Genomic DNA, 144179 nt, shown 5'->3' with positions numbered 1-144179 from the left:
AGCATTTAGTCAACAAATATCTGTATTGCGTTTATACAGTGGATACAAACTACGCTGGCTGATGGCATTGGCAAATAAGATGAAAGAAACATTTTCTTTTTTTTTTTAAAGATTTTATTTATTTATTTGAGAGAGAAAGAGAGCACAAGATGGGGGAGGGTCTGAGGGAGAAGCAGACTACCTGCTGAGCAGGGAACCCGATGCAGGACTCAATCCAGGGACTCCTGGATCATGACCTGAGCCAAAGGCAGTCGCTTAACCAACTGAGCCACCCAGATGCCCAAAAGAAACATTCTCTGCCTTCAAAGAACTTTCACTCTAGTGATAAAGTTTTTATGCTGCCATGTGAGGAAAGAAATATGTCTGCGAATTTGCCATCTTTTCTTCTACAAAGCTCATCTCCTTAGATGTATGCGATTGTATTTAGTGGAGGATACTTCTTTCTACATATGTATGAAAGGCTAATTCCTGATCAGTCAGCTGGTCAAAGGCTAGGATTATTCTATACTTTTTCTATAGAGTCGAGAGAAAGTAAAGTGTGTTGAAAAAGGATGTTTATGAATAAGAAATGTTTTGGTTTTGCTTTTATTTTCACTGTTTTCATATACACTGTGGAATTCTCTTTCCTACTTCTCCATTTCATTGCTGGAATCAAAATCATGTTAAAATAACTGTTACAGTTAAGGTGATGTCTTCATTTGAATTTTGGTATTTCACAAGCAACCTAGACTATAAAGGTGGCAGCTGGTTTTTTTTTTTTTTTTTTTTTTTTTTTTGGCCTAAAGTCTTTCTGCCAAAATTGACATCCTATCCTGTGACTCAAAGAAGGAGGTGTGCTTTGATTATTGGCTAAAGAACTTTGAAGAGAAAAAAAAAAAAAAAAAAAAAGAACTTTGAAGAGAAAGCATTGTGGTGCATAAGGGAATTACACCAACAAATTGGCAAAAGAGGCTCAAAAATGAGTGGAGGAATTCATGCCAGGAGGCATGAGGCACTCTGAAGAAATAATTACATAAGAGTCTTTTCTTAACAGCATTTAATCAAGTATTTAATCATACTTGGGATTTCCATTTTTTTTATATTAAGCAATATTGTTTTAAATATGATACCAAAAGCACAAGCATCCAAAGGAAAAAACAGATAAATTGCACTTCATAAAAAATAAAAACTTTTTTTTGAACTTCAAATTTACTCTTTTTTTTATTATGTTATGTTAATCACCATACATTACATCATTAGTTTTTGATGTAGTGTTCCATGATTCATTGTTTGCATATAACACCCAGTGCACAATTCAGTACGTGCCCTCTTTAATACCCATCACCAGGCTAACCCATTCCCCAACCCCCTCCCCTCTAGACCCCTCAGTTTGTTTCTCAGAGTCCATAGTTTCTCATGGTTTGTCTCCCCCTCCGATATCCCCCCCTTCAGTCTTCCCTTCCTGCTATCTTCTTCTTTTTTTTTTTTTTTTAACATATAATGTATTATTTGTTTCAGAGGTGATTCATCAGTCTTACACAATTCACAGTGCTCACCATAGTGCGTACCCTCCCCAATGTCTATCACCCAGCCACCCCATCCCTCCCACCCCCACCACTCCAGCAACCCCTCAGTTTATTTCCTGAGATTAAGAATTCCTCATATCAGTGAGATCATATGATACATGTCTTTCTCTGATTGACTTATTTCGCTCAGCATAATACCCTCTAGTTCCATCCACATCATTGCAAATGGCAAGATATCATTCCTTTTGATGGCTGCATAATATTCCATTGTGTATATATATACTACATCTTCTTTATCCATTCATCTGTTGACGGACATCTTGGCTCTTTCCATAGTTTGGCTATTGTGGACATTGCTTCTATAAACATTGGGGTGCACGTACCCCTTCGGATCCCTACATTTGTATCTTTGGGGTAAATACCCAGTAGTGCATTTGCTAGATCATATGGTAGCTGATATTTTTTTGTGGGAATTAAATGGAAATCCCAATCACTGGTATTTTTTTTGTGGGAATTAAATGGAAATCCCAATTGGGATCACACTTTTATTGATGTCCTCTTTGTAAGATTTACTTTAAAAAATGGACATATATGAGGAGCACTGAGTGGTGTAGTTGGTTAAGCCTCCAGCTCTTGGTTTTGGCTAAGGTTCTGATGTCAGGGTCATGATCTCAGGGTCATGAGATCAAGCTATGTGTCAGGCTTTGCAGTGCAGTGTCTGCTTGGGATTCTCTCTCCCTCCCCAATTGCCCCTCCTGCTTGTGCTTGCTCTCTCTAAGACAAATAAATCTCTAAAAAATAAAATAAGAAATGGACACATATGAGATTTTAATGGACATATAATTGGATGAAGCTGTCAGTTGTTTATTTCTAATTTTCCTGAATTTTTTTTGTTGTTTCTTTAAAAATTGCATTATAGGTAATACTTGAGTTTCCTGTAACTCTTTCAAGAAATTTCAGGGGAGGCTAGTTTGAATTTAAGACATAGACCTAGTTGACAAAAGACTACTAAGTCTCAGTTACAGCCTTGATGGTGAAGGCTTCACATGATGGAAATATCTGGTTTTTCTCTCTAAAAAAAATTAAACACTCAGGCAGCTAGAACTTTATAACACTTCAATGGTGGTATGTCATTGTTACGCTACATTAGATTTTAAAATCTCAATGCTGGTATCATTTCTAAGAGATTCTAACACTATAATCTTTAAAACACAAATAAGGTTATGACAATAACATTTCCATGATAAACTAATACAAAAATCTGAAAAATAATTTACATTATTCCTTATGAGTGTACAATCAACTTTCATTAATAGGAAATAAGGTTTATTCTCTAAAATGAGCTTGAAAGCAAGGGCTGTCTACCCATATCCTTTAGAAAAGAATTTCCATTAAAAAAATGTAAACATAAGTCAATCTTAAATGTATTCAAAGTCTAAAGTTAAATATTAAAGTTAAATACTAAACTTACTAAAAAAAAGTCCAAGACTGAACATAAAATACATGTATGCTAATATTTAGAATAACATTTGGCTTTATGATAAGCCATAATGTTACACAAAATTACTGCCACTTAGGATTGATTATATGATGTTGAGAAAATGGTCATTTTGACTGTTATTAATTACTGTTATCTGTCAGAGGATGTCATAATGCAAAGCAGTGACTTTGTGTCATTCTAAACATTGCCTACTTAATGAAATTTAGTAGGCATATAAGATTAGGAAATGTCTAGTTTAACTGTTAAAGCTATTTTAATCAAGTGTTTTCTGCCCCGGAGTATTTGTGAAACAATAAATAAATGAGAATATTATTAAAACCAATAGTTTAAATTCATTTGGGCAGCTCTTCATTGCGATTTAAGGCAGTTCTGAATTTAAAAGATTTTATTTCTGCTATGACTCTAACAGCTCATCTTTTTTTTTTTTTTTTAATAAGCAAGTAAGTTTATCTGAATGACAATGAAAGTTCCAATTTAGGCCCAAATTATTCAGCATTATTAGACAAGTCTGTTTAGATAGTTTTGGAAGTTTTTAGTTATATCCAATCTATCTTCCCTCATAGGGACCTAATTGGGTTTCATGTAATGTGTTGCATAAATGAATACAAATTCCTGTCAATTTTTCCTCTAAAATACATCTCAGATCTATTTCTCTTCATATCTACTACCACTGTTCTGGTTTATTGATACAGTTTTCTGAATGGTCTCCTTAGCACTTTTGTTTGACTCAGTATGAAGTATCCAGAATTTCTTCTGAAAACATTTTTGATACATTTGTGATCATATTACTCTTTCTGTAGTTGCTTCCCTTTTCCCTAGGAATTAATTAGAAAATTATACTGTGCTACTGAGGATTCTTACTACCTCATCACGTATCACAGGTTAGCTCCAATCACATTGATCCTTTTTTCCCCCCCTCAAAACATCCACTGTTGGATTGGAAAATCCTTTCCAACACATAACCTTGGTTTTCGTTTTATTCTTGCCCTGAAAAATTCTTTCTCTGCTGTAGTATAGTTACTCCTTGCCTCTTCAGATTATCTTACATGTCAACTTTCCAGAAAGATCCTTTGTGATTACTGTATGCACAATGCATTTCTGTTTTTATACTTTTTCCTTTTCTCCCTATCCCCCATGACGCTGTTGTTCTCTGTCACCCTATCAGGGACATCTCATTGCCAAATCCAGGGATTCTGACCCCCCTGGATTCTATGTGAATGACACCTTTGGACCCAAGTATGTACATATAATGAAAGAAGCATAGTTCTCCCCTGGAGATGTGCAGCTCATGCTGTACTAGTCAGGATCCTGTTAGATTTGCACATACAACTGGTTGTATTTTAAATAACTATAATTCTGTGTTTACTTGTTTACTCTGGCTCTTTTATCAGCCTGGAAACTCCTTAAGATAAAGAGTCATATCTGTTTACCTTTGTATAAACAGGCGTTGCTTGTAGAAAGTCCTCATTAAATATTTGTTAGATGGATGAATGAATGAAATAACAAGTTGATAGAGATAACATATAGAAAAGAGCAAGATGGAAAATTTCTTTTTCATTCCTGAAAAATGACAGTTTGTCTTTCTTTCTGTGGAAGTAAATGTGAAGATCCTTCAGAACATAACATTAGAAACTTGACTAACCCACTATTTAAAAATTTGATCCTAGACAGTCTTTCTCCCAGAGCTCTGTCTCCTAAACATTATATTTAAAAGCCTGAAAAGATTTTTTTTTAATTCTTTCTTTGATTTTATTTTTTCTAGTTTTATTGAGATATAATTGACATAGCATTGTAAAATTTTAAGGTATACAACATAATGATTTGACATTTGTATATTTTGTGAAATGATCACCACAATAAGTTTAGTTAATATCCACCACCTCACAAATGACAAATTCACAGGTTGCCTGGGTGGCTCGGTTGGTTAAGCATCTGCCTTCAGCTCAGGTCATGGTCCCAGGATCCTAGGATTGAGCTCCACAGCTGGCTCCCTGCTCAGTGGGGAGTCTGCTTCTCCCTCTCCCACTGTCCCTCCTCACGACTCATGCTCTCTCTCACTCTCTTGCTCTCTTGCACACACACTCTCTCTAGTAAATAAAATCTTTAAAATAAATAAATTCTATTTTCTCTTGTGATGAGAGCTTTTAAGATCTCTCTTAGCAACTTACAAGTATGCAATACAATATTATTAATCATAATCACCTTGTTGTACATTACAACCCCAGAACTTACTTGTCTTATAACTGGAAGTTTGTACCTTTTGATCACCTTTACCCATCTCCTTCACCCTCTACCCCCCCCACCTCTGGCAAACACAAATCTGATCTCTGTTTCTATGAGTTTGTGTTTTGTAGATTACACATATAAATGAGATCACAAATATTTGTCTTTCTCTGATTTATTTCCCTTAGCATAATGCCCTCAAGTTCCATTCATGTTGTCACCAATGTCACAAATGCCTTATTTTTATGGCTGATTTTAAATTTCTTAAAGATTAACCTAAGATACTCCAGGCAAAAATTCTAAAGTAGAAGTCATCCAAAGAGGAATGTTAAGTGGGAATTAAATTCAATATAAGTACGTTTTCCAGGGTTTGATTTTAATTTTGGTGACAATAATTTCAATCTGCTGTGTGGAAAATTTTGACAAATGGCAAAAGACTTAGGGAGCCATTTGTATTAAGAAACACACACACACACACGGGCGCCTGGGTGGCTCAGTCGTTAAGCGTCTGCCTTCGGCTCAGGTCATGATCCCAGGGTCCTGGGATCGAGTCCCACATCGGGCTCCCTGCTCGGCAAGGAGCCTGCTTCTCCCTCTCCCACTCCCCCTGCTTGTGTTACTGCTCTTGCTATCTCTCTCTCTGTCAAATAAATAAATAAAATCTTAAAAAAAAACACACACACACATACACACAACAAACACAAATATTTCTTGGCCAGGCCAAGAATAGATAATGGTAATACTAGTGGCTAGGTAAATATCCTTCCAGTATTATTTTTTTATTCTGTATTTTTGATGTTTTTATTCCTTTATTGTGTGGGACATTGATGTTTGTTAAATTAACTCTCATTGTTTGGAAAAGGAGACTTTGGTTGAAAAATTTAACTACCGAGAAACATTTTAAGTAGTTAACAAAAAGGGATAAGAAAAAGGATAATATGTCCCCTTACAGCAGTGAATAAAAACTCCCTGCCAATTTTATTTAAGCTTTATTATTCATCATTACCATGTGCAGAATTTTGGCAAGGCTTAACAATTTTTACATATCTACCTTACACAATAAACATTTATAGCAAACTATCTCCTATCAGCTGGAGTTGATTCAATTTAACTTGGTCGGTAAAGTGGTAGTTTCCCATTGGAAACATCTTAGGCACAGAGTAAGCAGAGGGGAACAATGATAAAGCACATTTAAGTTCAAATTAATTCTGAGCCATCTAGAGGTAGAGCCATGTAACAGTCCAGAGATGGCAAACTATCCCCTAGGGCCAAAAGCAGCCTACCTCCTGTTTTCATAAAAAACAAAAGCAGAAAACACAACAACCCCAAAACAGAAAGCAAACAAACAAAATATCTATCTATAGCTAATAGATATGTAGATATTGGGGGAAAAAGCCATATTCATTTGTTTATGCCTTGCCTAGGGCTGCTTTTGCCCTCCAGTGGCAATATTGAATAGCTGTGACAAACACTATCTGGCCCCAAGGCTTAAAATATTTACTATTTAGTCCTTTAAAGAAAAGTTTTCCAACCCCTGTCCTATTCTGACTTATATGTCAAATGACACTGGATACTTCAATAATATCTTCTGTTAAGAATTTTCCATGGGCTCTGCATGTTGTTACAGGGCTTAAAAGTGACATCTCCCATTTGTTGCACTAAGACCACCATCAGCTAAAACGGTGTGGGGGTCTCTTGATTGGATTGGGGGGCCACCAAATGGGGGACGACCTGATTGGGAGGCTTGTGGCGTGGGTGGTAAAAGAATTCACCTGAGGCAGAACAAAGGAGATAGAAGTTTATTGAATACACCGCAAGGAAGTGGCAGGCAGTACCGCAATGGAGAGACTGTCTGCCAGGAGACAGTGGTGAGGGGCTGTAGTTAAGGGGGAAAAGTGAGGAGGTATGGGAACATATGGAATTTTCCTTTATTGTACCTGTGTCTGGGTGTAAGTAAGCCATTGGTCACCTAAGGCTTATGGATATTTTGAGGTGGGTCGCTTAATGGGCCTGTTTGTATTCAGCCAGGGGATTGGGGTCACTGTGGGCCCTACTACCATACTCAGGTTTCCATTGTTCAAGTTGGTTGCTTTTAACCAGCCTCCACAAGCCATCTAAACCTGAAAGAGTAAATCATCTTTCAAAAGGCCTATTTTCACCTCCCTCCATATGTGACAGCACTGAATCTAGAACACTGATAAAGAATGAACTGGGTCAGGAATAGCTGACAGTGTTTGAAATGAAAATCAGTGCCAGGTAGGAGTTCAGTAAACACATGGAAATTTGGGCCTTCACAGATCCCCCATACTCAGAAATATGGTTTGGAGAGAGCAATACATCAGACACAGGTAGATAGAGGAAGCTGGGATAAAGTCATCTCAGGAATTGCACATCCAGGTGAGAATAAAAAGACTAAAAGAAGGCCCTGCAAGGGGCTGGACATTCAGAGAGAAAACCAAGAAATAAGACCTCATGGAAACAAAGTACAAGAGACATGTGAGGTGAAATAAATGGGAGCTGCTAGAGCAGTCTTGTTACTGTTGACCGAGAAAGAACTTACAGACAATTGAAACAAATAGACATTTATTTGGGCAATTAGAATTTCAATTCAGGAAACACAGATTTATGTAGACACCTGACTCTTGTTTCAAGAAAGACAGAGGGGGGCAAGGCGAGGGGATGGGAGGAGTTATAAGGGTGGAAGTCATGAGTGTCTTTCTCATTTAGGTCTCCTGTGCAAAACAGGGATTGACAGGAGGTTGACTGGGATTGGTTGGGTTAATATGCAAATAAAAGATTGGAGCTTGTCAGAGTTTAGCTCCTTTTGAAGTGAAGAATGAAATGATTCAGGTATCAAGTTGAGGAGGGAGTGAAGTCCACACTGAGGGCTTACATCTGGCAAAAAGTTCGTGGTTCCTCTGAGGAGAACTTGCATGAATTCTGCTTCTCTTATGGCCTCCCAACCCTATTTTATTTTTTATTTATTTATTTTTTAAAAATTTTATTTACTTATGAGAGAGAGCGAGAGAGAGAAAGCACACGAGTTGTAGGGGGACAGACTCCCCGCCAAGCAGGGTGCCCTGTCGGGGGCTTGATCCCAGGACCCTGAGATCATGACCTGAGCTGAAGGCACACACTTAACCGACGGAGCCACCCAGGTGCCCCCTCCCAACCCTATTTTAAAAGATACTTTCTTCGCTGTGCTTGCTTGCTCCATTTTGAAATGTCATTTTACATTACTGAGGCTCCCACAATGAAAAGGCCGAATCAGGAACTTAGGACGGGCAAGCCTCTGATGCTGTTGATCATTTTCCAAACAGCATTCTTGCCTTGCGTTGCCCTCACACAAGAGGCACCCTCTCTCCCACTCAGCTAGTAGCTCCTTCAGACCTTGCCTGTTTGCATCCTTACTCTCCTCTTTACCCATTCTTAGAACTAGTTGTCCTTTGAATTAACTAGCCAATGACTTGAAACCACTTTGGCGACCTGACTGCAGCTGAGTCGGAATGACATTTGGTGTCTTAGCTTTGATTTGTTTTGGATCTTCCATTCAGTATTCTGACTTGAATTCAGTCGTGAATGATGGGGACACTTGTTTTTACCCTTTATTTTTCCATACTTGCTTCATCTAGATAGAACTGTGATTCTTAATACTAACAGGTCTGATGTCCATCTTCAATAACTTTGTGATATAAAGTCCCCTTTAGAGTTCTAATGGAATTCACAAAGATTATTAAGCACTTACTCGTATTACTTTAAAATCAATATAATGTCCTAACAGTGATTGACAAAAGTAACAAAAAATATGGCTATAATTGCCATTCAATATGTAAATGCCTTGGCATAGGTACATTAGAAAATGTAGTGATAGGACCATATGCTTGTTCATTTAGATAAAATGAATATTAATGAATCAGCCATAAATTCAAATTGATGGTTATATTGATGACTCAAATACCCAAAACTGGCATTGCTACTCATGCTGTGATTTTTTCCTTTTTTTTTTTTTTTTAAAGATTTTATTTATTTGACAGAAAAAAGGACAGCCAGAGAGGGAACACAAGCAGGGGGAGTGGGAGAGGGAGAAGCAGGCTTCCCACGGAGCAGGGAGCCTGATGCGGGGCTCGATCCCAGGACTCTGGGATCATGACCTGAGCAGAAGGCAGACGCCTAATGACTGAGCCACCCAGGCACCCCTCATGTGTGATTTTTCTAAAAGTGAACAACTCATGTTAAAATTACAAGCAAAATAAAATGCAATATTCTGTCTATGTGGTATTATATTCCTTGAAAATTTAATGAAAATTAAAACTTACATAAACTACTGTGGGTTTAAAGGCTGTATAGAGAGGTGTTTTAGTATTGTACTTCTATGACCTGTTCTATATATTAATAAATATACACAAATATATTTGAAACTGCTGTGGAATGCAAGGTAATGTTTTGTCATATGGGATATTCCAAGAGTACTATAGAGATACTAGCATCCTTGCCTATTACTTCCCTACCCTTGACAGTGGTGCCCTCCTCACTGTGACAATAAAAAACACCCTGAGGACATTGTGCCCCATTAAGGTAGAATGAGGAGCAAAGAACATGGATTCCCTGCTCAGCCTTCCTGTGTTTCCTGCTCCTATCTTCATGCTATAGTTTTGGATTCCTAACTAAAAGAGATTCACTATGGATAATAAGAATCCTGGGAAAATTTCAGAAGTAAACTGATATTTCTGGCATAATAATCTATTTCTAAGGCTTAAGTTTACTAGGGATTGAAGGTGGAGACAAGAGAAGGGTTAATTATGACTGGAGGAAATACATCAGTAAGAATCAGGACAGGTCTGGGATATGAGGTGGCGTGGCCATGTAAGTTTATGTAGACAACTATTTCATAATTGTTGACATAATACTAAGGTCAACATTAGGCTTAGAGTAGGTGCTCAATAGATATTCATCAATAATTAGCCAGTGATTTTAGATGAAAGAGGCAGAATGGTGGTTGACAACTTCCTTGGTTTTTATTTAGAATTTCTGTTCAAATATTGATAATGAGGGGTGGCTTAGTGGGTGAAGTGGCTGACTCTTGATTTTGGCTCAGGACATGATCTCAGGGTCCTGGAATCAAGCCCTGCATCAGGCTCCCCTCTCCCTCTGCCCCTCCTCCTGCTCACACGTGCTCACTTTCTCTCTAAAATAAATAAATCTTTTTAAAAAAAAAAAAAGACATTGATAATGATACTAATAGCCCAAGAACAACTAATACATTTTCCAGGAGATGTTGAAGATTATATTCATGAATTTGCCTCCTATTTAAATTCTAATTAGAAAACAAATATAGATAAGTTTATTTCTGTTTCATGCCTGAAGCACGGTGTTATCAGCAAAAAGTGAGGTTTCAGAGGTGAAATACAAAATGGTAAAATTCCAACATACTTGTGAAATTCAAGAGGACTTTACTGATTAATCTACTTCTGAAACCTGAAATAAATGCATAACACAGACATAACAGAACAAGCAAATGGTATGTGAATTGGAAACTGAAATACAGGATAATTCATGGATTTATAATATCTTTATCTGTGGAACTTTCTTCTGAAAAATTAACCAGTCTTTATGATCTATTTTCCTCCTACTTTTACCCTTATCCTTACCACACATGTTAAATCCTAAATATTTTCCCAATTTTTCCCAAATAATGTCTCTTTGTGGGAAGTTTTCTTTTTAATTCTGCCAGCTTTACTATCAGTTTCAGCATTTCAACTATGTCTCATAGTATGAGGTACAGTTAGAAAAGCTTATTTTAAAATTTCACACAAAGGATGTCTATTGAAGTCATCAGGACGATCAGAGATTGTGAACTTTAGTTTTCAATGGCATATCACTACTCTTCCTAAAAGATCAAAAAGATAATACTCAAGAGAATGTAACATATTAGTAGGTAAAAGGGACAGGTATCATGGAAACCCATGTTGTAGACATCTGGCCACGCCTCCTTTAAATATACTGTGGAGTACCATCTGAAGATTAGGCAAGAAATGGACAAAGCAAAAAAAAAAAGCTAGTCCTGAGTCTTTCAGTCAGACCTGGGATAAATCACTTAACACATATATCCATTTCCTTGTTTTTAAAATGACAAAATGTTTTTCTTCTCTCAGAAAATTGAGTAACTAGTCTTCTTTAAATGAGGCTTTTAAGTCTTATTTTATTAATAAAGTATTATTTTTCTTCTAAGAATAATGATTCTGCAGCACATATCCCCCCAAACCACTATCCATCAGGAAGGGAGAAAGCATTCATAATGGTTGCCTTTATTTCAAATGATTTATTGTTAATGCTGAATATATTTCTTAATGACTCCATGGCTTGAACAGTGCTGTGAAACCACAAAACTTGACATTTGAAATTTATTTTTCTATTCAGATGAAATTTCAAGTATGCTGCAAGCTATTTAGGTGTAGGCAAAGCCCTTTGTTCCTATTTAGACCTTTTACAAACTTTGAAAAATATATCACCACCTCTCCAACATGAAATAGTCTCCAGCTGGGAAATTATGTTAGAGCAAAACATGGGTACTGAGTCAGGTTGAAAAGCTGGCTACAGAAATGACCTAGGAACTTTATGAGACCACACACAAGAAAGACATTGACACTAGAGAATTTGGATAAAACTGGATATTACTAGTCAGAATGACATCAGACTTGGACATGAGAGAGAAGCAACAATTCTCATGAAAATTGTCTGCAAAGGATAAAGCTAATAAAAAAATAGGAAAATTAAAAAAAAAAAACAAACAGAAGAGGTCTGACATTTGTAGATTTAAACACTTAATTGGCTGGCTCCTGGGCATTCCTTTCGTAGAAAACAGTTGATTGTAGACAATGGATATCAGGTACAGTGCAGGATTCTCAGGCTGTCCTTGCTGCTTTTATACCATTTCTAGTCCAAGAGCTTACCTGTCCCTGGTTCACCAAGTTCATACAAAATATCTTCATTAATTTTACTAAACAGCAAATTAAGTTAATGTGGGTTTGGATGGTGATTTCTCAAGCAATTCTTCTATTAGATAACTCTAATTGCTTTTTGTTAGTTCACAACTTCCCTGGAGCTTCCCAGGCATGATCTGAAATCAGATCCCATATGCTGAGAACAGGAAGAGACTGAAGAAAGAAGCAGGTCAGTTCAGATTGGTAGGTGGTAGACATAACAAAGAAACCAACCTATTGATGAGGCTTATCTTGTGTTGGGTGCTGCAAGATGACTAGATCTCTGCAACTATCCACTAGAATCTTTAAAAGATTATATAAAAGATTTTAAGTGGGTCCAGTCGTGTACAGGAAACTTTTTTTTAAGATTTTATTTATCCCTCTGCCTGCCTCTGTCTCTCTCTCTCTGACAAATAAATAAAATCTTAAAAAAAAAAAAGATTTATTTATTCGAGAGAGAGATCACAAGCAGGGGGAGGTGTAGAGGGAGAAGCAGGTTCCCCACTGAGCAGGGACCACGATGCGGGACTCAATCCCAGGACCCTGGGATCATGACCTGAGCTGAAGGCAGATGCTTAACTGACTGACCCATCCAGGCGCCCCATGTACAGGGAACCTTAACTAGCTTCAGTCATGTACTCAGTTCAGATACTTTCAATGCCACATTTCTATTTCAAGGCTGTATGCTTGGATCAGCTTCTGGGAATGGGAAAGATAAGCAGAACACACATTCCAAGGACAGGGGAGTTTGGGGTGCAGGAAGACCAGTTGCCCAGGGCCAGCTCATAGATCAATTGGTGGTCATGTCTTCTTGATGACTTTGTCCAGCACTTTTATGTTTTTCTTTCCCATTACACACACATGTACATATTGATTTTTACATTTGGTCTCATTTTGATCCAAATTTCGAAGAAATGAAAGGAAGCCATACCTTTAAGAAGATTTAGAAAAAGAAATTGGATCTTAATTCTTCCAAGTGATTTTCACACAATGTAAAAGGGAACAATGAGAATCTCTGTATTAGGTATTAAAAAGGACTTTAAAATAATCATTATAAAGACCAGTTTTACTGGCTTTGAGGATTAATGGTATGTATTTGTATTGATTTAGGTTTCATGTTACCAACAGAACTAAACAGGAAGTTACAAAATGTGTACTAGTAATTATTCAGTAACAATCTTCTCTTCTATAAAAAGCTGTGCATAGAAAAATACTGAGCTGAGTGAGAGCATCTTGGGGCTCTGTTTCTCATTCTGTCAGAAAATAACAGAACAATATTGAATAAGTTACCTTCCTCAACTGGCTGATTTTAATATTCAGCTCTAAACTTCCTCATTATTGATTATAGCTTATTATATGTATATGAATATATTTCTGTATAAGAAATGTGACCTCTATTGGAAGATCTAAGAACTAGAGTCATGTGTTCTCTACCTTATAGTACAGAATTAGTCACATTAGAAAAAATGCAGGTGTTTTCTTTTTCAACATTACTTTGGCTATTCAGGGTCTTTTCTGGTTTCATACAAATTTTAGGATTGTTTGCTCCAGCTCTATGAAAAATGCTGATGGTATTGAATGCATTGAATTTGTAGATTGCTTTGGGTAGCATAGACATTTTAACAATATTTGTTCTTCCAATCCATGAGCATGGAATGTTTTTCCATATCTTTGTGTCTTCCTCAATTTCTTTCATAAATGTTCTTTTATAGTTTTCAGAATACAGATCCTTTACCTCTTTGGTTAGATTTATTCCTAGATATCTTATGGTTTTTGGTGCAATTGTAAATGGGATTGATTCCTTGATTTCTCTTTCTTGTTTCTTTGTTAGTGTATAGAAGTGCAACTGACTTCTGTGTATTGATTTTATATCCTACAACATTGCTGAATTCCTGTGTGAGTTCTAGCAACTTTAGGGCGGAGTCTTTGGGTTTTCTACATAGAGTATTATGTCATTTGTGAAGAGTGAGAGCATGACTCCTTCTTTGCTGATTTGGATGCCTTTCATTTCTTTTTGTTGTCTGATGGCTGAGGCTAGGACTTCCAGTACTATGTTGAAAAAGAGTGGTGAGAGTGGGCATCCCTGTCATTTTCCTGACCTTAGGGGACTGATGTGTTCCTGACCTTAGGGGAAAAGCTCTCAGGTTTTCCCCATTAAAGATGGTACTCACTGTGGGTTTTTTGTATATGGCTTTTATGATATTGAGGTATGTTCCTTTTATCCCTACACTGCAGAGAGTTTTTATTAAGAAAGGATGCTGTATTTTGTCAAATGCTTTTCTGCATCTGTTGAGAGGATCATATGGTTCTTGTCCTTTCTTTTATTAATGTTGTGTATCACATTGATTGATTTGTGGATGTTGAACCACTCTTGCAGCCCAAGAATAAATCCCACTTGGTCATGGTGAATAATCCTTTTATTGTACTGTTGGATCCTATTAGCTAGTATCTTAGTGAGAATTTTTGTATCATGTTCATTGGGGATATTGGTCTGTAATTCGCCATTTTGGTGGGGTCATTGTCTGGTTTTGGGATCAAGGTAATGCTGGCCTCATAGCATGAGTTTGAAGTTTTCCTTCCATTTCTATTTTTTGAAATAACTTCATACTTCATCAAGATAAAAAGCTTTTGTACAGCAAAGGAAACAGTCAACAAAACTAAAAGGCAGCATACAGAATGCAAAAAGATATTTACAAATGACATATCAAATAAAGGGCTAGGATCCAAGATCTATAAAGAACTTATCAGGGAGGGGGAAAAGATGGCAGAGGAGTAGGGGACCCTATTCCAACCGGCCCCAGAATTGAGTACCAGACCACTCTGAACACCCATGAAATCAGCCTGAGATGTAAGAAGATAGATTGATCTGGATCTCTACAAACAGAATATCACAGGCAGTTAGTTTGAGGTATGAAGCAGGGAGCCATGATTCTGTGGGCAGATATCAGAGGATAAATGGCAGGGGAAGGGAGCCAGCCATTGGGATCCTACACCACCGGTGAGCGATAGCCTCCTGCGCTGGGGACCAGGCACAGACTTCCAGACCAGTAGCGACAGGGAAAGGACTTTAGGACAACCCCCTTGACAGAAACCCGGATTGGCAGGTCCATGCTTGCAAACTGGGGGTGGCTGGCAGTTTTAGAAGCACAAGGTCAGAGATGTGTCCCAACCTGGAGGGGAGGACTGGGAGCACTGCTGAGGGGCACACAATTCAGGACACTGCAGTTTATAGCAGCACAGACATAAACAGAGATAGCGTGGCCTGGAGAGCTCACTGAAGAACAGACTGCGGTCTCTCTACTTTGAGGCAGAGGGTTGGAAATGGTCTCTTCTGCTCTGACTCTTGGAAGAGATGCAGAAAGCCACTAGGGAAAGCTGCCAGAGAACAAAAGCCCCCCAAAACCAGTTTTCACTGAGCCTATCCCCTGCCACAGGGGGCAGGGCAACTCTGTCCAAACAGGGTTGCCTGAGTAACAGTGCGGCGGGCCCCTCCCCCAGAAGACAGCCTGGGAAAACAAGAGGCCAGCAACCCTAAGGTCCCTAGAAAACAGCTGCATCTTGCTTGGTTTGTGGTCAATAATTTGGACTCTAAACATTCCCTCAACCACCCCTCAACAGAATGACTAGGCAGAGGAACCCATCAAAATCAGAAAGACTCAGAGACAATGACTTATGCCACAGATTTACAAATGGATTCAGATATAACCAAGATGTCAGAGATGGAATTCAGGCTAGAAATTGTGAAGACAATAGCTAGAATGGAGAAATCGATTAATGGTAACATAGAGTCTCTAAGGGCAGAAATGAAAGCTGGATTGGCAGAATTTAAAAATGCTATCAATGAGATCCAATCTAATCTAGATAATCTAACAGCTAGGGTGAGAGAGGCAGAAGAACGAATTAGTGACCTAGAAGACCAATTATAGATAAAAAGGGAAAAGAGGAGGCCAGGGAAAAACAATGAAAGAATCTATGAAAATAGAATCAGAGAAATAAGTGACATCATGAAAAGTGCCAGTGTCAGAATTATTGGAATCCCTGAGTGGGTGGAGAGAGAGAGAGGACTAGAAGATATATTTGAGCAAATTGTAGCTGAGAACTTCCCTAATCTGGGGAATGAAAGAAACATTCGTGTTCTAGAGGCAGAGAAGATCCCTCCCAAGATCAAGGAAAACAGGCCAAAATCCCGGCATGTAATAGTAAAACTCGCAAATCTTAGAACCAAGGAAACCATCTTAAAGGTAGTGTGGGGGAAGAGATTCCTTACGTACAGAGGGAGTAACATCAGAATAATGTCAGACCTATCCACAGAGACCTGGCAAGCCAGAAAGGCCTGGCAAGAGATATTCAAGGTACTAAACGAGAAGAGCATACAGCCAAGAATACTTTATCTAGCAAGGCGGTCATTTAGAGTGGATGGAGAGAGGCAGAGCTTCCACGACCTGCAGAAACTGAAAGAATATGTGACCACTAAGCTGGCCCTGCAGGAAATATTAAGGGGGGGTTCTATAAAAGAAGAAAGACCCCAAGAGTGATACAGAACAGAAACTTACAGGGACAATCTATAAAAACAAGGTCTTCACAGGCAACATGATGACAATTAATTCATATCTTTCAATAATCACTCTTAACATGAATGGCCAAAATGCTTCCATAAAACTGCACAGGGTTGCAGATTGGATAAAAAGACAGGACCCATCCATATGCTGTCTACAAGAGACTCATTTTGAACCTAAAGATACATCCAGACTGAAAGTGAAGGGATGGAGATCCATCTTCCATGCCCACAGACCTCAAAAGAAAGCTGGGGTAGCAATTCTTATATCAGACAAATTAGATTTTAAATGAAAGACTGTAGTTAGAGACACAGAAAGACACTGTATCATTCTTAAAGGGTCTATACAACAAGAAGATCTAACAATTGTAAATATGTACACCCCCACCATGGAAGTAGTCATCTACATAAGCCAACTGTTAACCAAAATAAAGAGTCATATTGATAACAATACATTAATTCTAGGAGACCTTGATACTCCACTCTCAGCAATGGACAGATCATCTAAACAGAAAATCAACAAAGAAACAAGAGCTTTGAATGACACTCTGGGCCAGATGGACCTCATAGAAATATACAGCACATTCCACCCTAAAACAACAGAATACTCGTTCTTCTCAAGCACACATGGAACTTTCTCCAGAATAGACGACATACTGGGTCACAAATCAGTTCTCAACAGATACCAAAAGATTGAGATTATTCCTGCATATTCTCAGACCACAATGCTTTAAAACTGGAACTCAATCACAAGAAAAAATTTGGAAGAAATTCCAACACTTGGAAGCTAAAGATCACTCTGCTCAAGAATGTTTGGGTCAACCAGGAAATCAAACAATCATGGAAACCAATGAGAACGAAAACACATTGGTCCAAAACCTATGGGATACTGCAAAGGCGGTCCTAAGGAGGAAAAATACATAGCCATCCATGCCTCACTCAAAAAAATAAAAAAATCCCAAATTCACCAACTAACTCTACACCTTAAAGAACTAGAGAAAAACAACAAACGATGCCTAAGCGATGCATTAGAAGAGAAATAATTAAGATTAGAGTAGAGATCAATGAATTAGAAACCAGAAACAAAGTAGATCAGATCAACGAAACCAGAAGCTGGTTCTTTGAAAGAATAAGATCGATAAACTACTGGTCAGACTTATCCAAAAAAAAATTGAAAGGACCCAAATTCATAAAACTATGAATGAAAAGGGAGAGATCACGACTAACACCAAGGAAATAGAAATAATTATTAGAAATTATTATCAACAACTGTATGCCAATAAACTGAGCAACCTGGATGAAATGGATACATTCCTGGAAACCTATAAACTCTCAAGACTGAAACAGGAAGGAATTGACAACCTGAATAGGCCAATAACCAGTAATGAGATTGAAGCAGTGATCAAAAACCTCCCAAAAAACAAGAGTCCAGGGCCTGATGGATTCCCTGGGGAATTATACAAAACATTCAAAGAAGAAATAATACCTATTCTCCTGAAACTGTTTCAAAAAATAGAAACAGAGGAAAACTTCCAGACTCATTCTATGAGGCCAGCCTTAATCCCCAAACCAAGCAAAGACCCCATCAAAAAGGAGAATTTCAGACCAGTATCCCTGATGAATATGGATTCCAAAATCCTCAACAAAATCTTGACTAATAGGATCCAACAATACATTAAAAGGATCATCCACCATGACCAAGTGGGATTTATCCCCGGGATGCAAGGATGGCTCAACATTTACAAATCAATCATTGTGATAGAACACATTATAAGAGGAGCGAGAAGAACCATATGGTCCTCTCAGTTGATGCAGAAAAAGCATTTGACAAAATACAGCATCCTTTCCTGATTAAAACTCTTCAGAGCATAGGGATAGGGGGAACAATCCTCAAGTTCATAAAATCCATCCATGAAAAGCCCACAGTGAATATCATCCTCAATTGGGAAAAGCTGAGAGCCTTTCCCTTAAGATCGGAACACGACAAGGATGCCCACTCTCGTCACTGTTGTTCAACATAATACCAGAAGTCCTAACAACAGCAATCAGACAACAAAAAGAAATACAAAGTATTCAAATTGGCAAAGAAGAAGTCAAACTCTGTCTTTTCACAGATGACATGATACTTTATGTGGAAAACCCAAAAGACTCCACCCCCAAATTACTAGCACTCATACAGCTATTCAGTAGTGTGGCAGTATACAAAATCAATGCACAGAAATCAGTTGCTTTCTTATACACTAACAATGCAACTGTAGAACAAGAAATTAGAGAAATGATTCTATTCACAATAGCACCAAAAACCATAAGGTACCTCGGAATAAACCTAACCAAAGAGGTAAGTGATCTATAATCTAGGAACTACAGAACACTCATGAAAGAAATTGAAGAAGACACAAAAAGATGGAAAAAACATCCCATGCTCATGGATCAGGGGAATAAACATTGTTAAAATGTCTATGCTACCCAGAGCAATATATACCTTCAATGCCATCCTTATCAAAATTCTAATGACATTTTTCAGAGCACTGGAACAAACAATCCTAAAATTTGTATGGAATCAGAAAAGACCCCAAATCACCAAGGAAATGTTGAAAAAGAAAAATAAAGCTGGGGGCATCACGTTGCCTGATTTCCAGCTATATTACAAAGCCGTGATCACCAAGACAGCATGGTACTGGCACAAAAACAGACATATAGACCAATGGAACAGAATAGAGATCCCAGATATGGACCTCAACTCTATGGTCAAATAATCTTCGACAAAGCAGGAAAAAATATGCAACGAAAAAAGACAGTCTCTTCAATAAATGGTGCTGGGAAAATTGGGACAGCCACATGCAGAAGAATGAAACTCGACCATTCTTTAACACCATACACAAAGATAAACTCAAAATGGATGAAAGACCTCAGTGTGAGACAGGAATCCATCAAAATCCTAGAGGAGAACATAGGCAGTAACTGCTTTGACATTGGTCACAGCAATTTCTTTCAAGATACATTTCCAAAGGCTAGTGAAACAAAAGCAAAAATGAACTTTTGGGACTTCATCAAGATAAAAAGCTTCTGCACAGCAAAGGAAACAGTCAACAAAACAAAGAGGCAACCCACAGAATGGGAGAAGATATTTGCAAATGACACTAAGATAAAAGGCTGGTATCCAAGATCTATAAAGAACTTCTCAAACTCAACACCCAAAAAACAAATAATCAAATCAAAAAATGGGCAGAAGACATGAACAGACACTTCTCCGAAGGAGACATACAAATGGCTAACAGATGCATGAAAAAATATTCATCATCATTAGTCATTAGGGAAATTCAAATCAAAACCACACTGAGATACCACCTTACAGCAGTTAAAATGGCAAAAATGGACAAGGCAAGAAACAACAAATGTTGGAGAGGTTGTGGAGAAAGGGGAACCCTCTTACACTGTTGGTGGTAATGCAAGTTGGTACAGCCACTTTGGAAAACAGTGTGGAGGTGCCTCAGAAAATTAAAATAGAGCTACCCTATGACCCAGCAATTGCATTCCTGGGTATTTACTCCAAAGATACAGATGTAGTGAAAAGAAGGGCCATATGCACCCCAATGTTCATAGCAGCAATGTCCGCAATAGCCAGACTGTGCAAAGAGCTGAGATGCCCTTCAACAGATGAATGGATAAAGAAGATGTGGTCCATATATACAATGGAATATTATTCAGCCATCAGAAAAGATGAATACCCAACTTTTATATCAATATGGATGGGACTAGAGGACTAAGTGAAATAAGCCAAGCAGAGAAAGTCAATTATCATATGGTTTCACTTATTTATGGAACATAAGGCATAGTGTGGAGGACATTAGGAGAAGGAAGGTAAAAATGAAGGGGGGGAAATTGGAGGGAGAGATGAACCATGAGAGTCTATGGACTTTGAGAAACAATCTGAGGGTTTTAGAGGGGAAGAGTGTGGGGGATGGGTTAGCCCGGTGATGGGTATTAAGGAGGGTAGGTACTGCATGGAGCAGTGAGTGTTATAAAAAAACAATGAATTGTGGATCACTGCATCAAAAACTAATGATGTATGGTGACTAACATAACAGAATAAAATTAAAAGAAAAAAAAGAACTTATCAAACTCAACACCCAAAAAACAAAGAATCCAGTCAAAAAATGAGCAGAAGATCATCCACAGACATTTCTCCAAAGAAGACATACAATTGGCCAACAGACACATGAAAAAAAAAATGCTCCACATCACTCAACCTCAGGGAAATACAAATCAAAACCACAATGAGATACCACCTTACACCAGTCAGAATGGCTAAAATTAACAAGTAAGGAAACAACAAATGTTGTCAAGGATGTGGAGAAAGGGGAACCCTCTTACACTGTTGGTGGGCATGCAAGCTGGTACAGCCACTCTGGAAAACATTATGGAGGTTCTTCAAGAAGTTAAAAATAGAGCTACCCTATGATCCAGCAATTGCACTACTGGGTATTTACCCCAAAGATACAAATGTAGTGATCCAAAGGGGCACCTGCTATAAACATAGCAGCAATGGCCACAATAACCAAACTGGAAAGACCCGAGGTGTCCATTGACAGATGAATGGATAAGGAAGAAGTGGTATATATATACAATGTAATATTACTCAGCCATTAAAAAGAATGAAATCTTGACATTTGCAGCAATGTGGCCAGAACTAGAGGCTCTTATTCTAAGCAAAAATGAGTCAGTCAGAGAAAGACAAATATATGATTTCACTCATATCTGGAATTTAAGAAACAAAACAGATGAACATAGGGCAATGGAAGGAAAAATAAAATAAGATGAAAAGGGTGAAGGAGGCAAACCATAAGAGATGCTGAACTGTAGGAAACAAACTGAGGGTTGCTAGAGGGGAGGTGAGAAGAGGGAAGGGATAATTGGGTAATGGGCATTAAGAAAGGAGGGCACTTGTAATGACCACTGGGTGTTATATGCAATGATGAATCACTAAATTCTACATCTGAAACTAATTTTTAAAAAATGCAGGTGTATGTGACATAAGTGAAAATTGGAACTCTGGGGATCCATTCCTCCCCCCAAAATACTAAAAGATGAAGTAAACACTGATAGAATTAACCTTATCAAAATTCAGAGAGATAGTCAAAGGTTTAGAGCAACTAAGCAAATGTTTAACTAGGAAAGAGACAATTTAAACATAGTAGAAGATCTTTGTGGAATTTTCACTGACCCCAGCTCCATTCTTCTCGTCAGCACGGCACAGATCTTGAAGATGACAGCTCACATTCCCAGTGTGCTTATCTGATTTCTAAATGAGTGGAGCAGACCTTGTTCCCAAGAAATATTCTTTGTTTCAGCCTGACAGATTTCCATAAGGACTAATGCTAGGGGTTTTTCTGTGTTTTGACTAAGTGGGAAATCTGTCAGGCTGGAGAAGCTATGAAAACATTGAGAAACAAATGAAAAGCCATTGCCTTCCACGGCAAAACGTAATAATTGGGACAACTGACACACAGAATGTCCAGGAGGAAAATATGGGAAGTGAGAGTTTGGGGGAAGAAGGGCTTTGAAAAGCTTCAGCATAAACTGGGGCAACTAGAAAGCCATGCACATAACTTGGGCAGGAAATATGCTCAAAAAAGACTTAAGGAGGGGCGCCTGGGTGGCTCAGTTGGTTAAGCGACTGCCTTCGGCTCAGGTCATGATCCTGGAGTCCCGGGATCGAGTCCCGCATCGGGCTCCCTGCTCGGCGGGGAGCCTGCTTCTCCCTCTGACCCTCCCCCCTCTCATGCTCTCTGTCTCTCACTCTCTCTCTCTCAAATAAATAAATAAAATCTTTAAAAAAAAAAAAGGCTTAAGGAAACCTTAAGACTTAACTGGGCTTATCTTTAAGCTCAGCATGAACAGCAGGTGAAGGCTAAGGTCAAGCTGAAAATGCGCTGGCTGCAACCAAGAGTACTCTGCCCAAAAGAGTTGTCAATCAGAATTGAAGTAGAGATAGAGAATTTTGTGAACAAATGAAGAGTTCATCATCATTCAAGTGACCTTACAACAAATAGTAAAGGGAGTTCTTCAAGCAGAAACAAAGGATAAGGAATAGTAACAGGAAAACATTAAAACATTAAAAAAAACATTAACAATTTTATGAAAACATAAAACTCACTGGTAACAATAAATATATAGTTAAATTCAGAATACTCTGTTATAATGGTGGTGGATAAATTACATATAACCCTAGTCTGAAAGTTAAAAAACAAAAGTATTAAAGCTATAACTACAACAATTTATTAATGGATATGTGATGTAAAAAGATGCAAATTGTGACAGTGAAAACATAAAATGTTGGGGAGAGAGCTTTTATATGAATTTGAAATAAAGTTGTTATCATCTTAAAGACTTATAAATATATTTTATGTAAGTCTCATGGTAACCATAAAGCAAAAGCCTATAACAGATACAAGATAAAGAGAAAGGAATCAAAGCATACCAATATAGAAAATCATCAAATCAAAAGATAGTGAGGAAAAAAGGAAAAAAAAATTGTAAAATAACCAGAAAAAAATAACAATGTCATTAGTAAGTCTATACATATCAATAATTACTTTAAGTGTAAATGCACTAAATTCTCCACCCAAAAGACAGAATGGCTGAATGGGTAAAGAAAAAATGACCCTACTATGTGCTCCCTACAAGAGACTTACCTCAGCTTCATTTTTTAATTTTTTTAAATTTTTTAAATTTTTTTTAATTTATTTTTTTAAGATTTTTTATTTATTTATTTGACAGAGAGAGACAAAGCAAGAGAGGGAACACAAGCAGGGGGAGTGGGAGAAGGAGAAGCAGGCTTCCCGCTGAGCAGGGAGCCTGATGCGGGGCTCGATCCCAGGACCCCGGGATCATGACCTGAGCCGAAGGCAGATGCTTAACGACTGAGCCACCCAGGCGCCCCATCACCTTCATTTTTTTTAAAGATTTATTCATTCACTTGAGAGAGAAAGAGAGGAAGAGAGAGAGTCCAAGCACACAGAGGAAGAGTAGGGAAGCAGACTTCCTGCAAGTGGGGCTTAATGTGGGGCTCAGTCCCAGAACCCTGGGATCATGCCCAGACACAAAGGCAGATGCTCAACTGACTGAACCACCCAGGCGCCCCTTACCTCAGCTTTAAAAACACATACACTGAAAATGACAGGATGTAAAAATATACTTCATTCAAATGGAGACCAAAAGAGAGCCAGGGTAGCTACTTATCAGACAAAATAGGCTTTAATTCAAAAGCTGTAGCAAGAGACAAAGTAGTTCACTGTGTAATGATAAAGAGGTCAGTTCATCAAGAGGATATGAAAATTATAAATATACCAAGTGTTCAGTATCAGAACACCTAAATATATTAGATGATTATATACAATGGCATCCAAAAGAAAATACATAGAAATAAATTTAACCAAAGAGATGGAAAATCTCTACTCTGAAAACATTGATGAAAGGAATCAAAGACACAAATAAATGGAAAGATATTCAGTGTTCATGGATTGGAACAGATTAATATTTTTTTAAATGTCCATACTTCTCAAACAATCTGTAGGTTTAATGTCTCCCTCTCAAAATTCCAATGGCATTTTTCTCAGAAAGAAAAAAAAATCCTAAAACTTAATATGGAATCACAAAATATCCAAATTGCTAAGGCAATTTTGAGAAAGAACAAAGCTGGAGGCATCACACTTCCTAATTTCAAACTATATTACAAAGCTGTAATACTCATATGGTTTTGACATTAAAAACAAGCATGTATATCAATGGAAGAGAATAGAGAGCCCAGAAATAAGCCCAACAGCAGCAGAATGTATATTCTTCTCAATTATACACAGAACATTATCCAGCATACACCATATGTTAGGCAAACAAAACAAGTCCTAATAAATTTTAAAATATTGGAATAATTCAAATTATCTTTTCAATTACAGTTAGAATGTGACTAGAAATCAATAACAGAAGAAAAACTGAAAAATTCACAAATAGTGGAAATTTAAAGATTCACCCCCACAACTTCAAAGCCAAAAGGGAAATACTTTAAAACAAGTGAAAATGATAAAACACAACATACCAAAATTTATAGGATGCAGTGAAAGCAGGAAATTTGTAGCAATAAATGCCTATATTAAAAAAAATCATAATCAAATAATACATTTGGAATTAAAAAGAAAACTCAAAGCTAATGATAGGAATGAAATGACAAATATAAGAATGAAGATAAATGGAGAATAGAAAAATCATAGAGAAATCAATGAAAACCCAAATTTAGTCCTGTGAAAAGATGAAATTGACAAAATTTAGCAAGACTAAAAAGATTAAGTTACTAAACTTGGAATTTAAAATAGGAATATTACTATTAAATGGAACTAAAAGAGATAAGAGAGACTATGAACAAGTATATGCCAGCAGGTTAAATCAGATGAGATCAACAAGTTCATGGAAACACACAAACTATGAAAACTTGATTCAAGAAAAAATACAAAATCTAAATAGACTGACAAAAAAAAAGAAAGAAAAAAATGAATCTGTCATCAGAAACTTTCTCTCGGGGCGCCTGGGTGGCTCAGCCATTTAGCGTCTGCCTTCGGCTCAGGTCATGATCCCAGGGTCCTGGGATCGAGTCCCGCATCGGGTTCCTTGCTTGGCAGGGAAGCCTGCTTCTCCCTCTCCCACTCCCCCTGCTTGTGTTCCCTCTCTCGCTGTCTCTCTCTCTCTCTCTGTCAAAAAATAAATAAAAATCTTAAAAAAAAAAAGAAAGAAACTTTCTCTCAACAAGTAGGTCAAATTCTACCAAATATTTAAATAATTAGCAATCTCTCCTTCTCAGTCTCTTCCAAAAAAATTGAAGATGGAGCACTTCCTAACTCATTCTGTGTGAGTTCTAACTTAATCAGTCTAGTCTGATTACAAAGCCAGATAAAGATATCACAAGAAAATGACAGACCAGTGTTCCTCAGTAATAGAGATGCAAAAATCCTCAACATAATATTAGTTGAGTCCAGCACCATATTAAAGTGATACTATGACCAAGAAGGACTTATTCCATGAAAGCAAATACAATTCAACATAGGAAAGTCACTCAGTGTGTAGTATACTACATTAATAGAATGATGGAAAAAAAGTCATCTCGATTTTTACAGAAAAGTCTTTGGCAACATTCAACATACTTTCATGATAAGAACACTTAACTAAGGAGGAAAGTTTCTCAACAGGATAAAGCCGATGTATAAAAACCCCACAGCTAACATCATATGTGTATAAGTTTCCAAGGCTGCTATAAGAAAGTACCACAATCTGGGTGTCTAAAATGAGAGGAATTGAATCTTTCACAGCTCTGGAGGCTAGAAGTCCAAAATTAAGGTGTTAGCAGGGCTATGTTCTAAGATTCTGAGTAGAATCCTTTTTTGCCTCTTCCTAGCTTCTGATGGTATTTGTCCATCCTTGGCTTTCTTTGGCTTGCGGCTGCCTTTGTCACCACATGGTGTTCTTGAGTGTCCTTCTTTACACGATCCTCTTCTGATAAGTACATTGTAATATTTGGTTAGGGATCTACCCTACTCTAGTATGACCACATCTTAACTAATTACATCTGCAACAACCCTATTTCCAAATAAGGTCACATTGTGAGGTTCTGGGTGTCAGAACCTAAACATACTGTTGTTTTGTTTTGTTTTAGGGCACATAATTCAACTCGTAACACTCAATAGTGAAAGACTGAATAATTTCTTCCTTAATTCAGGGGTAAGTAAAGGATGATAAATATTTGCTCCTGCCATTTTTATTCAGAGTTGTACTAGAAGTTGTAGTCAGAACATTTAGACAAGAAAACAAAAGGCATTTAATTAGGAAAGAAAGAGGCAAAGTGATCTCTATTCAATGACAGGATGTTATATGTAGAAAACTCTAACACACACACACACACACACACACACAATATTAGAGCTAATACATGAGTTCTGTGGTTTTAAGATTCAGATTAGCAAAGGAAAATAAGTTGTATTTCTATATACTACCAATGAATAATCAAAAAGCAAATTAGGAAAACAATTCCAGAGGAGGAGCAAGATGGTGGAGGAGTAGGAGACCTAAATTTCATCTGGCCCCAGGAATTCAGCTGGATAGGGATCAAACCATTCTGAACACCTACGAAATCAACAGGAGATCGAAGAAAAGAATAGCAACAACTCTCTGAACAGAAAAGCGACCACTTTTTGGAAGGTAGGAGGTGCGGAGAAGTGAATCCGAGACAATATTCAGGAAGATAGATGGCGGGGGAGGGGGCTTCCATCAGCTGCTACTGGCAAGTGATAGAGCAGCAGAGCACAAAATCAGAACTTTTAGAAGTCTGCTCTGCTGAGGGACATCGCTCCAGTGGCTAAGCGGGGGGTGGAACCCTCGCGGGACAGTATGGTCTCAGGACCCTCAGGGTCACAGAAAGACCGGGGGTGCCTGAGTGCAGCAGAGCTCCCAGGTATCAGAGCAGGGAAGCCGGCTGCAGAGATGGAGCCGAGGAGCAGGCTCTCAGCTCGGGGTTGCCATAAACCGTGATCAACGGCACAGTCGGGCCATTGCTCTTCCAGCAGGAACCCAACAAGCAGCACACCCGGGGAGATCCCCTTCCTCCCCCGGGAGGAGTGGCGCGGGAGTGCACTGCAGGGATCTGCTGAGTTTGGAGACTCCACATGGGGTCGGGTGCCAGAGATAGAAAAGCTCAGTCACAGGCCGGGTGAGCACGGAGTGTGGCTGGAGACTGGGGAGATGGGAGTGATTGACTGCTTTTCTCTGGGGGCTCACTGAGGAGTGGGGCCCCCGAATTGTCAGCTCCTCCAGGGCGGAGATTGGGAGGCCGCCATTTTCACTCTTGTCCTCTAAGGCTGTATGGAAAGCTTGCAGGGAACAAAAGCTCCTGAGAGCAAACCCGAGCAGATTACTTAGCCCGGCCCCAGAAAGGGTGTGGCAATTCCGCCTCTGGCAAAGACATTTGGGAACCACGCAACAGGCCCCAACCGTAGCAGATCAGCAAGAACAGCCAGCCGAGACCAAGTTTACCAATGAATGAGAACGACAGAACTCTAGTGCTAGAGGAATACTGCACATAGAATGCATGGCTTTTTTTCCCCATGATTCTTTAGTCTTTCAAAGTTAATTTTTTTTTAACTTTCTTTTTCTTTTTTTGAATTTTTCTTTTTCCCTTTTCTAACCAACATCTTATCAATCCCTTTTCTAAAAAATCTTTTTTATTTTTCATTTTTAGAGTCATATTCTATCCCTTCATAGTACTTAACCTTATTTTTGGTATATATATATATTGTTGTCCTCTCCTTGAAATTTTGGGATACAGTTTCTTCCAACAGACCAAAATATAACCTAAATCTCTAGTATATGGCTTTGTTCTAGTCTCCTGCCTGATCACATTCTCTCCTTTTTTTTTTTTAAATACTCTTTGTTCTTTTTCAACCAACTTCTTATCAATTCCTTTTATAAAATCTTTTATAATTTTCATTTTTTCAGTCATATTCTATTCCTTCATTGTATTTACCCTTATTTTTGTACATATATAAGTATTTCTTTCTTTAAAATTTTGGAGGCAGATTCTTCTAACAGACCAAAATATGCCCCAAATCTAGTGTGTGGCACTGATCTGTGCATCAGCCTGATCATATTTGATCATATTCTGCTTTTTGTTTGTTTGTTTTTATCTTTTTTTCCCCTCTTTTTTCTTTCTTTCCCTTTCTTTTCCCCCAGTTTCAGGTCTCTTCTGATTTGTTTAATGTATATTTTTCTGGGGTCATTGTAACTCCGTTGGCATTTTTTTCCTCTCATTCATCTATTCTCCTCTGGACAAAAGGACAAGACAGAAAATATCACCTCAAAAAAAAAGAACAAGAGTCAATACCGACTGCCAGGGATCTAGTCAATACGGACATTAGTAAGATGTTGGAACTAGAGTTCAGAATGACTATTTTAAAGATACTAGCTTGCTTGAAAAAAGCATGGAAGATATTAGAGAAATGCTTTCTGGAGAACTGAAAGAACTAAAATCTAACCAAGTCGAAATCAGAAAGGCTATTAATGAGGTGCAATAAAAAAATGGAGGCTCTAACTGCTAGGATCAATGAGGCAGAAGAGAGAATTAGTGATATAGAAAACCAAATGATGGAAAATGAAGAAGCTGAGAAAAAGATAAACAACTACTGGATCATGAGGGCAGAATTCAAGAGATAAGTGATACCATAAGATGACACAATATTAGAATAATTGGGATCCCAGAAGAAGAAAGAAAGAAAGAAAGAGGGGAAGAAGGTATATTGGAGCAAATTATAGCAGAGAACTTACCTAATTTGGGGAAGGAAACAGGCATCAAAATCCAAGAGGCACAGAGAACCCCCCTCAAAATCAATAAAAATAGGTCAACACCCCAACATCTAATAATAAAACTTATGAGTCTCAGAGACAAAGAGAAAATCCTGAAAGCAGCTTGGGAGAAGAGATCTGTAACCTACAATGGTAGAAACATTAGACTGGCAAGAGACCTATCCACAGAGACCTGGCAGGCCAGAAAGGACTGGCAGGATATATTCAGAGCACTAAATGAGAAAAATATGTATCCAAGAATATTATATCCAGCTACGCTGTCATTGAAAATAGAAGGAGAGATAAAAACCTTCCAGGACAAACAAAAACTAAAGGAATTTGCAAACATGAAACCAGCCCTACAAGAAATATTGAAAGGGGTCCTCTAAGCAAAGAGAGAGCCTAAAAGTAACATAGACCAGAAAGGAACACAGACAATATACAGTAACAGTCACCTTACAGGCAATACAATGGCACTAAATTCCTATCTTTCAATAGTTACCCTGAATGTAAATGGGCTAAATGCCCCAATCAAAAGACACAGGCTATCAGATTGGATAAAAAAACAAGACCCACCTATATGCTGTCTGCAAGAGACTCATTTTAGACCCAAAGACACCCCCAGATTGAAAGTGAGGGGGTGGGAAACCATTTACCATGCTAATGGACATCAAAAGAAAGCTGGGGAGGCAATCCTTCTATCAGACAAATTAGATTTTAACCCAAAGACTATACTAAGAGATTAGGAAGGACACTATATCCTACTTAAAGGGTTTATCCAACAAGATCTAACAATTGTAAATATCTATGCCCCTAACATGGGAGCAGCCAATTATATAAGGCAATTGATAACAAAAGCAAAGAAACACATTGACAACAATACAATAATAGTGGGGGACTTTAACACCCCCCTCACTGAAATGGACAGATCATTGAAGCAAAAGATCAACAAGGAAATAAAGACCTTAAATGACATACTGGACCAAATGGACTTCACAGATATATTCAGAACATTCCATCCCAAAGCAACAGAATACAGATTCTTCTCTAGTCCCCATGGAACATTCTCCAGAAGGTCACATCCTAGGTCACAAATCAGGTCTCAACCGGTACCAAAAGATCGGGATCATTCCCTGCCTATTTTCAGACCACAATGCTTTGAAACTAGAACTCAATCACAAAAGGAAAGTTGGAAAGAACACAAATACATGGAGGCTAAAGAGCATCCTACTAAAGAATGAATGGGTCAACCAGGAAATTAAAGAAGAATTTAAAAAAATCATGGAAACCAAACCAGACAAAGACCCCATCAAAAAGGAGAATTACAGACCAATATCCCTGATGAACATGGATGTAAAAATTCTCATCAAAATACTAGCCAATAGGATCCAACAGTACATTAAAAGGATTATTCACCACGACCAAGTGGGATTTATCCCTGGGCTGTAAGGTTGGTTCCAACATCTGCAAATCAATCAATGTGATACAATACATTAATAAAAGAAAGAACAAGAACCATATGATCCTCCCAATAGATGCAGAAAATGCATTTGACAAAGTACAGCATCCTTTCTTGATCAAAACTCTTCGGAGTGTAGGGATAGAGGGCACATACCTCAATATCATAAAAGCCAGCTATGAAAAACCCACAGTGAATATCATTCTCAATGGGGAAAAACTGAGAGCTTTCCCCCTAAGGTGAGGAACACACCAGAGAAGTCCACTATTACCACTGCTATTCAACATAATATTAGAAGTCCTAGCCACAGCAATCAGACAACAAAAAGAAATAAAATGCATCTGAATAGGCCAAAAAAAGTCAAACTCTCACTGTTTGCAGATGATATGATACTTTATGTGGGAAACCCAAAAGACTCCACCCACTGCTAGAACTCATACAGGAATTCAGTGAAGTGGCAGGATATAAAATCAATGCACAGAAATCAGTGGCATTACACCCCCACCAAGACAGAAGAAAGAGAAATTAAGGAGTTGATCCCATTTACAATTGCACCCAAAACCATAAGATACCTAGGAAAAAAATCTAACCAAAGAGGCAGAGGATCTGTACTCAGAAAACTATAAAATACTCATGAAAGAAATTGAGGAAGACACAAAGAAATGGAAAAATGTTCCATGCTCATGAATTGGAAGAATAAATATTGTGAAGATGTCAATGCTACCTAGAGCAATCTACACATTCAATGCAATCCTCATCAAAATACCATCCACTTTTTTCAAAGAAATGGAACAAATCATCCTAAAATTTGTATGGAACCAGAAAAGACCCTGAATAGCCAGAGGAATGTTGAAAAAGACAAGCAAAGCTGGTGGCATCACAATTGCCGACTTCCAGCTCTATTACAAAGCTTTCATCCTCAAGACACTATGGTACTGGCACAAAAACAGACACCTACATCAATGGAACAGAATAGAGAGCCCAGAAATGGACCCTCAATTCTATGTTCAACTCATCTTTGACAAATCAGGAAAGAATGTCCAAAGGAAAAAAGCCTCTTCAACAAATGGTGCTGGGAAAATTGGACAGCCACATGCAGAAGAATGAAACTGGACTATTTCCTTACACCACACACAAAAATAGACTCCAAATGGTTGAAAGACCTAAATGTGAGACAGGAGTCCATCAAAATCCTAAAGGAGAACACAGGCAGCAATCTCTTCGACCTCAGCTGCATCTACTTCTTCCTAGAAACATCGCCAAAGGCAAGGGAAGCAAGGGCAAAAATGAACTATTGGGACCTCATCAAGATAAAAAGCTTTTGCACAGCAAAGAAACAGTCAACAAAACCAAAAGACAAGTGACAGAATGGGAGAAGATATTTGCAAATGACATATCAGATAAAGGGCTAGTGTCCAAAATCTATAAAGAACTCAACACCCAAAGAACAAATGATCCATTCAAGAAATGGGCAGAAGACATGAACAGACGTTTCTGCAAAGAAGACATCCAAATGGCCAACAGACACATGAAAAAGTGCTCAACATCGCTTGGCATCAGGGAAATCCTAATCAAAACCTCAATGAGATACCACCTCACATTAGTCAGAATTGCTTAAATTAACAGGTCAGGAAATGTCGGATGTTGGTGGGGATGCGGAGAAAGGGGAACCCTCCTCCACTGTTGGTGGGGATGCAAGCTGGTGCAGCCACTCTGGAAAACAGTATGGAGGTTTCTCAGAAAGTTGAAAATAGAGCTGCCATACAAACCAGCAATTGCACTACTGGGTGTTTACCCCAAAGATACAAGTGTATGGATCCGAAGGGGTACATGCACCCCAATGTTTATAGTAGCAATGTCCACAATAGCCAAACTATGGAAAGAGCCAAGATGTCCATTGACAGATGAATGGATGACAAAGAAGTGGTATATATATACAGTGGAATATATGCAGCCATCACAAGGAATGAAATCATGCCATTTGCAGTGACGTGGATGGAACTGGAGGGTATTATGCTGAGCAAAATAAGTCAATCAGAGAAAGGCATGTATCATATGATCTCACTGATATCAGGAATTCTTAATCTCAGGAAACAAACTGAGGGTTGCTGGAGTGGTGAGGCGTGGGAGGGATGGGTGGCTGGGTGATAGATATTGGGGAGGGTATGTGATATGATAAGTGCTGTGAATTGTGTAAGAGTGTTGAATCATAGACCTGTACCTCTGAAACAAATAATATATTATTTGTTTAAAAAAAAAAGCTAGCAGAATCGGAAAAATGAAGAGGGGGAAATCGGAGGAGGAGATGAACTATGAGAGACTATGGACTCTGAGAAACAAACAGGGGTTTCTAGAGGGGAAGGGGGTGGGAGCATGGGTTAGCCTGATAATGGGTATTAAATAAGGCACATACTGAATGGAACACTGGGTGTTATATGCAAACAATGAATCATGGAACATTACATCAAAAGCTAATGATGTAATATATGTTGATTAACATAACATAATAAAACAATACATAGCAAACCCTATTTATCCAAACATTCAAAAAACTTAATCTGATATTGTGGGGTTATAGAAAGGTATTTTGGTTTTGTCCCCTCTTTCTGGCACAAACCTTCTAAAACCTTTGGAATTTCCTGAGTTATAAGGATAATAGGAGCCTCTTTCATTCTAATGAAGGGACTCTTAACAGGACCCAGGATAGCTTCAGGATGGGAACTGGTCACCAGAAAAACCAAGCCTTGTTAGAAGCTCTGAACTGTTGGCCCCATCCCTGTCCCCAGGGAAGGGAGATGAGCTGGAGATTGAGTTAATCTCCAACAGTCAATGATTCCATCAATCATACCCATGTAATGAAACTTCCATAAAAACCCCTAAACAAGGAGGCTCTGAGAGCTTCTGAGTTGATGACCACATCCATGTGGCAGGAGGGTGGCACACCACAACTACATGGGGACAGAGATTCCTATGCTTGGGACCCTTCCAGACATCACTCTATGTCCATTTGGCTGTTCATTTGTGTCCTTTATAAATAAACTGGTAAATTTAAAAAACAAAACAAAAAATTCCATTTACTGTAGTGTTAAAAAATAAATTTAACCAAGGAGATGCAAGACTTATACACTGAAAACTACAAAAAAATTAAAGATCTAAATAAATGGAAAGATATTCTGTGCTCATGAATTGTAAGACTTAATTATTATAAAGATGGCAGTGCTCCCCAAAGTGATCTTCAGATTCAATGCAATCCCTATCAAAATCCCAATGGCTTTTTTTTTTTCCAGAAATAAAAAACCCAATACTAAAGTTAATATGGAATTGTAAGATACCCTGAAGTCAAAACAATCTTAGGAAAAAAAAAAAAAAAGGGTATCAACAACATCAACAAAGTTGGAGTACTCACACTTCCCAATCTGAAAATTTACTGCAAAGTTCTAGTAAACAAAAAGTGTAGCATCATCATAAGGATTACAATATACACCAATGAAATAGAATTTAGAGTCCAGAAATAAGCTTATGCAATTAGGGCCAATTGATTCAGACAGGGATACCAAGACTATTCAATGGGGTAAGGACAGTCTCTTTAACAAATTGTATTGGGAGAAGTGAATATCCAAATGCAAAATAATGAAGTTGGACCCTTCCCTTACACCATAGAAAGAAACTACCTCAAAATAGAAAAATAGACCTAAATGTAAAAGCTAATATGATAAAACTCTTAGAAAAAAACCATACAGGTAAACTTTATTTTTTTTTAATTTTATTATGTTAGTCACCATATATTACATCATTAGTTTTTGATGTAGTGTTCCATGATTCATTGTTCGCATATAACACCCAGTGCTCCATTCAATACGTGCCCTCCTTAATACCCATCACTGGGCTCACCCATCCCCTTACCCCTTCCCCTCTAAAACCCTGGATATAGCAATGGTTTCTTAGATAATAACATCAAAAACATAGCAACATGTTGAAGAAGAAATAATTTGGAGCTCTTCAAATTTAAAAATTTTTGTTCATCAGAAGATACTATGGAAAGAGTGAGAAGACAACCCATGGAATGGAATAAACAATTTGCTAATCATATAGCTGGTAAGGATCTAGTCACTGAATAATGTAAAGAACTCTTACAGCTGAACAACAAAAAGACAACTCAGTTAAAAACTAGGCAAAGGCCTTAAATAAAGGTTTCTGCAAATAAATATACAAATGGTGAACAATCATGAAAAGATGCTCAGAGAATTATTTAGAAAATGCAAATCAAAATCACAATGAGATATCACTTCATAGTCACTAAGTAGGCTGAATTTTTTTAAAAGAAGGAAAATAATGTTGGCAAAGATGTGGAGACATTGGAACTCTTTTACATTGCTGTGAGAATGTGAAATGGTGTAGCTACTGTGGAAAATCATTTGATGGTTTCTCAACAAGTTAAATATAGAATGACCATTTGACGCAACATTTTCACTCCTCGGTGTATACCCCAAATAATTAAAAGTATGTATTCAAAAAAATGCTTGTATACTAAGAGTAGCAGCCCTGTTCACAATAGCCAAAAAGTGGAAACAGCCCAAGCATTCATCAACTGATGGATAAACCAAATGTAGTGTATCCATGTACTATAATATTAATCAGACATAAAAAAAAGAATGAAATACTACAACCTGCATGAATCTCAAAAACATTATGCTAAGTGAGGGAAACTAGACACAGTATTATATAATTCCACTTATATGAAAGATCCAGATAGGTAAATTCATAGAGACAGAAAACAGACTAATAATTCCTGGGGCTAGGGATAGGAGGAAAAGGGAAATGACTACTTATTGAGTACAGGTTTTCCTTTGGGGTAATGAAAATATTTTAGAGCTAAATATGCCCTTGGAGATTATATTTCGTATGTTTTAAATAAAATGTATGCTTTAAGTAAAGTGAAGTTTGGAGCAATTTATTCACCTTTGGCAATTAATGAGCTTTCTTAGTACACGCTTTCTAGAAATTTTGTGTGGAGATTTTATTTAGACCACAGCCACTGTATAAAATAATATATTCCAGTGATCAATTAATCTTATACTGACAAAAGGGAACTTTATTGCAAGCCAACATTAAGGGAAATAGTTGAAATTACTCGAAGGCAGTGTGTATCACAAAGATAAACAGAAATGATATGACAGTGTGCCTGTCTCTCCCAACAGTCTATAAAGGGAAAGGGAAAAGGAAAAGGAGAGGTTTAAAATTTCCATGTTAAATCTAAAGAGTAAACCACCTGTAAGACAATAATTTTTTCTCTCTCTTCTACGTTTGGGTTGAGCTGGGACTTCTCCACATTTCTTCATTTCTCACAGAATTAGCAATCTAGCTGGTTCTTTGCATTGTGTTCTTTGCGTTGTGATGGGAGAAGCACAAGAAAGCAAGCAGAAACCCATGAGACTTCTCAAGTCTTAGGTTTGAAACTGCTGCACTCTTATAAGTGCAAGTTCAAAGTCAAGAGACAAGTATCCTAACAATGATAAGGTTATGGTAAAGATGTGGATGTAGCATGTGGTGACATTTGGTTCCAGTGATTCAATTTACCAGAGGAAGTATATCACCTTGTTTATTTTTACCCCAAACAAGGCATAGTGACTACTACATAGCAGATACGTAACAAAAGTCCGTTTAGTGAATTGAATCAAAGCATTATTTTTTGACTCAATTCTATATTGAGTGTTATTGATCAATAGACACTGGCTGTGGTTAACTTAAAATATGGAAAATTTGGCAAAATTTTCTTTAGCTCACAGAATTGATACAAGTTTGAGGGGAAAAAAAGTCTAAGAAAAATATAAAGACCAGGATAACACTAGTGTACATGAAAAGGAAATAATCAGATCCTTCTGGGTAGTATTGCTAAAATTATTCCGTACATGTGAATATTTGCAGAGCATATACTCTGTGAGGGTAGGGTTTTTTAAATCTTTTGTACACTGACTCCAATCTCTAGCACCTGACACAGAGTAGAGGCTTAGCAAATTGACAAATAAACATTTAATGAGTTAACAAATACTCATTTAATGTTTCCATCCTTATATAATCCAGTCAGATTTAAAGTTTGGGGAGATAGAATCTGGCTGCCTAAATTAAGTCATATGCCCATCACATGACTTGACTCACCTTGATTTACCATCCCATGGATTCTAGGGGTAGAAGTGATTCCCCCAAAGAGAATTGAGATGTTCTTCCCAGAAACTGGATGATTATAATGATGTAAATGCTACATATGTACACTAAACCGATCATACCAGCCTGCTTAAAAATCTGATGACTCATAATTGTATCTTTATGATAGTGCACACGTCTTCCCATGAGTGTCTTCAAAACCTAGTAATGTAATTTTTTTCCAGACTTAGTCCATATCACTGTCTTCTTTATATCTGAGTCTCAAGCCTTTCTAAATGTACCATATGCATGCTTTTGTAATATCTTGGTTAGAGTCAAGGCTAAGCTACTATTACAAGAAGAACGGTAAATACAATAGCTCTCATGAGGTAAAATTTTACTTCTCTCTCACATGACAGTATAAATTTAGACAGATAATCCAGAGTGGACAGGAACTAGGTTTCCATTGTTTCCTAGGGTAGAACTCTCATCTTCATGGTTAAAGCTAATTCAGTATCACATTGTCTGAATTTCAATATAGAAAGGAGGAAATAGAAGAAGTAAAGAATAAGTAACTTTTTAAAAAAGGATATGAGCTGGAAGATGCAAACATGACTTCTGCTTACCTCCTATTGTCTCAAATGTAGCCACATGGCCACATCTAGCCAGATAAAAATATTGGAGAACGCAACAAAAAAGGACTTTTGAAGCCACAGATGTAATGTTGCTGCTAGAAGAAAAAAAATAATTGGAGAACAATTTTGAGAAGAAGTGGGAATGGATACTGAAGGGCACTTAATAATCTCTATCACACATGTTTTTATACATCTTCTCTTCCTGAAATGCTATACGTCCTCTTCCTGGTGCCTATGGCATCTATAAGTGCCTTCTATTCTGGGTTACTTGCCCCAACTTCTCATAAAGATTCAGTTGCTGCATTTTAGAACTTAAGTATCTACTTTGAAACTTACTACTTACTCCTCCATTTCCATGAAGACAAAGAACTTACATATATTTTAATGTTCAGAGGCTAGATCAGTACATTTTTTTTTGAAAAATCAACATGTCTTATGAGTGTATTTTCACTCCAGTTTACTGTCAGATCACAAAATATCATCCATGCTCATTAGTAAAGTGGTGGTATTTCAGGAAACATTTATTAGGAATGGGAACTACTGTACAAAGAATTTTTGCCCTCTAGTCTCTTAAATTGGGTTTATTGAAGCTTAATGAAGACGACTACTTTTCCACTGACATTTTTGTATGCAGAATTTCTTTGATAAGGCCATTTTGGTATTCTTTCTGTATTGCACATGGGTGCATTGTTAGTAGACATTCAAATGTAGAAGGAATGTTGTAATGTGTGCTTCGAACATATATAAAGAATATTTCAGGGACAAGTTTCATGATAACTCTCTATGCAAAGCAATATACTTTTTCTGAGACTGGTTATATTCCAAAGCAGAACTGAATGGCTAATAACTGAAAATCCATTCTTTGCATTAATTCTTCAATATGGTGAATACAATTTCCATTAAACATATTATTTTCTCTTCACAACAAAGAGTAACAATTAAAATCCTATTCACTCCTGGGTGATTTGAAAAGTCTTGTTACTTGTTTCTAGTGTAGTTCACTGCTATTAAACTATTAATTATTGAAGCAGCTCCCTAATATTGAACCCAACTTTTAATACATAATTAATACAAACAGCCTCAAGCTGACATGAAAATTTTCCTCATGTCGGTTTCCCTCTCTTTGTCCAGCAAGATAACAGAAACAGAAAAGCAAACATTCCTTAAAAAATAATAATTGCCATGAGATATGGAGATTATTGCTGAGTAATTTAAGTGAGCCCTAAGAATATCTGGATAGAAACAAAAAATCTGCAAATTTGGTTTCAGGCTGGCCACAAAAAAGCTGTCAGGCTAAGTAGTTATTGGTACTTTTTATTCTTTTTTTAAAATTCTGGATTATTAAAAAAAATATATGTGTGAAGATTCATCTGGGTATTTTAGAGCAGTTGTCTCAGTTACTCATCTTTGTATATTTTTGCCTGTATAATCTGAGTTCCTGAAAAGAAAATACTGTATCATCTTGATTTTTGAACCCTTGGAAGCCTTTCTAATAATATCTCTTGCTGTTTTTCATGGTGTTGGAGACTTTTTCTTTATGCCACCAAATGAATAGCCCCTGACAAAATTTGAAAACTGCCACCAAAACTCTGGACCTAAGCATAACAAATGAAAGGGGAAAAAAATGAAGGAAAAAAGTTTTTGTGCTGCTCATCTTAGTTAAAAATATTGAGCCACAGCTAAACAGAATGTCCCTGTGTTAATAACAAAAGATTGACCCAATATTCTTTAAATTCTTAATAGTTACATATAAATATTAAAACATTGCATATATCAACTCATATTTCCTCAAAAACACATTTAATAAACTCATTTGTTTCACATATTAGCTAGAGTTCAACAGTAATACTTTTTAAGCAATATATTCAGGATTAAAGACAGATTTAAGAAATATTGAACAGATTCTTTCAGAACTGTGTCCCTGTGACCTGTTAGTTGGTAATTGAAAAGTTTTCCTAAACACTGTCTTTAAGTTTGAATAGCATTGAATTAGATGGAGTGAAATATAAGCCCCATCTCAAGACATTTTCCAAGTTCATTATAGTGTTCAGCTTTACTAATATTTCATATTTTCCATGTCATATTCATCTACTTTAATTGGAGTTAATTGAAGATTTTCATCCATAATGTCTATTTGATTAATTGTGTAATGTTTTTCCTTAAGTCTAATATTCTTTTTTAATGTTCTTAATCTTCATTTCCACAGATTTGGACTTCAAGTCTATTTGTTCTCTCTATGTATCAGGATTTAGTCAGTACTACTATGTGTATGGAATAAGGAATTTATCATAGAAATTAGAAGTTAAACAAATAGAGGAGGAACTAGGGAAATAAAGCCATAAAAAGAACTGTTGAAAGATCAGGAAAAAGTCACTAACCAAGGTGAGCAAGAAAATTTGGAAGAATGGGCATATCTGTTTCTAGAGTGGGACCATGAAGGTAGGTTGATGTTGATGGCAGGTGGGTAGCTCTACATGGTTACTACATTTGAGTTTTCAGCTAAGTGTGTGGTGGGGGCCTAAGGTCACTGTGGATAAGTAGGGCTGGAACTCAACAAAAGAGAAATGATTGTGGAGAGGGCAGAAGCAAGGAAAAACTGGAATCCTCTGGAAACTTTGCTTCCAACCAGCAATGTTCAGAACACAAAGATGCTGCTTTTCCTATACCTGCCCAAACTCACACAACTACAACTTTTGTCAACTCCAACTTAAAACCATAGAGCAAAGGGGAGTCTGGGAAATGTAGTTCCCAACATAATGAAGTTGACAATAGGCAGTCCAACTCAGCTTATCCCCTGTCAATTTGATACCCAAATATACCTCTTTAACCATATCTGTTTTCCCCAAAAAGGCAATAGCAAAGTCATGCTGCTTCTTAACATTACACAACAATCCCTGCTTTTATATAATCACAAACACTCTGGCACTCTCCAAACAAGATACCCCAAAACAGTTTATCTATCTTTGGATGACTTCCTCTTCTAGCAGTCACACTTCCCCTCCTGACATGTTATAACTTAAATACTGAGATATAATGTTAACTATTGTTAACATGTATTAGTAGGGATATGGGAGAGGTAAAGAATCAAAAATAATCTCTAATCTCTCGATAGATAGATGGGCATATGTTATATAAATATATATATATATATATATATATATACACCTTTATTTCCTGTCAGTCTATCTACCTATCTATATATGTATTAATAGACCTTGTTTCTTCTAGTATCCCTTTCTGAATATATATATTCATTCAAAGATTTATTATAAGGAATTGGTTTACAGGATTATGGAGGCTGACAAATCTCAAGATCTTCAGGGTGAGTCAGCAAGCTGGACATCCAGGAAAGCCAATGGTTCAATTGCAGTCGAAGTCCAAAGGAATGAGAGTAGGAGAGTGAGTACTGTAGTTTAAGGCTGAAGGTCAGCAGACTCAAGACCCAGGAAGAGGCAGTATTTCAGTTTTAAGTCTATAGGCAGGAAAATAGTTGATGCTGCAGTCTGAAGCCTTTGAGATAGGAAGAATTTACTCCTAGTCAGGAAGAGCCAGCCTTTTTGTCCTGTTTAGGTCTTAATAGATTGGATGAGGTACCCATGTTAGGGAGAACAATGTGCATTACTCAGTCTACTGATTAAAATGGTAATATCGCCCATAAACATCCTCACAGAATCACCCAGAATGATGTTTGACCAGATATCTGGGCACCCCATGGCTCAAGTTGACACATAAAATTAATCATCATACCCCCAAAATATAACTCCAATCAAGATTAACTTCTTTTAAGTCTGAACTCAGCTACACGTAAAAGGAAGGCTTTTCTAATTTTAAAAAATCTGCAAATAAGTCATCATGACTATGATTCAAACCTCCTCTGTAAATTTTAAAAGAGAAGCCAGTTAGTCTGAGTGGCTGTCCAATTTTTGGACATATGGAGCTACTTTGAACAGAATTTTCCTATTTCCCAACCCTAGTTGTACATTAGGATCACTCGTGGAGCTTTTACACTATTAATGCCCAAGCACCATCACTTACAGATTCTAGTTAATTATTATGGAGTGGGGCCTGAACATGGATATAATTTGAAGCAATTGCAGTAATTGTAAAATACAGTCCAAGCTGAGAACCAGCTCTGTGCCCCTCCTAAGATGACAAAAGTTGTTTCACACTCTTCAGAGAAAAGAAGTTGAGAAAACTGGTTCAGTTACCCTAGTTTTTTGTTTTTAAATTTTTTATTGTTATGTTAATCACCATACATTACATCATTAGTTTTTGACGTAGTGTTCCATGATTCATTGTTTGTGCATAACACCCAATGCTCCATGCAGAATGTGCCCTCTTTACTACCCATCACCAGGCTAACCCGTACTCCCACCCCCCTCCGCTCTAGAACCCTCAGTTTGTTTTTCAGACTCCATCGTCTCTCATGGTTATTCTCCCCCTCCGATTTCCCCCCTTCTTTCTTCCCCTCCTGCTATCTTCCTCTTTTTTTTTTCTTAACATATATTGCATTATTTGTTTCAGAGGTACAGATCTGAGATTCAACAGTCTTGCACAAGTCACAGTGCTCACCATAGCACATACCCTCCCCAATGTCTATCACCCAGACACCCCATTCCTCCCCTCCCACCCCACCCCCCACTCCAGCAACCCTCAGTTTGTTTCCTGAGATTAAGAATTCCTCATATCAGTGAGGTCATATGATACATGTCTTTCTCTGATTGACTTATTTCGTTCAGCATAAAACCCTCCAGTTCCATCCACGTCATTGCAAATGGCAAGGTCTCATTCCTTTTGATGGCTGCATAATATTCCATTGTATATATATACCACCTCTTCTTTATCCATTCATCTGTCGATGGACATCTTGGCTCTTTCCACAGTTTGGCTAATGTGGAGATTGCTGCTGTAAACATCGGGGTGCACGTACCCCTTCAGATCCTTACATTTGTATCTTTGTGGTAAATACCCAGTAGTGCAATTGTGAGATTATATGGTAACTCTATTTTCAACTTTTTGAGGAACCTCCATACTGTTTTCCAGAGTGGTTGCACCAGCTTGCATTCCCACCAACAGTGTAGGAGGGTTCCCCTTTCTCTGCATCCCCGCCAACATCTGTCGTTTCCTGACTTCTTAAATTTGGCCATTCTGACTGGTGTGAGGTGGTATCTCATTGAGGTTTTGATTTGGATTTCCCTGATGCCAAGCCATGTTGAGCACTTTTTCATGTGTCTGTTGGCCATTTGGATTCTTTAGAAAAATGTCTGTTCATGTCTTCTCATTTTTTGATTGGATCATTTGTTCTTTGGGTATTGAGTTTGATAAGTTCTTTATAGATTTTGGATACTAGCCCTTTATCTGATATGTCATTTGCAAATATCTTCTCCCATTCTGTCATTTTGTCAGTTGTCTTTGGTTTTGTTGACTGTTTCCTTTGCTGTGCAAAAGCTTTTTATCTTGATGAAGTCCCAATAGTTCATTTTTGCCCTTGCTTCCCTTGCCTTTGGCATTGTTTCTAGGAAGAAGTTGCTGCAGCTGATGTGGAAGAGGTTGCTGCCTGTGTTCTCCTTTAGGATTTTGATAGACTCCTGTCTCACATTGAGGTCTTTCAACCATTTTGAGTCTATTTTTGTGTGTGGTGTAAGGAAATAGTCCAGTTTCATTCTTCTGCATGTGGCTATCCAATTTTCCCAACACCGTTGGTTGAAGAGACTGTCTTTTTTCCATTGGACATTCTTTCCTGCTTTGTCAAAGATGAGTTGACCATAGAGATGAGGGTCCATTTCTGGGCTCTCTATTCTGTTCCATTGATCTTTGTGTCTGTTTTTGTGCCAGTACCATACTGTCTTAATAATGACAGCTTTGTAATATAGCCGGAAATCCGGAATTGTGATGCCACCAGCGTTTCTTTTCTTTTTCAACATTCCTCTGGCTATTCCGGGTCTTTTCTGGATCCATACAAATTTGAGGATTATTTGTTCCATTTCTTTGAACAAAGTGGATGGTATTTTGATGGGGATTGCATTGAATGTGTAGATTGCTCTAGGTAGCATTGATATCTTCACAATATTTGTTCTTCCAATCCATGAGCATGGAATGTTTTTCCATTTCTTTGTGTCTTCCTCAATTTCTTTCATGAGTACTTTATAGTTTTCTGAGTACAGATCCTTTGCCTCTTTGGTTAGATTTATTCCTAGGTATCTTACGGTTTGGGGTGTAATTGTAAATGGGATCAACTCCTTAATTTCTCTTTCTTCTCTCTTGTTGTTGGTGTATAGGAATGCCACTAATTTCTGTGCATTGATTTTATATCCTGCCACTTTACTGAATTCCTGTATGAGTTCTAGCAGTTTTGGGGTGGAGTCTTTTGGGTTTTCCACATAAAGTATCATATCATCTGCAAACAGTGAGAGTTTGACTTCTTCTTTGCCGATTTGGATGCCTTTTATTTCTTTTTGTTGTCCAATTGCTGTGGCTAGGATTTCTAATACTATGTTGAATAGCAGTGGTGATAGTGGACATCCCTGCCACATTCCTGACCTTAGAGGGAAAGCTCTCAGTTTTTCCCCATTGAGAATGATATTCGCTGTAGGTTTTTCATAGATGGCTTTTATGATATTGAGGTATGTACCCTCGATCCCTATACTCTGAAGAGTTTTGATCAAGAAAGGATGCTGTACTTTGTCAAATGCATTTTCTGCATCTATTGCGAGGATCATATGGTTCTTGTTCTTTCTTTTGTTAATGTGTCACATTGTTTGATTTGTGGATGTTGAACCAACCTTGCAGCCCAGGAATAAATACCACTTAGTCATGGTGCATAATCCTTTTAATGTACTGTTGGATCCTACTGGCTAGTATTTTGGTGAGAATTTTTCCATCCATGTTCATCAAGGATATTGGTCTGTCATTCTCCTTTTTGATGGGGTCTTTGTCTGGTTTGGGGATCAAGGTAATTGTGGCCTCATAAAATGAGTTTGGAAGTTTTCCTTCCATTTCTATTTTTTGGAACAGTTTCAGAAGATTAGGTAATAATTCTTCTTTAAATGTTTGGTAGAATTCCCTGGGAAGCCATCTCGCCCTGGGCTTTTGTTTGTTGGGAGATTTTGATGACTGCTTCAATTTCCTTGGTTATAAGTCTGTTCAGGTTTTCTATTTCTTCCTGGTTCAGTTTTGGGAATTGATACATCTCTAGGAATGCATCCATTTCTTCCAGGTTATCTAATATGCTGGCATATAGTTGCTCATAATATGTTCTTATAATTGTATTTCTTTGGTGTTGGTTGTAATCTCTCCTCTTTCATTCATTATTTTGTTGATTTGGGTCATTTTTCTTTTTGATAAGTCTGGCCAGGGTTTATCAATTCTTGTTAATTCTTTCAAAGAACCAGCTCCTAGTTTCGTTGTTCTGTTCTACTGTTCTTTTGGTTTCTATTTCATTGATTTCTGCTCTTATCTTTATTATTTCTCTTCTGCTGGGTTTAGGCTTTATTTGCTGTTTTTTCCCTAGCTCCTTTAGGTGTAGGGTTAGCTTGTGTATTTGAGAACTTTCTTGTTTCTTGAGAAAGGCTTCTATTGCTCTATACTTTCCTCTTAGGACTGCCTTTGCTGCATCCCAAAGATTTTGAATAGTCGTGTTTTCATTTTCATTGGTTTCCATGTATTTTTTTAATTCTTCTTTAATTTCCTGGTTGACCCATTCATTCTTCAGTAGGATGCTCTTTAGCCTCCATGTATTTGAGTTCTTTCCGACTTTCCTCTTGTGATTGAGTTCCAGTTTCAAATCATTGTGGTCTGAAAATAGGCAGGGAATGATCCCAATCTTTTGGTACTGGTTGAGACCTGATTTGTGACCTAGGATGTGATCTATTCTGGAAAATGTTCCATGGGGACTAGAGAAGAATATGTATTCTGTTGCTTTGGGATGCAATGTTCTGAATATGTCTGTGAAGTCCATTTGGTCCAGTATGTCATTTAAAGTCTTTATTTCCTTGTTAATCTTTTGCTTCAATGATCTGTCCATTTCAGTGAGGGGGGTGTTAAAGTCCCCTACTATTATTGTATTGTTGTCGATGTGTTTCTTTGCTTTTGTTATTAATTGCCTTATATAATTGGCTGCTCCCCTGTTAGGGGCGTAGATATTTACAATTGTTAGATCTTCTTGTTGGATAGACCCTTTAAGTAGGATATAATGTCCTTCCTCATCTCTTATTACAGTCTTTGGTTTAAAATCTAATTTGTCTGATATAAGGATTGCCACCCCAGCTTTCTTTTGGTGTCCATTAGCATGGTAAATGGTTTTCCACCCCCTCACTTTCAATCTGGGGCTGTCTTTGGGTCGAAAATGAGTCTCTTGCAGACAGCGTATCAATGCATCTTGTTTTTTAATCCAGTCTGATAGCCTGTGTCTTTTGATTGGGGCATTTAGCCCATTTACATTCAGGGTAACTATTGAAAGCTATGAATTTAGTGCCATTGTATTGCCTGTAAGGTGACTGTTACTGTATATTGTCTGTGTTCCTTTCTGGTCTATGTTGCTTTTAGGCTCTCTCTTTGCTTAGAGGACCCCTTTCAGGATTTCTTGTAGGGCTGGGTTTGTGTTTGCAAATTCCTTTAGTTTTTGTTTGTCTTGGAAGCTTTTGATCTCTCCTTCTATTTTCAGTGACAGCCTAACTGGATATAGTATTCTTGGCTGCATATTTTTCTCATTTAGTGCTCTGAATATATCATGCCAGTCCTTTCTGGCCTGCCAGGTCTCTGTGGATAGGTCTGTTGCCAATCTAATGTTCTACCATTGTAGGTTACAGATCTCTTCTCCTGAGCTGCTTTCAGGATTTTCTCTTTGTCTCTGAGACTCGTTTTACTATTAGATGTTGGGGTGTTACCTATTTTTATTGATTTTGAGGGGGGTTCTCTGTGCCTCTTGGATTTTGATGCCTGTTTCCTTCCCCAAATTAGGGAAGTTCTCTTTTATAATTTGCTCCAATATACCTTCTGCCCCTCTTTCTTTCTTCTTCTTGGATCCCAATTATTCTAATGTTGTTTCGTCTTATGGTATCACTTATCTCTGGAATTCTGCCCTCGTGGTCTAGTAGTTGTTCATCTCTCTTTTTCTCAGCTTCTTTATTTTCCATCATTTGGTCTTCATTATCACTGATTTTCTCTTCTGCCTCATTTATCCTAGCAGTTAGCACCCCCATTTTTGATTGCACCTCATTAATAGCCTTTTTTGATTTTAACTTGTTTAGATTTTAGTTCTTTTATTTCTCCAGAAAGGGTTTCTCTAATGACTTCCATGCTTTTTTCAAGCCCAGCTAGTATCTTTAAAGTCATGATTCTGAACTCTAGATCCTACATCGTACTAATGTCCCTATTGAGTAGGTCCCTGGCCATCAGTACTACCTCTTGTTCTTTTTGTAGAGGTGATTTTTTTCCACCTTGTCATTTTGTCCAGAGGAGAATAGGTGAATGAGAGAACAAAATGTTAACAGGGTAACAACGTCCCCAGAAAATATACTCTAAACAAATCAGAAAAGACCTGAAGCCGGGGAAAAGAAAGGGAAAGAAAAGAAAAGGAAAAAAAAAAAAACAGAAAAAAAAAGGGAAAAAAAAGATAAAAAGGAAAACAGAACAAAACAAAACAAAAAAACAGAATATTATCGAATATGATCAGGCTGGTGCATAGATCAGTGCCACACTAGATTTTGGGTGTGTTTTGGTCTGTTAGAAGAAAGTGCCTCCCAAAATTTTAAAGAAAGAAAAACTTATATATGTACAAAAATAAGGGTTGATATGATGAAGGGATGGGATATGACTGTAAAGATGAAAATCATAAAAAATTTTATAAAAGGAATTGATAAGTTGTTTGAAAAAAGAAAGAAGAGGATTTAAAAAAAAAAGGGAGAGAATGTGATCAGTCAGGAGACTAGAACAAAGCCATATACTAGAGATTTAGGGTATATTTTGATCTGTTAGAAGAAACTGTATCTCAGAATTTTAAAGAGAGAACAACATATATATATGCTAAAAATAAGGGTAACTACTATGAAGGGATAGAATATGACTCTAAAAATGAAATATAAAAATGTTTTTTAAAAAAGGGATTGTTGGGCGCCTGGGTGGCTCAGTTGGTTAAGCGACTGCCTTTGGCTCAGGTCATGATCCTGGAGTGTCTGGATCGAGTCCCGCATCGGGCTCCCTGCTCGGCAGGGAGTCTGCTTCTCCCTCTGACCCTTCCCCCTCTCATGTGCTCTCTCTCATTTTCTCTCAAATAAATAAATAAAATCTTTAAAAAAAAATAAAAAAAATAAAAAAGGGATTGTTAAGATGTTGGTTGAAAAAGGGAAAAAAAAATTCAAAAAAAAAGTTAAAAAAAATTAACTTTGAAAGACTTAAGAATCAAGGTAAAAAAGCCATGGATTCTATGTGCAGTATTCCCCTAGCGCTGGAGTTCTGCCGTTCTCATTGATCGGTAAACTTGGTGTTGGCTGGCTGTTCTCACTGATCTTCTGGGGAGGGGCCTGTTGCCATGGTTCCCAAATGTCTTTGCTGGAGGTGGAATTGCCCTGCCCTTGCCGGTCCGGGCTAAGTAATCTGCTCGGGTTTGCGCTCGGGAGCTTTTGTTCCCTGCAAGCTTTCCGTACAGCCTTGGAGGCCGAGACCGAAAATGGCAGCCTCCCAATCTCTGCCCTGGAGGAGCCGAGAACTCGGTGCCCTACTCCTCAGTGCACCTCCAGAGAAAAGCAGTCAGTCACTCCCGTCTGCCTGGTCTCCAGCCGCACTCCGTGCTCACTCGGCCTGTGACCGAGCATTTCTATCTCTGGCATCCGGCTCGGTGTGGAGTCTCCAAACCCCATAGATCCCTGTGGTGTGCTCTGTGCCACTCCTCCCAGGGGAGGAAGGGGAGTCTCCCTGGATCTGCCGCTTGTTGGGTCCCTGCTGGAGGAGCAGTGGCCCGACTGTGCGGCAGATCATGGTTTATGGCAACCCCGAGCTGAGAGCCCATGCCCCAGCTCCGTCTCTGCAGCTGGCTTCCCCGCTCTGATACCTGGGAGCTTTGCCACAGTCAGGCACCCCGGTCTTTCTGTGACCCCGAGGGTCCTGAGACCACACTGTCCCACGAGGGTTCCACCCCCCACTTAGCCACTGGATCGACGTCCCTCAGCGAATCTGACTTCTAAAAGTTCCAATTTTGTACTCCGTGGCTCTATCACTTGCCAGAAGTGGCCAACGGAGGTCCCCTCCCCCACCGTTTTTCCTCCTGAATATTGCCTTGGATTCACTTCTCCGCATGTCCTACCTTCCAGAAAGTGGTCGCTTTTCTGTTCAGAGAGTTGTTGCTATTCTTTTCTTCGATCTCCTGTTGAGTTTGTAGGTGTTCAGAATGGTTTGATCCTTATCCAGCTGAATTCCTGAGCCCAGATGAAATCCAGATCTCCTATTCCTCTGCCATCTTGCTCCACCAATTCTCAGTTACCCTAGTTTTAAATTAAAAATTTGAGTAAATGAATAAACAAAACTTCTTATCTTCACTGATTTTTTACTTCACAATATTCTTGGCCGGTTATTCAGATGCAGATTTAATGTTTAATAAGATGACTTTCTTGTTTTTTTTCCCTATAAACCAAAAATGTATTCCTTTGTTATAACTGCCATTTTCTGAGATTTGGTTGAGTGCATTAGGAAAGAACTGTCATTAAACTCTACATAAACAAAACCCAAACATCTTGCCAGCATGCAATTCCTTATGTTTTATCTTCTAATTATTTTTGAAATACAACTTAATCTCTTTGATTCTGACACACTTGTTTTGACTCATTATAAATTGTAGTGAGGTCATAGACTTTGGATGGTCAAAATTATTTTTTTCAGTTATGAGAAAAAAAAGTCCCTTTGAATTTTTCTTAATTAGTGGCCTCATCTGGAGCCCTCCTCTTGAATCACCATTGAGTCGGTATATAACAATTGATTAAAGGCAAATGCCAGAGAATTCAAGTGAGTCTTCCACTTGCTGAATACTTTCTTTTCATCTAACAATAAAAAGAGGATTTTTTGTTGTCTTCATTTGCCTTATGTTGTTTTGCTTTCAGTGCAAATTAAGTAGGGAGCTAGGTAGATAAACATCAAGGAATGATTCCTGAAAAAAAAGAAAAAGGATCAATTGGTGATTTATTGTTTTTAAGTTCAATAATTTCTCCAAAATCTCCACCCCCATGCTCCCTTACTCTCCAAGCAGGGATATTTTCAGTGAGTTATGAGTACTGTCTAGACCTTGAAAATCCTTCCTTTACAATAAATATCTTCATTGGAAGGTATTCACCTCCGAAATGTGGCCAATAAACCTGTGAAAAGCAATGACCGTAATATAATTACACTCTTCCTTATTAAAATGTTCAACCATTTGCTACAGATGCACAGTTCATGGTTATGGAAAGAGGTAATTTGTTTAATAATATATTCATCCAGCTACACATAATGTGATTTATCAGTACATTATATGCAGGCTTCAAATGTAAAGTATCTCAAATGATCAAAATGAATTAACAGTTTACAGTCAGTGAACCCTTATGGGGGAGGGGAAGAGATGGAGATTCGTCTTCTCCCTTTATAAATCTTCTACCTTTCAGCTACATCTAAAGACTAATATTCTGAAAACTACCTGCCATATCAAACAACAGAATAACAGTTCTACCTATGGTAGACAAAATCAAGGCTATTCTTGTGATTTGACATTGGCTGGTTCACATTGTAAGCTCATGTCATTTGAGAATACATACTAGCAAGTTCTTATTCAAGCTAAAGACCTCTCTTCCCTCATACTGCATATTGAATTTATCACACATCTCTCAACCCTATCTGTAAAATGTAATCATAATCTGACTTTATTTTTACTGATGCAGTCCTGGCCCAGGCCACTGTGTCTCACCTGGATCATTGTTATGGACACCTGTTTTCTCTTCCTGCTTTTGTCCTTGCTTCTCAAGTGTATTTTCAATTCAGAAGCCAGAATGATCCTATTTAAATGAAAGCCAAATCCTGCCACTACTCTGCTAAAAATTCTCTAGTGGCTTTTTGTGTAATAAATAAAGAATAAAATCCCAGTCTTAGAATAACCTGGAAAGTCTTTTTGTTATCCATCCCCAGCTGTTTTCAGAGTCCATCCCCTCTTACTCTCTCCATTGTCCTCCCTGACCTCTTCTCAGTTGCTCCAGCACACCAGGCATCTCCCTACCTTACACCTTATACAGACCTTGCATGTATATGGAATGTCCTTTCCTCAGATATTCTGATGCTTTACTCCCTCATCTTTTGGGGTGTTCATCAGATATCACCTGCCCAGTGAGGCCTTCCCAAATGGCCCCATCCAAAATTGCAATGCCTGATTTTTTCCTATTGCACTTTGCTTTATTTCTTTTTTCTTATCACTTACCACATTCTATGATCTTTTACTTATATATGTAGGGTAGATATTTTTATCTGAACAGTTAAATGTTTTATCTCTAGCACCTGGTAAAGATGAACACTTGCTGAATTAGTGTACTTGGGATAGTGAACACCAGCAAAAAACCTCGTCTACACCAATACTTGAATGTGGACTCAAAGCTGTTCTCTCTTGGCAGGATGGTAGCAGAGAAGAATTATCCTAAATTTGATTCATAAGTTAAGCCTTCTAATATGCTACATTAATTACCAATTGTTTCATTAAAGAATGACCCCCCAAATCTGTGGTTTAAACAATAAGCATTTATTTAGCTTTAGTTCACAAGACTGTATGTAGGTCAATTGGATATTTCTGTTGGTCTGTTTCAGGTTTACCTGATCTTGACTAGTCTTGCTTATGGGTCTACAGTCAGCTGGTTGGTTGACAGAGAGTCACCACTCTAAGATAGCTTCATCTGGGATAAATTAGTTCTGTGCTATGTAATCTTTCATCTTCCAGCAGGCTAACCTGGACTTGTTTACCTGGTGGTCATATGGATCCAAGCAAGAAAGTCAAACACACATAACCTCTTGAGGCTTGGGATTGCCACATCTTTTTTTCCTGACACTTTCTATTAGCCAATAAAAATCTCTAAGAGGCCCAGATTCAAGGAGGAGAGGAAAAGATTCCATCCTTGATGGAGGAGCTGCAAAGCCACATTACAAAAAGTATCTCCTATGTAAGAATTTCTTTTTTTCTTTTTCCTATGTAAGAATTTCAGCAAAATCACTCATGGCCATGAATCATTAAATCCTGATAATAATATGGAAAGTCCAGGAGATGACCTCTTTGCATACTGCATAATCATGTTATAGTCATTCTTTATCAATTATTAATTGTATATCTGTTTTGTACAAAGCTCTATTGTGACCAGGACTTCACTATAAATAATATACGTTGAGAATTTTCTTGTTTTATTTTCATTCTCTCAATGGAATCTGTAAGGTTGAACCCTTTCTTAAAGGGGTCTAATTAAGGCCAATGACTATTAATTAATATGGAATGATATTTTAATGTAACTGTTTATAAGCAAGTTTAGCAGGAAATTTGCAGAAGGACCAGAGATGAAGCACACATTGAAATCATTAGAAAAACAAAGGACACCTGGGTGGCTCAGTCAGTTAAGTGGCGCCTTAGGCTCAGGTCATGATCCCACGGTCCTGGGATCAAGTCCTGCATTGGGTTCCTTGCTCAGCGGGGAGCCTGCTTCTCCCTCTGCCTGCTGCCCCCCTGCTTGTGTGTGCTCTCTCTCTCTCTCTGACAAGTAATTAAAATCTTTAAAAAAAAAGAAAACAAGATACCAATTTACGCCTATTAGAATGGCCAAAATTTGAACACTGGCAACACCAAATGCTGGCAAGGCTATAGAGCAATAGGAATGCTCATCCATTGCTGGTGAGAGTGCAAAATGGTTCAGCTACATTGGCTGACAGTTTGGCAGTTTCTTACAAAACCAAGCAGACTCTTACTATGCAATTCAGCAACTACACTCCTTAGTATTTACCCAAAGGAGTTAAAAACTCAATGTCCATACAAATTCTGCACAAGGATGTTTACTGCAGCTTTATTCATAATTGCTAAAGCTTGGAAACAGCCATCATGTCCATCACTAGGTTGGTTAGATACATAAACTGTGGTACATCCAGACAATATTATTCTCCACTAAAAAGAAATGCACTATTGAGCCGTGAAAAGACATGGATGAATCTTAAGTGTATATGACTAAGTGAAAGAAGTCCATCTGAGAAGGCTGCATATTGTATGATTCCAACTATCTGACATTCTGGAAAAGGGCAAAACTATGGCAGTGGTAAAAAGATACTGGTTGTTAGGGGTAGGTGGGGAGAGATGAATAGGCAGAGCACAAAGAATATTTTAGGGGAGTGAAAATATTCTGTATGATACCATCATGACGGATACATGTCTTTATACATTTGTCTAAACCTATAGTATGTACAACATCCAAGAGTGAATTCTAAAGTAAACTGTAGACTTTGGGGGATTATGACATGTCAGTGTACGTCCATCCTTGATAAAAAATGTACCATTCTGTTGAGTGAGGTTGGTAAAGGGGGAGGCTAGGCATTTCTGTACTTTACTCTCAATTTTGTTGAAAACCTAAAACTACTCTAAAATAAATACATTAAAATCCTATTTAAAATAATATTAGGGAACTTAATACTTTTTTGACGATTATACACCAGTGTTTTAATGGAAATAATGATCTTGAAAAGCAGATGTAACCTCTGTAAACTCTTTCCAGAGGAAGCAGTCAAATGGAAAAACAAATATGCAAATATATGCATTCTATCTATCTTTATATGCATTTAAGCATATGCATTTTGTTTTTTTATTTTTCCTGGTATTTTCTCTCTTTAATCAATTACCTGCTCTTTACATCTTAATTTTTTCTGCCTTTTCTCTGAGGTTGCCCACAATTCTTTTCTCTTTTTACTTTTCAAGCTTGGCATCAGGCTACTCCTTGCTTTCCATCATATTCCTTTTTTAAGTGGGTTGGAAGGTTGAGTTTGAGGGAAAGACAGAATTTTATTTTGCAGATAAAGTCTCCTGTTTATTCTCAAAATACAAACACAAGTGATGAAACCCCATAGGGTAGATGGAATTTTGAGGCCTGTACATAACTGTAAACAGAAAAGTCTCTAAAAGTAAGAAAAAAAACAGTAGACACAATGTAGTTTCTGAAGTACTTCTCCCAGTACTCTAACATGTTTATTTATGTTGACTTATTTTGGGGCTGTGGAAGAGAATAAAGATTCTGATCTTAACGTTGCCCCTTTGGAATAAATCTATTTTCAGAAGAACCCCCAAATTATGCATATGTAGCATTTTGAGTGTGAACAGCCCCAGAATTTGGTTTGAATGCAAATAAAACCTAACTATAATATAAACAATTTATGCTGTCAAATCATACATAAATTCTACACAAATTAGCAAAATTCCATATATGACAAAACAGTAGCACTTACAGAACTCAAGAGTACTGGCTTTACTCTATCAATACTAGAGTCCTGGATGTCATTGTTCTGCTCTGTTCCCTAAGTCATTTAACCTCTGTTCAGAGGAAGATTTGGCTGAATTTTCCTTTAGGAGCCTTAAACCTCTTGAATATATACATACATTTAACGATATTCTTCTCTCTTGGGGAAGCTATGACTGTTTATGTTATGGGAGTTCTCCCAAGATCTGTGGTAATCTTTCTCAGAAAAATAAAATTTATATTACTATAATGAATATAACATGAACAGCTAAAAACTATTTTTAAAAATCATCATTCAAAAGTTGTTGAACAGCTTGCCAATTGTTGCTACTAAAGAAGAGAGAGGAGCTGGCACATTATACTCTCTCACTGAGGTAATGGAATTTGTTTGGACATCAAAATTGCAATATGGCTTCCCCAGAGAGATGAGGAAATGGGTGAGAACACCTTTGCCCCTTGAGGCAGTTTCTCATGTGATTAAAATCCTGTGGGCATGTCTCCAAAAATTTGAGGTGACCTAGATCTGCTTGAATGCATAAAAAATAATTATCAAAACTAAAAACCAAAAACAAAAGTATTGTTATATTTAAATGTTGTTTAATACTGTTTTGAGTAATGAACAAAGGAGGTTGTCTTAAGTCTTTTATATTTCTTAAATTTTTCTCATTGTGAAGATTATATTAAGTAATATATAAGTGCTTGCTGTGACTCTGTATCACATACTGTTCTTTTAAAAAGAAGCAATTAGTTATAATAATTTGGAACCATTCCCTATCACCCTGTGATTCCAAATTCCAGTTTAAGCTCACAATGAGCTAGTAAATTTCCAGAACAGCCATCAGTTCAATTTGCTGTCTCTCGGTCACGGTAACCAAAAGTCAGGGGCCAGAGAAACCTTCAAGTTCTGCCTCAGACCCAGTCCAGTTCACTACAACATGGGGAGTTCAGTTCTATACATAAGTTATACGAGGAAGAACCATCACAGAAGTCCCAACTTCATTAGAATGTGGAAATGGAACTATTAGCTCTATTTTTCTGTGCTAAGTTAGATTCTGGCTACCCCATTTCCAGCTTCCCGGTTTTATTAATAATGCTCCAGACATTCACTGGACTATCATTTCTAGTGGGTAAAGTTCTTATGCCTTAGAAACGGAAACCCATCTTCTATTCTTACTAATGCTCATCTTATTCTACTTGATGCATCTAGGTAAGTACACTGGGTCTGTGCCCTCTTTTGGACTCAGAGGGCCTATCATCCCTCCCTTGGTTTCTTGTGCCTAAGTATATGAATTTTTCCAGACATTGCTTATTGAAATCCCCATGCCACAACCCACCTGGTTTTCAACTTTTTCCTCATGCTACGGACCAGAGAGTATACAAATTCCAAGATTTAAATATAAATGGAATTAACAGGCTCTACTGAGGCATCTGGTTTTATCTGCAGACTTTAACTCAACCTGCTTTGTATTGGAATACTAACTCAGATATTAATGAAAGACTACTTAATCATCTACATTCTGTTGTTCCACGTATAGTTAGTATGGGATAATTCCTGGTGGAGAGAGTAGGTTATATTTTGTGCATCTTTGTATCTTTGTTCATCATATCATTGAATTCAATCAAAACCTAATAAGCTAAAAGAGAAAAGTAGTGGCTTGATATTTGAGTGCCCTGGCAGACCATAGCGATAGCCTTTGTGTTTGCATTGAAGCTTTCTCTAGCTTTCCAAAGTTCTCTTCTCTGGATGACACTATTCCCAGTGTCTGGGCAGAATCTTCCATAGCTTACCAGCAGTCTATTGTGTAAGAAATTGAGGTTTGGGAAAGTAGAATTTTTCCACTGCTAGCCAAGATAGTGAAATACCTAGCAAAGTAAAAGAGAGCAAAGTAAAAGAGAGCAAAGAGAGAAATGAAATGCATATTCACTACCAGTAAATCTATACATTTAATTCAACATAGAAATAACTCAAACACAAAAGGAACTGGCTGGGAATTTTTGGAGTGTTGCCTTGAAAACCTATTCCTTGCTTTTTTCCCTGTTCATCTACTTTCATGGTTCACAAAAAAAGCTGTTTGATCAAGATTCCAGAGTGACAATTCTGGGCAGTCTAAAAGTGTCATCATTCCCCTTAGAACCCTCAACCAGCCTGTTGCAGGCCTTGCCTGCTTCCACCTTCCTCCTTGTTTACCCTTTCCTTTTCTTCTGCTGTTAATTCCTTTCTCCTCCTTCCCCATTCCCCTCCTTTCTCTCCCTCCTACACAGCCTCCTTCTCCTTTCTCTTCCCTTACCTCTTCCCCACCTGCTTCAACTCTATTTTCCTCCATTTACTTCCTCATCTCTTCATCTCTTTCTGGTCTTTTCCCTTTCTCCTATTTGTCCTTCTCTCTCCCCATTTTCTAGAAAAATCATTCACTTTACTCTTGTTGATCTAAAATTTCAGTCCTGTCCAAAAAAGAATATAAACATCTGTCTTTCTTTTTTCTTTTTTTTTTTTAAAGATTTTATTTATTTATTTGAGAGAGAGAATGAGAGAGAGCACATGAGAGTGAGGAGGGTCAGAGGGAGAAGCAGACTCCCTGCTGAGCAGGGAGCCCGATGCGGGACTCGATCCCGGGACTCCAGGATCATGACCTGAGCCGAAGGCAGTCGCTTAACCAACTGAGCCACCCAGGCGCCCCTAAACATCTGTCTTTCAAAAAAAGAATCAACACATGCATATAAATCATGTATCATGATTCATGTATCATAAATCATATAATATTCTCAGCCAGTTTTAGTCAGTGAAATTTACCTGAAGCAAATGCTAATGAACTTTAGGATTTTAGTATGTGCTATATCTGTTTCCATGTGAACAATGTCTTAGCATCTGTTAGAGATGAAACATCTCTAGAAACTCTTGCCGGTTTAATAAAGCAGTAAAAATGAATAAGATTTGCACATTTAGCTGACAAAAGTAATAGAGAAGAACTGCAAAAATTACTCTGGATTATGTTTCTATGCATCTTTATTAACAAATCTGGTTAAACTATGAAATATCACTGAAGAATCTCTTCTTTTAAAAAATAATGAACCCCAATAATGACCTAGTATAGTTGCAAAGCTGAGGTATTTTTATCCATACACTATTTTTACACTATCTTTTCTAAACTTTCCTTTTAAGACATAATATTATACTGTAAAATATAGAGATAATTTCCCAAATATCCACACCTATGTGCATCTTTAAAGAAGAATAAAAGCTGGAAAAACAAGTCACCCAAAAGTCAATAATATGATGCCACATGAACCAAGAACTCTATAAGCAAGACTTTTAAAAATTTCCCATCTAATAATAACCAAAATCGGCTTAAGTATTGCTAGGTGTGAGTGTAAGTCTAGATGACTTGTGTAGTAATTAGAGCCCACTGATGAAACTGTTGCCTCCAGATTTTACTAAATCTGTATTCTTTATTTTCATAAAAATGTTAAGCTGAAGCTAAAAAAAAAATTATGATAGCTTCAGTACCTCAATTTTACCATGTGACTCCAAATGGTTTAGGTAATTGCAGATTAAGCACTTAATTACCTGATAACCAGTCCCTATACAGCTAATAATAACCCAGGTTCTACCAGAACACTTAATCTTGACTATTTTTCTGTGAGGTTTCTGGGCTTTCTGTGATTATATTATCAAGCATTCATATTTACAAAACTGTAAAAAGAAAAGAACGAAGGATTTATAGGCAAACAGCTGTTAAAGACTTCTCTGTCTCTGACACACTTTGTGTGGCAGGGTAGGGAGGGGGTTGTTGCTGGGATGAGAGTGTATATAAGTCCCAAAGAGGAAAGACCTATTTGCAAATTCCAGACGTAGCTTGATTCACCATTTATGCCAAAATAAACTGCTACTTAATTTCATCTAGCAGCTGAGACAAGTGACAAGACATAGATGTTCCAATTGTAAATATAGCTTTAAGAGCCGCAGCATAATCTTGTGACTAACAAGCAGCAATATTTATAAATGGCTACAAATGACTGTGTAGATCAGCTGAAAATCTTTTTCCTGCTTATTTTTTCCTTCATGCCTTCTTTCCTCCGTTTCTTTCTGTCTCTGTGAACCTTTGCCTTTCCTGCATATCAGTTCCATCTCGTCTTTGTTGTTGCTCCCATTCTTTAACGTTTCAGTTTTCTTCCCATTCTTTAAAGCTCCTACTTTTAAAGTTGAAAGAGTTAATATATTAACAAAATAGATTATTGCATTTTTTTCTAAACTTGAAAAATAGATAATTGTAAAAATTGAGAAGTTCTTTAAAGCTTCCCTTTCCTTACATATATGAGGAGCTAAAAGCACGGAACTTGACAAATATTCAACATACCCTGTTAATTTATTTTCCTGTGGGTATATTCCCCAGCCACTTTTTTACCCTTCCTAATGGATCCATGGCCTACAGTGAATCTTTTTTTCCTACGTATTGGTATAAAGTGCAAATAACTACTTTTGCGTAGAGGTATAAAGTACAACCATAAGGCATTAGGTTTTGCTCTACCTCTTAGATTTGAGGAGTGCACGTGTGTCACACACCGTCATTATTTTTTTTTTTTAAGATTTTATTTATGTATTTGAGAGAGAGAATGAGACAGAGCATGAGAGGGGGGAGGGTCAGAGGGAGAAGCAGACTCCCCGCCGAGCAGGGAGCCCGATGTGGGACTCGAACCCAGGACTCCAGGATCATGACCCCAGCCGAAGGCAGTCGCCCAACCAACCGAGCCACCCAGGCGCCCACCGTCATTGATTTTTAGCAGAGTTGAAAAACTTTATAAAGCTGACTTCTGTTGATCTCAGTTTGATACTATGAAAAATTGCTGTTCACAATTTCCTGAAGCTCATATTTTTTTTTTTTAAAATTGAAGTATAGTTGACATACAATGTTACATTAGTTTCAAGTGTTCAGAATAGTGATTGGACAAATTTATATGTTATGAAATGCTCACCATAAGTGTAGCTACCATCAGTCATCATACAACGTTACTACAATACCATTGACTATATTCTCTGTGCTGTACCTTTTATTCCCATGACTTATTCATTCCATAATTGGAAGCCTGTTTCTCCCACTCTCCACCCGTTTTGCCCACCACCCCACTGGCAACCACGAATTTGTTCTCTGTATTTATGTGTCTGTTTTTGCTTTTGTTTGTTTTGTTTTGTTTCTTATATTCTACCTATAAGTGAAATCAGATGGTATTTGTCTTTCCCCCGTATGACTTATTTCCCTTAGCCTTAGCATAATACCCTCTACATCCAACCATGGTGTTGCAAATGGCAAGAGTTCATTCTTCTTTATGGCTGAGTGGTAGTCCACTGTGTGTGTGTGTGTGTGTGTGTGTGTGACCTTCATCCATTCATCTATTGGTGAACACTTAGTTTACTTCTGTATCTGAGCTATTATAAATAATGCTGCACTAAACATAAGAGTGTGCATATCTTTTTGAATTCACATTTTCACTTTCTTGGTGTAAATACCCAGTAATAGAATTACTACATAGTATGGTATTTCTATATTTTTATTTTTTATTTTTATTTATTTATTTATTTTAAAGATTTTATTTATATATTTGTGAGAGAGAGAATGAGAGAGAGCACATGAGAGGGGGGAGGGTCAGAGGGAGAAGCAGACTCCCTGCCGAGCAGGGAGCCCGATGCGGGACTCGATCCAGGGACTCCGGGATCATGACCTGAGCCGAAGGCAGTCACTTAACCGACTGAGCCACCCAGGCGCCCGGTATTCCTATTTTTAATATTTTGAGAAATCTCCATACTGTTCTGCACAGTGGCTGCACCAATTTACATTCCCACCAATAGTGCACCTGGCTTCCTTTTTCTTCATGTCCTCACCAACATTTATCATTTTTTATCTTTTTGATACTAGCCATTCTGACAGGTGTGAGATGATAGCTCATTGTGCTTTTGATTTGCATTTCCCTGATGATTTAGTGATGTTAAGCATCTTTTCATGTGTCTGTTGACTATCTGTATGTATTTTTTGGAAGAGTGTCTGTTCAGCTCCTTTGCCCATTTTTGATCAGATTATTCCCCCTCCCCCTTTGGTATTAAGTTGTGTACATTCTTTATATATTTTGGCTGTTAACTCTTTTGTCAGACATATCATTTGCAAATATCTTCTCCCATTTAGTAGGTTGCCTTTTTGTTTTGTTGATGGTTTCCTTTGTTATGCAAAAGGTTTTTTGTTTGTTTGTTTTTGATGAAGTCCCAATAGTTTATTTTAGCTTTTTTTTTCCCCCTTGCCTGAGGAGACATATCTAGAAAAATATTACTAAAGCCGATGTCAAAGAGATTACTGGCTGTGTTTTATTCTAGGAGCCTTATGGTTTTACGTCTCACGTTTAGTTCTTTAATCCATTTTAAGTTTATTTTATGTAAGTGTGAGAAAATGGTACAGTTTTATTCTTTTGCATATAGCTGTCCAGTTTTCCCAACACCACTTATTGAAGAGACTGTCTTTTCCCCGTTGTATGTTCTTGCCTCCTTCGTCATTAATTAATTGACCATGTAAGTATGGGTTTATTTTGGGCTATGTATTTTGTTCCATTGATCTTTGTGTCTGTTTTTGTGTCAGTACCATACTGTTTTGATGACGATAGCTTTGTAGTACAGTTTACCATATGGGATCGTGATACCTCCAGCTTTGTTCTTCTTTCACAAGATTGCTTTGGCTTTTTGGGATTTTTTGTGTTCCACACAAGTTTTAGGATTATTCTAGTTCTGTGAAAAATGCTGTTGTGATTTTGATAGGGATTTCATTGAATCTGTAGGTTGCCTTGAGCAGTATGGACCTCTAAACGATGTTGATTCTTCCAAACCATGCACATGGAATAGCTTTCCAATTTTTTGTGTCAGTCTGAAGCTCATATTCTAAAAATGCAAGTCTTTAAACATCCCTACTCTGATATGTTTCTTTTTTTAATTTAAGTTTTAGCTATACTGTGTAATGTTTCTTTTAATATTATATTAATTATTTGAATTTGTTAGAGATTCTATGTTAATTGTAAAATCTAATGGATATCAGAATTTCAATAGTAATAAAATATATCTATTTGTGAGATCTCAATGAATTTATATTTTGGTGCTGTACCTATATTTTCCCATCATACTTTTAAAAAGTATTTCCTACTGGATCCTCATACTTGAATCCCCCATGGCCATGTTTGTATCATTCCAGCTATTCGTGTTTAATAAGAGAGTACTTACTATATTCCAAGTAATCTGTTAAGGAACTTACACTCATTTTATCCAATCTGCACAGCAATTCTCTCTGAAATAAATACTAGTATTTCTACATACAGTTGAAAAATCTGAGGCTCTGTGAGGTTAAGCAACTTGATAAAATTCACAGAATCATAACTTAAATCTGATTGTACTTGACTCATACCTTTTTCCTTCTTTGTCTCCTTGATTTTGAATCTTGTACCAACTTGATTATAACTTAAGTTATGGTTTATTATTTCCAATCACTGAGGAGTAAAATAGGATTACTATAATTATCTTAGGCCAGTGGTTTCACTCAGGGACAATTTTGCCTACAAGGGAACATTTGAGATATTTGGTTAGGACAATTTGGTTGTTGCAATTAGTTGGGGTTGAGAGAAAAGCTACAAAATACCTAGTGGATAAAGGACAAGAATGTTGCTAAACATCTTACAATGCATAGAACTGCCCTCACAACAAAGAATTATCTGGCCCGCATTGTCAACAGCATTAGTGTTGAAAAACTCTACTTTAGGATTTTAATAAATGTCTAATCCTTCTTCCTAATGAGCCACTCCCTGACTCTCCCTTCACACCACAATATATCCAAAATGCTTTATGAGAGAAAGTTGTAAGCAACAGGAGTCAAAGGGATTGAAGAAACAAGCTTTGACTATTGATTTTTCTGAAGATATATATTAATCATTTTTTAAATTTTCTGTCTTGTCAGAGACACCAGTAGTATGATAGTCTATGTGACCTTTCCTGAACTTTTACCCCAGAAAATTAGTTTCATGGAGTTTTCATGGGTAGAATATATTTCCCTTTCCTAGTACTCCTGAGAATGTCTGAATTATAAAATAGGTGTTCTTGTCACAGAGCTTTATAAGTGTATTTAATTAATAGAAAATGTATGTATATCAGATGGTGAGTCTTTAGGCTATATATAGGCATTTAAAATGCCACGATGACCTAAGTATGAAAAGTCATTCGAACAACCCATAGACACTGAATAGTTTCTTGGGGTGGGGGAAGGGAGGAAGAAAAAAAATCAGGACTTTAGGGTTCGATTTGTTCAATTTTCAGCCTTGTGGAATTTTCTGAAAGTTTACTGCAGAGACTGTGTTCAGAAAGCTGTCAGGAATTCCCTTTTAGCTCTAACCGTGAGTTCTCCTTCCTGGGGTGCTATTTCTTCCATGTTCTTGCATTTGATTTGTGATCTCTTCCTCTCCTATCATCCAAAAGGCAATGTCCCGGCACTACCCTGTGACTTTCTAGCCCAATACACCAGAGGCTTTTAAATTATGGGAGTAGCCGAGATGGAGTGCCCTTCTCTGGGATCTGAGGGCAAGGAAGGGCAGAATCACAATCCTCCTGCTGGTCATTGCCTCCTTATTTCTTCTCCATCACTTTTCCTGAGAGACATTTTCCACTGTCTGCTCATTCTCTGATGACCTCTCTGTTTAGTTTTCCAGTATCCCTAATATATCATATCTCTGCATTATTGTCTTGATACACTACTTATAACAAAGGCTTATATCATGAGTCTAGTGAATGGAAAAACTATCTTCAGAGGAAACCACAAGGCAGACCATTCAGAGGTAGAGTTTATTACTTACCAGTAGGAAGATCTCAGAACTACGTCCCTAAAACAAGCAAAATTAGTATATAAAAAGGCCAGCTCCACCTGTAATCACAGTGTATACTATCAAAAATGAGCTGTGTTGATATAACTGAATGTGTTCTAAGAGCTATATAGAGAAGGCTTCAGGAACTGATTTCCCAGCATTTTACATCAACAAAGGTGCCAAATAGTGAACTAATAGCATAAGTGATTGTGATTATTCCAATAGAAAATTGATGCAGTGTTTAACCAACTACATTTATTTATTGGAACATTAAAGGCATTAAATATAGTGGCGGTTTTGAACTGGTTTTATTTCCAAGAAATAATTTAAAAATGCTTTTAAGGAAATAACTTTTGAAACCTTATTTTTTTTTAAAGATTTTATTTATTTATTTGAGAGAGAGAATGAGAGGGAGCACATGAGAGGGGGGAGGGTCAGAGGGAGAAGCAGACTCCCTGCAGAGCAGGGAGCCCGATGAGGGACTTGATCCAGGGACTCCAGGATCACGACCTGAGCCGAAGGCAGTCGCTTAACCAACTGAGCCACCCAGGCGCCCCGAAACCTTATTTTACCAATGTGGTTTTATCTTTTAAATAAACTAGTGTATCCTATTGTTCATCAAAAAAAATACAGATTAGAGTCACACAATTTACAATGGTATTTATTCTAAGGTTAAAAAAATTTTTCTACAAGTAGTAATATCCCTGTTCACACTGTTTCCCCCTGCCCCCACATTCTCAGATTTAAATTTGTATCTGGAGTTGTTAACTGTTCTTTTACTCCCTTTGCTTGAAAGGCCCATATTGATTAGCTTTGCTAAGCTAGTATCTTTTCCATGCAAAAATCATTCAAAAGAATGAACAATGAAAATGCGTTTTTATCAAAATCCTTTGGTATACTGAGGCTGGAAGATTTAGATTTGAGTTAATGAGATTTGTGTCATTCAAATGTATTATTCTTCGGGAAAATCACTACCCTGAATTTCCAAGTGCCTTCATTTTTTAATTGTTTGATAGAAAAATATTTATAATATTGTTCCTTTTCCTTTAGTTCAAGTTTATGGAGAAAAAAATTACCTGATGTAAAAAAAAAAAATCTTTATTGAATTAATGCAGATGTTTTCTTGTTGGTTTATATTTAGTTTACTTAGCTTATAACAACTAATTTAATGAAAATTGAAAGTGCAAAATGTTTATTTCAACAACAGTTAATAGTGAAAATAATTGTTTTTTACTGATTAAATTGTGAAATGCCTTCTCTAAACCTTCCTTTGTTGTACCCCTTTTATTTATTGTGATCAATAGGACATGTGGATAATAACAACTAACCTGTGCAAGCCAGGGACTGTTGCTTGGAACATTATTAATGAGATTATCTTACTTATAAACATGGAAAAAGACAATCACATAAACTAAATCAACATTTCTTGGTGGCAAAATTAAATGAGAAAATTTATACATTGGAAGATGAGTTAACATTAATGAAAAGATCTCGGTGTGATCTCTTCAACCCAATATTAACTGATCGAATACTATGTACCAGGCATTAAACAAAGTAGTGGAAATACAGAAACGTGAACAATACTGTTTCAACCCTCCAAGGGTTTATGATATGAGAGCAGTAAAAAATAGTAATTGCTAACATTTATTGTGTTTACAAAATAGTTTGCATTCTTGTAGACAGATAATTTTATTAATAGGAAAAGTGAGGAGTAAAAGACAGTAGTTTGCTGTCACTGAAGCAAATTATTGACTTAATTTAAGCAGTCATGAGTCAGCATCACTTTAAAAGATAGATGCCAGTACTAACACATCCTATCCTATACACCGAAACAGACATACACAACAGTGGTGGAATCACATTCCCAGTCTCTATTTTTATTACATGTTTTTATGGGTGACACTTAACCGACTTATTCCTGAGTCAAACCAGAACCCAAAGTGACCCGTTTTGAGTTAATTTTTGTGTCAAAGTTCCTTTTCTTTTGCTTTTGTATGTCCACCTTTTCTAGCACCATTAGTTGAAAAGTTACCCTTTCTCCATTAAATTGTTTATGTCCCTTTTTTTATAAAAAGAAGAAAAAAAGAAAGAAAGGTTTCTCTACTTATGTGGGCCTATATATGTGTTCTCCATTCTGTTCTGTTGATCTGTATGTAGGTCTATCCTTATACCAATTCCACACAGTCTTGATGGCTAGCTATACAAGAAGTCTTGAAATTGGATACAATGATTCCTCCTCCTTTCCTTTTTTTTTTCAGATTGTTTACCGTTTCTAACCCAATATAAATTTTAGCATAATCTTGTCTATATCAACAAAAATATTACTGGGTTATAAATATGGCAAGAAGTGACAAGATACTGAGTTCACGAACACAGTGGATCATTCAATTTATTTAGAGCTTTTTTGTTTCCTTTCATCAGTGTTTTGTTAATTTTTAGCACATAAGTCCTATGCATGTTTTGTTAAATTTACATCTAAGTATTTCATTGTTTTAGAAAGATTTTGAATGACGTTGTATTTTTTGCTTTAGTTTCTCTTGTTAAGTACTACTGTGCAGAAATAACAAATGATTTTTCTATGTTGCCATTGTATAATGAGACCATGCTGAACTCAGTTCCCAGAACTTGGAAGTAGGCTCGCTAGGATTTCTTTAGGTCATGTCTTATGCAATTAAGGATTGTTTTATTTAGGCCTGCATGTCTCTTATTTCCTTCCAATACTTGTTAAATAGTAGTAATGAGAATGGAAATCCTAGCTCTGTTCCCAGTCTTAGGGAAGCAAATCCAGTCTTTCACCATTACATTTGACGTTAGCTGTAGGCTTTTTGTAGATGTTTGTTATTAAGTTGAGGAAGTTCCATCTTTATTCCCAGTCCTCTGAGTGTTTGTATCACTAATGGGTATTGAATTTTGCCAAGTGTTCTTTCTGCATTAATTATGTGATCATATGATTCGTATTCTTTAGCTTGTTATTATGGATTGCACTGATTGACTTGTAAATGTGGAACCAGTCTTGCGTCCTGGAATAAATTCCCCTTGTTCACGGTATATAATTTTTTAAATATGTTGCTGAAGTTTATTTGTTATTATTTTGTTAAAAATATTTGCCTCCATATTAATGAAGGATGGCAGTCTTTAGCTTTCTTTCATCCTTCTTTTTCTTTTCAGCCACTTTGTCTGTTTTTTTTTATTCTTATGTTAATCCCCATACATTACATCATTAGTTTTAGATGAAGTGTTCCATGATTCATTGTTTGTGCATAACACCCAGTGCTCCATGCAGAATGTGCCCTCCTCAATACCCACCACCAGGCTAACCCATCCTCCCATCCCCCTCCCCTCTAGAACACTGTTTGTTTTTCAGAGTCCATCGTCTCTCATGGTTCGTCTACCCCTCCGATTTCCCCCGCTTCATTCTTCCCCTCCCGCTACCTTCTTCTTCTTTTTTTTTTCTTAACATATATTGCATTATTTGTTTCAGAGGTACAGATCTGAGATTCAACAGTCTTGCACAATTCACAGAGCTTACCAGAGCACATACCCTCCCCAGTGTCTACCACCCAGTCACCCCATCCCTCCCACCCCACCCCCGACTCCAGCAACCCTCAGTTTGTTTCCTGCAATTAAGAATTCCTCGTATCAGTGAGATCAAACCATTCTGAACACCTACAAACTCAACAGGAGATCGAAGAAAAGAAGAGCAACAACTCTCTCATCAGAAAAGCGACCACTTTCTGGAAGGTAGGACGTGCGGAGAAGTGAATCCGAGGCAATATTCGGGAGGATAGACGGCGGGGGAGGGGCCTCCGTTGGCCGCTTCTGGCAAGTGATAGAACCTTTGTTTTTGTTTGTTTGTTTGTTTGTTTTGGTAGCATTATAAAATAAATTGGGAACTTTCAGTCCAGAGAGGATGGTGTAGGCCCATCTCTCTCTGATCATCTTTGATATGTACTTATATGAAGCTTGTAACTAATCAGGATGCAACCATAGGAAAACCACAAAATGTGGAAAAATAAAATATAACTGGTTAGGGACTCCAGATCTGAAGGAACAGCATAGCAACAGGTCAACCTCCTTCTCAACAGAAGAAGGTGACCCAGACCTCATATTTCGTCACCCTCCCTGGTCTAGTGGTCTAGCAGCGACGGCACCCAGGTAAGCTCATATCTCCCCTAGACTGGCTGGGAGGCTTCATACAAAGTGAGTCCAGCAGAGCCATCAAGGGGAATTAAGTGAAAGCTCCGCTGACAATAAGCAGGGAGGGGAAGCACTCTTCTTCACTCTGGTGAAGAAGCCTCTCTCCCACTCAGAAATACCACACAGCTTACTCCTCCTGTTGACTTTTGCCAGACCCCAGTCCCAGACCCTGGGACTTGTCATATACCAAGAGATTTTTAAAGAAGGAGCCATTTGACACATTACTAACAGCAAAGAAAAAATATGAACCAGCAGGACTTTCAAACCTGGAATTTTAAAAATCAGAGGCTAGGCTCTGGGAGCTGGGAGGGCGCTAGGAAGCTGACCCCCAGCCCTTAAAGGGACAGCACCCAGACAGCCCGTGGAGATGCAATGCACGAGCAGCAGTTGGAAACCTTTTTCCCCTAACAGTATTCAGGAGTTAACTGAGGTCAACCCAGATGCCAAAATTCAGGGTTACTTTCTTTCAGTACCCTAATATTCTCTTTCTCTAGCAGAAATCTGAAGTTCCCTTCAGTTTTGATCAGGAAAAACAAAACAAACAAAAAACCAAAAAAACTGAATGTCTGGAACCCAGTTGGAGGGTCAAAGTGAATTAGAATCCTGAGACTGGGGAAGAAGGCACTGGGGGGTGTGGTTCATGAGGGAACAATGCAGAAGTAGCATTCCTTTAGGAAAATGCTCCCCTACTCAGAATAACTGTGAAAAGCTCCAGGAAGAATTAATGAGGTACAAGCGGAAAAAACTGAGTAAGGTAGAAGCGCCATTCTTAAACCCTCTCCCAAAGTTAGTGTCCTAGAAACTGCAGTTTGCAACTGGAGTCTGAGGTAAAGAACTGTACTTTCTAACTTAGATTGTCTTTGTGTTGGTTTGGCTAACAGCAACATTCTCTTTTTCTGTCTTTTTTTTTTTTTTTATGTAAGACTATATTAACAAGCCTCTAGATATTATGAGCAGCGTTAAGTGGTTCAACAAGAAACACAATTTGAAATTTTACAGCTCTTGTTGAGGTAGTGAATCCTTGACAGTTGGAGGTATTTGTTTACAGGCAATGGGAGTTAACATGGATTCCTGGGGAAACCAACCAAACAAAACTTCTATTTGTGGAAAATGTAAGTAATTCAGGGAAATAAACTTCAGAGTAACTTGAATAGGGAAAGTTTAATATAAATAAATATTTACTATAATATTGGAATAACTATAAAGATGTAACGAAAGGGACGCCTGCGTGGCTCAGTTGGTTAAGCAGCTGCCTTCGGCCCGGGTCATGATCCCAGGGTCCTGGGATCGAGTCCTGCATTGGGCTCCCTGCTCAGCGGGGAGCCTGCTTCTCTCTCACTCTCTCCCTCTGCTTGTGCTCTCTCTGTCAAATAAATAATAAAAATCTTAAAAAAAAAAAAGATGTGAAGAAAACCCAAAAGAATAACCTAGAACTGAGGAGGAGAGCAAGAAACAAAGGGACAACATAGGACAGGGGCCCTCCTGCAAGACTGGGAATCAGACACTGTTGGAGATATGGTTATAGTCCACTTTGTGGTGGAGAAGTTCACTGGGTGCCTGTGCCAAAACCTGCCCACAGTCACTAAGCAAGGAGGAAACATCCTCTGGAATGTGGGTGGACCAAAATTGGCAAGCCAGCATCAGAGGGAGTGAAAAAGAAAATAAAAAAGATTATATACCATGATATTAAAGAATTTGAAAATAACTGTACTGAGTTAAAGAAGCCAGATAAAATAGAGCTGTATGATTCCATGTAAAAATATTCTAGAAAATGCTAATATTTATTTCCAGAAAGCACACAAATGGATGCTTAGGAATGGAGATAGTGGAGGAGGTGAGTATAAAGGGCCGCTAGGAAATTTTCAGGGAGTTCTGTATGATCATTATCTTCATTGTGGCCATAATTTCACAAGTATAAACATACATCAAAGTTATCAAATTATATACATTAAATATGGGTGTCTTTATATGTGTAAATTATACCTTAATAAAACTATTAAAAACAAGACACACTTCACCAAAGAAGATACACAGAAAAGCATATGAAATAAAAATATAGAAAAGAGCCTCATTTCTTGGAATTGCATGGAAAATGCAAAGTAAAACAACGAGATACCAGTACATACCTATTAGGCCAAAATCCAGAAGAGTGACCACACCAAATTCTGGCAAGGATGGGGAGCAACAGGAACTCTCATTCGTTTCTTGTAGGAATGCGAAATGGTTCAGCCACTTTGGAAGACAAATTTAGCAGCTTTTTACACAGTTAAACATACTCTTACCATACAATTCATCAGTCATGCTTCTCATATTTACTCCAATGAGCTGAAACTATGTCCATGCAAAAACCTGCCCACAGACGTTTCTAGCAGTTTCATTCTGCCAAAACTCAGAAACAACCAAGAAGTCTTTCACTAGGTGATTGGATAAATAAACTGGTACAGCCAGACAATAGAATATTCAGTGCTGAAAAAGAATGAGCTACTAAGCCATAAAAAAAAAGCATGGCAGAAACTTAAATGCATATGACCAAGTGAAAGATGCCAATGTAAAAAGGCTACATACTGTATGATCCCAGCTATATGATATTCTGGAAAAGGCAAAACTGTGGCGACAGTAAAAAGATCAGTGGTTGCCAGGGGTGGGAGTGAAGGAGGGTGAATAGAAACAGAAGAGAGGATTTTTAGGTCAGTGAAAATACTCTATATGACATTATAATAATGGACAGATGTCCATTATACATTTGTCCAGCTCCACAGAATGTACAATGCCAAAAGTGAATTTTAAAGTAAACTATGACTCAGAGTGATTGTGTCAATGTAGGTTCATCCTTGATAAAAAATATACCATTCTGGTGGGTGATACTGATAATGGAAGAAGCTATGCATGTGTGGGAACAGGGAGTATGTGGGAAATCTCTGTAACTTACTCTCAATTTTGTTAACCTAAAGCTTCTCTTAAAAATTACCTTTATTTTTTTTTTCAGAAAACAAAATAACAAAGACTAAGTATCTATGTAGCTCCCACAAACACTCTTATCCTACTCACGCTTCAAGTCAATCCATTGACATCTACTTTGAGAACCCTTTTCTAGATTTCCTAGGTAAAGTCCTTTTGTATTATGTCCTGTTCTTTGTATCCACCTGGAAGACTGCAATAGTTTTTATCCTGTTCTCTCCAGGGTTGCTCTTGCTTTCTCTACAATATTTTCTTGTAGCACCCAGGGTAATAAAATCAGATTACATCACTCCTCTGCTTCAAAACTGTCAATGACTTTCCTTAGTTAATGACTTAGAATAAAATCAAATTCCTTACTAGAGTCTACAATAATCTACAGGATGAGCGCCCGTCTACCTTTCTGAATGCATCTATTATTTTTTGTGATGTTTATTAGTGTACAACTTCCTTTTAGTTTTTCAAATGCCTTAATCTTATAAAGCTTATATTGTCTTTAATGAATAGCTCCCAGAAGCACAAGGCATAAATGAGTTACATTAAATAGAAATTCACTAACTTTATGGTGATTATTTACATGTCTATCTCTCTTATAGATACTAAGTTTCTAAAAATACTCTTTTAGCAGTATGTCTACTAAAATATTACTGACAATATGCTTGAATGAATAAGCATATCATTAATGTTTAATTTGTCACTTGTAATCCTTAAAACTCCTCAGCATCCTAATTACCTTCTTGTTAGAATGATAACAGGGATATCCCATTGCAAACCCAAGCTTTCAACTTCATTTCTTGGTAAACCTGTAATTCAACTTCACAGTTTCCTCAGATTTAAATATTTCCTTCTGAATTGATAATTATACTAGCTAGTAGCTGTCATAGTTTCCCCCTCATCATAACTCTGTATCTATAATATCTTTTATGTGTTTATGGCTGCATATTAAAATGTCTTTAGAATTGCCTATATTATCTCCTCTACCTGTAGTAACATCTCACCGATCCCTAAAAATATGGGCCAGCAAACAAACAAAAAAAATGTTTTATTTTCTATTAGGATATCTGTAAAAGTGAAATAAAAATAAAGCCCTTTTATTATTCTAACTTTTTGGCTAACATGAGTTCAAATCTATTTTGTTCTCTCTCTCCAACGTACAGCAGCCTTTTATGGCTTGATTGTACTTTTCTTCTCTTTCTTTCTTGCCAGCAAGAGGTCTGTTTGTGATTCTTAATGGCATCCTTAATTTGCTTTAAGAGAATTCTTTTTCAGTGACATATTAAGCATGAAAGTTGCACTATTGGAAAAAAAACTGTCATCTTAAGATGACCCACTTGCTAACTATCAAAATCCAGGATTGGGGAAAGTAGCAAATTCCTCAAGGAGACCCACTGCAAGTGGGGCTTCTGTTATTTTGAGAGCTTGTTACAATTTGTAATTTTATCTCTGACCCAGATCAGTGTGATAACTATATTTACACAGTAGCTACCTATGTGTGATCTGTAATTATTGTGTACCATGCTCATTGGTCTGCAATTCTAACTTCTCAAATGTCTTCCTTCTGATTTCTCTGCATACAAAAGTTGATGTTTACCAGTCTGCTTTGGTCAATGACTCACAATTTTATTTGTTACGTATTTATTTTATTTTATTTTTTTATTTTTTTAAAGATTTTATTTATTTATTTGAGACAGAGAGAATGAGAGAGAGAGAGCACATGAGAGGGGGGAGGGTCAGAGGCAGAAGCAGGCTCCCTGCCGAGCAGGGAGCCCGACGTGGGACTCGATCCAGGGACTCCAGGATCATGACCTGAGCCGAAGGCAGTCGCTTAACCAACTGAGCCACCCAGGCGCCCGATTATATTTTTAATTTAAAGCAAATCTTTTAGAAAATGTACAGTTATACAAAATTTTTAAAGAATGGTTTAACATTCATATATTCATCACCCAGGTATTAAATTTATTAATATCACCCATATTTTTACCCATTTTTCTAAAATATTTTTAAATTAACTTTTAAGACATCATGATAATCACCTGTAAACATTTCATTATACTTTTCTAAAATACAATGAAAATTTAAGTTAAATTTTCCTTCACAAACCCAATTTCATTATCACACAAATAAAATGAATAATAGTTTTTATCATAATAAAAACTTCCTACTCAAATTTCTCCAAGTTTTCTTCAGTTATTAGAGATGATTTGCCTTTGGTTATGCTTTTTGAGTCACATTTAATCTAAAACAGACCTACAGTTTTCGTGACATTGATTTTTCACTAGTCAATTTTTTCCTACAGAATGTTCCAATTTCTGAATCTTGACTGTTTTCTTGCAGTGCCATTTCATTTGTACTTCTGTCTCTTGTATTTCCTATAAATTGGAATTAAATCTGAAGACCTGATTAGTTTCAAGTTAAACAGTTTTGTAAAGAATAGTTAACAGGTGATTCTATATAGTTTGTTTTTTATTATAGGATGCACATGATGGTTGACTGTTCATTGCTTATACTGATGAGTGGATTTAAGTGGTAGCTGTTCTATTTATTTTATTTTTATTCTATACATTTTAATTTGTATATATTTTCAAACATCAGGTAGGTTGCAAAGAACAAAACACATATATAAACCTTTTACCCAGATTCATCAACTGACCATATTCTGTCACTTTTTGTTTTGTCCTTCTCTTTCTTTATATATGTACACACACACACACATGCTCACATACATATGCACACACAGATGTATATTTAAAACCTCTATCTGAGCAGTTTGAGGGTAAGTTGGAATAACCCACTACTTTGCCTCTAAGCTCTGGAGTCTAACCCAACTATATTTTTATCCTGGTTAGGATTGTCATTATGGTAAAGTGACTTATTAGTTTTGAATGTCAGTACTTTTTCATCTATAAAAGAAACAGCATTGACTATCTTATAAGATTAACATGAAGAGGGCGCCTGGGTGGCTCAGTTGGTTAAGCGACTGCCTTCAGCTCAGGTCATGATCCTGGAGTCCCTGGATCGAGTCCCGCATCAGGCTCCCTGCTCGGCAGGGAGTCTGCTTCTCCCTCTGACCCTCCCCCCCTCTCATGTGCTCTCTCTCATTCTCTCTCTCTCAAATAAATAAATAAAATCTTTAAAAAAAAAAGATTAACATGAAGAATATAGAGATGTTTGTCATGTACCTAAACTTATAGGCATTGGACAATTAGTAACTATTATTACTTTTATTACTTATTAGACTATGCTCTAGGAGTTTTTACTTTGAATTCTATCTTAACATTTTCTATTAACTGTGACAGAGGTGATGTTAGGAAAGCCACATCAGAATATACATAGGAAACCTGCATGCACAAATAGCTATACAAAAAATTGTTGTAGGCAATCAGAAAAGTGTAGTATGGAAAACATTCCATTGACTATCCCAAATTCTCTTATTCCCTCCACAGTCTTTTTGCTAAGCATTCACAGGGTGGAGGGTTCAGTGCTGCTTCTAATGCTCTCAAAACAATAGGCCTATTTCTCCTTTTCAAAATCTGTCTTTTGTCCCTGCCAAACTCCTGCTACCTGCATCCTCTCAAACACACCAGTAATGTTGGTTTCCTAATCTTGAACTGTATGCAGAAAAAAAAAGCCCAACTAGTGATAAAATAATTGCTAATATTCAGGAGCTTTAGCTTTCTATTTCCTAATGCCCATTTGCTTTGGACCAGGATTACCAAACTCAACTGATCCAAAGATCAATAGTGAAACTTCGTATCTATTAAGGCCTCTATAATTCACAAAACTCTTTCAAAGATATTATTTTACTTGATCCTCAAAAATGGTTCTCTGAGATGCTCAAGGCAGAAATTACTGCACATATTTTAATGATAAATAATCCCAACCCAGGAAATTTCAGTGACTACTAACATGAAGTAGCACAGCTAATGAATTGATCAGGGCATGAAACCTTTCCTCTAACTCCATACTCCTTGCTATTTCCACTGTATGAGCTTGCTTGACTGCTTTATGGCTGTTGTTGGGGTCATAAACTTCCTAAAAGGAGTTTGGTGTCCATGATGAAAGGGCACCTCTCAGTGAGAGCAGATTGGAGTCAGCCACACTCTTTGTGAGGACACAAAGAAGAATTGGAGTTCCTTCCTCCTAATTTTTCTATCCCTACTATATATTTATCTACATTATTATTTTTCTTTTTTTTTAATTTTATTTATTTGAGAGAGAGAATGAGATAGAGAGAGAGAGAGCATGAGAAGGGGGAGGGTCAGAGGGAGAAGCAGACTCCCTGCTCAGTGGGAAGTCTGCTTCTGCCTCTCCCACTCCCCCTGCTTGTGTTCCCTCTCTCACCATGTCTCTCTGTCAAATAAATAAAATCTTAAGAAAACAAAAACAAAAACAAATCCCTAGGGTGCCTGGGTGGTTCAATAACTTAAACATCTGACTCTTGATTTTGGCTCAAGTCATGATCTCAGGGTCGTGAGTTTGATCCCCAAGTTGGGCTCCATGCTCAGCCTGGAGTCTGCTTGGGATTTTCTGCCTCTGCCCCTCCCCCTGCTTACATGTGTGAGTGCACTCTCTCTCTCTCAAATAAATTAAAAAAAAAAAAAAAAGAAGCAGCTGCAGCAAATACCGTCTCTCACTTCACTCATCATCTAGGTTACCACATCAGGTTCATACCATCTCTCTCAAATTAATACACCAAAGTATATCCCTAGCCCCAACACCAGCAACTCCAGACTTGTATGCTCAACTGTCTAAGTGACATCTCTAACTGTACATTTAAATAACATCACAATATTAAAATGCCTCAAAACCAAACTTCTGAAATGTATACACCTCCAAAATTGCCCTTCTCCTTCCATTTTCCCCCCATGTGTCAGTAAATGTTGATTCCATTGACATTGATTCCATGACCTACTCAGGCCAAAGATCGACTCACACTACATTCTCAATTTACCCACAAATTCTGTTTGTGAGATCATCAAAATATTCAGTTCCCAAATCTACTTCTCAATAATACCACTTCTACTTCTCAGTACCACCCAGGTACAATTCAACATCATCTCATACTTTGGTGTAATGATCTTCTAAGATGTCTCCCCAATTCTACCCTTGTCCTCACCTTTAGTTCACTTTCAATCCCAAACCAAATTGATCCTTTTGAAATAAAAATATAATTATGTCAATTCTGTATGGAGAAACCCCCAGTGGCTTCTCCTCTCACTGAATAAAAGCCAGAGTTCTTAAGATGGCCTAGAAGGTCTTTCTAATCTGTGCCCATGACCAATACTTCTGTAACTTCATCTCTAACTTTAATTCTGCATAAACTGTTTGTTTCATTGAACATACCAAGCACATTTCTGCCTTGGGACACTTATACTTGCTGTTCCTTTTGAATGGACTGCTCAAGATTTACTTTCTTACCTCCCAGAATATGCTCAACATTTACTTCTTCACCTTCATTCAGTCTTTGTCCAGACATCACCTTATCTGTGAAGCCTTTCCTAACTGTCCTATTTAAAATGATTAACCTCAGTGCCTCAAGTCTCTCTGTTTTAATTCTATTTGTCTCCATAGCACTTTTCACTATCCAAAAAACAATATATTTTACTTATTTGTTGACCTGTTTGCATGAGCAGAATTAAAATTCCATGTGGGAAGAATGTTTGTTTTCCAATGTATTTTCAGCTATTAGAACAGTAGCCCTTAGTAGGCACTCAAGAAATTGTGTTTGAATACATTAATTCAATGTAAGTACATTCATTATGCATTTTTACCATTGAGAAAACATATCAGAGATAGTAGGCAACCAACTACTCAAGGGGGTATAGGACAGTGACAGTGCTGGGGCTAATAAGAAAGAAAGGAAATCCTAGCTCACAAGGACTGTTAGCTGAATCAGGCCGAGGTGTCCCTGAGCCAAAAAAAAAAACAAAAAAAAACCCAAAAAAAACACAACTGCTTAGACTTGATTCAGTCGGTGAAGGTCAGTGGTTAAATATCTATTCTCATCACTTCACTATTGAGTTTTTTATGAGCTGTGCTAAATTAACATTGAGTGATACAATGGCAATAAAAAATGTTATTTGAGTTTAGTAGGCAATAGTTGCATATTAAAGCATATAATAGTTGTTAAATTCCAAATCAGACAATGCTTACTCAAAGCAGACCACCATTCAGAGAGATTATTAGTTTAACATTATTTAACCTTGAGGCCATGATGGCAAAGGAGAAGGGTATAATTTGGGCTAGTAATTTAGAATTTTATATTAAGAAAATCTTAAGGCAGGAGACCAGACATGCTTTCTTTTGAAAAAATAGAAAAATAGAAAAATCTTATGATTTGTTAGGAAAGGAGTGGTATAATGGCCTCTGTGGTGAAGTTCTCAGATGGTCTAGGTATTTCAGGTAAACAGTAGTGTCCTCTGAATGCCAGAACTTACTAGGCAAAGCCACAGTGACCGCCACAGAACTCCTGACTAATCAAATGTATAGGCAAATTGTTTGTAGAACATGGTTATTGGTGACACTTGGTGTGAAATATTAATTTAGAAGACTAGAATAATGAAACAGCTATAGATACAAGAGAGTAAAAGATAGTTCATCCAGTAAAAACTCACTAACCCTGGGATTTAGCAGCTATAAAATTGAGAGAGCATTTAAGCTCACGGTTCAAGATGGCCTTGCGAGCTTATGCAGTTTTCTCTTTTCTCACTTTAAATTTACATTGATGGAATTTTTTTAAAAGGACAATAAATGTACACCTGAAATGAGAGTAGAGCACTGAGAAAATAAGACCACTTACTAAATGTTTTGACATTGAGATGAACAGTAAAATATTGTCAAGGTGAAATGAAAGCTACCACGTCAATATGCCCAAAGAGTGGTAATGGAGGAAGGGGAGCTCCAAAGACTCTGGATTGGGAACCTGCGTGTGTGGTGAAAGGCAGAAGAGAGAAAATGGGCTGAAAACAGGATAATTAAATATCAACATAGCAGGAAATCAGATGTTAACTTATGTAATGTTCATTTGTAAATGTCCGTTAGGCAAGTTTCTTAAGAAATACAATCTCAGTCTGATTTAAATAGAAAAGGAATGTGTAGGATAAAATTTCTGAGACGGCTAGAGAACCAGAAAATGGGGGAAAAACTAACAGCACAATAAAATCCCAAGCAGCCAGAACCACAGAACCACATCTTGAATGTTCTCTCAGAATAAGTACAATCTTATCATACCACCACTGAACATTAAATGCCAAGGGCTGCATTGATTGCTAAGGTTGAGGAAGACTCCAAGAAAGAACTCTCCACTTTCTGATTCCTTAGATTATTAACCTCAGAATCAAAACTCCAGGATGGTGCAGCTGATCAGCTGAGCCAAGTTCACATGTGCCTCCCCTTGCTGCCAGGATTACAGAGAAAATCAGATCTGTTTTTTATAGAGACAAGCAGCTTTTGGCACCAGTATTTCTTTATTGAGTATAGATATTGAGCAAGCAAAGGAACACAAATTTTAAACATTACCAAACAACCAGTAATTGTTAGAAGTGGGAAGAAGTAAATGGGAGTGTATAGATAGTATCTATGTGTGTATTAACTCTGTACATACAATTAGATAATCTTATATAATTTACTAAAGCTAGGAAAAGTTAAAGATGAATTTGGTTTGGTGTTTGGGATAGAGAGGGTAGAGGAAGGAATGGACGGCTTTTCATTATAAGTTCTTTCCTATTTGATAAATTATAAATTTAATTTAAAAATAATGCATTTTGATCAGAGAATCATGAATTTACACAAAATTAAGGGAGCTTGAGCTAAACACTGTCCACTTCCAAGACTCTGGTTGTAGGTTTCATGATTCTGTGGTATTAGGGTTCCCAATCACACAGTACAGAATCCCAAGTGCAGAATCTGTGTCAGTTTCTGGAAGTCCCATCTTCTTATCTGACATCATTAATTGGCAAGGAAATGCAAATCAAAACTGCAGGGGATACTGCTTCATACCACTAGTATGACTATAATCAAGTTGTCATAGAATAATAACGTGAGGATGTGGAGAATTGGAACCCTCTCAAACTGCTGTTGAGGATGTAATATAGTGCAGTCACTTTGGATAACAGTCTGGCAGTTCCTCAGGTCACTAAGCAGAGTTACCATATGACTCAGGAATCGTATCCCCAAGTATATACTCAAGAGAAATGAAAATTTGTGTCCATGTAAAAACTTGTACAGGAATGTTCATAGCAGTATCAGAGCCAAAAAGTGGAAAACCTGAAAGCCCATCAACTGAAGAACAAACAATTCATAGGATGTCCATACAGTTAAATATATGTAGGCCTCCTAAAGGAATGAAATATTGGTATGTGGGGGGCACCTGGGTGGCTCAGTCATTAAGCGTCTGCCTTCGGCTCAGGTCATGACCCCAGGGTCCTGGGATCGAGCCCCGCATCGGGCTCCCTACTTGGCGGGAAGCCTGCTTCTCCCTCTCCCACTCCCCCTGCTTGTGTTCCCTCTCTCGCTATGTCTGTCTGTCAAATAAATAAATAAAAAAATCTTAAAAAAAAAAAAAAGAAAGGAAAAAGAAATATTGGTATGTGGTACAACATGGATGAACCTTGAAAACATTGTGTAAAGTGAAAGAAGCTGGTCATATAAAAGCTAGATATTGCATAATTCCTCTTATATGAAATAGCTGGAAAAGTCAAATCTATAAACCAGAAAATAGATTAGTGACTCTCTTTAGGGCTTGGAGTTATGGAGGTGGGAGACAAATAGGGTATCTAAAGAGTATGGGGCTTCTTTTTGAGGTAATAAAAATATTCTTAAATTGATAGTAGTCATAGTTGCCCAAATCTGTGAATACACTAAAAACTATTGAAGTATACGCTCTAAATGGGTGAATTGTGTGATATGTGAATTTTATCTTGACAACATTGTTTATCAATAATAAAAATAAATTAAAAAAAAAAAACAACATAGAAAAAGTGCTCCTGTGGTGGGTCATATGACATACTTCATGGAGAAGAAGATCAGCCAGCAGTCCTGGCACTTGAAAAGAAAGTTGAATATTTGTCAGAGTATAGACAAGAAATAGCAATCTGGGGAAGTAATTAAGCAGTTTATTAATGATTTGACTCTGACGTACTTGTGAAAGTTGTAGATGGAATATTATGGAGTATTAATTTAAGCCTTAGACTAAGCCAATTTCAGGGTAGTGCATATCATTGCCTGGGGTCCCGGTTAAAAGACAAGGCTCCCAGGAAGAGAGAAGAGTAGAGGAACCGGCAGAGTTTTGTGTTCTGGAAGGGAGTCGAACTCTGACACAGATTTTTTTTTTATTAATTAAATAAACTGATTCTCAAGTACATAAAACAAGAATAGCAAGGGGGAAAATAAAGGAGAGTTATTCTTGTAAGATACTGAAATGTGCTACAAAGTCATAAAACCTTTTTTATGAAAATATAACTTTTTGTGCTTCAGTGTTCTTGTATTATACAGATACCTGACGTAGTCTTCATTTAGATATAAACTGAAGAAACACAAAAAACTATAAACAAATCAGCAAAACTGCTGGAAAATCCCTCCAAGCCATGAATCCTTATTAAAAATGTATGTTGGGGTGACGAAAGTCTTAAATCACCATACTCTGAAAATTGTTAACTGCAGCCAAGTGTAAATGTTTAAAGAAGCAATAAAGAGCAAAGTGATATGAAATAAAACTCATGAATTGATAGGTCAGTGGAACTGAAGAGAAAAAATCTAGGATAAACCCAAGTATATAGGGATATTTAGGTTTTTAGAAGACATTTTAAATCAGTGGGAAAAATGTGAATTAATCAAAAATGGCATTCAAACAATTGGGTAGTCATTTAGCAAAGAAATTAAGTTTGGATCTGTTTCTCATAATTTCAACAATATAAATTCTAGTTTGAGTCAAAAAATTTAAATGCATATATATAAATACATAAATACATAATACACATGATTCATATCTAGAGATAAATTTAAAAAGTTGTTCAATGCATAAAGAGGACAAAAAATAGATACAAAAAATATCAACAAAAAAAGGAGCAAACACCGATACAGACAGCTCATTTTGGAAGAGGAATACTTTGAAGATGTCTGATGGATTTAAAGGGAGAGAATGGTTGGTCGAGAATTGAAGCACAGAGAGAATATGGGAGGAAAAGAAGAACTACTTCAAGCTAAGTAAAGGGCTCCTTCTTTCTGACCTTACTCCATCCCCAAAGATAGGTAGGTAATCAGCCTCAACCTACCCAACCATTCTTAAGCAAAAAGGAGAATTTGGGAAGTATGGATTGGCTCAGGAATACTACAAATTAAAAAGTATTCAATTTTTATATTTTCATTACTTATAAATGCAGAAAGGTATACACACATCTGTTCTTGTACCTGTGGTAGTTTGTTTGTAAGTTTCAGTGCATTCAATATTAAATATAAATTTCATTTTCTTCGGTAATATAGCATAAAGATCTGCCAAGTAAATTATCCGAATTTAGAGCTTTTTGATTTTTCATTCTTTTTTCCCCCATAACAGTTGTGCTTCCATATCTGTCTCTGGAACAACTAAGTGGAAAAAAATGCCACATACATTTAATTAAAAATAAAATGTTGCTTATTTAAAAAGCAGTGAATGTTTTTTGAAAGTCACGTGTTTTCAGGATGTCAGCGATTCTACCTCAGCATGCATTTTTATAATTTTTTTTTAAAGATTTTATTTATTTGACAGAGAGGCAGTGAGAGAGGGAACACGAGCAGGGGGAGTGGGAGAGGGAGAAGCAGGCTGCCTGCTGAGCAGGGAGCCCGATGCGGGGCTTGATCCCAGGACCCTGGGATCATGACCTGAGCCGAAGGCAGACGCTTAACGACTGAGCCACCCAGGTGCCCCGTGCATTTTTATATTTCTAATACTGGGGCTCATGTCTGGTGGTATGTTAAATGCTTTCATGTCCTGTGTTTATTGCTGTTTTCCTGCCTGCTTTCACAGATTCAACAGCTAAATTTATGGTCAGGTAGAGAGATCTGTAAACTGTTGTCATTGCAGACAAAGGAAGCTGTGAGAGATGCTATCTCACATCATTAGTGACAGTAACGTAGCAGGGGTCAGTTCACATGTTACTCTGAAGACACTGGTAAACCTTCAGAAGCTGGTGTGCTGGACTCAAGCTAATAGCTCTTCCCTTGATGATACCCAGTTTTAGAGATGCTGATTACTCTGACTTCTCTCTTTTTTTTTTTTTTAAAGATTTTATTTATTTATTTGAGAGAGAGAGAATGAGAGAGAGCACATGAGAGGGGGGAGGGGCAGAGGGAGAAGCAGACTCCCTGCCGAGCAGGGAGCCCGATGCGGGACTGGATCCCGGGACTCCAGGATCATGACCTGAGCCGAAGGCAGTCGCTTAACCAACTGAGCCACCCAGGTGCCCTACTCTGACTTTTCTAGAGTATAGAGGTTAAGTGTATAATATGTGAAGCTAGATTGTAGATCCGAAACTAGTATTTGATTTTGAGCCTATTAGTTAACCTCAGTGTAACTCAGTTTCATCATTTGCAAAATATTACTGATGAGTTTTTGGCATTATATTTATGATTAATATTAATTAACATTATTAATATTAATAATATATTCATGTGTTTAAAAGGCCTACAGTGGTGCCTACTAATAATGTAAGATTGATAAATATTAACTATCTGCATAAGAAAGAATGACAAGGCACTTAGCACTAGACGATCACATCTGAATATACAGATTAGATTGCACAGGTGGGAAAGTTTCCAGTAGCATATTTTGGAACTTGAGTTTAGATTGCCATCTAAGAGGTAGCAGGCTAGTAAGAGAATGATCTTCAGAATTTTCAGTTATAATTCTGATATTTACCAAGTATGTGGCTTTAGACAAGTGGTTTTTAACTAATCTAACCATTAAATTGGTGGTTGTTATATTCCCGCTATGGTAACAGGTGCTGGGAATAGGGAGGTGAATGAAAGAGAGAAAAACTCCCTCTTTCCCAAAGCTTACATTCTAGATGGAGCCTTTGTGAGATATATAGGATTCCAGTGAGTTTTTGGCTTGACGTTTCTAATCCCGAAGTTGCAACCCTGGCAGGTCCATACATACTGAAATGCTGTCTTACCTCTGTGACTCTGGATGAGGGTGCTCGCTAGCTCTCTTTGCTTTTGCACAGTAATGGAAATGATTACTTGCCTATCACTCTGATGTTGAGCAAAATGTAAAGGAACCAGGGAGGGAATGTATTCATATGATGGACATTAAGAAAAGAGAAAGACTCAGGCTGAGTGGCTCAGTCATTAAGTATCTGCCTTCGGCTCGAGTCATGGTCTCAGGGTCCTGGGATCGAGCCCCACATCGGGCTCCCTGCTCCGCGGGAAGCCTGCTTCTCCCTCTCCCCACCCCCTGCTTGTGTCTCTCTCTGTCAAATAAATAAATAAAATCTTAAAAAAAAAAAAGACTCTACACAAATGGAATTCCCTATCAAAATAATTCATATTTAACACATATTAGGGCAACTAATATTCAGAGATGGACAAGACAAGGAACTCAGAGACTAGTCAAGTTATAACTTAGCATGTTCACCCTGGCAGACATATGGACAAAGGAAAGTAGTATAGGAACACACAGAGTAGAACTTCTCTTTTTAAATCAGGGAGACAGATGGGAGTAACATAGAAAGTTATATGTGAAGATAAAGAACAGAAGCATAGGGATTTTCAGGCAAAGACGAGCAAGGAACCTTTTTAGACAGTAACAACATGTGCAAAGCGTCATACACAAAATGCCAGGTGAGTTTGAAAATGATGAGAATGTTCAGTGACCCACCACCTTCTTTTACCAAACACCTGACCCCACACAACTCTAGCTGTATACAGCCTCATCAAAAGGAATTAGCTGAATTTGGTTAAAGCATGATGGTGAGTTAGAGAATAAACAGCTAAATCTGGAAACTTCAGTTAGGCCCAAATTGTGAAGTTGGAGCATGCCCTTCTTAAGAGTGGGGACCTTGTCTTTCATCGAACAGGATACTTAGAAGGTACATAAGCAGAAGTAAAGACCTTAGAACTGATTTGGGAACTATAATTCTGGTAGCAACCAGTTTAATAGAGAACTAAAGAGATTGAAGTCAATGTAACCATCGCAGATGCTGATGCAAAAGTTTAAAAGAGATGAAGTCTTGAGAAGTAAGAAAGGCTGGATGGATTTAAAATAAAGAATAAATAGTAGGTCCTATTTTATTTATTCAACCCATATTCATTGAGCACCTATGTTGTGCCAGGCATTTTCTGGTTTTTGGAGATTTAGCTAAACAAAACAATCTCTGCCCTCCTGCAACTTCTATTTTAATGATCTGAAAACTAAAGAAACATCTAGCATCTGATAGGTGCTCTGTAAATATTATTAAATGAATGAATAGATGGTTTGGATTAATTCAAGGAGATAGAGAACGACTTCACGTTAGAAGATTGACTGAATATTGAAACCATTAACCCAGATGTAGTATATACTAGGCACATTTATTATCACTGGAAGAGAAATAAAACTAAATACATCTCCATGCCTCCCTTCAGGACATTACTCTTTAAAAAACCAAGAGGTAGAGTGTGTGTGTGTGTGAGAGAGAGACAGAGGGAGACAGAGAGGCAGAAAGAGACAGAAGAGAAGAGAGAGAATGAACTAGCGACTTGAAGAACCACATTGAAATGTTAGTTCCAAATAAAGGAGCTAAAATGTTCTCTAGTGCTCCAAACTGGGGAGGAGAGCCATATGCTAACAAGGGAAGTTTTGCAGATGAAATAGGATTTAAATGGTGATTGGGATTAAATGATTAGAGAAGCTACAGATGGGAAAACTGTTGCGTGGGAGGTGGGATGGGAGAACAATGTGATCAAAACACATGTGGAGAATGTGGGGAATGACCAAGTCCATTCTTGGGGCAGCAGAAGGAAACTAGTCTGGGGGAAGAGGATTCCAAAGAGAACTGAGAGATGCAGCTGAAAATGAAATAGGCAAATTGTAAAGGTGGTGTTGATGAAGACAGACTTTCTTCCTCATAAACTTTGCTGAAATCCTTTACTTTCTTAGACTGAGATAAGGCAAACTGTGTCCTGTAGGGGAGAAAAAAGTTGTTTCAGCTCTCTTAAGATCCCTGGCTGGGTCTGAAAATTAAACTATTAAAGAGGAATTAACAGGAGAAAAGCATATAAATTTATTTAACATAAATTTTATGTGACACAGAGGCCTTTGTAAGGAAATAAAGACCTGAAGAAACAATTAGATCTGAGTGCTTTTCTGCCAGGTGGGATGCAGAGTGGGCAGTTGAGGAACAATATGATAGGGAAAGAATATGAGCTAAATGTAGTAAACTGAGGAAACTGTGAGGCCTATTAGTTCAGGTTCTTCTCCCTCCTCTCAGAAATAAGGATATTCCTTTCCTCCCAGGAAAGATATGGGGAGGGCACCTCTCTTCAGAGAAGGACAGGGGGACGTCACAGAGATCTTCCTGCCTCTGCCATTTTCTCAGACTCCTTCAGCTGAAAATATCAAATATGCCAAAGTACCACATTTGAGGTAGCATTTTCTGAACCCAGCCAGCCCTAAATTACAGCAGGTGTCAGCCTCTGCCACCCTTTGCTGTTTGGCAACCACTACGTCATTAGTAGCTGAAATGTAGGGTCTCTCCTTATGATATTGCCAAACAAAATGTGGGACTACACAGTCCCCAGTTACATCTGGATTTATAAATAATATATATATTTTTAAGATTTATTTATTTATTTGAGAGAGAAAGAGACAGCAAGCAGGGGGAGGGGCAGAGGGAGAGAGAGAATCCCAAGCAGACTCCACACTGAGCCTGGAGCCCAACATGAGGCTTGATCTCATGACCCTGAGATCATGACCTGAGCCGAAACCAGGAGTCAGACACTTAACCAACTGAGCCACCCAGGCGCCCCAACAGATGCACTCTTCATTTTAAGGATGTCTCATGAAATATTTAGGACATCCTTACACTGAAAACTATCTGTTGATATTGAATTTCTAATTTAAATTCAAATTTAACTGGATATCCTGTATTTTCATTTGCAAAATCTGTGAACTCCTCTTAGAACTATGAAAGAAATTGGACTCTAAGCAGTTCTTACCCTGTTCTAAGGATTTCAAATGAGAAGCCGAGGATCTGTGATATCTCTGTTTAAATTAAACCCATCTAATGTTTGATTTGTGTGAAGGGAAAATGATTTCTCCATAGTAGTTATCACTGTGTAAAACTTTGTACAGTATTATTTAGATGCAAAGGCAAGGGGAAAAAAAATCAAAGAGAAAGAAAACAAGTCCCCCAGTTTCAGAGTGAAGTGATCTAGAAATGTCAAGTGCCTCCTGTGACTACCAGTTCCTTTTCTCAGTGCGAACTGAACACCATGAAAGGGTTAAGTCTCAAAGCTGCCTTTAGCCCTCGGACTCCTATTTACTTTAATGGAAATCACTTTTCCAAGGCACCATGCTGGTTCTGAAAAATCAGGTTAAAGGTCATCCTGCGACTCCAAGAATAATAAATTTGCAATTTGTACTTTTCTGACCTCTAGAAATATTTTTAGGTGTTTGAGGCCAAAGAAAACAAAGCAGTGCTTTGAAAGGACTGGGAGCTATCAATTGATCAATTTAAGTGGGATTATCTGATAATTGGGTAAATACATTGTTATTGATGTCCAGAAGGAGAAAGATGTGCCAAGAAAACACTAATGCCTAGGCCTGGATTTATCTGCTAATCCTTGAAGGAGGCAGTTTACTAAGGACATGAGTAATTGCTCTGCTAACAGATTTATTCTTCCTTTAAGCCCCATTTGGGGCTTAAATTCTCCCCTCTTTCCTGCAGTTCAAAATGTGGCCTGAGTCCCACTGCTCATGGTGTTACACTTTGCAGCCCTTCCTAGGCATGTTCAGACTCCAGTTTCTTTGATTTGACATGCACTGCTCTAGCAAAAGACTGGCTCTCCAGCCACATGTGCTTTATGCAAGTGAACTTTGAGGAATTTTGCATTTGATTGAACAACCTGGAAAGATTTGCTTCTTCTCTTTAGCTGTATTTTTAACCAGATTACTTTAAATAGAGCCTTAATGACAATATGGCTCAGTGGGAAAAGGCCAGGACTGGAAACCAGGAAACCAGTGTTTTAATCTTGACTCTGTCTGTAATTAGCTTTGTGACCTTGATTAATCTTATTACATTGTCTAACTCTTTTGGCCTCTAATTTCTCATTTGTGAGTCAAGGGAATAGAGCTGAGATTGCTTCCAACTCGAACTATCAATGAAGGGATAAAAGTAATTGATCTGTATTTTGTGTTGAACATGTAGACCCAACTACCAGGATTTTTTTTTTTTTATGATTTTCATTTCTATCATCTTTTATATAGATACATGTTGTCTCTACAACATGAATGCAACTTGGGCTTTCTTGAAATTTCTGCTGAGAGAAGTAAGACAGTTGCAGAGAACAGGACAATTATTTACCCAAAAAAATCTATGTAGAATTTTCCCTTGACTATTACACTATTCTGAAACCCCACTATATCCAATTCATTTTAAAAACAGGGTCATTTTATTAAAATGAATTCCAAATCCAAATATCTGAATGTATGTGTAGAGATAGTCAAAACAACATATATTTAAATCTTATATTCTCTTATGTAAATAGTTATGTCTTTAAGATTATAAAATAAATTATTCTCTAGTGATTATCCTTTCTTTTCATGAATTTCTTGATCTGTTTGGGCAGATTTCATACCTTAACTCCATAGCCAACTTTCCAGAGATTTCTATGGCTAAAGTAGGCAATACTCAATTTAAAATCTCTTCATTTTTATTTATAAGTTTATTTATTTAACTATAAATTGGGTTTATTATATTTGGAATCTTTAAAGCCATCTTGATCTTCAAGGACAGAGTTAGTACCATGATGTTGACAGTTCTTTTTCAGCATATATCTTATTTGTGAGCAAAAGGCCTTAGCAAGATTCACATTTATTTTCAGAAAAATCAACAACAACCAGTCAATCTATAAAAGAAAGAAAGAATAATCATCCCAGCTTCATTTAAAATACCTTAGAGAATGTATTAGTTATGGTATATGCTAAGCTTCTTAAGAAATATGAGGTAAGGAATACTGTGGGTTAAACAAGATAGAAATTTCTCTCCCAAATAACTAGGTTAGCAGAAAGCATGAACAAAGGACATGCATGTGGTGAAGCAGCTAGGCATATGCAAAGAGTAGGTAAAAGGAAACTTGTCAGAAGCCAAGGTTGAGGCCATCATTAAAGGGGAATGTGTGTTAAAGAAATAAAAGGTATTCAAATTAGCAAAGAAGGAGTGAAACTCTCTCTTTTCGCAGATGACATGATGCTTTATGTGGAAAACCCAAAAGACGCCAGCCCTAAATTACTAGAACTCATTCAGCAATTCAGTAATGTGGCAGGATACAAAATCAATGCCCAGAAATCAGTTACTTTCTTATACACTAACAATGCAACTGTAGAACGAGAAATTAGAGAAACGATTCCATTTACAATAGCACCAAAAACCATAAGATACCTCAGAATAAACCTAACCAAAGAGGTAAAGGATCTATACTCTAGGAACTACAGAACACTCATGAAAGAAATTGAAGAAGACACAAAAGATGGAAAAACATTCCATGCTCATGGATTGGAAGAATAAACATTGTTAAAATGTCTATGCTACCCGGAGCAATCTATACCTTCAATGCCATCCTGATCAAAATTCCAATGACATTTTTCAAAGTGCTGGAACAAACAATCCTAAAATTTGTATGGAATCAGAAAAGACCCCGAATCACCAAGGAAATGTTGAAAAAGAAAAACAAAGCTGGGGGCATCATGTTGCCCGATTTCCAGCTATATTACAAAGCCGTGATCACCAAGACAGCATGGTACTGGCACAAAAACAGAATAGAGAGCCCAGAGATGGACCCTCAACTCTATGGTCAAATAATCTTCAACAAAGCAGGAAAAAATATGCAAGGGAAAAAAGACAGTCTCTTCAATAAATGGTGCTGGGAAAATTGGGACAGCCACATGCAGAAGAATGAAACTCAACCATTCTCTAACACCATACACAAAGATAAACTCAAAATGGATGAGAGACCTCAATGTGAGACAGGAATCCATCAAAATCCTAGAGGAAAACATAGGCAGTAACTACTTTGACATCGGCCACAGCAACTTCTTTCAAGACGTGTCCCCAAAGGCAAAGGAAACAAAAGCAAAAATGAACTTTTGGGACTTCATCAAGATAAAAGCTTCTGCACAGCAAAGGAAACAGTCAACAAAACAAAGAGGCAACCCACAGAATGGGAGAAGATATTTGCAAATGACACTACAGATAAAGGGCTGGTATCTAAGATCTATAAAAAACTTCTCAAACTCAACACCCAAAAAACAAATAATCAATTCAAAAAATGGACAGAAGAGATGAACAGACACTTCTCTGAAGAAGACATACAAATGGCTAACAGACACACGAAAAAATATTCATCATCATTAGCCATCAGGGAAATTCAAATCAAAACCACATTGAGATACCACCTTACACCAGTTAGAATGGCAAAAATTGACAAGGCAAGAAACAACGAATGTTGGAGAGGTTGTGGAGAAAGGGGAACCCTCTTACACTGTTGGTGGTAATGCAAGTTGGTACAGCCACTTTGGAAAACAGTGTGGAGGTGCCTCAGAAAATTAAAATAGAGCTACCCTATGACCCAGCAATTGCACTCCTGAGTATTTATCCCAAAGACACAGATGTAGTGAAAAGAAGGGCCATATGCACCCCAATGTTCATAGCAGCAATGTCCGCAATAGCCAAACTGTGGAAAGAGCTGAGATGCCCTTCAACAGATGAATGGATAAAGAAGATATGGTCCATAAATACAATGGAATATTACTCAGCCATCAGAAAGGATGAATACCCAACTTTTACATCAACATGGATGGGACTGGAGGAGATTATGCTAAGTGAAATAAGCCAAGCAGAGAAAGTCAATTATCATATGGTTTCACTTATTTGTGGAACATAAGGAATAGCATGGAGGACATTGGGAGAAGGAAGGGAAAAATGAAGGGGGGAAATCAGAGGGAGAGATGAACCATGAGAGACTATGGACTCTGAGAAACAAACTGAGGGTTTTAGAGGGGAGGGGGGTGGGGGGATGGGTTAGCCCAGGGATGGGTATTAAGGAGGGCATGAATTGAATGGAGCACTGGGTGTTATACGCAAACAATGAATCACGGAACACTACATCAAAAACTAATGATGTATTGTATGGTGACTAACATAATAGAATAAAATTTAAAAAAAAAAGAATGTGTGTTTCATGAGGTCAGCTAAGGGCCTATATTCCTCTGTCTAGTTGCTCTGCTTTCATAAGAATGTTCCTTTTATGTGGGTCATCAATGGGTGGCTTTCATTCTAGCCACTCATTTCTCCAGATGAAATATGTAGAGTCAGCAGCTTCTTGATACAGAAGTGACTCAGAAGTTTCATACATCACTCTGCTCATGTGTCATTGCAGAAGCTTGCTCACGTGGTCACTCCTAACTGCAAGGGAGGCTAGGAAATGTAATCTGACTGGGTGGCCATGTGATATGCTTTTATCAAAAGTTCTATTACTACAAAAGGAAGTGGAGAATGAATATGGGGAGCTTTTATAGCAATCTCTCCTACAGAGATATCATGGTCTAATATTTCTTTTTTTAAGACTTATTTATTTTAGAGAGACAGAATGAGTGGGGGGAGGAGCAGAGGGAGAGAATCTTCAAGCCAATTCCCCACTGAGCTCAGAGCCCAATGCAGGGCTCGAACCCACCACCTATGAGATCATGACCTGAGCCGAAACCAAGAGTCGGACACTTAACCGACTGAACCACCCGGGCGCCCCTCATGGTCTAATATTTCTAAAGATCCCCCCGTCAGTAAGCAAAACTAAATTCCACATGAGCAATTCAGCCATCAAAAAATCTCGGTAATAAAGATAATGTTTCAAACAGTAGGTTTAAACCTTCAGTTAATGAAAAAAAAAAAATAGGTAAGGACAAATACTTGAGAACTTTCTTGCCAACATGAAAAACTCCAAACTAAAGAGGTTTACTTTTAGGATAGTGTCTTCTCAGTGTTGCCAAATCTTGAATTCTTCTTGAAGACCTTTTCAAGCTCAGACATATATACTATTACGTTTGTGAATTGGGATTGATACAGTCTACCCTAACTGGGCAGATGTTAGAATTATCTAAGATTAGAGACTTACTGGTCCTTAGAACAAGAAAGAACCCAGCTCTAGAAAAATAAATTATTATCCTAGTCTTTCTCATAGCATCCATGTTCACCTCTGTACATATGCCCCATTCCCTTTCTGTTCCCTCTGAGCAATCTTTACTTAGATTCTATAATGCAAATTGTAGAGAGATCTAGTCAAGTTTATAGAAACAGGTAACATTGAATAGAGCTCTTTCCTGCTGACCATCTCATGGCAACTGACCAAGTTATGGAGTGACTGGCCCTGGGTCAGGTGTAACTTCCAGAATAATTCAGGGCCACTTCTGAACACATACCAGTCAACAACAGAATCCTTAAACAGGTGGCACTTTTATCTGGAAAGCAAAGGTGAGCATTGCACATACTGTGATGAATTAAGCTTGTGTCATATTTAATATATCATTGATTTTAAGGCACATCATTATTTATGTATTTATGTCATAGGAAACAAATGTTGCTGCTTAAAACACAACTCAATTTGACGGAAGGTACAAAGTGAAAACCTGGTGCATCGTATGATGGAGAAGAAACAGTAACCACATTGTTTATAATAATAGCAATGATAACCAGCAATTGTTAAGCACTTATGTGGCAGAGATGATTTTAGGTGATTCACATGAATTAAATAATTGTCATAACCATTGTATGAAGAACACAAGTTATTAAATATAACAAATAGAAAAATCTCATTTATTATATCTCTGGTAGGTAATCGTTTATACTTAAAAAAAAGCAGGGGGGCACTTGGGTGGCTCAGTAGATTAAGTATCTTACTCGTGGCTTCAGCTCAGGTCATGATCTCAGGATGGTGAGATGGAGCACTGCATCAGGCTCTGTACTCAGTGGGGAGTCTGCTTGGGATTCTCCATCTCCCTTTGCATTTCCCCCCACCTCAAATAAATAAATCTTTAAAAAATAAAAAGCAGGGAATCACACTACCTCACATAGTACACCATGTACTTTTGTAAACACTGAATCCATTTGTTTATTCTTTTCCACTCTTATTGAGATATAATTGATGTATGACATTGTATTAGTTTAAGGTATGTGACAAAATGATGTGACATATTTTTTTCAAGTGATATCACAATAAATTTAGTTAACATTCATCCCCTCACAGTTACAGTTTTTTTTTTTCTTGTAATGAGAACTCTTTTAAGATTTACTCCCTTATCAACTTTCAGATATACGATACAGTATTGTTAACTGTAGTTACCATATTACACCTTCAATCCTCAAAACTTATTTTTCTTATAACTGTGAATTTATGCCTTTTGACCACCTTCACCTATTCCCTTAATCCCCAGCCCCCACTTCTGGCAACCACCAATCTGTTCTCTGTTTCTAGGAGTTTGTTTTTTCAGATTCCACATATAAGTGAAGTCATAACAGTATTTGTCTTTCTCTGTCTGACATATTTCACTTAACCTAATGTCGTCAGGGTCCATCCATGTTGTAAATGTCAAGATTTTCTTCTTTTGTACAGAGAAATAATATTCCATTGCATATACATGCTAAATTTTTTTAATCCATTTATTTTTTAAAAATTTTTAAAGACTATGTATTTGACAGAGAGAACAAGCAGGGGGAGTGGCGGGCAGAGGGAGAGGGAGAAGCAGGCTCCCCGCTGAGCAGGGAGCCTAATGTGGGGCTCCATCCCAGGAATTTGAGATCATGACCTGAGCTGAAAGCAGACACTCAACTGAGCCACCCAGGTGCCCCTATCCATTTATCTGTTGATAGACACAGGCTGTTTCCAGGTCTTGGCTATTGTAAATAATCCTGCAATGATCATAGGGGTACAGATATCTTTTCAAGACAGATTTTGTTTCCTTCAGACATATACCCAGAAGTAGAAATGCTGTATGATATGGTACTTCTATTTTTAATTTTTTAAGCACCTTCCATAATGTTTTCCATAGTGGCTGTAACAATTTGCATTCCCACCAATAGTGCATAAAGGTTCCCTTTTTTCTACATCTTTGCCAACACTTGTATCTTTTGTCTTTTTGACAGTAGCCATTCTAACAGGTATAAAATGTTATCTCATTGTGGTTTTTATTTGCATTGCCTTGATAATCAGTGATGATGGGCACCTTTTCATGTACCTGTTTGCCATCCACCTGTCTTCTTTGAAAAAAAATGTCTGTTTAGTTCCTCTGTCCATTTTTAAATTGGATTTTTGGTTTTTTGCTATTGAATTACATGAGTTCTTTATATATATCAGATGTTTACCCCTTATCAGATATATGATTTCCAAATATCATCTCCTGTAGGTTGCCTTTTCATTTGTTGATTTGCTGTGCAGAAGGAAAAGTTTTTTACTTTGATATAATCCTACTTGTTTATTTTTGCTTTTTTGTTCTTGCTTTTGGGTCAAATCCAAAAAATCATTGCTGAGACCTATGTTAAGGAGATTATCCCCTATGTTAGAAGATTCTAAGACCATTCGTTTTTGAAGGCTTTATTTTTTAGATAGTTTTTCCTCAAGCAGAATAATTATTCTTGCCAGTACCTTTTCAATAGTACTAATTTTATTACTCTTTCTAATGAGTGAAGTGTCTCAGGTAAAATACTTAAAATCTGCCATCAGGCCACTCTTCAAGCCCTCTGTGATAATCCTTCCTAGACCTTACAAACATTTCTCAAATAACATGGCAGCCTGACTCATTGTGATTCTTTTTTACCCTACTCTAATCAGGATCTGTTAAAACCTTCAGCTGCTATGTAAGACTGGGTATAGAAGCCTCATTACAGGGCTGGCTGGCTTTCTGAAAGACTAGTCCTATCTTGGGGGCTATCCTATAGCTCTGCTCCTTAACTGTGTGCCATAAGCTGCATCCTTCATGCCACCTGGGAAGTCATCTTTCAGTGACTCCAGTTGCGTGAGTGGTAGAGGCCACAGCAGAATCTATAGTATATCAACCATCTTGATAAACGTATAAATATATTTCGAACCTACACAAATTAGAGGGGATAAAAATAGGGAAGTCACTGTTACCTGTGGTTGTCCATCTGCATGGCAGCAGAAGACAAAAAAATACAAAACACAACTTTGAAACTAAGGAATTATAACTTTTAAATTAATTAGAACAAATTATATATGCAGATCCAAAAGTACCAGGAGGTTTGGAAATGTTTTTCTTGAATCACCCTTACATGAGGTATCTCATGATGAAGGGGGAAGTAATCTGCCTATGTTTCAAAGCCTCTGAAATTGAGAAAATAAAAAATTCAGAGTTAGGATATATATATTATTAGTCATAATAAATGCCACCCAAATTATTAGATCTTTTTCTTAGCCTCAACTTCCTCTTTTATGATCAACAAAATAATTCTGCTCTGTACCTAACAATTCCACAGCCAGTTAATGACTCATTAAGATTTTATCATTTTGGTGACATGTTATTGAACCTGGCCTCCTCAGGAGGCTGGTCCAGTGATGACAGGAGTAACTAGCAAATGTTTAATCACCCACTTTATTATCTTCCTATTAATAATAAATACCAGGAGGTAGATATATATAATTACATTGCTACTTTAAGATTAGCCTAAAAACTTAACGTTTGCAATATTGGAATGCTAATTTAATTTGAACAGCATCATGTTGGTATTTGGAACGACAGCTGTGTAAAACCACAAGACAATATAAAGCCCTGTATTTCAAGCCAGAAAAACTCATTGATAAATTTGATAGTGCTTAATTAATATCGTCTTCACGGAACCTGGGACCCTTCTAAATAGTACTATTTCCTTAAATAAACTGTTGCACAATATTGTGTCTCAGATGATGAGAATTTAATTGTTAAAATGTCTGTCTCATTTATGTCATACATCCAGGGGCTCCAAACAAGGATTATCCCTCTAAAAACATCTATTTACCTGCTTAGTTATCTCAGTCTCCTGATTATTAAATGCAGGTAGTAATAAGACTGAATTCTGAGTAAATATGTATGGTTCTGCTGTCTTTGAGAAAATGAGGCAGTATCATGTTTACTTCTAGCAAAAAGTGTTACCACTAATAATCTGTTTAGGTATGAAGGATTTCTGTAATCGGGGCCCACCCTTCGTATTGGTCAGATATCCTTTTGGTCGAACAGCAAGTATTTTCTTGAGTACCTACTATGTGTCAGGCACTAATCTTTGGCATGAAAATGCTCACCTTGGATACTGGTGTGGTGTATATGAAAGATGGCATTCACCTATGAGACACACTTCCAATGTGTAATGCACGATATGCCCGTGTTGCTTCATTTTCCTCTGGCACTCAAGAAAGCATATCAAGATGTAACTGAGTATTGTTGTTAAACAAATAATATTGAATATTGACCTTACTGTAACTTATATGACCGGAATATTGGATACTTAAAGTCATATTAGTGACAAATTGCTCATTACACACAGAGGCCAACTAGCGTGTCAAACACCATTGCTCAGAACCAAATTCTTCCAAGTCCTTTAAGTCCAAGTGAACTTCTCGTGGTCTCTCTATCTGTACCATTTTCATTCTTGCCCCTGTGACCTTAATCAATGTCATTCTCCATCCTAAAACCTCCTTCCTCTGTGTGACAAGAATCCAGTATCTATCCATCCTTCAAATCACAATTCAAATCTTCTCTTATTTTCCTTAACCCTCCTCCAATTATTTCTGCAAGTAAAATCAGCTCATTCATTGCATTCCCATTTTAAGTATTTATTGTACATCTATAATGTATAAAGCATACTCTGACTGCCCAGTTGATTTGTATCAACCAGCACTATTTAAATCTGTTTAATAGGGTTTTCTCTATTTCTGTATTGAAATGATAACCTTACTTTTTAAAAACCATGATGGGAAGGATCCACACATGTCTTACATTTCTTTCTTTCAGAATATATAGTATAACTTAAAAAAATATATAGCACTTCAAATTCATGTTGATAGACTGGTTTATGCTGATGATAATGTTCTCTGGCCATCCATGCTGATATGTCTAAAAGGTAAATTAAAGGTGAGAATCCCAGCAGCACTTGGGACATTAGAAATACAAAATTTTGGAAATCATCTCAAACATACTGAATCAGTGTTGTATTTTTAAAAGACCCCCAGGTGATTCTATGTATATTAAGTTTATGGAGCACTGATAAAACTGAAGCACAAGAATTTTAAATTTTACAATAATCAGGTTATATAGGGTATTTAGTACTCAGGATACAGAATATTTACAGCATTTGCTTAATGATGTTATTCAAAAATAACTCTTTCCCAAAAACAGAAATCTAAAGGGAAAAAGATTATTTCCTGTTATTAATCGCATGTTTTAAACATTAGTAAGCGTGTCATATCAGTATTATACATACATTATATAACATACAGTGCTCAATATATTCTTGTATTGATGTGGAGACTAATGTGTAAAAATGATGACTTGTCAAAAGGCACAAGGCCAGTGACTTACATGTTGGATTTTAACCAGTTAATCTGTTTCATCTTTCATCTTACTTAATATACTTGGAAAGCCTATAAAGCATATAGAACCACTAACTCCATTTTAGTGATGAAGAAACTAAAGTTTAAAGTGATATAAATGTCCTTTTCATCATTAGAGAAAATAAATAATCAAAGATTCATGCATAATATCTCTGTTCCTTGACACCATGTTCTTAGGCATGGTGTTCAGTAATCACAACCTCCCATAGCACAGATTTCCAAAGATATGAAATAGAGAATAAGCATGGCAAGTCCAAGGAAGTCAAAGAAGTTCAATTTGGAAAAAGAAAGCAAGGTGGAATGTAATGTATGTTGATGCTGAAAAGGAGGCAAGCTTCATTTCATGGGCTAAATTATAAATTTTATTTTTTCCTCAAAATAGCACTGAATCATTTTAAATAGGAATGTGATATAAATACATGTTTTTAAATTTATTTTAAAGATTTTTATTTATTTTAGAGAGAGTGAGAGAGCACAAGCAGGGGGGAGCAATAGAAGGAGAGGGAGAAGCAGGCTCCCTGCGGAGCAGGGAGCCCGATGCAGGGCTCAATCCCAGCACCCTGAGATCATGACCAGAGCTGAAGGCAGACACTTAACCATCTAAGCCACCCAGGTGCCCCAAAATACATGTTTTGTGTTTCAACAGACTACTCTAGCAAAATTATGGAGAACATATTAGAAAATAGAATGAATGCAAGAAGACTAGCTAATATTTTATTGCTGAACTCTAGGCCAAGATTAATGGCAGGTTGGATTGGGGGATTTAGCATTAAAAAGATGGAGATAAGCAATTGAATTTGAAGATTAGAATTAAATCAATAGGCATTGGAGATAGATTTGGTGTATTGAATAGAGGTAAAAACAAGTCTCAATGAAGAGTTTAACGTCACTGGTCTGCTATTTGAATAGATGAAGTCATCTTCACCGAGATAAGAAGACCTAAAATAATAATTGGTAACAGACTCAGAAATGACAATATTGAGTTTAAGGTACATTTGAACAATTAAAGTTCAGAAGATACTTGAAAATATAGGCCAGGACTTAGAGTAGGCTTTGAGCTAAACATACTAGATAATGAATTTTTTGTGGGTAGAATGGAAAGTTTTGTGGTCCTAAGATTGAAGGTTGAGTGATGCCAACACTAATAAACCTGCAACAGAGAAGGAGAAGTAGCAGATACAGAAGGAGGGAAGGCAGGATAACATATCACCTTAGAGGCCGCTGGAAAAACAGCTCTTTCAGTAAGGAAGATCTGTGTAAAGTAAGAACTGAAATATGTCCATTGGCTTGAACAATATGGAGGTCACTGGTGTTTGTATTGAGAGCTATTTTGGAGGAACACTAGGAACAGAAGCCAGATTTGAGTGGATTTAATGGTAAATGAGATGTGAGTAAATTGAGATATTATATATGGAAAATTCCTCCCAGAAGTTTGTTGATGAAGAAGAAGAAAGGCATAGAAGTGGGTAGAAGATATGAAATAAAAATGGGGTTGGTTTGTTTCATTGTATACTTAAGATGAGAGACATTTGGGAGTTTCTCTATGCCTATGGGAAAGATTCAGTTAAGAAAAATAATATTAGAATATTTGCCATGTAGATATATACATGGCAAAAGGAAAAACTGATTTTGCATGATTTCTGAGAAAGAGAAGGAATAGGAAAACAAGCACAGGTTTTCTGGATTGCTTCATTTTGCCAGAGATGTTACATGCTGCGCAGCAATGGCTACTAGCTTGCTATGGCTTGGAAAATGCTTTGGTTGATGCCCATTTGCTTCTATAGCTTTTCATGTGTCTGACTCATGAATAGTAACAATTTGTTACAATTTTCCAATGTGCCGTGCCACACACACACACACAAACACACACAAACACACACACACACAATGTTTTGTTTTGAAATAATTTTAGGTTTTAGAAACTGAAAATTAGTAGAGATTTCCCATATACAATTCATCTAGCTACTCCTGCTGTTAACATTTCACATACTGAAATTGCACTTCCAAAACTAAGAAGTTTGCATATATGTTATCATATACAAACCACAAAATATTGTGTGATTATTTTAGAGGCGAAAAAATTCATCCCAAGTTCTACAGTTAAAAGTTTGTCTAAAAGATCTGAAATTCTAACCTCTGTATCAGTGTTTTCAAAATGTCAGTGTATGGACTGGTTTTGTTTTTTAATGCTGTTTCCAAAAAAAAAAAAAAAAAAAAAAAAAACAAAAAAACAAATTTATTCTGTCAAAGGACTGGTCTTTATTAGGAGATTTATTTTTATTCCCTTTTGAGTGTGCATACATGCATGCATGCACACACATACACACAAATGAAATAGTACTGAGAGTTGATAGTTTTTCTTTGATATTGTTTAATTGATAAAATAAATATTGGCAATTATATGCTGGACAGATTCACTTTTTTTTAACTGCTTTGAAAATCCCCATAATTTGGACACCATTTGGTTAAGTTTATCTTCTGATCCAGCATCATTTCAGAGTACATAACAACTCTAAAGGATGGTTCTGGGGTGTGATTGTATATTTTTGTGTGAGCATGTGTTTGTGGAGAGAAAACATATTGTGTAAAGATATATTTGAATGATATTCCACAGGACTTTTAAGTCCCATGCCACCTTGTTAACCCTCCTAAAACTATGGGCTATTAAAAACTAGAATTGTGATTGCAAACAGTAAAAACTCAGCAAATATTTATTTGATAGATGAATAAATAAATGCATAGTTTTGGGGGGGGTTGTTTATTAGAATGGAGAGTGGCACAGTTGATTAGAGACGGATTGGGAAAGTTTGCCCAATTCCCTCTCTGGCAGGGTCACTCATAGTACTCTCCAGGAGGAAGTAGGGAATGAGGAACATTCATCTCTTAACATATGATGCAGTATATTTTGTGTACATAGAATTCTACTGCAGGCAACAAGAATATAGTAATTTTCAAAAAGAAAGAAGTTTCCCGATAATGACACATTCTGCAGTGTGAACAGATAAACATGCTTATGAATTTCTCTTAGTCCATCAAATGAAGCAGTGTTACAAAATTAACCCTGTGCAGAGAGGAAAGCTAAAATAATCTGCTTTACTTCTTGGAAGTGCTCAGAGATATGTCATTTCCTATTAAAATTATGCTGCTTATCTCTGAAGCATTGCCAATAGCCTAAGAAGATGGTGGCTTACTATGGTGAAAGATGATTGTTTAGTTGATTATATCCAGGGCCTTTGGAAGGCTAAATTATCAAGTTCCTTTTCTTTTTTCTTTTTATCATATACGATCACTAGACTCCCTTTTATAGTGTGTTTTCATTTTCCTCTAAAGTTTCTCATAACTGGTGATTACCAGGTTATTTGTGTATGGATAAGAAGCCCTTTGTTCTATAATCATCTTTTCCCTCCGGCCTGATTTAGTTAGTGTTTGCAATATCACATTTTATCACCATGGAGATAACTATAATGTGACAAATATTGAAACAAATCAAACAGGAAGAAAATTATTAGAAAGCAGAATTAATTTTGTTTTTTAAGTGAACAGCCTCACAGTAATCAACTATATATGTATATATTAATTGTTTAAAATATATATATTTTTAAGACTTTATTTATTCATTTGACAGAGAGAGAGCACAAGTAGGCAGAGAGGCAGGCAGAGGGAAAGGGAGAAGCAGGCTCCCCGCTGAGCAGGGAGCCCAACGTGGGAGCTCGATCCAAGGACCCTGGGATCATGACCTGAGCTGAAGGCAGACGCTTAACAGACTGAGCCACCCAGGAGCCCCTAAAATGTATTTTTTAAATATATTAAACTCTTTCTCACTAAAAAAGACTTTTGATCATATTGCATTAATATGTACCCAATTATACTACTACTTTGTGTTTTACTTTTTTCAATTAGTGACACAGCTCTACTTGTTTAGTAAAGTTAGTCTTTTCTTAAAGATCTTCCTTTAAAATTCTAATTAAGCATAGGAAGTTGATATGTAAGTGTACATTTGGAATGACTTCTTAACCTGCTGAGATAATATGATGTATTAGAGAATATAAGAGAAGACTTGAGTTTCAGTGTTGGCTCCATCATTTACTAGACTTACTAGTTTTATACTTTTCAGAAAATCCTTTTGTCTATGAAAATCAGATTAAGCTACCTGATTAAATATAGGTAGCACAGAGACTTTAATTCTCATAAATACTGCATTCTGTGTGCTTTACTTCTGGGTTCAGAGAGGAAAAACAAAATCCAATTATGTTCCTCCATTCTCTACCTATTTCCTGCCACAGAGACGATAAATTTCGATCAGCCCCAGTCCTTGAATAGCCACGTGAATCAAACCACCACCGGACATATAGGGCGAGTACGTGTCAAACCATCACAGACACATAGGGTAAGTAAGAAACAAATCTTTGTTACATTAAGCCACTGAGATCTTGGATTGCATTTGATATAGTTTATTACAACATTAGTAGTTACTGCCTATAATATTATGAACCCCCAAAATATGCTTGATAAAAAATGAAACTCAATATAAAAAGTACATTAAAGATATCATTAATTATATATTTACTCATATTCTTGGCTCACCTCATTTCTTATCTCTCAGTATTTTTAAGGGCTGTTACTTTCTCCATACCATTCTATGTTGTGCATTCCTTTGAGGAAGACCTCTACTGACTGCAGGAATGCAAGAAACATTATTAATCTCTTTTCACTTGTCGCCCTATATAGCTGTAGAATAAAGCTTTGTTATATTTGTCTTTATCTAGTTACCAGTCATTAAAATGTATTTAACTTGCACCTATTTATTAAAAAAAAGAAATAATTTAGTTATGTTTTATATCATCCTATTAATTCAAGTACATCACAGATTAAACTCCTTCAACATAAGATTTTTATTTAATGAAATTTGTTCACATTATGGAAAATATTAGTGACAAAACTGGAGTTTTTACCATGATGTACAATAAGTATCAACTCTCATATCTTTAGGTTTGACAAAATAAACATTTTTAAGAATCATCTTTTAAATCGTATTAGTAAATTAATTTTTAGGTCAGTGGATTGGGACTACCAGGTAATGACTAAATTTTATAATCAAGTTTAATATCCCTAAGCATTTTAATATACCTGCAAATATTTGTTTTTGTTTAATGATGTGTCTAATATGACAGAAGTAAGCATTAACTAAGATAACATGCTGAAAGCACTGTGCACTGTAAACCATTAATGTTATTGGTATTATTAAAATAGTTGAAATATTAAAGACTTCATGTAAACATTTGGGAACAAAGAAGGCAGCATTGCATTCTCAGTGCAGTCTGTCATACGGAAATTCCCTTTGTTTTTTGCAACAGTTGTTTGCAGCAATAAGATGATCAGGCTTATCAATAACCACAGACAACCTGATCTTTGTTTTCCAGGGATATCTAGTCAGAAAAAAAGACAGTAGTTCAGAAAGTAGGACTCCTCCAATGTCTTGTTTTAGTGACTATTTAACAAACTTCTTTCTAGGTTCTCTTTTGGAACAGAATTAAAACTTATTTCTCCTGAATAAAGCTTAATAGATCTGAATTTCTAACCACTCTGTTTGCCACTAAAGTTTCTTCATTTACTCTTTAATTAATAATTCTGGAAAAATTTGGAAGTGCATTTGGTGGCACATGATCCAATCATAAGAACACTATACTTGGAGAAGGGAGCCAGAACTGTTTTTTTTTTTTTTATTCCGATTAAATGGTCTCATGATACTAAGCAGTGTGAGCTTGCAGGTTGGAGGAAAACCATGAGAATGTATATTCTCATGAGCCCAGAATCGTTTTCATGTATACCTACCTGCTGACACAGTGTTCCTTAAGGTTAATCATGTGTCCTAGATTCTCCATTTATTGAACACACAATTATATTCAAGGCTTTGTACGATGCAACAGGAGGTAAGGATAAATAAATAAGAATGGTTCTTTATTTCAATGAGCCCATTCTTGCAGGAAAGGTTTTATGTACATATGATGCTGTCTGATGTTATCCTTATCCCAACTCAGAGAAATGTGGTGGACGTGACTGAAGAAACTGGCAAAATAGACCAGGTTCTAAATAACAACAACAACAAAAAAAGTCCAGAATATTCTATCCAGGATTTAGTAGGATTGGCTTATGCTAAGTCTTTTGAAAAGATTTGAAAAATCTATATGCCAGTTCTTGAATGGAAGGAGGAGGCAATAAACAGGCAATGAGTTCAGAAGATCAACAGTCTAGCAGACTACATATGGAACACAGTAAGTAGAAGCGTTGTTCTGCATAACTTTGAGAGAATCAGTGTCTGGAGTTTATGGCTCAGAATCTATGGTTTGGCTTACAGGGTAAGTGCCAGTGGAGACAAAAGTAGTATATGTAAGGGCTGAGATGTGAGCAGAATTGCAGAAAGATTAAATCTTGGATTGTAGAATCAAATAGACCTGTTTAGATAAGGGCAGTGGTTATTTTAATCTCTCCTTAACTTAATTTCCTCCTGTGAAATTTGAGTATATAAAATAATTCTTATATGAGGTATAAATTAGATAAAATACAACAGTGTGTGCACTGTCTAGCATATACCAACTATTAATAAATATTAGTAATATTATGGAAGAGAAAATAATATGAGAGGGGACCATATATAAAACCAGTCATTTTCATGAAAGATTGGCCTATCTATGACCGGATTAGGTCTCAACAAACTTAACTTTGTGAGAGGAATAACTTTGAATTAGGAAGTATTTGAAAGATGGGGCATAGTGACTCTGGTATTTAATGGAATAAATTCAAACAGAATTCAGCAGTAATTGTATTTGGTATTTAAATGTAGATCATCTTTCAATTGCTTTGCCTTCTCACTAATTGCCCTCTGGTATGTGTAAAGTATTGTAAATCTCAAGAGTTCCGATGACTCATATTATGGAAAGAAATTTAGGATTTTATTTGGATTTAAATGGGTTCTGAAATATGTATCTGAGCAGAGGCATAAATCAAACTACTGTTTATCTAGACTGGTCAGGGAATACAACGATCTGGTAGATTGAATATTTAGGTTAATAGGTCATTAGAATACATACATACTATGAACTAATTATATATTTCAACACTTATTCTAAAACTAAAGTAAAAAAAAATAATTTTTGTATGTTTAGAGGCCATTTGGAGTTCTTACTAAGTCTTATATTCTCCATATGAACATCACTCATTTTTTACCTTACTTAAGCCTTTTCCAAACTGAGTCAATGTAGCGTCAATTGATTTTTTACCTGTAACTTCAATTTCTGTGCTTGTCCAGAAATTCTCCACTGCTGCATCCATATAACAAAGCATGTACTCTGCATTAAACTGCAGTTGTGCAGCACTTTTTCAGGGGGAAAAAAATGTATCAGGAAGAATAGCTTTCAGTATACATTTGTGGTATCCAATAATGGATGCATCCTCAATATTACCAAGGATTTTGATTTTAATAATTAAGGAGACAGTTTCTTCTCCATTCTTCTCAACAGTAATTCCAAATGTTCACTGTTTCCTCAAGTCCCCTGCAGCCTCCTGTCATCATCACTTTCGAAAGGTCACAAGGCATTGTTTCATTGTTATAGAGAGAGCAGAGATTATGTGAGATGAACACATACCACCTCCTAAACCCGAGGTGCTCATTTACCTGCATCTGCCCCAGTTCTTAACCCTTTGCAGGCTTAGATGGAGGGCTTACCCTCCTATTGACACAATAAATCACTTTCAGGCAGTATAATTCTCCATGTTGGTCTATAGTCTCAACCGGGCATGTCAGCAACTCACAGGTTCAGCACCAAAATATCTCATTTTGTTCTAATGGATTCACACATCAATTCTTTACATTGTTCTAGGATTCCAACTTCATTTCCCTGTCCTTAGATCCTGCTTAGAGAAAGTTAAAAAAAAGTATTCTTTGTTCTCCCAGTGAATCTAAACCTTTATACTGACTTATTCCAATAAGGCAATGCTTATCATAGATGGATAAATGATTATTGCACTTACACGAGTTTATTAATACCTTTGAAGCTATGGGTATTTGTATTATATATGAAGCTGAAAACTATATTAACATATATATGTATTTATAAGAGGAATTTTTCTCCATTTTTGAAAGAGAATTGAATATGTAAAGTGTTTAAAAAAAGAAAGGAAAGGAAGGAAGGAAAACAAAAGGAAGAAGAGAAGGTGGGAGAGAGGAGTGAAGAAGGAAGGAAGGAAACAAACTTTTTCTTTTTTAAAGATTTTATTTATTTATTTGACAGACAGAGAACACAAGCAGGGGTGGGGTGGGGGGAGAGGGAGAAGCAGGCTCCTCACTGAGCAGGGAGCCTGATGTGGGGCTCGATCCCATGACCCTGGGATCGTGACCTGAACCAAAAGCAGACGATTAACCGACTGAGCCAGGAAGGTGCCAGAAAACTTTTTTCTTAGTTGCATAATTTGCAGTTACATGTCTGTTTCTCCTGTCCTTTCCTCATTAGCAAATTAAGAACAGTCCCCAATCTACCATTTGTTAGCCTCCTTTTAGAACTGAATTTCTTTAAAAGACATACCTTTCTAAATAATTTCACTATATTTTGATCATTTATAACACACTTTATATGAAACTAAACAGCATTTTTCTCAATAAATATTTTTCACAAACAAAATTACATAAGTACACGAATAATATTTTTTTTCTATTCACATTCTCAACAGCAGCAAGTACTGTTTTTTTAATTAAATACTCATTTAAGCCTAACCATAAGTAAATGACAAAATAGGAAATGTTATTGGACTTGGGGAGGGAAATGCTTAGAATTTCTAAAGAAGTTATTCATCTCAGTAAAATTAGTAAATCTTATTTTGATGTTTTAGTGTTCAAAAAAATTCTGGCAAGCTGCTTTTTACTGCAGTATGCCTTGTGATTTGTGAAAATGTTGATATAGGAAATGAGTTCTGTTCAGAGATTCATAACTGTTAAAATGATAGCAAAAAGATTAATTATGTTAGTAGTTTGAAAAGTCTATTCAGAGTTCTTATTTCCATGGTGAATCTGACCTACTAAAGTAGGGGAAATATATTGGCCAGTATGAGCTTGGAGTTCCATTTCTCCTTATTTAATACATACCAAACACTTCATTCTGAACTATGTTCTGCTTGGATTTACATGAAGCAGCTTCTGGCTTTTTTCACTTTATTCAGAAGAACAGGCATATGGTAAGATCTGATTGCTTCTACCCTGGAATACCTACCCAGACTGATTTCTGTGGCTTTCATTTCCTTTATCTTTTCAAACTAATGAAGTGAAGGTCTTGTGGGTTCTAAAGGGAAAACGTTGTTTTAAAACCTCATCAGTTTGAAGTCTCAAAACCCTTCTTATAAATAAATATAAGGGACATAGTGTTATGAAAGAGATTCCAAAATTAATGTCAGTTTATTTTTTTTGTAGTGGATATTGAGGAAAGCCACCTGAATACCACTGCAGAACTCAGTTTCTCAGCTGCCAGGGGTATTGGCTACTGATGTATCACTTTTGAGTCCCTTACTGGGAAAGCTGACCTCATCTATTAACTGATTGATTGAGGCAAAATGAACCGATTCTTGTTTGATGAAGCACAGTTCTATAGGGCCATCCCTGTTTCACAATTCTCCATATGTTTGACTGAGGTCACCATTACAAATGCATGTAGTTCAACTTCTGCCTTTGCCAAATCCTGCTTTCCTCCCTCCCTCACATGGTTATTCTGGAGATAACTCCCTAATAACTTCCCAGTAAACCTGCTATGTGCAAATCTCAAAATTTCAAAGTCTATTTCCCTGAGAAATCAACCGCTTGGTGTCCAAAAGCAGTTGTAGGAGGTAGACCCTAAAATGACATTTTGAAATTGGATGGTAATTAGGAAAATGAATTGTTAAACTTTTAATGATGATGGACTTGGATGAGGCAATGATAAAAGGAACTGCACTCTCAGGCAATTGAGAAATACTGAAAGTAGTAATTATAAGGACCATATTGCTGTTGCTGGGACAATTGATACATTAGAGAAAGAATGAGAGATTGAAGGTGATTAGTCATCAAATCAAAACTCTTGGTCTTCCCATATCTTTCCGATAAAGATATTTTTATCTCCTTTAGCCAACGGACAGAAAAGCTTCAGAACAGGTCCAGGACTTACTTAAAATTATAGAAGACTTACAGAAGAGGTTGAATTCTCAACCTCCAAAAACTAGAGACACCGAGGTCAGAGACCTGACTGGGAATTAATGGGACTCTGAGAGTCAAAACACAGGAAGATGGGCCAGAACATAAAGTTGGATGAAGGAGAGTGTATTGATACAGGAACACTCTTCAGTGATACACAGTCTATCATTCTGGAAAGGACCTTGAAAGATGGCATTAACTCATTGCTGGCCTGGTCTTAGAGGTTTGGAGAAAGCAAAGACCCACACAAAGTGAAGTAGAAATTTCAAACTGCCATGGCAGACAAGACTCAGAGAGATGAACATACCATACATACCATACATACATTACCAGGACAAATAATTATGGACTATGGAAGAATCCAGAAGATCTCTATTTACCAATGTGATCATGGCACATTGGTGAAAGAGACAGAAATACTCTTCAGAAAACTCTCCAGAAACTTCTCTGGAGACCAGGACTACTGACAGTAGGAGTGGGCTTCCTAATAACAATAAAGATCATAGGATTGCGAAATAATGGAAGCCAGGTGGTGACATTTACCTGACAGAAGCAAAGTTAGTGTTATTATCAACATAAATGGCAAGGACAGAGTGGCAGCTTAGGTGTCAGATCCATAGAAAACTGTGGAAGTATTTTATAGGAAGTGTAGCAAGTACAGTGGAGAACTTAATAAGACATGCACTCTAGGGCTAGGGTGATATTGATAAATACTAAGAAGATTTAGAGGCCTGTCATATCAGAGAATGTTTCACTTGTCCAGTGGTCTAAGACTTTATAGAGCATCCTCTTTAAAACACAATGCCTAGTAGACCTCTTCACATTCTGGAGGCATGAAATTCTATCTACCCTTTGGAATCTTGCCCAAACCCATTTACTGAATGATATGAATGATTGCCTGGTTTGAGAGTAAATAGGCCTCTGAAGCATATCCAGACTATGATGCAGGGCACTGTGCCTCATGGGCCATATGATTTGGTCTTCTGTATAGTTTTTGAGATATTTGTTACAGGGAAAAACATCTTGTAGAATTTATAGCAAGCACCAATAGAAGAATCACAATGTAAACTTGTAGGATTCTGGAGCAGGACAATGCAATCTGTAACAGATCATCTCAGATCAGACAGGAGCATTGACTGGGCCCTGATGGAAATGGAGTGCCTGGCCATTAGACATCTAGAGGCCATGCCACTGGAATGGCCATCATGGGATGGATTCTCTCAGACCCACTGAATTATAAGTTGAGCAAGCCCAGTAGTAACCTTCATAAGATGGAAGTAGTACATCTGGAATGAAGGTCAAACATAGTTGCGTGACTAGGAGGCTTGAGCTCCTATGTTATCTACCCCAACTGCACCTGTGCCTCCCCTGCAGTTCACACATATGGCCATTTTTTAGGAGGGTTCCTTTATGAGCAGCTTACAGAAGAGGAAAAAAAGCTAGGTAATGGGTCATGGAGCTCAGTATGTGCGTGGAAGCTGAAAAGACTGGCTGCATTCAGCCTTACTCATGGATGTCTTTGAGAGACAGGGCTTAGGGAATATCATTATAATAGGCAGAATTGTGGTCAGTGAACCTGGGTATCCAAATTGTGGGGGAAAAGAAATATTCTAACATAAGAATATATGAAGACTCCTAGTGCTCAGTGGTTTGGCCCTTGAAGACTCAAGGACTTGGAAGGAGGAAAATGGGGAGGATGAGGACAGAGTTTGGGGGAAGACACATGTTGATGGGACAGTGGTAGTAGGTATAAAACATAAAAGCATCTACTATGGAAAAGGCATTTTATATCCAAGTAGACTAAATGTCTCAACAAGTTGATTTCAGCCAGCCTTTGCATCGGGCTCTCCAGTGCTCATGCACTAGGCTTATGAACACAGTAGCCATTGTGTCAAGAATGGAGGCTATGCATAGGCCCACTGATATGTGCTTTCACAACCCTCCCCTCAATATTTCTTTAGCTCTGCTGCTAAACATCCAAATTTCGAGCAAAAAGGGACAATGCTATACCTTTGAAATGGTCCCATTCCTTAAGGAAACCAATCAGTTATGTTGTGGCAAGTTGACTAAATTAAATCATTTCACCCTGAAGTTTCAGCAGTTCATCTTGACTATATTCAGCATAGTCTTTTCTGCCCTCCCCCACTCCCCACCCAGGCCTCAAGTGGCACCACCCTCAGACAACTTAAAACATGTTTGGTCTGCAAACACATGATACCACATAACCTCACATCAGACCAAGGGATCCATGTTACAGTCAAAGAGGTATGGCAGTAGATACATGACCAGAGTATCCACTGTTTCTATCTATACATACTGAAACACCCCAAAGCTGCCAAAATGATAGAGCAGTAGAATGATCATTTAGAAGTACAGGTAAGATGCCATCTTGGAAATGGTATCTGAGAGGATAGGGAGCTCTCTTCCAGGATGTACAATATGCCTGAAATCAACAGTTATTTTATGGTGTCTCCAATATGTCTTGTTTCCAATAGTAGTATCTATGTTCAGGGAATAGGAGTAGGAATTGTCTCACATCATCACTCCCAGTGACCCACTTGGGAAATCTGTGTTCACTCTTCTATAAATCTAGGATCTATACCCAAAATGGGCATGCTCAAATCCAGGGACAGAGCAAAAGTTCCATAAACTGTAATCTATGGAACCCACACACTCATGTTAGACTCCTTATACAAAGAGACCTGTAAGGAAGGGAAAAACAGGAGTCCCCGTCCAGGCAAAGGAAAACAACTCTAATTATCATAAGGAGATAGAACTGGTATTATGAATAAATGTGGTTTGCCACACTGCCAGGCAGGGTTCAACCAAAGAAATAGGACCTGTAAGAGATCTATACGAAGAGATTTCTTGCAAGAAATTGGCTTCCATGTTTGTAGTAGCTGGCAAGGAAAGACCCATATCTGTAGGGCAGATTATCGGGAAGAGCAGGCTAGAAATGTTGGGCATGGGCCGAAGCTGCCATCCATAGGTGGAATGTCTTCTTCCTCAAGGAGGACTTGGCTCTGTTTTTAAAGCCTTTCAAGTGATTGAATCAGGCCCACCCAGAACATTGAGGATAATCTCCCTTAGGATCAACTGATATGAACTTTAAGCACATCTGCAAAATATCTTCACAATAACATCTACAGTAATATTTGATTAAATAGCTGAGGACTTTAGACTATCGTAGTTGACACATCAAAAAGATAATCACAGCCACTCTTATTCCATTTGGAACTGAGGAAGGGATATTGATTTATGAGGGTTAAAAGCTGTAGCCAGGCATTGCCTTCAGCCAAAAAGCTGTTTTGCTTTTTGGAGAAAAGGGGAGACTGTGCTCCCTTTCTGGAGAAGCCTTCCTCCAATGACTAGTCTTTGTGGGGATACACAGTTTTAGAACTCCCTGTGTATAAGACATTTGGGGAAATCCTCTGAGGAACACCACTGAGAGACAAAGGAAACAGGGGTAGAAAGAGTGAGAGATTGAATTGCCCTGCAGTGACAATAGATCTTAGTCACTGATTCGGCCAAATGACAGAGCATATGGAACATGCTGACTGTGGGGAGTTATTAAGAAAAAAAAAAAAGGTTTGGGCGTTTTGTTTTGTTTTTTAGTGAAATCTCTGATTTTGTTGAAAATAGCAAGGCTGACCTGGAACAAAGCCTCATAGGCTTATAAATTTGCTCACCTTTCCTAGAATCTAGGCCAGTAAATTCTTATAAATAAATAACTAGCTCAACAGTAGGTAAGGACTGTGATGTTGTAACGAAAATCAGATAATAATCACTTTCTAAAGACTATTTTAAGACTCTTATCATAATTTCCAATTTGAACTTGAAAGCAAGCCATAGGGTAACTATTCGTGGAATACATACAAAGTAAGGCAGGCAGGCCATGGAGGAAGAGTCCAACTGAATGGTTTCCTCAGCAACAATCTTATCTATAAACCCAGCATTTCTCTTCCCCTCCTGTATCTCTTTGACAAAAAATAAAAAATAAGAGTGAGCTCTAATATATTTGGAAGTTAACAGAATCTAATCTGAGCTTGATTCATTATGACAGACGGTGGGTGGTATAAATACCAGGAAAGATGCTATATTCATGCAAACTGACAAATCCTTAGCTTTACCTCTAAACTCAGATGTCTTTCAGCTAGCTGGCACATCTTGCACTGGAGTTTGAATCATATGCATCCCTATCCAGTAAGTTCAGGAGAAGAGCTGTCTTATTATTCATGAATAAAGATATGTACTTTAATAAAATTTCCTTCACCAATGCAGTTCATTAGTCTATCCTAAACAGAGTAGCCACCAACTGTGTTCTTAGACAATTATTGACCCAGTCCCTAAATTATATATACATTATTTTTGCATGTGGCCATGTCCTATAGTTTTCATAGTGCAGTGCTCTATTTCTCTAACTCAAATCATGATACAGAACAGAGAGGAAATCTTGATTCAAAAACCATTATCAGGAACCATTTAATCTATTTGAATAGTTTGCATGGCATAGGATTTTGCTCTTGCTGAGCTCTAAATCTTAGGTGTCCTCAAAGTGACCAGTGTCTTTAGACTACAGTAGTAACACTTTGAGGTTGCCATTCCCTAACAGTGCCGTCAGGACAAGTATAAGTAGGTGCTTTCCTGGCAAAATACATGAAGAAGCAGTGATTCACTAGTGTTAAGAAGAGCTGTAGAATATCAAGAAAGAAGATGCTCTTTTATTTATTTTGGAATGATGTTTAGGTGATTTTCAGAAAACCAATATTAACTTCCATAAAATACCCACAAGACTTGTCAGAGAAACAATACTATTAAAATTGCTTTAACTGTGAGGAGCTCTTAGGAAAGAAAAGGAAAATTACAGGCCAATAATTAATATTACATGGGGCAGTTTAGGGAACTATAAAGTAGATTTTATAGAGTTTGGGGAAATGCTTTCACCATGACAGTTGCCATCAAGGATTTTACGACAATATGGAACCAAGCTGTAAACTCCTAAAGAGCAGAGACCTTGAAAAGTCTCCTAAGTACTTCTCAAACAGCCCAAGCTGGGCTGGGTACCCCATTGTTCTCAGACCAGTCATCATAAAACTGTGTCTGGTCATTCCCAGATGACACATCTCCCTACAGTTTTTATGATTTCCATTGCGTGAAAAAATTTGATCAAAGACTGGCATTCTTCCACCTTTAAGCAAATGCCCTATAAAGACTCCTCTCAGGAAACTTTAGCCAGTTAGTTTAGTTAACTTCTTTGTTAACCTCAGCTCAAGGGCTTAACTCTTCTCTGTTATCCATAAACTATAGTTCACAAGAAATCTCCTTTCACATTTAAACCAAAATTAATGTACAGACCCTTTTCCTATAATCAATAATACATGAGACAGTTCTATCTGCATCTCCCAATGTAACCAGTGATTCATATGCAGCCCCTGTGTAAAATAGTGTGGGTTTTTTTGGTTTTTGAATACTGTCCTGATTCAGTTTTAAAGTGCTCGTTAGGGGGTAGCTGAGAGTCTTCCCGATCAGCTGATGAAGTCTGCACCCCAGCAACTTCCTTCTGACACTCTAGGCCACTATATGCCAGCCCTGATCTTCCCGGGACAGGGTACCAGACAACTAGGGAGAATTCCATGCCTGGGAGCCAGAGAAATTATTCAAGTTAGTCAATCCACAGGGAGCCTGAAAAACCTAGCTAACTCCACTTCATTTGCCATACCTGTGCTGTCCCTTATGGTTCCCGCTTGCTACTGTCCTGTCCCTGGGTAGAAGCCCCGCTGAGTGTGCTCCAGGTTGGTAGCTCGCTCTCCTTTGGAGTTGTGAGTAACCGAGTTCTGCCTTTCTTCTATCCAAGTACCATTGGGTTCTGTCCTACAGACAGAGGAATATTGAAATCTTATAAACCACCCTGCCACCAGCATCATAACCCAAAATTTAAAATCAGCCCTTCCCCTGCCCATAATCTGTAAGCATCATCACTCAGTCTGCTAATTCTAATCTGTAAGGCTATGATGTTAAAATAAATGTTTATATCATTTATATTATATTTTCTCATATGAGATTGTTTACTTACAATATATAGCTGATAACTATTGATCCTTTTTGATTCTCCTGGTCATCTTCCTGTGGAAGCTATGTAGTTTTATATATAACTAAAAACAACCTTCTGAATAAATATAAGGGTTTTAACTTTAATCTCTTTCTGAAAGACTTAACACTGTGTTCTACCTCTCTTTTCCTAAAATTATCACATAAAACTACTTTATCCTAATTCTCTTTTCTTGCAATTTGTGTTCCTTCATTATATTTTTCTGTTGTTTCTTCTAATCGGTAGATATCTCATATTATTTCATAAATTGTTTATTGAGTACCATTCTCATGCAATAAATACTAAGCTTTTACTATGTGCCAGACACTTGAGTAGGCAGAAAATAAGTGTTGAAATAGAGACCTGTAATTTCTGCTGCTAAAGTTTACAAGCTGGTGAAGGAATTGGGGATTTACTCTTAATGCCCATTACATTGGAGATATCATCTCTCTCACATCTTAACTTGCGTCCTTATAATTCCAAACATCCCTATTTTATTTTCTTCCAGCTTATATTTTTCTTCATTCATTCATGCATATATTTATTCATTCATTCTTTTTCTTCATCAAAGAAGTTCTTATAGTCAACATTTTTTATACTAATAAAGCACACTGCTTTTTTCTTCTTTTTTTAAGTTCTGTGAACTGACTGTCCTACCTTTGTCTCCTGAGATTTTCTTCTTTTCTATATTTATTTGTTCTTTTTTCTGTCTCAAATCACCTTCCCTCCATCTTCTATCTCCCCATGTCCAAATTTTGCAAAACCTCAAAGATTGAGTATAAAATATCATTCTTATAACTCTTCACATTTGCTTAAATGCTATATACAAATTGAGAATTGTTTCTTCCTTTTCTGAAAACCAATATTATGATCTGGGTCATACATAGTATACTAGTTATTCCAATTTTTAATTATTAGGGTTTTCATTTGAGTGAACATGGGTGTGTGGATATGGATGCTTTTTTCTTGCATATCTAGCCCTAAGGGCAAGATTTGTCTGATTCTTCTTCATTTCCCCTCTGGGAGATCTGCTTAGTGGCGGATAGCTCAATCTTTTATTTTAAATTTCGTTGGTACTCAGTACATATTTGTTAAGTAAAGAGATCTATGGTCCTTATGATTTTTCATTTTATTCTGAGTTGAATTGAATTCACAGATAAGAATTGGCTACCATCAAATCCTTACAGCTATATTTCACACAAAGAGTTGTCATGTGACCAATGTTGGTCACTTATTTTGTTGTATATCCTATGCTAAAGAAATCAGATAAAAATAAATTAATATTCTGACTTGTTTCATAACTTCTATGTTCCTCTTTCCATTTCCTACAAAATCTTTTTCAGAGAGGCCAATCTCTGTTTGAAAATATCAAATTAAATTTTAAAATTATAGTGTATCTACTCAACAGAATGTTATATAGCAATTAAAAGTGATGGTTAGTAAGCCTGTGTATCATAAGCACATGACTCATGTTTATGGTATCCTAATCACAAAAAATCTGGGAACAGACATCATAACATGCTGTATTAACACTATGTAAAGAAAATGTCTGAGAGGAACATTTAGAAGAAAACACTCAAATGATAGCAATAAATGTCTGTAATGGTAGATTTGTGTGGTTTTAATGTCCTTTCCTTATGTTAGAATATTTATGATGGGATATTACTTTTACATTTAGAAAACTAAATGTTTAAGTAATAGTGATACAGTATCATTGTGAAAAACAGATCAATTTTACTTTCAAAATACCAAGCTTTTCACAGGCAAATATAACATAATAGTTAAAGAGTTCAGAAAGTAAAATCGTAGTTTCACTAAATTGGTCTGAAATGCAATCCAAATTATACATGACTCGAAGAATTTAAATTTGTAGTTACTCTCCTTATTCCAATGCCTGGAATCTACACTGGCTTCTTTTACTGAATGAATTCCTCAAATCTATCATAGGCAATACAACTAAAACTTCTGTTTATATTGTAGAGAACCCCAAGTCATCAGAATATTTCTGTGATGTGATATATATATGTATCCAGTCTCAGCAGCATCAAATTTTAGCCATCATATTATGATGTCTAACTTGGAAATCAGCAGTAATTTTTTTCTTGACCTATATAAATGAATTTTGGATTACTCCTAGGTGTAGCCAAATGACCATGTATGAACTCCAAGGGTTGCAGTAATAAAATTCAAGTAAAGGAAAAAACTACAATTGTTCTGGTAACATACATAAGGGTAACATATCCCCTCAATAAATTCAAATTAAACTAAAAGTTTGAGATATATAAGAACACTCTACCTGTCATTCAACCTGTCTCTTTCCCTCTCCCTCTGTCTATATACATAACAAAGTTCCCTGATACTCAGGCTTTTTTGTTCAATTCAGGCCTTCAATTGATTGCAAGAGGGACACCCACTTTAAGGAGGGCAGTCTGTTTTAGACTGTCTACCAATTCAATGTTGACCTCATCTAAAAACGCTCTTATAAAAACATTCAGAATAAAATTTGACCAAGTATCTGGGTACAACATGATCTGGTAAAGTTGACACCCACAATCAGAATCTTCCTGCTTTCTAAATCTTTGACTGTGACCATTACTTAACTATCATCTTTGGAAACCATTGGTTTTGACCATTTTTTGAGCATTGTTCATGAAATTATTGGCTCTGAACAGAAGTTAGCAATTATACTTGGTTGTAGTTCCAGTGGTTTATTTTTCCTTTTGTTTCCCTTGCCTCAAGAGACGTATCTAGAAAGAAGTTACTATGGCCAATGTCAAAAGGGCTACTGCCTGTGTTCTCCTTTAGAATTTTTATGGCCTCAGGTGTCACATTTAGGTCTTTAATCCATTTTGAGTTTATTTTTGTGTATGGTGTAAGAAAGTGGTCCAGTTTCATTCTTTTGCATGCAGCTGCCCAGTGTTCCCAAGGTGATACACCACATTAATAAAAGAAAGGATAAGATCCATATGATCATTTCAGTAGATGCAGAAAGAGCATTTGACAAAGTACAACATCCATTCATGATAAAAACCCTCAACAAAGTAAGTTTAGAGGGAATATACCTCAACATCATAAAGGCCAAATATGGAAAAAAAAACCAGCTAATATCACCCTCAATGTGGGTAAACTGAGAGCTTTTCCCCTACAGGCAAGAACAAGACAAGTATGTCCACTCTCACCACTGTTATGTAACATAGTGCTGGAAGAACTGGCCACAGCAATCAGACAACAATAAGAAATAAAAGGCATCCAAATCAACAAGGAAGAAGTAAAACTTTCACTATTTGCAGATGACAGGATACTATATATAGAAAACCCTGAAAGACTCTACCCAAAACCTGCTAGAACTGATAATCAAATTCAGTAAAGTTGTAGGATACAAAATCAACATACAGAATCTGTTGCATTTCTATACACCAATAATGAAGCAGCAGAAAGAGAAATTAAGAAAACAATCCCATTTTACAATTGCACCAAAACCAATAAGATACCTAGGAATAAGGCTAACAATAGATTTGAAAGACCTGTATTCTGAAAACTATAAAACACTGATGAAAAAAAAATTGAAGATGATACAAAGAAATGGAAAGGCATTCCATGCTCATGGATTGGAAGAACAAATATCGTTAAAATGTCTGTACTACTGAAAGCAACCTACACATTTCATGCAATCCCTATCAAATACCAACAGCGTTTTTCACTGACCTAGAACAAACAAACTAAAATTTGTGTGGAACCATGAAAGATCCCCGAATAGCCAAAGCAACCTTGAAAAAGAAAAGCGAAGATGGAGGCATCACAGTTCTGGACTTCAAGTTATATTACAAAGCTGTAGTGATCAAAACAGTATGGTACTGGCACAAAAACAGACACCTAGGTCAATGGAACAGAATGGAGAACCCAGAAATGGACCACAACTATATGGTAAATTTCTATCTTTACATATCTTTTTAAATATTCCATGTGATGAAATAGTAGGTACACATAAAACACTTTGGTTGCATACCAAAATTTTGAGGATGGTCTTGAGGAAAAGCAGGTGGGCGAGTGTATGATGAGCAAGCTGAACTGAATGTTTTATTCATGGAACAACATTTTTCCTTGAAAAGAACTGAATTACAAATTGTGGTTATTCAAACTTAGGTTTTTGACAGAGATTGTCTTGAAAATGAACAAAGATGGCAACTTCAAGGAAAATTATGGATAGTATGTATTGTCAGTGATGAATTTAGTTTTCAAGCAAAAATATTGGATAAGCTGTATCTGCTGCTGTGAGCTTGGCACCTTCACAACAGTTAAAGACTTTCGATGAGATAAATGACAATATCAATACATATCATTAAAATATTATAAAATGAAAAATGACAATATTTGGAGCTCTGAGTCACTACCTCAATCAAGCAATATTTTTAAAATGACCAATGCATGGTGTTACAAAATAATTTATCATGAAAGAAAAAACATTGGTTTTGATGGAAGAAAGTATTAAGGTTCCAAATTGTAGCTGTTCTTTAGAAACAACAGCTAGTTGAGTTTTGGCACAGTATCAAAAAAAGCATATCACAGTTATCTCAAAATGTTATTAAAATGTTCCTTTTATTTCCAACTATATATTTGGATAAAAGTGACTATTCTTAGTGTGTTTCAACCAAAATAACATTGTAATAAAATTAATGCAGAAGCAGATAGGAGAATCAGGTCTCTTATTAAATCAGACATTGGAGATTAACATAAAGGAGTCTCCATATGGAAATATGGAAAACATTTATCATAAAAAATGTACCATTTATATTAAGAGGTTTAACTGGTTAAGAGGTTTATGTTAATCGCTTTATCAGGAGTTATGAAACTCAAGCTCATGGGGAAACCATATATAGCCTGCGTGCTATTTTTCTTTTTTTTTTTAAGATTTTATTCATTCATTCATTCATTCATTCATTCATTCATTTGAGAGAGAGTGGGCAGAGGGGCAAGAGGAGAGGGGAGAAATCTCAAACAGACTCCCTGCCAAGCACAGAGCCAGACGTGGGGCTCAATCTCAAGACCCTGAGATCAGAACTGATCTCAAGACCTGAGCTGAAACCAAGTTGGACACTTAACCAACTGAGCCACTCAGGCACCCCCTGCCTGCTATTTTTCTAAATAAAGTTTTCCTGGGATCAGCCTCAAGCTCTTTGGTTTACCTATTATTTATGGCTGTTTTTACTCTACAACAACAAAATTGAGTAGAACTGAGAACAAGAGTAGAGAACAGTAGAACTGAGATGCAAGAGGGACTTTATGATTCACAAAGCTGAAAGTAATTACTATCTGTCTCTTCAAAGAAAATGTGTGCTAATCCCTGAGATTATTATCTTTCAATAAATTAACACACATTTTTAAAAAATTGTTTTATTTTCAAAGATTATAAATATCAAGAGAGATAACCTCGCATAGATTAAAGTTCTTTGACGTCCTCAGAAATTTGCAAGAGCATGAAAGGATCCCGGGACCACAAAGCTTGAGTGAGAATAATTGCCATAAACAAGCAGAGTAAATCTTTTCTTTCTGGAACACAAGTATTCAAGAGCCAGCCGTTTCCTATCTAAAACTATTTCTGAATCCTGAGACTGACTGTCCCTTGACAGAGGCCACTGCTCCTCTCTAGATAATAATACTTCTTTTTCAGGGTCCAGAAATCCCTTCTTTTTGTCTCTTTGGGTTTTAGGGTGGTGACACTGCTCCCCTTATTTGCTCAGAATTCCTGCACTATTCCTTGTGGTGCCTCCAAACTCCACCCACATCTCTGTTACTGATCCTTTTGGTAATAATCTCTTCTGTAGTTATCCTAATTTGAATGTTCCATATGTATTTCTTTTGGGACCCCAACTAAGTAACTGTATTCTCCATCTCTCATGTAACACATACAATAATTATGAAACACATAACTTTGAGTTCTCATTTTACAGAAATGGAAAATAAGACACACAAAAGTTAAATGATTATGTCTAGGATGCTGAGTTAGTACGTGGAGCCAGGATTATAATGCAAACAAAATCACTGCAGAGTTTAGGCAAACAATCCAAATAACTGTCATTCTATTACACAGAAATTTTACTTATATATATATCATCCATATTATTATCCTGAGAAATAAATAATTAATTGCATTCTTTTGTGGCTATGGTATTAACACCAACAACATACATCAGCAACTTAAAACTGTATTTTTTATGATACTGTTTGCTTAGTGTTAGGGCTTTGCATTTTCCATGTATCACTGGTAATATATAGCAAGGAAAAAAGAGCCACCAAACATAAGTTACTTCAACATGAACTATGGCGTCTGCAGTAACAAAATATCTGTCTTTGTGGTCAGATGTGGCACTTAAGGTTTATTGCTAGGCCTGACGTGAACTTCCCTACTTCCTGTATTATTTCGGCTTCTCTCTGCAGTATTTGCATGCTACATCAAAGCATATTTTATCCCATCAGTGTTTTGTTTTTTTATAAGTATATCTAGCCTTACTCTGTAGGGCGAAGGGAAAGATGAACAACGTATTGATTTGTAAAACGCAAAGGATAGTGTCCCTACTGCCCCGGCAAATGAAAACTCTTGAGCTGATTAAATGCTTCACCATAAACCAAAAGACCCATTTATCATTTTAACTGGTGAGTTTTGCACTATATCAGAAGTACGTGTGCTCCCAGCAGCTCAGGCGGAAGCAGTGTATTTGTGGGGAGATCTCTGTGCTTTCCCCTGTCAGCATCATGACTTTCCTCTTTCTCATTACACTTTGAGTCACAATCATGTTAAAGCATAAATTCCAAGTGAGCACCTGAATTCCTACAAAAAATGTTATATTCCCATAATCATTCTTCACATCCTCAATTTAACTCAGAACAGTTTAAACATAGGGCTAGGAGGTTGCCTTTCATCGGCTGTGATTTCAAGGGTACTAAAATAGCTCCTTTTTCATTCCTCCCACATTCCTCACCTGACAGTTTCCTGAGTATTTCATTCTCTAACCATAAGGCAAAGCCTTTCCTCCAGCATCCTCAGCTCAGGCTAAAAATGCTAACTCCCAGGAGAGGAAACACTATAAATTAAATTCATACTTAGGTGTCAATGACTAATATAGAACTATTTCCCAGGGAGTAGGTTTTGACATGAGGTGAGTCTAAAGGGAATACACCAAAAAGGGGTGGAGAGTGGAGGGCCAGAGAGCAAATAAAAATCTCATGGAAAGGGATGTCCAGGGCCACCTCCGCATCATGACATGGCACAGTATTCTTAAAAATTTGCCTGATGAGAAAAAGACCTAGGATAAATTTTGTTAAAATCACAGATTCCTGGCCTCCATCCAGAAATGTCAAACCAGAATTTCTAAAAGAGTGGCCTGAGAATTTTATGTTGTATACAAGAGAGGTGTTTTTTTGTTGTTTTTGTTTGGGGTTTTTTTTGTCTATCAGGCCATTTTTGTGAAACATTGAGGTCATGAGAGAGATGGGAAATAGGACTGTTTGGGCTTAGCAAAGTGGTCCTCATCATGTTGCTTCACCTCTCTTTGCCTAAACTGTGTTATCAGAAAATACCGATAATGATCCTTAATTCACATAGTTATTGTGAGAATTCATTGGAGTCATTTACATAAAAGTGCTGGGAAATCAGCAAGGACCTCCTCTGGATCCCCCTTCCTTTTTCTCTGTCATAATTCTGTCCCAGATTAGCCCTGCCGGGCCTGCTTCTACAGGTTCTACAGAAGGCTAGACACTCACAGAGAGTCTCTAAAGCCTTCAAATACCAAAAATGCTCATGATTCACTCGTTATTTGAGAGGTATAGAGTATCAAAGTGTCCTCATCTTTGTGGTCATCACATAGTCCCACTGGCTTCCGTCAGTCATTCACATTTTTTTTTTTTCTGTCTTATTTACAATATGAGGAAGCTCAGATGAACAGCACATGAAATTACAGTTACTTAGGATTGATTTGCTCTTTCAGGGTAGATTTGATCTATCACTTCTTTGTGTATTTTCTTTTGAAATATCAAATGAGAGCCCGAGAAAATAACACAAAAATCTAAATAGATGGAGGTCAAAGCCTTGCCTTATGTGACTTCAGAAGAGTCCGGTACAGCCAGAGAAGAAGCTCTGGAGCTCTAAGGCCAGAAACAGCCCCGATCCCAGCCCTGATAATAGAAGAAGCCATGTTCTCGGACTGTCTCTTACACAGAGCAGGCATTTTTGGTAAATACTATTGATAGATCAAACAGACATGGATACTAACCAGTCTATCACGGTGGCCCATTTTCCTGAGCAGTCCCACTTGACCATGTAATCTATGTAGCTACGTGTAATTCTTTTTTCCCAAGCAGATTTTAAGCTCCTTGAAAGTAACAGTGTTGAATTCATCTTTGTATCATATATTATAGCATTTTATTCATAGTTGATGCTCAGAGAACTTTGTTGAATTGGGTCGAAGTAGCTTACATACATTTATTTTATTGTTTCTCTTACCAATTTTTATAAACTGTGCATTGTATCATTTTATTTAACACTTCACTGTAATTCAACAAATACTTTCACCTTGCCATAACTTTTTGTTTCCCAGCTAAAAGCAGAAGCTGTTGGAGTGCTCTGTGTTTTATACAAATTTCCAAATGAAAAGCGTATTATGCCAGATAAGCCCGTTGTTGAGAATGGATGAAACTGAGGTGACTTCACCAGGCTTCTAATATCTACTCAGGTGTGATATCATCATCACTCAGGTGATGATACAAAGCAGTGAGATAGAAAACTGGAGAGACTGTAGATGCTCCCTTTGTAGTTGGGAACTGGAGGAAATAAACAAGTACGTATGCCTACCACGTTTCCTACTCTTGAATAGGTATTTATGCATATATGATGATGTTACACCTTCACCACAAATCTAAGAGGTAAACATTGTTATCCACAAGAAACAACAGGTGTTGGCGAGGATATGGAGAAAAAGGAATCCTTGCGCACTGTTGGTGAGAATGCAAACTGGTGCAGCCACTGTGGAAGACAGTATGGAGGTTCTTCAGAAAGTTAAAAATAGAATTAACCATATGATCCTCGCTACTGGGATATTTACCCAAAGAATACAAAAACAGTAATTCAAAGGGATACATGCGCCCCTATGTTTATTGCAGCATTATTTACAATAGCCAAATTATGGACACAGCTCAAGTGCCCATCAATAGATGAATGGAAAAGCAGAGATGGTGTGTGTGTGTGTGTACACACACAACGGAATGTTATTCAGCCATAAAAGAAGAATGAAATCTTGCCATTTGCAACAACATGGATGGATCTAGAGAGTATAATGCTAAGTGAAATAAGTCAGTCAGAGAAACACAAATACCATATGATTTCACATGTATGTGAAATTTAAGAAGACAAATGAGCAAAGGAAAAAAAAGGAGCGAGAGACGCACACACACACACAAACCAAGAAACAGACTCTGAACCATAGAGAACAAACTGAGGGTTACCAGAGGGGAGGTGGGTGGGGAGATGGGTGAAACAGGTGATGGGGATGAGGGAAGGCACTTGCTATGATGAACACCAGGGGATGCATGGAATTGTTGAATCACTATATTGTACAACTGAAACTAACATAGCACTGTATATTAACTGTCCTGGAATTAATATAAAAACTTCTATAAATAAATGGGAAAAAAATCATTATTCTCATTTTGCATAAAATAGCTCAGAGAAGTAACTAAAAAAAAAAAAAAAAAAAAACTACCCAGTTAGCACTACAGTTGGGATTGGACACTAGATCTGCCCTCTTCCAAAACCAAATCTCTTTCACTCAGGACACAACCTTTCGGTTCAGATTAAAATCACAGGGGACGAAATGCATGTTCTTCCCTTACTCCTCCAAGGTTATCTATCTCCAATTCTCGTTATTTTCATAAGCAGACCATGTCCACTCACCTGATAGTTTAGCTCTTTTCTCTTTATAACCTTCCTCTTATCTGTTCTTTGCCTTTTGAAAAGCACTATTGGCAGTCCTTTAAAATATGCTTTCCTTTCTTGTCTCTTAGCCCCTATTTCTGTATCCTTCTGATGCCCAGTTAGAATGTGTAATTCACTGAGTGGGCCACCTGAGTATTACCTATTTTTCAATATTTTAAATTCAACATGCTTAATTTGCTTTAGGCAACATTGCTTTGTTGAGAAACATGTCCACATAAACTGTAAATGAAAAGATATTATATAGAATTGCTTTTGGTTCCTTCTTTCCCATTTCAATTTAGTCTATTTATCTTTGAGGACAGCATTGCTACTTTGTGATTTCACCAGTTCTTTGAAATTGAATCTATTTGTGATCCAAATGTGAATTGCCTGACTGATAGCCCATTTGGCCAGTAATATAGTTAATTTTGGCATTGAAATTGACTTCAAATATCAGAAATAGGCATTTCCACAGTTGGAGAAATAAGTAGAGTGGGACACTTTCCTGCTAGTAATAAAGTTCAAGATATACTGATAGTACCATATACTTGTAAAGCGGGGACAGAATACCTACTTTTGACAGTTAACACAGGGTAAATTAGAAATGTTTTCACATTAGAAAATAAAGTCGAATTGTAATGTATCACAGAATCAGAACTCTATTAGCAGTATGTTTGTGGTGATAGTGGACGAGGGTGGTATTGGGACCACGGTGGTCGCTTTAACTGATTTTGCTTAGTGTAAGAATTTTGGTTCTAATGGTTGGTTAGATTTGGCTTTTTGCAAATAGTTTCCATAACAATAGCTGGATAGCTTTTTTTTTTTAATCCCAACATTTTATAAAGATAACAAAGATGAGTTGAAAATGGTAAGAAAATAATTCCATAGACCATAGTGTTTTCTATGCTATCTACCATAGTCATTTTATGCAATAAAATACATTCACTCAGCTTCAGAACTTTCAGTTCCTCTTTGGTAATGACACTTGAACCAGCGTGCTGAAGAAATAAGCTCTGTGGAGGCTACAAAGGGGTTCTTTCTTGGGAGGCCCAATGTTGTTTCTATGCCATATAATCATCCCTGCTTCTTAGTCATTTTGCTGAAGTGGTAATAGGTCTTCATGTTTGTTTATATGCTGTAGCTTTCTGCCTTATTAATCAAAGGGCTCCATTACTATTATTTATCAACCAGCTACATTCTTTTTATGGAGTCTAATTTTTTGTACCCAATACCTGTTAGACTCAGTTTCTTTGCTGGAATCATCATTTTTAGGGATAGCGAAGGAGTTTTTAAACTTTTTTTTTTTTTTCTTTTTTGGTGGGGGAAACAAGCTCCTGATTTAAACCAGATTTGAAAATCGATCTTCCATATTATTAATACTGTAATACTTCCCTGTAGTATCATTAAGTATCACTTGGGAATATAATATGTTGGAATTCTTTATCACTTACTATGTAAGTTATCTCAGGCTTATCTGTGAATATGACACTGTGAGGAGAAAGTAACTTGACCCAACTGGATCTTCTGATTTCAGGAATATGATTTTTTTTATGGCATTGTATTTCACATGGCAAAAACATTTTCATGGATTTATTTTTGAACTCTGGGCTCAGAGGACCATGAAGAATATGCCATTAAACATCTTTGTCTAAACCTATTTAGAAGTTTCTCTCAAAATATGCCCCAATATTCCATGCTATTAAACTTAGATAAAAAATATTGGTGACAAATGAAATGGGAGAAAATTAATGGTAAGACCTTTAATTTTGATTTAAGCTCATGAACAGCTATAGCAGGGAGGAGTCTAGACTGGAATAAGTTCCAGATGGGGTGCCAATGTCACCAAGCCCCTTTGAAGATTTGGTGGCAAGTGAAATCCCAGCACTCAGAGACTGAACACTTTCAATTTCTACTAATAAAACACAGTTGACAGGTTCTAAGATTTTGACCAACTTAGTTTGCTAATTTAGTTTGAGCAGTAAATACAATTGGGACATTCAAAATTGGCCAGGAAGCAAAAGAATGGAAAATGGTTAGAGGTTAAAGAATTTAAAAAATTATCAAATGAATTAAAATAATTTTAAAAATAACTGTATAAATGTAGAAAACCTGTGACTTCACTATATAAAACTATAACTCAGTGTTGAGGCAGGCCTAGAAATTACTGCTATTTCAGTGGTGAGATTTAGGTGCTCCAGATTCATTGTACATTGATAATAGACATAATATAATAAATTTTAATCCTAAAATAATATTTTACTTTTTGATTTACTTATCTATACTGTAAATATTTCAGAATGAAGTAATATAACAAGGTACACTAATTTATCCTCACTGATCTTATTTTGTCTTTGTATATCATTTTTATTTTAAGCATTTCAGTTGCTTCCTGTATCACGGACCTCAGTATGATTAATTTGCCCAAAAAAACCTAAAATTTATTAACTATTTTGCTTTGAATAGAAAATTACATAGAATAGGCATTTTTCATTTTATGACATTGATAATCTCAGTTTTTACTTTACTATTAATTCTGTAATATAAAAAAATTACATAGTTTAAGAATAAGCTAAGGGGATCCTTTTTAATTTTGACTCCAAATAGATTATAGATCTTTACTTTTTTTCTTTTTTTTTAAGATTTTATTTATTTATGAGACAGATAGATAGAGCCAGAAAGCACAAGCGGGGAGAGAAGCAGAGGGAGAGGGAGAAGCAGGCTCCCCGCTGAACAGGGAGCCGGATGCAGGGCTCAATACCTGGCTCCTGAGATCATGACCTGAGCTGAAGGCAGATGCTTAACCAAATGAGCCACCCAGGTGCCCCAGATTATAGATCTTTTCTTATACAAATTTTGTTGCTACAACACATACTGAATTCACACACACACACACACACCCACACCCACCCACCCCTGCTCTGCCCTAACATTGTTACCCAGAGATACTCATTTGGGTCAAGGCATTATATTCATGTGATACCTGTTATAATGAGTATGTATTCCCTGAGAGGAAGGGACATGCTGACTTATTAAAATATATCAATAAAAAATAAGTATTTTGTAAGAAATCAAAGACTTGGGCCTCTAGCATGAGACTAAAAACTATCCAGGTTTTCTGTGTGGAGGCTTGAGCCTTTTGCTTGCTCAGAATAATATCTTATGTGCACTGGGGCAGTCCACGGCAGGCCCCACTGGAGGAAATGCTAGGCTACTTGAGTCCAGAGAAGGAAAGGAGGGACCACAAGAATTATTCCAAAAAAAGAATACAAAATGTTGGGCAGGCAGATGGAGCTCTCACAGAGGCCAGCCCCTATTTCACAATTTTACTTTATCAGCTATATTACACAATGGCACCAGAATGATAATTTAATCATCTCTAAAAGAAGTGGGTCCCAAAAACCAACGTTAAAAAAGACTTTACATGTGAATTACATATTAATTTACATATGAATTTACATATGGTAGTGTTCATTAGCAAAGAACCTTACCACAAGTGTGTAACTTGCCTTGACATACTAGATACTAAAAGGAAGAGGCTGAAAGGATTAATAAGACATTAAAACATTATTTAGTTGAACTTCTTTGTTAATGCACACTTTGAATGGTTTACATTCCATATATTTGTGTAATGTTTATGTGTGTGTATATATGCACCCACCCTATTTATTGAGGGGGGGATGATCAAAATGATTTACTAATAGAAGTACTTAATCAAAAATATTTGAATACCACAGCAAAGCCAGAGTGATGTTTCTAAAACAGCGTTTTGATTATACCATTCTTTTGCTTAAAATCTTTGCAAGCTTATCCATGTTTTTTAAGACGACATCCAAATTCCTTGCCATAGCATTTGAATCACATTTGGTGGCCTGCCGTGTTTCTTCTCCACATCTCTCACTTTGCACGCTACATATTGCATATTTTCTCATCTTTGCACATCATTCCTGATGCCAAACACATTCATTTTCTACCCTTTATAGGTACCAAGTTACTGTAGAAGCTTCCATGCTTGACTCTTGTGCACTATGTATTTGCTTCGTTAGTTAAGTCAGTGAAAGCAGATGGGCTTGGTATAGTAAAGAATAGTTTGCTTGCTATGCAATGTCAGCCTAAAATTGGCAGTAAGTTAGCAATAACACTAAGTGATAGGAGGCTAAAGGAATTTTTACTGAACTTCCAGTTCCCTTTGGATGCCATGTTCTCTTGATCCAGTGATACTGTATCCTTCCAAGTTAGTTCCTATCTCATTTTCAAACCTCAACCTGCATGTCACTTTTTCTAGGAAGCTCCCCGATGTCCCCACGACCTCTTCTATGTGTTCCTCTGGTACCTCCCTCTTTACCATCATGACACTCGTCTCCCAACGAGGCTGTGGGTTCCTTTCTGAGAGTTTGGGTGTCTTATTCACAATGGTATCTCTAGCACAGCGCCTTAAATGCAGCTGATGATTAATTAATATTTATTAGATGAATGAACACAAATGTAGCTTCAAGATTAAAAGGGGGCAAAAATGTGAATCCAGGAATATTCGTTTTTCCTGCCACCCCTTTCTCTTTCAAAAGACCTTCCCTTTCCAAGCACCCCCTTTTTCTGCTTGGCCACTTTCTTCTCCACCAGCTATATATTCAAGTCTAACTCCAATTCAGAGGCCAACCAGTCCCCCGAGGTTATTTACTGATAACAAAAGGAGGACCTCTTTGAGTTGTTATTTGATACAAAATAATTTATACAGCATTTTCTGTTTGCTTAGCACTTCACGTGCTTTAAATGTCAAGAGGAATGTGTACACCGGGTACCTAAAAGTATAGTGACAGATTCTAAGACTGATGTTTCTGGACATGTGGCCTTTCCTGAGACATCCTGAGATGTTCAGTGATTACTCACAAGCCCATGCCTTGTGAGTAATCTGTGCATTCTAAGAATGGGTTGGCAATGATACTAAAATAACCTTTCACATTTGTAAGGGGCTTTACATTAGTGTTTCTTAGCAAATGTCTCATGAATACCAATGACAGCTCTTTCAAATAGGCTGTGAGAAGATTCTCACTTTACTCTCTTCCTACACACACACACACACACACACACACTTTAAAGTTGGAAGAAATGAGGGCTAGAATTTAAGTCCCTTGGCTGTGTCCACAAAAAAGGCGAAGAGTTTATCCCATGCTCTTCTCGATTCCTAGTCCAGGGTTCATTTCTATGCATCAGACAAACAAGTCATGCCTCTTTTCTCTTCTGATACAAGCAGATTATATGACTAATACCTCTTTGCATCCCATCCAGTGTGCACGCACGCATGCATGCACACACACGTGTGTGTGCACACAAGCACACGGACCCACAGCATGAGGAAACTAGGGCCATCCACAGAACAGTCAATGTGAATCACCGCTCTATAATTACAGAGAAATGTTTTGCTGATTAGTGGGAGGCAGTTTCTTCACACCACTCTGTCCGCACTTCGATGTTATACCACATTGAAAGTGAAAGCCTTGATCTGTAGAAGAATAACTGCCTGACTTCTAATTTGTGACAGTCCAAACAAGAACAAGCTGTGACATGATCATCCATTAGAAACAACGTTTACATCTTAATCAGGCCAAGAAACTGCACAGAAGTTGTGAAGACATTAGTAGAGTTATCCATTTGCAATTTCATAGGGAATGAAAAGGGTGGCAAAACCTACCATTTAGCATCTTCCACAGAAGGGAAATATCGACAGTTCTTTTTCATCAACTGAATCATATTAGCTCTGTGGACTAAAACTTACCATTATATTAATCATATTTTATAAGAGAAGTTGTCATATAGAAATACATCAGCCCAACTGCCCTGTTCGTTTTGCATATGTATGATTAATTGTCTGACTCTGTGCATCACCATTTCACAAGTGAGAAATCAAGGTATAAGCAGGGGTGCCTGGATGGCTCAGTTGTTAAGCATCTGCCTTCAGCTCAGGTCATGATCACAGGGTCCTGGGATGGAGCCCTGTGTAGGGCTCCCTGCTCTGCGGGAAGCCTGCTTCTCACTCTCCCACTCCCCCTGCTTGTGTTCCCTCTCTCGTGTCTCTGTCTGTCAAATAAATAAATAAAATCTTAAAAAAGAAAAAGGTATAAGCAGGCTGGCCATTCATATGTAGCTAGGAAGTAGTGAAAATTCAGACCCAAATCTTTTCTTTTTTTTAAGATTTTATTTTTAAGTAACCTCTATACCCAACGTGGGGCTCAAACTCACAACCCCAAGATCAAGTCGCACATTCCAAGGACTGAGCCAGCCAGGCACCCCCAAACCCAAATCTTTCTGACATCCAAGTCCATTCCCTTAAGCACGTTTATATATTATGTTTTATGTACAATAGGATCATAGACCTGATTGCAACAGTGAAAATTGGCCTTATTGAACACTGTAGTTAATGGATTTGTTCACCCTCACCTAAAAATAATTGTAGGAGGCATCTCTTTTCTCAAAATTAAGTATTCCAACCTGTGAGTAGACTTCATGGTATAAAGCATGGACCATAAAGGATCAACAATTTTCTTCAGTTCTTGACAGTAGATTTTCTACAGTAACACTGGCCCTGCCTATCGGAAGCTATTTTCCCTGCCATTTGCCTTCAGGTATCCCAGCCCTTTGTCCTGAAAAATTCATCTTTCAGATTTTATCCAGCCCTAGGCTATAGTGAGTAGAAGGAACACATACCTTCAGAGGACCCACTCCAACTTTCCAGGGCAAAACATCTTTTCTTTTCTTAATTTATTCTTTCTCCATCAACCTGAACATCTTAACCTTTCTGATCACTGGTCTATTCTCTGATAGTACTTTCTTTGCTCTGGTTCCAGACTTCTGTGTTAAGATTTCTGCCCTGGTTCTTTGCATTTCGGATCACTAATTAGTATATCTCATGGCAATTCCTAAATTTTATTTTCTCCTTACTTCTACTTTCTTTGTGCATTTGTATTGATGGAACAAACTCAGTGGAAAATCAGAGAAAAGAGAAAGATACTTTGAAGGCATAATATACAAAGAAAATAATATAGTGAAAGTTGTTCAGTTTAGCAAAAGAAAGATTTTGTTTGTTATGTTTGCTTGTTCTTGTCTGGTAGATATTTTACCTGGGAGGTGCTGATGGAAATAAAATGCCTTCTAAGAAAGATCTACACCTGCTTACAGAATAGATGCAGGAGTGAGACAGAAAACCATGAAGCCTTGTGTTGCTGCTGTAGGCTGGAGCCAAGATCAAGGAGAGGTTGGAGGTAATAAAAGAAAGAAAGGATTATGGAAAAATAGGGGACAAAAGAGAGACAAGAAAAAATAACTCATGGATTTCCTTCTGAGATGATTCAGTGGGAACAGCAAAAAGGTGTGCTGTCCTAGACTCTGTGTCTCTAATTACAAAATAGTACAAGTGATTATTTTTTCAGGTAAAAGTCTAGTTACACTAAATATAGTCTAGATATATAGGCCTAAGTCATGCATATATTCCATCATTTCTTACCACATTTTGGAAGTAAGAAAACTAAGTCTTAGAGAAATAAGAGCAAAACAAACCTCATGGCCAGTAAGTGGTAGACCAAGACTTAACCATAACAATGCTTATGTCTGAATCACTATTCCATGCAGCCCATCCAATGAATCTCCAGCATCTGTTTTCTTATGTAACACAGGTATGCTATATGTTAAATATCATCCTTATCTATCATTTTCCCCCAGTCTCTTCCACTTAGAAATGATATGTAAATATCATCATGCTGGATGCTTTGCGTGGGGAGAAAGACAGCACACATGTCTATGTTAATGGAAACTCTTTAGATTTGTTGATCAAGTGAAAGTTCTATCCAGGAGTCTGGACCAGTGTTGAGGGAAATAGAAGCCATGGCAAATTAAACAGGTTCCTTGGACAGGCTGACTCCATAGCAGGAAGTGGTGGGTGCTAGGAAGATGTGAGAGCATCTGCAAAGGCTTTCAGTGTCATATTTTCATTTCCTAGCTGCCTATAAAAAAGGAAAAGCCCAGAATTGAAGTGCCATCTCTGTATTGGACAAATGAGCCACTTAGATTTTCTTCAGAGTGCCTGCCCTCCAGAGGAAAATATAAAACACTAGCAAAACAACTTCACCTGCTGTCCTGTTTGGCATTGTTCTCCTACTAAAAACTGGAGGGAATAGTCTCTTTGTTCTAACCTATGTATTAGTGCTGATTTTTCTCTTTTCTAAAAGGCCTGAAGCCAATAACCAGTCCTCATAAAATTAAAGTCATATTATATTTTATGTTTTATATTTCTTTTTAACTTTAATAATCATGTTGTTGTTGTTGTTGTTTTCTGAGAGAGTGAAACAATCGTCCCTTTCTCTTAACCTACAACATTTCAATTTCACCTTTTAGGTTAAAAATTCAAAAGTGTTTTTGCATTAAGTGTGTCCTAAGACAGGAAATATCATAAACATAAGAGCAACAGAGATCATTTATTTGGTCTGTTTCCAAGAAGAGCGAGGCATGACTGTAATTACGGAGCATAATAATAACTGAGAGTATTAATCTCAGGTTGAAGTTTTACTTACTTCCCTTGGCAATTTGTTCTGGACTAAAATGTCAGATATCGTCTCTAATATCTCATCTCAGTGTTTTAACTTTATGTGGTATGTTTTGTTTCTGGCTTTTAAAATGTCACATCCTCTCTCATCAAGTTTCTTTGTCTTACCACTTTTTTGGAAACTAGACACTTGGTCCTATATACCAACATAAGAGATACAGTCAGTGTTCAAAAAGCATGAATTTTTCTCAGAAATATACCTCTTCTAGCTTATTAATCAACACATCATTCCTAATATATGATGTATTTTACTTGTTTTGCATATTGTTTCACAATAAATTCAGTGATGTTAGGGAATTTGTGTATGAGCTATCCGCTCTTATATCCCTATAGCAAAGAATAGCACTGGGCATGCATCATAAAGTAGCCACTTAATATTATTGTGATAGAAGAATTGATAATATTCATTAAGTCCTAAGCTGTTGGGCTAATTGATAAGGCATTAGCAGTGCCATACATACTTTATACTCATGGAGAGAAAGCACATAATAAAAATTACAGTCAGTCTTCATTAGCTCCGTGGCACTTTCCTTATATTTAATAAATTGAAAATTCTAGAAACAATAAAAAGTTATCTTTGTTTAATAATGCCAAGTAGCCTTTACAATTATTTCTGAGTCTGGCCTGCTGTGCCATATAGTCAGTCACACTCATATGCTAGAAATACTGGGAAATGTAATTGTTGTTGTTGTGGTTGAAACCAAGCTCATTGTTGTCCTCCACAAAACTCCACAAAAGTGGAATTCTGCTAGTAAGGAAGAAGATACCCAGTTGCTCACACTGCCTTTTCTAGAAGTGTTCTCTCATTACTCCTATAGTGAACATTTCAACCCTGCTTCTGTGTGGATCATACTGATTATTAACTGGATTTCACACTGTCTTGTAAACACTGTTAGTGTTTATTTCCTGAAATAGACACTACTGAAGCTCTTGCAAAAGACATGATACTTGAGTTCAGCCTTAATTGCAAGGAGAGATTGTCATGAAACAGTGAAATGGCACATGAATCTTGTTGTGTCAGAATTTCTAGCAGAGTTCTAATGATAACATTAGTTTATAAGTGTTCCCACAAAGGCACTGAAAGCCATATCCCCATAGGACTCAAGAGATGCAGCTGACTGCTTCTTTTATCCTTACCCCACCCCGTGTGCTTTCAAATCAAACATTCTGGAAATTTGACATAATAAGCTGTTAACCTAGGTGAAAGTGTTCAGTACAGTTTCCTTTCCTACCCCACAGCAAGGAAAGAAAGACCCTTGAGAGCAAGTGAGTGGCATGCCAAGAGAATCCATCAGAGGTCCTTCCAGAATGTATCTCAGGGAAGAGCCAATACTTAGCCTATGATCAAGTTCAATCATTATTAGCTAAGAAAGAACTTCAGCTGCGCCAATGATTTATGACTTTTTGCTTCTCTCCATCTAATATGCCCTCCCCATACTGCAACCCTAGAACAGTCCAAAAATGAAGAACAGGACAAGGTCAGAAAAATGAAAGAATACACCACTTCCACTTTACCCAATGCAGATTTGTAAACAATGGGTCAGATTTGATCTCAAGGGAGAATATAAGCTTTGACCTGGATATAAAATTGAAGGTTTGTTCTAAGTTTAAATTTCATAATACCTAGGAATGACTCTTAATGAGGGAAACAAAACTGTTGCTATAATCAAAAACTATCCAAAAGCAATTGGAACTGTCTGAGATGATCAATGGGTGTGGAAATGTTATCCAACAGAACATATATTATTAGTGGTGGGGAAAAAATGAAAGGGTTTCCTATTTCTTTCCCATTGAGTTCCACCTTTTCAAAAGATAGCCACATGCACATGTGAGAATGTCAGTATTATTTGTTCATCATAAAAATGGGTTTTTCATATATATCCAAGACCATGCTTTCCCCTCATGCTTTCTGCTCCATTTGGGGGGTTATCTTCAATTTCATCACTCTCCTGCTTATGAGATTCATCTCAAACACCACTTTATCCCTGCAGAAGTCCTTGATTTCTACTAATCCCCACCTCCATGCTTTTAATTGTGGTATCTATCACCTCCTTCACAAACATTTACCGGGAATTTAATTTTTAATCTCCATGACATGAATCATAGAAATAAAAAAGAAGTAAGGAGCTTACAGTCTAATGAAGAAGACATCACATAAACAATTTCAATGCATTGTGAAATGACTACACACAAAGTAAAACAAGAACCTGAAGAAATTATTGTTCTTTAGTGGAAGCTGGAGGAGTATGATCTTATGGGAAGCAAGGAGTCAGCATTGAAGAAAGATTCAGAGAAGGGGATGCAGGAAGTGGGTTCTGACAGATGTCGTGGGCTAATTAGATACTTTTTATTGCTCTGACTTAGATGCTGTCTCTTAACAAAAAAGGAATTTTTTCTCCATTTCAAGCTGTTGAAACAATATGGAAATATAATATAGTCATACGGAAAGCCCTTAATAATGCAAATACATGTAATGCAAATGTTCAGAAGTGTAAAATCCATGAAGGAAGAAGAGAAAGTTAGTAGCATGACAGAAGAAAATTAGACATGAGAGATAAACTACATTAATAATAGAACACTGGGGTTAAATTCTAGAACCTACTTTTTCTAAAGACCCTAGAGTGGTCTTGAATGCAGATCCTCACTATAGCTCCTATCTCTTTATCACCTGGCATTTTTCCTTCACCTACCCTTGGATACATTTGAGATGTCTCTAAGGTCCTCAGAACCAGCCTCCGCTTCTTTAGCTGCATTGCATGGGGATCTGTTTCTTGTGATCAGAATACAGTGACAGAAATGTAAACAGCTGTTAAAAAAAAAAAAGAAATGTAAACAGCTAAACTAAAAAAAATTTGCATATGAAAAATGCTATTAATAGAGATCCAAATTACATTGGTAGAGGAGAGAAAGCTAGAAATTTTAAGTATTGTGAAGATCAGTAGTGCCTTTTTCACCTTTATTTTTACACCCCATATGTGTAGAAAAATGTCTTACAGATTATAGTGTCTCTATCAATGTTTATATGAGTTTAAGTAAAATAAATTATTAGTGAACTCCCTTGTGACCAAGTACTATAGAAAAGATAAAGATATAATAAGTAATAAGAGAAAATTATTGTTTTTAAAGAACTTACTATCTGTCGTAGATAATTTCAATGTAGGGCAAGTATGGAGAGAGTAGTAAAATTTAAGTAATTTAACTTCTGGGGAAACATATTTGCTATAGAAAGGTCAAAATTAGTTATAAAAAGTAGGCTTTTTTATTTGTATAATGCTGATTTCTGTTACTTGTGAATCTTTCTCAAAGATCCTTCTGACTCACACTTTCAAGAAGTGTTTACTTCCACAAAGAGTAAGTCATGAAGCCTCAACTAAATGGCTACATGATCTTGTGAACAATACATTTGGTGAGAAAATTTGAATTTCTTTAAGAGACATATGAATAACAAACTTGGTAAATTACTTTCTGTCTGTGATCAGTCTACCTTTGCCCATATGGAGGAAACGCATCAGACTTTTGTTCTTCCTTTGGACTTACTCTCATTGAGGTCCTGTAGTATGGGAATCAAACCAAAAATGTTCATCAATTTCATAACGACTGCAAAATCATCTACTTGTACAAGTATTGAAAGTAGACTTAGAGTAAAAACTGACCTGAATCAGGGATTTAGAATGGGGATGTAATACAAGTACTAATATTGCCTCTGTTTTACTGTCAGAATTCAGAATAGCATAAAATATATATATATATTTTATGCTTTATATATAAAAATAGTTCTGTATGGGCTATGTTAGTGTATCTTATAATTTGGGGGTTTGGCTAAATTATTTTTAAGTCTCATTCTAGCTTTAAACAAACCTAGAAATCTTAGTTATTATTTCTCAAATTAGATTTTTGGGAAGCCCCAAAGGCTGATGGCTATTTTTATAGCAAATGCCAAGGAATGCCCTTTCTTTCTTAAAGGCCCAAAACAGGTTGATGAACCTTTCTTGATTGTCTGCTTTTTATAATGGTGGATATTTCTGCATAAATTTATGGATTTAAAGTTACCAGATTAACCCAAAGATTTTATTTAAATCAGAACACAAAAGATCATTTAAAGATAAAATCCTCTTTGCAGTTAGCAGAAAAGCAAAGTTACTTTTGTTTTTTCTTAAACAGCTTTTTGAGGTATAACTGATATATGAAGAACTTCACATATTTAATGTCTACAATTTGAGGAGTTTGGATATATGCAAATACCATCACTGTAATCAAGGTAATAGGCATATCCAACACCTCCCAAAATTTCCATGTGTCCTTTTCATTTTTATTTTGTTTTGCTTATGGTAAGAACACTTAACATGAGAATTACCCACTTAATAACTTTTTTTATTTAAATTCAATTAGCCGTCATTAGTTTCAATGTAGTATTCAATAATTCATCAGTTGCATATACTACCCAGTGCTCATCACATTATGTGCCCTCATTAATGCCTATACCCATTAACCCCATCCCCCCACATATCTCCCCTCCAGCAACCCTCAGTTTGTTTCCCAGAGTTAAGAATCTCTCATGGTTTGTCTCCCTCTCTGATTTCTTACCATTCAGTTTTCCCTCCCTTCCCTTATGATCCTCTGCACTATTTCATATATTCCACATATGAGTGAAACCATATGATAATTGTCTTTCTCTGATTGACTTATTTCGTTTAGCATAATACCCTCCAGTTCCCTCCATGTCAATGTAAATGGTAGATATTAAACTTTCTGATGCGTGAGTAATATTCCATTGTATATATGAACCACGTCTTCTTTATCCATTCATCTGTCAGAGGACATCCCAGCTCCTTCCACAGTTTGGCTATTGTGGACATTGCCGCTATGAACATTGGGGTGTGGGTGTCTCCTCATTTCACTACATCTGTATCTTTGGGGTATATACCCAGTAGTACAATTGCTGGGCCCTAGGGTAGCTCTATTTTTAACTTCTCGAAGGAACCCCCATAATGTTTTCCAGAGTGGCTGGACCAGCTTGCATTCCTACCAACAGTGTAAGAGGGTTCCCCTTTCTCTGCGTCCTCACCAACATTTGTTGTTTCCTGTCTTGTTGATTTTAGCCATTATAACTGTTGTAAGGTGGTATCTCATTGTGGTTTTGATTTGTATTTCCCTGAGGCCAAGTGATGTGGAACATTTTTTTTCATGTGTCTGTTGGCTATTTGTATGTCTTCTTTGGAGAAATGTCTGTTCATGTCTTCTGCCCATTTTTTGACTGGATTACTTGTTTTTTGGGTGTTGAGTTTGAGAAGGTCTTTATAGATCTTGGATACCAGCCCTTTATCTGTCATGTCATTTGCAAATATCTTCCCCCATTCCGTAGGTGGCCTTTCAGTTTTGTTGACTATTTCCCTTGCTGTGAAGAAGCTTTTTATCTTGATGAAGTCCAAGTAGTTCATTTTTGCTTTTGTTTCCCTTGCCTTTAGAGACGTGTCTTACAAGAAGTTGCAGTGGCCGAGGTCAAAGAGGTTGCTGCCTGTGTTCTCCTCTAGGATTTTGATGGATTCCTGTCTCACAATTAGGTCTTTCATCCATTTTGAGTTTATCTTTGTGTATGGTGTAAGGAAATTGTCTAGTTTCATTCTTTTTCATGCGGCTGTCCAGTTTTCCAGCACCATTTATTGAAGAGACTGTCTTTTTCCATCGGACATTCTTTCCCGCTTTTTTGAAGATTAGTTGACCATAAAGTTGAGGGTCCATTTCTGGGTTCTGTATTCTGTTCCATTGATCTATGTGTCTGTTTTTGTGCCAGCACCATGCTGTCTTGTTGATCACAGCTTTGTAATATAGCTTGAAGTCAGGCGTTGTGATGCCGCCAGCTTTGGTTTTCTTTTTTAACATTCCTCTGGCTATTTGGGGTCTTTTCTGGTTTCATACAAATTTTAGGATTATTTGTCTCAGCCCTGTGAAAAATGTTGATGGTATTTGGATAGTGATTACATTGAATGTGTGGATTGCTCTGGGTAGCATAGACATTTTAACAGTATTTATTCTTCCAATCCATGAGTATGGAATGTTTTTCCATTTCTTTGTGTCTTCCTCAATTTCTTTCATGAGTTTTCTATAGTTTTCTGAGTACAGATCCTTCACCTCTTTGGTTAGGTTTATTCCTAGGTATCTTATGGTTTTTGGTGCAATTGTAAATGGGATCGATTCCTTAATTTCTCTTTCTTCAGTCTCATTGTTAGTGTATAGAAATGCAACTGATTTCTGTGCATTGATTTTGTATCCTGCCACATTGCTGAATTGCTGTATGAATTCTAGCCATTTTAGGGTGGAGTCTTTTGGGTTTTCCACATAAAGTATCATGTCATCTGCGAAGAGTGAGAGTTTGACTTCTTCTTTGCCAATTTGAATGCCTTTTATTTCTTTTTGTTGTCTGATTGCTGAGGCTAGGACTTCTAGTACCAAGGAAATAAAAACAATTTTAAGAATATATTATGAGCAATTATATGCCAAAAAATTCAACAGTATGGAAGAAATGGATGCATTCCTAGAAACTTATAAACTACCAGAACTGAAACAGGAAGAAATAGAAAATCTGAACAGACCAATAGCCAGCAAGGAAACTGAAGCAGTAATCAAAAACCTCCCCAAAACAGGAGTCCAGGGCCAGATGGCTTCCCAGGGGAATTCTACCAAACATTTAAAGAAGAAGTAATGCCTATTCTACTGAAGCTGTTTCAAAAAGTAGAAATGGAAGGAAAAGTTCCAAACTTGTTCTATGAGGCAAGCATTACCTTGATCCCAAAAGCAGACAAAGACCCCATCAAAAAGAATTACGGACCAATATCCCTGATGAACATGGATGTCAAAATACTCACCAAGATATTAGTCAATAGGATCCAACAGTACATTAAAAGGATTATTCACCAACAACCAAGTGGGATTTATTCCTGGGCTGCAAGAGTAGTTCAACATTCATAAATCAATCAACGTGATAGATCACATTAATAAAAGAAAAGACAAGAACCATATGATCCTCTCATTTGATGCAGAAAAAGCATTTAACAAAATATAGCATCCTTTCTTAATTAAAACTCTTCATAGTGTAGGCATACAGGGTACATAACTCAATATCATAAAAGCCATCTACGAAAAGCCCACAGCAAATATCATTCTCAATGGGGAAAAACTGAAAGCTTTTCCCTTAAGGTCAGGAACACTACAGGGATGCCCACTCTCACCACTGTTGTTCCACTTAACAACTTTTGAAGTACATAATACCAAATTGTTAACTATAGGCATTGTGCTATGCAACAGAGGTCTAGAACTTACTCATTTAGTGTAACTGGAACTTTATCCTTATTTAACAACCAAGAATACACAACGGGGAATGGATTGTTCAACAAATGGTCCTGGAAAAACTGGATATACAGAAGCAAACTATAAATACATAAAATTGTACTCCTACTTTATACCATACACAAAAATCAACTCAAAATGGATTAAAGACTTTCACAAAAAACCTAAAACTGTAAAACTCCTAAAGGTTACCTTTGTTTTTAACTTTATTGCAGAACTTTTAATTTATTTTATCAAGGGAAGTTCAACACAGAGAAAAATAGCTATCAGCAGGCTGAGGCTACCATTCCTTTAATATAATTTCCCTTTGTACAATACTGAGAAGAAACAATTTTTTGTTTGTTTGTTTTGCTATTTTGTAAAATGTAATTAAAAAATATGTTCATTTCAAACCTAGTTGGTTACATGGATAAGTCCCCAAATGCCCAAACCTTTATCAGCTCAAAGAGATAAAAGGAAAATGAGGTATATAGAATATTAATTAAAGTATGGGTTTATTGAAGGTTCTTTTGAATCCTCAATTTTTATTAAGCTTTCATTCCTCCATGCTTTTTTATATTTGGGGGCAAAATGGTTATTTTTTTATATAAGTCAGTGAAGCTCGGTTTAATGTTCATTACAATCAAAAGCAGATAACAAAAGACCATTAGGGCATTTACAATTGTGATGTTATATTAAGCCATTACCAGGAAGATCAATTGTTAAGAGTTTCTCTTTAACTCCAAAATATTTAGACCAAAAGTAATTATCTTTCTCTTTTTACCTTCTCATATCTATGTCTCATATCCATATCCATGTCTTTCTCTTTTTACCTTCTCATATCCATCTTTTTACCTTCTCATATCCACCTGATTGAAGTAAAGTATTCTAAGTCAGGAAAGGTAAAGAGTTGCTTTGATGTGTTCTTTGAATTTCCCAATAAAGTACAAAAGTTAAACTCTTTAAAACCTACTATGTGACCTACATAAACTAAAACATTTTGGAATTCAGAGAAATCAAAGAAAGAATTCTTTGAGACAGAAAATAGATCTCCTTTGGTGAGCCACAGAAAATATGTTTTTTCATCAAAGTTGTACTTTTAACAGAAGATATTTATAGAGCTTCCCTTTCTGAATATCTTTTAATAAAAGATACCTAGTCTTTTCCTCTGGGTCAAAAAGCTAAGCTTTTCTAAAATCCACAACATAATTATGTCTGCGGGATTGTGATTGGACTGGAAACATTAGACTTTTTTTTCCCCCCTGATTGTTATAGAGCCATTCTGTCTCTTCTATGTGTAACTCAGTATATAACTTCAAAATATATATCCCATGGATATTCAGTAAGATATTATATGTGGAATAAAATAAAAGAGTTTCCGGTGAAATAATGTTAAGGCAAAAATGATGGTTCATCATTACAGCATTTCTCAGAGCTTTTGCTATCATAACTTAATATAGTATGGGTCCTAGACCAGGAGTGATATGGAGAATATTTAGATTTTCCATCTTAAACTTCATTAACCTGAGATAAATATTCACATTTGTCTAAAAAATACTCCTCTAGATTTAAAAGCTAAAAACAAACTCTAATTACCATATATGCTGCCATTTCTTCACTCTCTACAATACTGCCACGGAAATCCCAAGAAGATGTGTGTATGTGTGTAACTTTTCAATACATTGTTCATTGACAAAAATGTATGGCATCCACAGATGCCCAAATGAAAGGAAGCCAGAAATCCTGAGCTATAAGCCAACACTCAAGGTAGCTTTCAACATAGAAAACTTGAGAACCCCAGGTACCTGGAGTTTCCGCTTTAATGCTAATACAATTCATTGTAAAAAGGAGGATAAGCCTCAATTGGGAATTTAATAGGAGATTCCCAGATAAAACTAGTGGAGGGAGCAGTAAGATATTGGATAGTATCACCTTTGATGCTGGGTACAAAAGGAAGAAGTAAGCTCTTTTAAGAGGTAGTAATAATATCAAGCTAGTCCTTAGTTGGTAAATGTGTGAGTAGATGAAAACAAATACTGCCCATATTAAAGCATCATAATTTTTTTGAGAATGAAATTAATAATAAAGCTAAAATACTGGATAATGTTTGGGAATGTAGACATTAAAGTAATAGTGCCCTTAGTTCCTTGTAGTACTTTATAGAAGAGAAAGAAATTTAAATAACTTTAGAATTTTTGAGTATATAAAATGAAACCTCTAGAATACCATATAAATAGAAAAAGAATATAATGTCAGACTATCAAAGGGAAAAGAACCAGACGGCCTATCACCCACATAAAAAAAAGAGGGGGGGCACCTTCATTATCCTAAAGAAGAGAAAACAAGGCAAAAGCAAGAAAACAGATCAAATGAAAGCACAAACTAAGGTGGTAAAAATAAATCAAAGTATATAAGTACTACAATGTAAAAATTAGACTAACTGCTCTGGATCGAAGAGAATGATCATCAAACTGTGTGGCAGGTTCAGTTAACCAAGAAGAGACTTTGACCTGGAGTTTATCACAAAGGATATTTATTATGGAAAGGCCTTGGGGATAAGAGCTCTACAATGGAAAGAAAGAGGCAGCTTTGGGAATACTAAAAAGTCAAGTTCAATATAGTCCCCATGACTAACCCCACAGAGAGCACTGGAGCTAAAATGGCCCTTCTGAGTTTTCCTAAATTGGGTTGTGATATCCACGTTTACATGATCAGCCATGAGATCGAAGGCCATCCCAGCATGGGGTCACTTTAGATTCTCTGCAACATAAAGGGGCTGACAAAATGAGTGTTTAATTTTAGAGTGTCTAGTTAGGATTTTTACCTAGAACCTAGTAGGAAAAAAAAAAATCCCCAAACCGAAACTAAAGCAGCAGAAAGAAGTAAATAATAAGGGTAAAGACAGAAGGCAGGATTTAATGAAATTTAAAACAAAAACACAAGAAAGCAAATAATAATAGAAAATCAACGAAACATCTGGTTCTTTGAAAACATTGATAAAATTGACAAACCACCAAGACTGGCAAAGAAAAGACAAACTACCTCATCAGGAATGAAACATGAGATACATTAAAGACTCTTCAGACGTCAAAAGAATAAATGAATTAAGTGATCAACTCTACACACATACATTTGGCCGATTAAGACTGTGTGTAATTAACTGGTGGAAAGACAGACCACTAAGCCAGTGGGACAAAATAGAACCCAGATTGAGAGCTACACAATATGCCCAACTGATTTCTGATAAAGGTGCAAGAGCAACGCAAGAAAGGAGGGATAGCCTTTTCAACCAATAGTGCTGAAGCGATTGGATATCTAAACTTTGCACTTTATACAAAAATTACCTGAGTTGATGTTTTAAGTGTAGTGTAAAGCTATAAAACATTTAGAAACAAAACAAAACAAAACAAAAAATCTTCAGGATCTAGGTCTAAGCAGAGTTCTAGATGACACCAAAAGCATGATCCATAAAAGAAGAGAATTGATAAACTGGAATTCATTAAAATTAAAAAAGAAAACTTGTTCTCTGCAAAAGACCCTATTAAGGTGATGAAAAGACAAATTACAGACTACATATCTAACAGAGGACTAATATATAGAATATGTAAAGAGCTTCTGAATCTCAACAGGAAAAAAAAATCTGGTTAGAAAACGGGCAAAGAGGGGCGCCTGGGTGGCTCAGTCGTTAAGTGTCTGCCTTCGGCTTGGGTCGTGATCCCAGGGTCCTGGGATCGAGCCCCGCATCGGGCTCCCTGCTTTGGCGGGAAGCCTGCTTCTCCCTCTCCCACCCCCTCTGCTGTGTTCCCTCTCTCACTGTGTCTCTCTCTGTCAAATAAATAAATAAAATCTTTAAAAAAAAAAAAAAAGAAAATGGGCAAAGATATGTAGAGACATGTCACCAAAAAGGATATACATACAACAAATAAGCACATGAAAAAATGCTCAACATCCTAAGCCATTAGGGAAGTACAAATTAAAACCACAATGAGCTATAACTGCCCACAAAAATGACTAAGATAAAAATAGTGACAACACCAAATGTTGGCAAAGATGCAGAGAAACTATATCACTCATATGTTGTTATTGAAATTGTAATTCTGTAAAACAGTTTAACTGTAACCATCAGTTTGTTCTCTATGATTAAGACACTGTTTCTTGATTTGTCTCTCTCTCCCTTTTTTTTTTTTGCTTTTGCTCTTTTGTTTCTTAAATTCCACATATGAGTAAAATCCTATGGTATTTGCCTTCCTCTGACTGACTAACTTAGTTTAACATTATACTCTCTAGATCCATCCACGTTGTTGCACATGGTAAGATTTCATTCTTTTTTATGGCTGAATGATATTCCATTGGGTATATATAACACTTCTGTATCCATTCATCTATCTATGGACACGGGCTGCTTCCGTAATTTGGCCATTGTAAATATTGCTGCAATAAACACAGGGGTGCATATATCTATTCAAATTAGTATTCTCCTATTCTTTGGGTAAATACCCAGTAGCACAATTACTGGATCATATGGTAGTTCTATTTTTAACTTTTTTGAGGAACCTCCATACTGTTTTCCAGAGTGGCTGCACCAGTTTGCATTCCCACCAACAGTGCAGGAAAATTCCCCTTTCTCCACATCCTCACCAACACTTGTTGTTTCTTGTGTTGTTCATTTTAGCCATTCTGACAGATGTGTGATGATATCTCATTGTGGTTTTGATTTGCATTTCCCTGATAATGAGTGATGTTGAGCATCTTTTCATGTGTCTGTTGGCCATCTGGATGTCTTCATTGGAGAAATGTCTGTTCATTCTTCTGCCCATTTTTTAATTGGATTATTTGTTTTTGCAGTTTTCAGGTGTATAAGTTCTTTATATATTTTTGATACTAACCTTTTATTGGTTGTGTCATTTGTAGATATCTTCTCCCATTCAGTAGATTGTCTTTCAGTTTTGTTGATTGTTCCTTTGTTGTGCATAAGCTTTTTATTTGGATGTAGTCCCAATAGTTTATATTTGCTTTTGTTTCCCTTGCCTCAGGAGACGTATCTAGAAAAATGTAGCTATGGCTGATGTCAGAGAAATTACTGCCTGTGCTGTCATCCAGAATTTTTATGGTTTTAAGTCTCACACATAGGTCCTTAATCCATTTCAAGTATATTTTTGTATGGTGTAAGAAAGTGGTCTAGTTTCACTTTTTGCATATAGCTGTCCAGTTTTTCCAACACCATTCATGGAAGAGATTATTTCCCATTGCATATTCTTACCCCCTTTGTCAAGGATTTGATTAATTGACCACATAATCGTGTGTTTATTTCTGGACTCTCTATTCTGTTCCATGGATCTATATGTCTCTTTTTTTGTACCAGTACCATGCTGTTTTGATTACTACAGTTTTGTGGTAAAACTTGAAATCTAAAAATGTGACACCTCCAGTTTTGGTTCTTCTTTTTCAAGATTGTTTTGGCTATTCAGGGTCTTTTGTGATACTATGCAAATTTTAGGATTGTTTCTAGTTCTGTGAAAATGCTGTTAGTATTTGATAGGGGTTGCATTAAACATGTAGATTGCTTTAGGTAGTATGGACATCTTAACAATTTTTGTTCTTCCAGTCTTTGAGCATAGAATGTCTTCCCATTTGTTTGTGTGATCTTCAATTTCTTTCATCAGTGTTTTATAGTTTTCAGAGTACAGGTCTTTCCCTCCTTGATTTTTCTTTCTGCTGATTCATTATTAGTGTACAGAAATGCAATGGATTTTCTGTACATTAATTTTGTATCCTGCTACTTTACTGAATTCATTTATCAGTTCTAGTAGTTTTTTGGAGTACTACATCATCTGAAAATAGTGAAAGTTTTACTTCTTCCTTGCCAATTTGGATGCCTTGTATTTCTTTTTGTTGTCTGATTGCTGTGTCTAGGACTTCTAGTACTATGTTGAATAAAAGTGGTGAGAATGGACATCCTTGTCTTGTTCCTGACCTTAGGGGAAAACCTCTCAGTTTTTCACAATTGAGTATGTTAGCTGTGGGTTTTTCATAGATGGCCTTTATTATATTGAGGTATATTTCCTCTAAACCTACTTTGTTGAGGGTTTTTATCATGAATGGATGTTGTACTATGTCAAATGTTTTTTCTGCATCTACTGAAATGGTCATATGGTTTTTATCCTTTCTCTTATTGATGTGGTGTATCGCATTGATTGATTTGCAAATACCCAAACACCTTGCATCCCAGGAATTAATCCCACTTGATTAGGTGAATGATTTTTCTAATGTATTGTTGGATTTGGTTTGCTAATATTTTGTTG

Source organism: Neomonachus schauinslandi, chromosome 11 (genome assembly GCF_002201575.2).
Source record: "Neomonachus schauinslandi chromosome 11, ASM220157v2, whole genome shotgun sequence".
NCBI classification, from domain to species: domain Eukaryota; kingdom Metazoa; phylum Chordata; class Mammalia; order Carnivora; family Phocidae; genus Neomonachus; species Neomonachus schauinslandi.
This window is presented reverse-complemented; position numbering follows the sequence as displayed.